General features: G+C 31.1%; 12 protein-coding genes across 15 annotated transcripts; 6 read left to right on the forward strand and 6 right to left on the reverse strand.

Annotated features, from left to right (window-relative positions):
* The first annotated feature begins 4,118 nt into the window (after positions 1–4,118).
* On the forward strand, positions 4,119–5,734 carry LOC114179606 (transcription factor BEE 3-like). Its single transcript, XM_028066014.1, has 6 exons — positions 4,119–4,419; positions 4,518–4,637; positions 4,715–4,780; positions 4,865–4,933; positions 5,046–5,123; positions 5,469–5,734. Exons 1-6 carry the CDS (start codon positions 4,141–4,143, stop codon positions 5,544–5,546), a joined length of 690 nt encoding a protein of 229 aa, XP_027921815.1. The 5' UTR covers positions 4,119–4,140; the 3' UTR covers positions 5,547–5,734.
* Positions 5,735–19,560: 13,826 nt separating this feature from the next.
* On the reverse strand, positions 19,561–20,028 carry LOC114178160. The gene has a single exon (XM_028063907.1). It carries the CDS (start codon positions 20,026–20,028, stop codon positions 19,561–19,563), a length of 468 nt encoding a protein of 155 aa, XP_027919708.1.
* Positions 20,029–27,447: 7,419 nt separating this feature from the next.
* On the forward strand, positions 27,448–33,876 carry LOC114178103 (synaptotagmin-4-like). Its single transcript, XM_028063816.1, has 14 exons — positions 27,448–27,881; positions 28,380–28,454; positions 28,534–28,641; positions 28,979–29,011; positions 29,091–29,180; positions 29,694–29,810; positions 29,962–30,099; positions 30,266–30,685; positions 30,821–30,955; positions 31,601–31,819; positions 31,961–32,239; positions 32,413–32,538; positions 32,903–33,208; positions 33,380–33,876. Exons 1-14 carry the CDS (start codon positions 27,669–27,671, stop codon positions 33,605–33,607), a joined length of 2,487 nt encoding a protein of 828 aa, XP_027919617.1. The 5' UTR covers positions 27,448–27,668; the 3' UTR covers positions 33,608–33,876.
* Positions 33,877–34,189: 313 nt separating this feature from the next.
* Positions 34,190–39,547, forward strand: LOC114179353 (CRM-domain containing factor CFM3, chloroplastic/mitochondrial-like). Of its 2 annotated transcripts, none has more exons than XM_028065676.1 (9): positions 34,190–35,026; positions 35,462–35,882; positions 35,962–36,092; positions 36,757–37,101; positions 37,827–37,983; positions 38,063–38,355; positions 38,451–38,510; positions 38,856–39,051; positions 39,197–39,530. In XM_028065676.1, exons 1-8 carry the CDS (start codon positions 34,367–34,369, stop codon positions 38,946–38,948), a joined length of 2,160 nt encoding a protein of 719 aa, XP_027921477.1. In that variant the 5' UTR covers positions 34,190–34,366; the 3' UTR covers positions 38,949–39,051; positions 39,197–39,530. The 2 variants fall into 2 exon arrangements, with proteins under 2 accessions (XP_027921477.1, XP_027921476.1); XM_028065675.1 differs by having other exon boundaries at positions 34,191–35,026; positions 39,219–39,547.
* Positions 39,548–43,724: 4,177 nt separating this feature from the next.
* LOC114177363 (protein CUP-SHAPED COTYLEDON 2-like) lies at positions 43,725–46,475 on the reverse strand. The gene is made up of 3 exons (XM_028062673.1): positions 45,871–46,475; positions 45,147–45,412; positions 43,725–44,492 (listed from the first exon to the last, which is right to left on the reverse strand). The coding sequence occupies exons 1-3, from the start codon at positions 46,022–46,024 to the stop codon at positions 43,977–43,979; spliced, it is 936 nt and encodes a 311-aa protein (XP_027918474.1). The 5' UTR covers positions 46,025–46,475; the 3' UTR covers positions 43,725–43,976.
* A 5,481-nt stretch (positions 46,476–51,956) lies between these two features.
* LOC114177316 lies at positions 51,957–54,872 on the forward strand. Its single transcript, XM_028062605.1, has 6 exons — positions 51,957–52,219; positions 52,300–52,673; positions 52,974–53,282; positions 53,377–53,751; positions 53,850–54,064; positions 54,155–54,872. The coding sequence occupies exons 1-6, from the start codon at positions 52,071–52,073 to the stop codon at positions 54,401–54,403; spliced, it is 1,671 nt and encodes a 556-aa protein (XP_027918406.1). The 5' UTR covers positions 51,957–52,070; the 3' UTR covers positions 54,404–54,872.
* Positions 54,873–60,045: 5,173 nt separating this feature from the next.
* Positions 60,046–62,147, forward strand: LOC114179426. Of its 2 annotated transcripts, none has more exons than XM_028065766.1 (4): positions 60,046–60,190; positions 60,583–60,770; positions 60,878–60,941; positions 61,424–62,147. In XM_028065766.1, exons 2-4 carry the CDS (start codon positions 60,610–60,612, stop codon positions 61,694–61,696), a joined length of 498 nt encoding a protein of 165 aa, XP_027921567.1. In that variant the 5' UTR covers positions 60,046–60,190; positions 60,583–60,609; the 3' UTR covers positions 61,697–62,147. The 2 variants fall into 2 exon arrangements, with proteins under 2 accessions (XP_027921567.1, XP_027921568.1); XM_028065767.1 differs by lacking the exon at positions 60,046–60,190 and adding an exon at positions 60,302–60,386.
* Positions 62,148–63,611: 1,464 nt separating this feature from the next.
* On the reverse strand, positions 63,612–68,946 carry LOC114178167 (kinesin-like protein KIN-14P). Its single transcript, XM_028063916.1, has 17 exons — positions 68,626–68,946; positions 68,434–68,517; positions 68,182–68,259; positions 67,981–68,073; positions 67,529–67,765; positions 66,999–67,211; positions 66,370–66,699; positions 66,205–66,286; positions 66,014–66,109; positions 65,755–65,931; positions 65,532–65,638; positions 65,264–65,442; positions 65,008–65,172; positions 64,659–64,912; positions 64,394–64,557; positions 63,970–64,304; positions 63,612–63,891 (listed from the first exon to the last, which is right to left on the reverse strand). The coding sequence occupies exons 1-17, from the start codon at positions 68,647–68,649 to the stop codon at positions 63,612–63,614; spliced, it is 2,898 nt and encodes a 965-aa protein (XP_027919717.1). The 5' UTR covers positions 68,650–68,946.
* Positions 68,947–73,226: 4,280 nt separating this feature from the next.
* LOC114176987 (zinc finger protein CONSTANS-LIKE 16-like) lies at positions 73,227–74,820 on the reverse strand. The gene is made up of 2 exons (XM_028062193.1): positions 73,845–74,820; positions 73,227–73,671 (listed from the first exon to the last, which is right to left on the reverse strand). The coding sequence occupies exons 1-2, from the start codon at positions 74,733–74,735 to the stop codon at positions 73,444–73,446; spliced, it is 1,119 nt and encodes a 372-aa protein (XP_027917994.1). The 5' UTR covers positions 74,736–74,820; the 3' UTR covers positions 73,227–73,443.
* Positions 74,821–76,721: 1,901 nt separating this feature from the next.
* Positions 76,722–79,609, reverse strand: LOC114179501 (lysM domain-containing GPI-anchored protein 1-like). Of its 2 annotated transcripts, XM_028065858.1 has the most exons (6): positions 78,871–79,609; positions 77,585–77,699; positions 77,319–77,480; positions 77,167–77,198; positions 77,023–77,085; positions 76,722–76,868 (listed from the first exon to the last, which is right to left on the reverse strand). In XM_028065858.1, exons 1-6 carry the CDS (start codon positions 79,529–79,531, stop codon positions 76,855–76,857), a joined length of 1,047 nt encoding a protein of 348 aa, XP_027921659.1. In that variant the 5' UTR covers positions 79,532–79,609; the 3' UTR covers positions 76,722–76,854. The 2 variants fall into 2 exon arrangements, with proteins under 2 accessions (XP_027921659.1, XP_027921658.1); XM_028065857.1 differs by having other exon boundaries at positions 76,722–77,085.
* Positions 79,610–80,922: 1,313 nt separating this feature from the next.
* LOC114178173 (ethylene-responsive transcription factor ERF117-like) lies at positions 80,923–81,387 on the reverse strand. Its single transcript, XM_028063927.1, has one exon. It carries the CDS (start codon positions 81,385–81,387, stop codon positions 80,923–80,925), a length of 465 nt encoding a protein of 154 aa, XP_027919728.1.
* A 23,505-nt stretch (positions 81,388–104,892) lies between these two features.
* On the forward strand, positions 104,893–105,967 carry LOC114175693. Its single transcript, XM_028060475.1, has one exon. It carries the CDS (start codon positions 104,974–104,976, stop codon positions 105,598–105,600), a length of 627 nt encoding a protein of 208 aa, XP_027916276.1. The 5' UTR covers positions 104,893–104,973; the 3' UTR covers positions 105,601–105,967.
* Positions 105,968–120,105: the final 14,138 nt, after the last annotated feature.

Here is a 120,105-nt window from a genome sequence, read left to right on the forward strand (position 1 = left end):
ATTTGTCCAAATATGGTAACCATCGGCTCTGATACTACTCTTGGATTATATTTATTTTTTCATACATGGTTATAGTCATTGAGAGCTTGTGGTTCTATATTATATGACATTAGTCTTACACATATAAGACATTTGACACCACTTTTACTCCAAAATGATAATCATTGGCTCTCATACCATTGTTGGGTTATATTTGTTTTTTCATATATGGTTATAGTCATTGAGAGATTGTGGTTTTGTATTATATGACATTAGTCTTATACATATAAAACATTTGACACTACTTTTACTCCAAAATCTTAAGGTAATGGTGTTATGAGTTTTTATTCTTATACAGTGTTTAACTTTGTCTATTTTATCAAATATGAGATTTTTTGACTCATACCTGGATTATTTCCAGTATTACCTTTGAAAAAATCAATAACTTACACTAAATCACGTAAAAAAAAAATAGAATGATAGTAAAAAAAATGAGAATGATAGCTTAATTTTCCTAAATTTATATACTTAAACAAGTGATTTGAAGTAAGATGAACCAATAGCGATCGAGGTGGATGATTTAAGAAATTTAGATCTATGTATGGCATTTTCATCTTGTGAACTTGGATACATCTTTGATGATGTCAACGTTTTGGATTAGATTTGTAATTGTTGTAGATCTGGAAGGGACAATAGACAAGACAGGTTGAGTGACAAAGTTGTACAAGTATTTAGCAAAAACACAACCAATGGAATGGAGAAGAGAATTGAAGTTTGATAATAGATGGGCCCATATATATTTGATATTTAGTACCATGAATCCACCTCTGCATGAATTATCACAGCGTTTCCTACACCTGTATTCTCTCTGTCTCTTACGTTTTTTAACCATGAATTACTCAAAGTGTAAAGTTTCTTGACTATAAAAACACACCACGTGGTATCTCTAGAGCCGTCAATTTGCCCATTCCCCATAACTTGGTCATCGCCCTAATGGGATGGGGGCGAAAAAAAAAACCATGGCCAATATGTTTTAAATATAGTAATGGTTATACAAGTCACGATGAATATGAAAACTATATTGACTTTTGGACACGCACCGATTTTATCGATTTTTGGTCTGTTTTAAATTTTTGTCTATCGATCTTGGTTCGAAAGAACATATCTCAATATTTTGTCTGACGCAACTCGACTCAACATTTCATTCATACTGAATATGTTTTAAGTGTTAATTAAAGTCTTGTAATAGGATCAAGTCTATCTTGAGCCAGACCATATCCACTTTGAGAAAGACTTTATAAATGATTTTTTTTCCCTCATTTAGTGACATCTTAAAAAAAAGAACTTATTCAAAGTGAGTTAGGATTGATCCATAGGTCTTTGATCAAATTACCAGCTCTAATTGATACAGAATTAATTTATAACTTTGTTTTAAACATTTTAAATATAGTCATATAAGCAACTATGGGTGTGAAAACTATCCAATAACATTTAGTAATCATAATTTTGGTATGATATTATTAAATTACATAAAAAAGTAGTTATCATTTTAAAATAACATCATTTTGGTAATCATAATATTACAAATAAAAAATATATATTTATGATATTAATTATAAAAAATATTAAACATATATAATCATTTTAATTCATTATTTTTTACCAAATTAATCGGGATTACTATAAAGATAAAAGTACACATTAGAAATCAATCCGAAAAAATAACATAACACGTAAAATTATTTTTTATTAAAAAATAAATATATTATTTGATTAATTATGTATCTGAAAAAGTAAAATTATCTTTAAAATATCAGTTTAAGTATTTTACAAAACAAACAACCGCAAAACACTTATTTTTCATTTATAATTAGTTGAAAAATGTATAATAATATAAAAAGTTATTTTTTCATTAATTTAAATTATTATTTTCTTATAACTATTTATATGAAATAAAGATTGTAAAAATATCATCTCCGTATTTTAAAATTACTTTAACTAAATAAAAAATTCACCTGGTTAGTTATCTTTAAAAAATGTCACGGACAGATATTTTTGGTTCACGTGTGATATTTTTTTTGGCATAAAATATTTTTTGTGTATTTTATAATAAAAGTGTATTTTTGTAAATGGTATTTTTATAAAAAAATAATTTTAGAATGACCTTAGCAGAAGTATAATGAAAGTAGTAAAGCCCAGTTGCAAATATTTTTGGCCCAATAAAAGTTTGAATGGATCATAGATAGATGACATCTTATAGGTCATTTCTTCTTGAACCTCCATAATTTAAACTTGCTCGCTCGTAAATTTCTATATTGTATTTAAAATACAAAGTAAAAAAAATGCATTTCTGAATACCAAGGTAGATCATCAACTTTGATATTACCGTTAAAATATTTTTGCTAGGGTAGACTAAAAGGATTGACCACTTCTAAAAAATGAGTTGTCCATAGAAAAAAATCTTATGCAACTTTCAGCATAAAACCTCAAATCTCAATGTCTCTGAGTTTTTATTTTTCTTATATCACTCAATTTTTTTATTTATACTAAATGTGAAATTTTCATCTTATAATTAGATTCTATCAATTAATATATAATTTTTTGAAAGCATATCGAGGAAGAAATTGCCCATCTTATAATACAAGGGTCACTTATAAAAGTCTCGTTTGAAAATGAGTGACGTGAAGTATTAAAAAAAAAGCATAAAAAGAAAAGAAAAATGAATGATGTGAAGGATGAAGTTAAACCTCCATAGCTCTACCTAAATCAGTGGGCACCATCTATGAAATGATATTTTGGTCCAAAAGTTGATAGATTCATGCCCTGTTTTATCATTTTCCAACGTGATACCATACAAGTAAAGCGTGTATGATTGCATAAAAAGACTTTTACAACAAAGTTATATGCCAGTATTATGAAAGAAGAAGAAAAATAACATATACGAACTGTTGAATCCTACGCACCTGGATAAGCTTTGGATGTCAAGTTTGGAAGTAAGTGAGAAGCTTCTTGATAATTCATTTTATTTACTTCATTACTTGTTTATCAAATGCTAAAACTGAACTATTTCATGATGTTAAAGGTTTAGTATTCGAGAATTGATTCCAACTAAATTAATCTTTTAACGAAAAAATCATAATTAGTTGTTTCTCATTCAACATGATGTTTTTACCCTTTAATTAATTTTATAAATCGAAATAATCAATTCTAACCAATTCTACATATTTTTAAACAAAAACAAATATAGACTAAAATATACAAAGAGAAAGTAGGAGAATGGGGAGCAAGGTGTAGAAAGTAGAAAAGGTTCTAACAAAGGTCAAATTCAGTTATGTGTTAGGTGAATGAAACCTAATTAGTAGCCATCCATAGGCCATCTTAGTAAATGGTAGTACCTTATTATATGCTAAACATTAAATGCAACTGCATGGGCAACTTCTTCCCACGTTTATAACATGACAAAATTTCTTACATTCAAATTGTCAAATTAGGGATTTGAAAAGGGGCAGTGAGGCCTTACTTCTATAGGGAAGATTGTCCCAAACTTAACACTTTGTTTTTGAATACCAATGTTCAAACCATCTCCACTTTTGCAAGACCTACAACAACAATTGGGTATATAGGGTAACCAACAACTGTTGCTATTTCGCCATATGGTTTCTTTAGACATTGTTAGTTGAGTAAGAATTTAGAAGTAAACGTTTAGGAAATAGACCTTGCTTGTTGAAATAATTGCAGAAAGAAGAGACTAAATATCTTGGAGCACTAAAAGTAGGAAGATTAAGTTCCACTCTAGAAAAACACAATGTTGATATATGGGAAGAGTTTGAACCCTTAACTATGTGCTCCTACAGAAAACTACCCTTTTTCCCACTACAGTTAAAACTTTGATGAAGGATCTGAAAGATAGGGATCCCAATTAAAGGTTTCTTTTTTTGTCATCAAATTAAAAGTTCCAAAAGCTCCAAAGAATAGACCATGCTTTCCTCACAAAGGCATTGACCCATATTACAGTGCTTGTCTCACAAAGCATGGGCCCAACCTTCAGAACCTTGAGCTGCCACGTGGGTCAGTTAGACTAATCCTACGTTATAAATACCAGACTCAGCCACATTATCCAGATACCACTTAAAACCTTTCAAAACCTCTCTTATAAATCACATGGCAGATTTTCAAAGCTTCAGACCCTCTTTTCCTTTCTTGGATATCGATAACATGGAAATTCATAACTTGGTGCCGTTTGACAGCTTATTGGGCTCTACAGAACCTGAATTTCCAGGAAACTTGGAAGAGAATTTTTCGGGTCTTTTCGATCACAATGCAGTTCCAGCGTTAAACGAAGTTCATGAAGGTAAAAAGAGGGAAGCAACTGATATGTGTGATCCCAGTTCCGGTAACTCAACTCCTGATATTTCTGAGAGTGGAAGCAAGACAAAAAATGTAAACTTTCTGCGGCTTTGTTCATCTTATTGTATTCTTCATGCACGATTTGTTTAGTTATATGCAGATATTCATGATTTATTTGCTGTCTTCTTCAGAGTTGTGGAAGAGTCAAGAGAGTGAAAAGGAATGCGGTAGAAGACAAGAAACCAAACCAAGTAGTTCATGTTAGAGCCAAAAGAGGTCAAGCTACAGATAGTCACAGTTTAGCAGAGAGGGTATATATACTTTCTAACTAAATCTCATTTTTTGTGCTGATTAAGATGCAAATATTTTTTAATTTATTGTTATTCAGGTTAGAAGAGGGAAAATCAATGAAAAACTTAGGTGCTTGCAGAACATTGTCCCAGGATGTTACAAGGTAAAAGATTCGATGATATTCATTTTTTTTACTATACCGAATCAGTATTTGTCTTACTTTAATAGTTAATCTCTGATTTTGCAGACGATGGGTATGGCAATAATGTTGGACGAGATCATAAACTATGTGCAGTCCTTGCAGCATCAAGTGGAGGTATAATTAATTAAAAAAAAAAAGAAAAAAGTAGCATTGGATCAGTTGTTTCTAGCAAAAAACATACTTGAAACGTAACATTAATATCTACGAATGTTTGTTTTACATGTAGTTCTTGTCCATGAAGCTTAGTGCAGCAAGTGGCTATTACGACTTCAATTCAGAGTCAGATACTTTAGAAACAATGCAGGTGCCTACTGCTAAATGTTTCTTTATCAAACTTATATGTTTGTCTTAGTGTTGTTCGTTCTGTGTGGTCACAAACATTTGGTTGTTGTGGTATGGATAACATTATTAAGAATAGCTTTCCACTTTTTGAGATTTTGTACATCTCCACTATTGTCTCGACCTTATAAACTATTGTATGGACTAAATGAAATGAAATTTTGTCACATTTTGCAAATATAAGACTAAAGTAATATATAGAGAGAGAGAGGAAGCAAAGCAAAGTGAATAATTTATTATAATATTATAGAAATAACGTGTCTTGAATATAGGTAGAAGAATACTGATTTTTGTTTATTTATTGTGGCAGAGAGCAAAGGTATCCGAGGCGAAAGAGATAAGCGAAGGAGTTTCTTGCTTTGAAGCAACATGGCCATGGTCACTGTAATTTGGGTTTTCGATGTTTTACTTCAAACCACACATGTCATCAATGGAAGAAGCTTCTATGCATGCATCTTCTTCTTACTTAATTTCTACAATTTTAAAGGATCAGTTTGTATAAGCCCAAGTAGACATTACTCTCTCGTTTGTACAATCCCATCAAATCAAACACGTCAAAAAAATGAAATTCGAGTTTTAAATATACCTACCTTGAGTATTTTGTACAGGTGGTTAATTTTTAATTTGGATAATAATGTGCAAGTTTAGTGTGGTAATTAATGATGACATACATTAGATTTTTTGGTACGTGAAAATTTGAACAAGTCAGAAGCTGAATGAAAATTGTGGTAAATAGAAAAATAGAAATAAATAAAACAATTTAACTAAGAAACTTCTTTTATTCAGGATTCTTGAATTGTGATTGATTTAATCATTAAATATTGTCATTACACGTGGCATATACGACAACGATTTTATACATAACCATGTTATATAACGAATCTAACTAAACAAAGTAAAGAGAAAAATGAAATACGGTCAGAGAAACGGTATGCACACAAGGAGGAAATATAGTAACACAAATGATTATGTACATAATGAAGCAAATCAAATAAAAAAAAAAACTACGATAATTTTGACAAATTCTTTTTTAAAGTTAGACAAAGTTTACTTTTTAATCTATATTAAAAAAATTCTTTTTTTTAAATTATATCAGATATTTCCTTCATTCATTAAAATGATGTAGGTGTGTATTGTCAAAAATTTGTCAACTAAATTTTATTAAAACATAATTTTTTTAAAAAGAGGAACAACAAGATACGAAAATTCAACCAAACAAAAAGAAGAGGAGCCAAGAGTACAAATAAAATAATCTTAGCATTTTTAAATAAGTAGTTTTCCATAAGATAATGAAGTTAGTTATTATTTTCTGTATTATTGTTGGCGGTTTGATGATTATTTGTCTTTCTGAGTTTAATTTATTATTGGGGAGTATTATTAAATTTGAAGATTGGGTGGAATATATTTTGTTGTTGAGATTGAAAAATGTAGCATAAACCCCACATTATTTTTGCAATGATCTTGTTAGAAATATTTGAGATACAAATCTGTTCACGTGATTGCGTTTGTTCTACTGAGTTCGACACATGGAGGCAGAGTCATTGGTTGCCGTCATGGGCTAACTCGGAGGCCCATATCTTATAGGGCCCACTCTAGCAACCACAATCTTCTCAACCACTTTTCGCAACCCCCTTTGCCGCTAAGTAGGATAACTCATTATCCATTTTGACGGTGTAATTAATCTCTCTCTTTCTTAAACACACATCATCTCCTCGCTCCACTCTTCACACACTCATTTATTTGATTATATTAACTTATATAATCAATCAACTAATATTTTGATTAAGTCTTTAAGAAGAAGACCTAGAATTGATTGGGTGGGGGAGTGGAAGCAATTAGAGATATAAGGGCAAGCGCAAGCAAAATCCAAGTATAGAAAGGAGTGATGGGACACACTTAAAGTAATAAATTCCTAGAATCTTGTACACCTTGCCAAATTGAAGAAGTTAATGATTGAGAGGGGAAAATATTCATAAGATTACAACATATTTGTTGTCGTTGTTTAATGGAAAGTGAAAGGGGTTGGATGCAATGCATCCATGAAATGAAGAGAAGAGGACATATTTGAATGGGCCATGGCATGATGAAAAGGGGATGGGCAACGTGGGCTTGTAACTTGTCGAAAATGATCACACTTGAACCTTTTAAACCCATTTTTATTTTATTTGACCACTTTTGACCCAGGTCTTCCTTTGTCAACTACCATGCATGAATAAGGAAGAAGAAAAGAAAGAGTTTTAAGGGTCCCAAAGTTAAGTTGATAGAGGGCATATCATACCTTCCAAATATTGATTTAGATTTTGAGACATATTTAGGGGGCAGTGGTTGAAGGGATGGTACTAATTAACTGGGCCAAGTTCAAGGACTCCTCACTATCAACCTTTTCAACTCAAAGTGGATGGAATATAATAAACCCTAAACCCTAATTAATTACCCAAAATTATGTCTCACTTGTTTATATGTGCATGCATATGATTAACATTCTGGAATATTGAAGTTCAATAAAAAGGTGGTGGTGGTGGTGACTCAAGAATTCAGACAGTGTCACCCCCATTTTGTCAATATCTTCTCAAAAGCAACATCTTAACCTCCCACCACTATTAAGTTTAATGCTTTTAAAATTGATTAAACTAGTTTTAGATCACAAATCATAACACCCTTACAAAATCCTTCCAATTATATTGAGTACATTCTGATAACTTTGTTGGTTTATAAAAATATAAAGAGCAATAAACCCTACAGATAAACATACAGTTTACTGGTCTTCCATCTATAGAGCACTCTTAGTTTTTTCTAAATTTTCTCTTCTGATAGGAAGAAAGAGAAAATAACAAAATGATAATTAACGTGCTCTTAAAGATAATATTACTAATTTGTCCCCTCATCAAATTAGAATATCATGAGTATCTACACAGTTAATATTTTTATGATATTAGTCATAGATATAATTAACATAAAATATGACGTCTCTAACACATTTATTTATTTATATATATATATATATATATATATATGATCCAAATTGCTAACAAATTTCCTTCAAAAGAGAGCTCACATCAAATCCTATAACTATGGATTTTACCCTAAACTTCAATCACATAATTAAGATCATATTCTATTTTAAGATGTTTCATATCAAAATTAGAAGAATTTCAAAATTAAAAACTACTCAAATTTTGACAACTCTAAATTGTGAAACATGACTAATGATAAAATATTACATGACCAAAATGAATGAAAGACTTAAATATAAAAACTAAAATACTAACTAAACCTAAATTTTAAAAGTCAAAATTAATTTTTAAATTTCAGTTTGAACTCCAATCTATGAACTTAGATAAAAAAAAGAGAGTCAAAATCTTGTCTTTACACTTTTACCTCCACTTTAAGCTCTTCACATTTATCAGCAAATGGTGTGCATTGAAAGATAATATAGATGTTTGAAATTTTATGGTATGTAGATGGAAGTTTGAGAATGTAAGAAGAAACACAATTTTAATGTTTGCTCTAACCTCAATCATAAACTCTGAATCATAGACCTGTTAAACCATATTCACTTTGACAACACTAATTTTCACATATAAAAATTTAAATAAGAAAGTTGGATTAGTTTGCTATAACATGAATCATAGACCTATCAAACTATATCCACTTTGACAACATTAATTTTCACATATAAAAATTTAAACACGAAAGTTGGATTTCTTTTCCTCGTAAGATGCAAACTACTATTTTATGCTTATATGATTTGTTTAAAGTCTTCTTATTTTTCTCACTTTTAAATTAATATTACTGTGCTCTAATTTGGTTTTAGGTTAGAATTTTTGTTTCGTTTAAGTTTGAAAACAAACCGAAAAAGAAAAGGGAAAAAATTTACAAGTTGTTTTTAGAATTCAATAATTTTCTTTTAGAATTTTTATTTCGAATGTTACAATATTTTATACGAAATACAGTACCGAAACATTCAAATTATAAAGCATTAAAACTCATCCACTAACATCTTATTAATTCTCCTCCTATTCTTATAATTTTAAAACTTCTTTCTTTCTTTAATACTCTAATAAGGTGTTTCGTAGTTTTTTAAAATTTATTATTTCAAGCAAAACAACAACCTTTTATTTTTTAAAATCCTTATATAAACAAGTTACAATAATTTCAATTATGTTTATAGCTAAGAAGGATAAGTATCCAATTCGAATTCAAATGTTATTTGTTTGAAAATTTTCAGAATTAACAAAGTTAAAACATATTTTCCATTTGATGTTATTTTATATAATTATTAATATTTCTTTTAATTATTTTCATTTTACATATATTTTTTCGCTGGTGTTGTATATTTATTACATGAATGACATGCCCATTATCTAGTTCATCTAGACAAAAAAATATATATAAAAATTAAAAGAGGAATGAATTTTAAAAAGTGACTGAAGGGAGTGATAAGATGTGAATAAAAACAAGAAGTGAACCTTAAAAACTAACAACAATTGAAAATGGTTAGATTTAGATTTATGTTATTGAGAACTCATGATTATAGAACTAATGAAAAGATAAAAGGTAAATTGAATTTGTGTAATTTATGAAATAAACGGTTTAATAAGTCTGATTGCAATTTGTTGTATACACGATTGGTTTACCATTTAATTATAGAGGACCGCTTAAATGCTCTCATGTTTGATATAATATAACATTAAGTGAAAGGTTGGGAGTAAATTTTTTTATAATAAAATTTTATTATTGAATCAAAATTGTAGATTGAAAAATTATATAAGCCTTAATTGTATTTTCTTAACAAATAAATTAATGAGTTCTATTATGTAGTGTAGTAACTACATTAAAACGAATGTTAACATTGTATGTATGTAAAAGAACAGGTAATAGACAAGCCCATTTCAAACATTTTGGGCCAAGGCCCATCTGCAGTAAAGTACTGTAATTAGATGAATATCTAGGATCATTACCTCTATCTATTGAAGATGTAGAACTTTATTGTGTTACAAATTCAATAACATCTTGAGACATAATATCAATATTTACACACCCAAATATCATGCATCATATATTCATTGTTTTTTTTTAAAATAAAAAATATAAAAAATATTTAATTATTATTTTTTAAATATTTTATATTTTTTGTAAGGATTAATAATTTTAATTTTAAAGTTTTAATACTAACCTCTTATCATTCTCTTCATATTATCATAATTTTAAAACTTTTTCCTTTGTTTCATATTGTAGTGAGGTGTTTCGTCGTTTTTTAAAATTGATTATTTCAAGCAAAACAACAATTTTCTTTTTTAAATCCTTATATAAAGAAGTTACATATAACAACAATCTTTAGTCTAATATTTTATTAATTTATAGTCATAAATGGTTATTGTTCCGGTCAAAAAATTAAATATTTTGTACCGAAGACAAATTTTTTAAGAATTTCTCTAATTTAACGTAAAATAAAGAATATACTGAGCTCAGCTTCTATCCCCCCTAATCTTGAGGGTTAATCTCTTACTTATAGGAGAAACAGTTACACAAAATCTCAACCGACCGACTGATCCAAAATATCTCATATATAAAATATCAGCTAGGCCCCTAGTCTTTCATGAATCGGGTCGGGCCTTGGACGACCAAGACGGTACACAGCCCCCTAGCCTTGAGCATCAGTATCTGAGGCGTAAAGGCTGAAAAAAGGAGTCCTGGTTTTGCAAGAATCGTCGATAGAGACTGCTCTTCATCGCCCCAAGCCGAGACTTTAACCGTTGCTTTAGACGACTCGTCACCGCCCCCGAGCCGAGCTCGAGGTTTGTCGTTTTAACGGCTCTTCACCGCCCCCGAGCCGAGCTCGAAGTTTGTCGTTTTAACGGCTCTTCACCGCCCCCGAGCCGAGCTCGAGGTTTGTCGTTTTAACGGTTCTTCACCGCCCCCGAGCCGAGCTCGAGGTTTGTCATTTTAACGGCTCTTCACCGCCCTCGAGCCGAGCTCGAGGTTTGTCGTTTTAACGGCTCTTCACCGCCCCCGAGCCGAGCTCGAGGTTTGTCGTTTTAACGGCTCTTCACCGCCCCCGAGCCGAGCTCGAGGTTTGTCGTTTTAACGGCTCTTCACCGCCCCCGAGCCGAGCTCGAGGTTTGTCGTTTTAACGGCTCTTCACCGCCCCCGAGCCGAGCTCGAGGTTTGTCGTTTTAACGGCTCTTCACCGCCCCCGAGCCGAGCTCGAGGTTTGTCGTTTTAACGGCTCTTCACCGCCCCGAGCCGAGCTCGAGATTTGTCGTTTTAACGGCTCTTCACCGCCCCCGAGCCGAGCTCGAGGTTTGTCGTTTTAACGGCTCTTCACCGCCCCCGAGCCGAGCTCGAGGTTTGTCGTTTTAACGGCTCTTCACCGCCCCCGAGCCGAGCTCGAGGTTTGTCGTTTTAACGGCTCTTCACCGCCCCCGAGCCGAACTCGAGGTTTGTCGTTTTAACGGCTCTTCACCGCCCCCGAGCCGAGCTCGAGGTTTGTCGTTTTAACGGCTCTTCACCGCCCCCGAGCCGAGCTCGAGGTTTGTCGTTTTAACGGCTCTTCACCGCCCCGAGCCGAGCTCGAGATTTGTCGTTTTAACGGCTCTTCACCGCCCCCGAGCCGAGCTCGAGGTTTGTCGTTTTAACGGCTCTTCACCGCCCCCGAGCCGAGCTCGAGGTTTGTCGTTTTAACGGCTCTTCACCGCCCCCGAGCCGAGCTCGAGGTTTGTCGAACTGAGAGATTAACTTTTAAACATAACTATCAAGTTAAGGTCGGTGTACACATAATATAATTTGAATTATATATATATATATATATATATATATCAGTTACCAACAAGAACAACAAAATTGAAACGACTAACCGTTATGGCGGTGATGACGTCCCCCGTGACAGCCGAGTAACGTTAGTCCACCCGCACTCCCTCCTTCCCATGCCAGTCCCGCCGCAGAATTTCCAATCAAACCAAAACGACGTCGCTCTGTTCACCTTCTCCGTCGGAAGCTTCCTCCGCCAGCGGAGCAGCGACCTCTCCGCCGCGATCGTGAAGCGCGTCTCCTCGCTACGCCAGTCCGTGGAAGAGGATAACGACGGCGAAGGCGACGGCGAGAAACGCGGAGTGACGGAGTTTAACCTCTCCGGCGTGAAGATTGTGGTGACGGCGAAGCCAGAGGAGGAGGAGGCGTCGTTGAGAGGACGCATCAGCTTCTTCTCTCGGTCCAATTGCCGAGACTGCACCGCGGTGCGGAGGTTCTTCAGGGAGAAAGGACTCAGGTTCGTGGAGATAAACGTGGACGTGTTCAGCGAGAGGGAGAGGGAGCTGCGCGAGAGGACGGGGACTGGTTCTGTGCCGCAGATTTTCTTCAACGAGAAGCTGATCGGAGGGCTGGTGGCGCTGAACTCGCTGCGGAACAGCGGGGAGTTCGACCGGAGAGTGGCGGAGATGCTGGGCGGGAAGGCGGCCGATGGGAATGCGCCGTGGCCACCGGCGTACGGGTTTGACTGCGCGGAGGAGGATCGCGAGGACGAGATGGTTGGAGTGGTTAGGGTTCTGCGGCTGAGGTTGCCGATTCAGGACAGGTTGCGGAGGATGAAAATGGTTAACAACTGCTTCGAGGGAAACGACTTGGTGGAGGCGCTGATTCAGCACTTCCACTGCGCGCTTAACGAGGTGTGTTTTTCCTTCGTACACCGTATGCCAGTGAGACGTGCGGTTGAAACTGACGAAAACTACCAGTTGTTCACGTTTGAAGTTGAACAACTGCAAGTCTAGGAACATCTGCGTCACAGGCCACGACTACCTCACGCTTTAGTACTTCTCCAACATCAACATCCACGTTCACCTAGTGGGGTGGTTATGTCTATGATGCGCTCGGAAAGGACGGCACGCCGACGCCGTCGACGGTAGGTAGAGAGCATGCAGTGTTGATTCATCAAAGAGAAGACGGTTTTGCCGCTTCCCATTTTCGGTGAGGGGTTTAAGGTTTTGAACCTTCATTAACTTCTGCCCTAACAATGGAGATCTCATCAACGTGGTAGGTGTTGATGAGGTCATCGAGATAGAAGTGGCCGTTGGCGGAGGTACCGGAGGTGCCAGCGGTGTTGCGTGTTGATGGAGGCAGGGTTGCAGCCGAAACTCCCGCTATTAATGCGTGTGACAGCGGTGTCGCTGTGGTCGAATTCGGATTCGATTTTCGAGACACTTACGACGAAGGAGGAGAGTTAGGTTTTTTGGCTATGAGAGAACCGTTTTGGTGGCATAAGAGAAGAGATGAGTCAGGATCGTGATGCGAGATCAGGGTTTTCTCGCCATCGTGTGGTCGTTTTTTTCTGCTGATAGGCCTGGGAATCTGTTTTACCGAGGTCTCACGGTGGGCGCTGTTCCAGTCAAAAAATTAAATATTTTGTACCGAAGACAAATTTTTTAAGAATTTCTCTAATTTAACGTAAAATAAAGAATATACTGAGCTCAGCTTCTATCCCCTAATCTTGAGGGTTAATCTCTTATTTATAGGAGAAATAGTTACACAAAATCTCAACAGACTGATCCAAAATATCTTATATATAAAATATCAGCTAGGCCCCTAATCTTTCATGAATCGGGTCGGGCCTTGGACAACCAGGACTGTACAGTTATTAATACTCATAATGGATCCATACACGCTGTGATGCATTGGAATTGGTATTGAAAAAATCGGATTCGAAGAATTGGACGAATTGGATTTAACCTCGCCCATGCTGTTACAACTGTTTTATTCCTCTGTGATCACCGATGCCGACGCCCTCGTTCTCCTCCAACTCTCTCTTTAACGGTAACGGTGGTGTAACCTGTTTAAAGGCGTCGTTGGTAGGATCGTTGATATAGTCTATAATTAAAAAATATATATATAAAAAATAATAGTTACCATTTATTGTTATTTAAACGACATTGACGATTAAAATAAAATTGAACAAAATAAATAAATATTATGACTAAAATTAAAAAAAAATATATATATATATATATTAGGACCATGAAAAAACAAAATAAAAATTATGATCAAATAAATATTTAAGGTTTGATCGTAGTAATTTTATATCACACCGTAACATTTTCACACATCAAAACCCTTCCACTTATATTGAATCAATGCTGATAATTTCTTTCAAAATACAACTAACATCAAATCCTTTTATTACAGGTTTTGTCCTAAACTTCAATTGCGAAATCAATATCATTTTCTATTTTAAAAATGTCACATATCAAAATCAGATAAATTTCAAAATAAAAAATTGACATGTGACAACATTAGATTTTGACATGTAACTAATGTTAAAATACTGCATGACAAACTTAAAACATACTTAATTTATTGTATTCTTGATTTAGTGTTATTTTATATAATTATTAAAATTTTTTTTAATTATTTTCATTTTACATATATCTTTTTACTTTGGTCTCGTTGTTGTATATTTATTACATGAATGACATGCCATTATTTGGTTCATCTAATATATATATATATATATATATATATATATATAAAATTAAAAGAGAATTGAGTTTTTAATAAGTGAATGAAGGGAGTGATAAATATGTGAATAAAAATAGTGGCAGATCTTGACTAATAATTTTGGGAGAGTCAAATTAAAATACTCAAAATGTATAAATTTGTTTTTGATATGAACACTATTTTAAATACACTATCCTAATTTCATTTTCTTTACTTATTGGATATTTGCATATTTGAATACTTATATAATGTTCCAAAAAATTGATATCAAATTTATCCACTACCTGTAATTTTTTAAATCTTAAGAAAATGACTCTTCTAATTGGACAATTGGACTATTAGTATGATGTTTTAGTTTATGTACAAAATTTGAATTTGTTTTTATTTTCACCTTCCTAAGTAGTTTTCCTTTTATTACTTTTAAACAACAAATATTCTATTCTTCATCAATTAACTGACCTATTCTTCTTTTAATTTTGAAATTCAAAATTAGTTTATTTTAAGTTAATGAAAAATTCAAAGATATACCTAATAAAAAAAATTACGCTAATCAAGTCAAAATTGAAAATTGGTTATGAAAAAAAATACATAGTACAATATTTTTTTTATATTAATAAAAAATTAACATACAAAAGCTCATGAGATAAAAATAATAATATTAACTATATTAAATTAATATTTCACTAGCAAGTGAAACAAAAAATAATTTGTTTTCTTCAAAAATTGAAGTGAACATATGAAATGACAACAAAACTATGGAGTTTGTTTTTCTTAAAAACAAAAAAGAAAGAAAATATGTGAAACTGAGACATATGTATAATATGTGAAAAACTCAAGAGACAATATAAAACAAAATCTTAATAGATATTTTTATTCTTTATTATATTTGATTTTATATTTTACTATTTATTAAAATTGTGTTCCACTAAAGGAAGACTTAATTATGTTTTAAGTCTATGTTAAGTTTAGAAAATTTTAATTGAATCCTGATAATTTTTTGCGATTTATTGAGTGACGTGATTGTTATATTGTCATGTTATTTTATTATTTTAAAATTTTATAATTCTATAATATAATTTATAATTTTACAACCATATGATCTCATATTTTTATATTTTAATTTAAAAATATATAATTATGATATGGTAAGATAATAATAATGTCATTCCCTTAACAATCACATCATCCCCATTAACAAAGAAAGTTACCATAGAGCCTCAAATGAAAAAATAAGATTGATTGAGTACTCAATAGAACACCCCTTTAACAAAAAAAGTTAATATCGGAGACTCAATTAAAAAAATTAAATTTAGTTAAATTAAATTTAGTGAGTACTTAATATAGCACACAAGTTGTATAAGAAGTTCATCGAAAGTTTTCAAATTTATTAACGACTTAAAATATAATTAAATCTAAAAAAATAAAAAATAAAAATCATAATTTAATTTTTGTTAATTTTTCATTTATATACATATAATTTAAAAGTTTCAAAAAATATTAAAAATTTAATATATAATTTAAAAAAAAAATGAAGGTCATGGCTCTGTCATGTAAAACTTACGCCACTGAATGTTAAAATCTAAGGACAATTGAAAATAGTTAAATTTATATTTAATTTATTGAGAACTCATGATTATATAACTAATAGAAAGATAAAAGATAAATTGAATTTGGGTAATTTATGAAATCAACGGTTTAATAAGTCTGATTGCAATTTGTTGTATACACTATTAGTTTACCATTTAATTAGAGGACCGCTTAAATTATCTCATGTTTGACATAATATAATATTAAGTTAAAGGTCTGAGAGTAAATTATTTTAAAATAAAATTTTATTATTGAATGAAAATTGCAGATTGAAAAACTATATAAGTTTTAATTTATTTTTTTAATAACAATTAAATTAATGAGTTCTATTATGTGGTAACTATATTAAAATGCTAACATCGTATGTGAAAGAAAAGTAACTAGACAAGTCCATTTCAAACATTTGGGCTAGGCCCATCTGCAAGTAAAGTAATTACCTGAATATCTAGGGTCATTAACTATCTATTGAGGATGTAGAATTTTATTGTGTTACAAATTCCATAACTGGTGTTTACGATTTTAATTTTTTATCCATTTTTAATAACAAAATTATGATTTTTATTTTTGTGACGATTTTTCAAATTGAAATTTTGCTCATCAAGCGTATCTGTTGGTTTTAATTTATTAAATCAATTATTTTAAATATTAGTTTTTATTTATTGAAAAAAAAATATTTGAAGTTCAATATTAGTTAAATACGAGATAACAAAAATTTAATTATAGAAATATAGGAAGATGAAATATGAAAATGTAATAAAAAATTGATTTCGGTACATATATGGAAAAAGGTGAAATTATAGAAAGTTTATTTATTCATACATATATTGAGAAATAATAAACATGAAAAGTAATATATGGAAAAAGGTGAAATTATAAAAAGTTTATTTATTCATACATATATTGAGAAATAATAAATATGGAAAGTAATAGAAAAAATATTTATTGTTAGAGTACATATGAGAGATGGATCAAACAGGGGTTTAGTTGTTCTCTGGAGAAGAATTTGCAGCAGCTTGTTGACTCTTTCTTTCCATGAAATAAACTCCTCAAGAGCTGTAAAAGTAAAAAAAAAAAAATGCATAAATAAAGAAACTAAGTTAAACCATACTTAAATATGTTTTGTTGTTTATGCATAGAATATTTTCTTTTAATTAATTGTGCATGATTAGTAATTTTTTGTATGATTCAATAAGAATCTTAAAATTTAATGACATCTTATTATATTTTATTATGTTTTCAAGTATTAGATTTTTTTTTAATTTAAAGAAAATAATTTACGTTAATTTTTATTTTATTTTAACAAAATGATGAATCATTTTGATAAAAGTTTTACAAAATTAAATAATAGAGAAATTATTTATATGGAAACATATCAAATATGGAAAGTAATATAAAAGTTTTGTATTGTGAAATACGGATATGGAGGAAGATGAAATTTGAAGAAGCAATAGAAAATCTATTTATTCGTCATAGAGATGTGGAGGAAGATGAAATATTAAAAAATAAAAATAAAAATGTTTATTGTAAAATAGAGACCAAAATAAGTTTTTAAGCTTAAAACAATGGTTAATCTTATGCTTAATACTCCAAAAACAATTACGAAACTTAGTTAATTTATGATTATCTAGTAAGAACACATACGCATAAACATGTGTTATTTTGTTTTTATGATATTAGAAATATTAAGATTATTATAGTTATGAAGTTAAATATCAATCCTTTTATAATTTTATTATTAATAATTTTTATTGATTTTATAAATAGTTTTGTAATTAAAAAATGTTTAAATTTATAAAAATGACCAAATTAAAAAAACATTTAAATTTAAAGAAATAATAAAATTGATAAAATAATTATTTTAACTTTTTAAAAAACAAAAATAAAAAAGTAAATTTTTAAAAACAAATATAAAAATAAAAAATATTCCATTATAATATTATATATATATATATATATATATATATATATATATATATATATATATGATACTTGAAAAATGTTCGTTTAAAAAATTTGTCAAACGTATGATTAAAACATTAAAAAACTTATTAATTTTTAAAAAATTATTATAATTATGCTCAATACTCCATAAAAATTATCAAGTTTATGGTCAATAATTTACAAAAATTACTTAATTTAAGCTTAATAAGTAAAAAAAAAATTATTCAACTTATACTCAACAATATAATTGTTAAGCTTGTGTATAATTCGTTTTGTTCTGATCGCAAGTCTAACAGTATAGTTAGGAACAACCATTAAGTTTTCGAGATAGGTCACAATTTTGTCCTTAAAAAACATATTGGAGGGTGAAGGAAGTAATTAAACTGTACTTGACCTTAACTTCTAAGATACATATGATACTGTTGAGTAAGATTAGCGGTATAATTAGGAACAACCATTATGTTTTCGAAGTAGGTCATAATTTTGTCCTTCAAAAACATATTGGAGGGTGAAGGAAGTAATTAAACTACACTTGACCTTACCTTCTAAGATATATGATACTATTGAGTGTATTGAAACTTTTTCCAAAATTATTAAGCAAAAATTTATTAACAATGGAGGAGAGGTGAAAGATGAAATATGAAGGAGTAATTTACTTGTTGATAAAGATTTTAATTGATAGGTATTCCAAATTTAATTAAAAAATATATTTAAATAGGGATGTAGGTAGGGACAATTCAAAGTTAATATAAAAAGTAAAATTACAAATAAAAAAAATGTAGAATAATCATGTAGAAACAAAATCCATTAAAATAAGTAAAACCCATAGTTGCCTCAGAGTTGGAGCAAATATAAAATTCCAATGGGAAAATCTACAGTAAGCAGATTAACGTTTTCAAAATCTAAAAAAAAAAATGATAAGTGAGAAGGATTACTAAACACTGATTCGGTTTTTTATATATAAAAAAATCATAAAAATATAGTAAAAAAATAAATAAAATACAGGTAGATAGACCTTTACCATCATCTTTTTATTTAATTTTTGTATCATTTATTAAAAGAGAATATATACTCATTTTTTATATTTAGTTTATTCTATTTTTCACCTGACTTTGTAGTTTATAAACATTACGGCAGAGAACTTCAAATTAAAACTAGAAAAAACAAGATTAAAAATTAAATAACATATGTAAATAAGAGTTACTTTATTCCCAAGAAAGATATTTATTCTTGAAAAAGATATTTCTTGTTATCCTGCATCTGTAGAAAGAAAAAACTCCACCATTGTTATTGTGTCATTATTTCAAAGTAATTTATACAAACAAATCCATATACATCTTATTAATCTTATTAATACTCACACTGAATCCATACACGCCGGAAGCTCCTCATAACAAAAAATCGGCGAAGTGCAGCAATGATGTATTGGAATTGGTACTGAAGAAATCGGATTCTAACACCGCAAAATTATCGACATAAGGCTCCATGGAATTAGACGAATTTGACCTAACCTCGCCCATGCTGTTGCAACTGTCTTCTTCATCGGTAATCACGGACGCCGACACCGACGCGGACGCCTCGTTCTCCTCCGACTCTCCCTTTAACGGTGGTGTAGCTGGTTTAAAGGCGTCGACGTCGCCGGTGACAGTATCATCGATATCGGAGCGATAGATTCCGGTGAGCTTCTGGACGAGCTCCATGAAGTGACGCGGATGCGTCTGAATAATCCTCGGTGATTGCGTGTATATGATCACTGGTTCCTTGTGCTGTACCTTGCTCACTGAAGATTTCTTGATCGTTTGAGATTCCTTGTTGATTTTCAAGGCACCTTGCGCCTTCCCGGTCTTTGGAGTCATGGATAGTTACATTAATTTGGATGCAACAGTGCGGTAACTATATATATAGTTTAATTTCTTATTCTAATTAATTATTAAATTATTGCAGCTAAGTTTAGAACAAATTTAAAAAAAGTGTGCACGTGGAGATATATGAAGTGTTAGTTGAGGAAAAGTTGAACCAAGATGCCACATGTGGTGCATGTGTCTTTTTTACCGCAGCAAAAGGGTCCACGTACTCTAATCTAGTCACAATTTGTTTTTCTATATTTTTTTTTCTGTTTCCATAAATTGTTAATCGGTGACAGATATTACTAACCAATAGTTGACGTCATTTTTCTCTGTTTTGATCTGCTAACCACGTTAAAACTAATTAGTACGGTTTTGTAAGTTTAATTGGTTTACAAAATTATTTCAAATTATTAAATTCAGTTATAACATCAAATTTATATTAATAAATCATTTTACATTAATTTTAATATACTTTTTTCTACTAATACCCATAAAAATAAATATGTTTATTATTTTCAAAACGTGGTACTTATCACCTCGTAAATATTCGGATGAATAATAGAACGTGTTTATTGTCGATTATTGAAATTAAATTCCGTATCAACTTCTCTATCAAGTAAGTGGTGGCGCGAAAAGATTATATAATAAACTGAATATGTTTTTGTTAGTAAGCATAGAAATATTAAAGAGAGTATCATTTTATTAAACTTAGAAAAATCTGTCACAGTTACAACTCATCCTCAGCTAATGTTTAACAATATAACTACTTAAATTTTTATTCTATTCAAATTGAACAAGGAATTACTATCTATAATAATGTTGAATTGTATGTAGAGATATCAATTTGATTTTATGAACTAAAATTAGTTCTAACTTATTTTTGAATATGATCTTTTTATTTTAAATGAAGAGTCTTAAAAACTTTAATCTTTACAATTTTGTCTTAATTAAAAGCAGATCTAATATCATTTAATATCCCAATAATGAAGGGTTCGTTATAATAATAATAATCTTTGTAATATCAGAAAGACATACTGTTATTTTGTTATTAGGTTGTTGTTTAAATAAATATATCTTAATTATCATTCAAAGGTAGTAACATTAATATATATATATATATATATATATATATATATATATATATATATATTTCTCACTGAATAGTCATATTCAATATTACTTAATAGAGAGTTTTGCATGTGGATTCACCTTGGAGATCAATATTAGGTAAGAACAAAATGGATTAGGATCGGGATTAAGGGAGACTTAATGTCATTCAAAAACTTTATTAAAAAAGTTGAATAAAATGAACTCTCTTTCAATTATATTTATAGAGTTAAACTAATACTTTGAAAATATTTTAAAGTGAATGAAAAATCAGATTTTATCATTAAAGAAGCGTTTAGTTATATTGTTGGTTCTTAAATTTTAATGTTTTTTTTTTGTGTTCTTCAAATTGAAAAAAGAAAAAACTTAGATCTTTGAAAATTAAGTAAAATATAAAATTTAGTTCCTCAAATTTAGTATTTAGATACGAAAATCATTATCTTTAATTGTAATAAACTAAACAACATTTTAAAATCTTAAAACTAAAATGTGAATTATTCTAAATTTTAGAAAACAAAAATATAATTAAATCATTTAAAAAATTAAGTGATATTTTCTTAACTGACAAATGTTAATTTTTAAATTAAAAGTAAAGATATGCGCTTTTCATTAATTTTCATACAAGTTTTCAAAATGTTTAAATTATTAATGAGGTTTATTCTAAATTAACCTAGGGGCAATTTTGATTTATTTAAAATATTAAACTAAATTAAAAAAATATGAAAGAACAAATTAAAATCCAAAGAAATGAATAAAAGTTTGAAAGTATAATTTAGTTAGACTTTGCTAGGAGTAAATATAAAATGTACCTTTTTAAGTTTAATAATTTAATATTTTATGCTTTTTTCATTCCTTATATCTTTCGTATTTTAGATCTTCTGTCACCTTGAATAATTATCATATATTGAGGTATTCCAAATTTTAAAAATAAAACAGAATAAAAATGGCATTTTTTTTTTCTGTTTATGATGTCTTCTATTATATACTTAGAAAATACAAATAATATAATATCACTATTTATTTATTTGTTTATACCGATTTAGTGATGAATGATTGAATATCCAACCAAATTAAACCATTTAAATATAGTATTTAGGAATTAAGTTGTTTTCAATAAATAAATATATCTCGACTATTATTAAAAAATTATATAAATTAATGTCAAATTACTCAAAATTTAGAATAATGGTCCAATGAAATCCAATTGATGAAAATACAATAACAAAAAACAATTAATCACTAAACAACCATTAAAATAGACATAAAAAAACAATGAAATAAAGAAAAATATTGACTCATCAATGAAAAAAAAAATAAAAGACAAAAAATAATTTTTATTCAAATTCTTTAGTTTTTTTTCTATTTTTAAAAGTGGTTATTTTTTCTTTAGAAAAAAAAGATTTATATATTTTTTATTTAAATTCTCCTCCACTTGTTTTTTTTTCAATAGAGTGATTTTTTTTTCTTTAGGAAAAGTATTATAATTTTATAGATCAGAATTCATACTTTCGTTGATACATAACCTTCTGGCCTTTAGTCGATGGTGACATAAAGACAAAAGAAGATGTTCTAAAAATTTCTTTGATAGGTTTTGACATGTACATCACTAACGTTAAGTCTCTAAGTTTATAGATCTTCATCCTTATATATATATATATATATATATATATATATATATATATATATATATATATATATATATATATATAATACTTAAGTTTTTCATTTTTACTCAATGTGAAATTTAGACTTATATTTGAATTTCCAACATCTATGTGTTCCAAAATACCTTTAAAGGTAATTGCTTAATCTTTTCTACCTTTTCATTTTGTCCCACTCTCTTACCATCGTGTTATAATTTAGGTATAGTTCATTTTTCCTCATTATTATTTGATCTTTTATTTCCTTTCTAAACATATTTGGCACAATTGCTCTTATTTTATTTTAGATCCAAATAATGTGATAAACATATCACTTGTCGTTATTGCAACAACTTAAATAATCATCTAATAGTCTAGTGTTCCAAATTTTAAAAATAAAATAAAATAAAAAATGACACTATTTTTTTTTCTATTTAGGGTGTTTTCCACTGTATACTTAGAAAAAAAATTGTTTCTTTGTTTATATTGTCTTAGTGATGGAGAAAAATTTTAAGAGAAAAAAAATAGTTTTTTATTTAAATTCTTTGGTATTTATTTTTTTTTTCTACTTTTAAGAGTGTGGTTATTTTTTCTCTAGAAAAAAAAAGTATTGTAATTTTTTTTATTTAAATTCTCCTTTTCTTTTTTGCAAGAGAGAGTGATTATTTTTTCTTTAGCCAGAAAAAGTATTACAATTTTCTTTATTTTATTAAAATTACACATTGCGGTCTACTTTATTTCTTTTATGTTCGTCTTTTATTTTAGTTAAGTTACTGTGTTATATTTTGATATCATTTGTTCTACTCTAAAGTTGGTTTTAAACAAAAAAAACACAATGAATAATATGATTCAAAGTTAATATTATTAAGTTAGATAAATTAAATGTCTAGTGTGTCTTCCTATTTAAAACTTTAAGGAATTTAAATCATATTTTTCTAACTTCGTAAAGATAAAATGATATATTTTTCCTCGTTTATTACAATATCTCATACTTTATAGAGAAATAATAAATCAAAAACACTTATTAAATACTTGGACCCAATTTGTGAGCTCAAATTTTCCATTACTTGTTTTCTCAACTTCTTGGGTCAAGTCGACCCAAAATCATGACACTTAACTTGACTTTTATACATTATTTGTCTCCTGGTCCAAACTCAAATTTTCGGGTTGGACTTCAAACGTTTGAACTTAGTTATATTTTTGTTTTTTTTTTTTTTGCAATTTATCTTAATAACATATCAATTTGTTTTTAAAAACACATTTAATAATTTTTACTTCTTTTTAATACCTTTAATTATATATCTTTGTTCATAATTTTGATTAGTACTTAAAAACGAGATTTCATTAAAATTTAGAAAAAAAAATAATAAACATTAAAATATTTTTAAACTTCAATATTTGTTTTATAATTTTTTAAGATTTTCTTTTTAATTTTGTCAACTTTTATTTCATTAACATTTGTAAAATTAATAATTTTTTTATTGTCATAAAATTTTTTAGTATTATAATTTATAATGTATGTAATTAAAAATTATTTTTAAATTTTTTATACTAGAGACGAATAAAATATTGAATATTTGATAATATTAGATTTTATTTGTTATAATTTTTTATTTTTTATAAAAACAAATAATTTGATATTAAAATAGAAAATAAAATAATATGAATACGAATATAACCATTATCTATCAAAATAAAAATAAAATATAAATCTTATAAATATTAAATATGACAACAAATATGTAAAATAATTTTTTCTTTAAAAAATAAACACGATATAACAAAACTCGTTCTCGTACCAATTCTTAAATTCTCCTAGTTGTAATTTAATCGAACATTTAGTTCAATTTTTCTATTTCTTATCTTAAATTTAAGATTTGATTGTATTTAATTTAATATGTCTTAAAAATATAAATAAATCAAAATATACACGACATAAATGATTTATTATAAACTTAAATATATCTTATATATTTAAATATTCAGTATAAATTTTAGTTATTCGTATGAATGTTCAACTAACCCTAAATTTATCTAAATGCATCAACTTAACAAATAATAAATTTTTTCGTTATTTAGATGAGTAGAAAAGCTTAAGTTTTGTAAGACTATTTTGCTGTTAAAAAACATTTTTAAAAGTTAATTTAATAATGAATTACAATTGGTTTTTTTGAAACTAAACTAAAATTTTCATTATTTCGAGAACTAAAACTCCAACTTCTCACATGTTATTTGTTAAAAATAAATTTTGTTCACAGTTCTATTTTGTACATAAACTATCTATTTTGGAATCCTGTTTCTAATATTTATTAATTATTAATCAAAGATAAACTCGCATTATCAATAGTTTTGTGCGTAATTGTTTTCATATTGATTAAAAGTTGCAGTAAAATACTCTTTTGGTGTAATGCTTGTTTTCATGTTTCCAATTTGATACATGGAATATGTAGGACCGGACATAATTTATGAAATTATACTGAATTATACATTATTTATATTATTATATACTAAATAAAATTGAACTTTTTTTTACAAAAAGTGAATTGAACCATTTTGAATTTAATTAAAAAAAATTGAAATTATATAGTTACAGTTCAGTTAACTCTAAGAATTGTAAAACGATATAATCATACTTTTCATTATAAAATTGGACTGTTGTCAGTATTTTACATTATTTAAAATTTTTTAGTATGCAAAATGTTACAATCAATCATATTATTCGGTTTCAATGATTTTTTTTATCAATCATAGAAAATATTTACAACTTGAAAATTTTCCATCACATTAAAGTAACTTAAAAGTTTAATTACGAAACAAAATGCCATTTATTTAGAATATATATGACATAGTTCTACCTTAACAATTATTTTAGTACCTGTAATCCAATTTCAATAAATAATCACAAATTTAATGCATCCAAAGATTATAAAATAAAAAATGGTAAATATCATATAATAAAAATCTAATATACATCACAATTAAATTATATGATATATTAAATTTTGGATTAAACCTTATCATAATTAATTTTAACATTGGTATATTAAGACAAAAAGTAATAAAAATAAAATCATCATAAAAAAATAAATAACAAACAATATACTGTTTAGCAAAATCTATAACACGAACATAAAAAAATAAATTCACATTACGAAATAAAAATCATCTTATACATTAGTCACACAAATTAAAAAAGAACCATTGACATTGATTGAAGTGTTTAAAAATATGATTGTAGCGTTTTACAGTTCAAAAATTAACTGAACTATAGTTATGTAGATTTAGGTTTTTTAAACTGAATTACAAAAATGGTCCGATCCAATTTTTGTAGTATATAATAATGTAAATAATTATATGTATTTTCTGATCTTCATATAAAGTTCTAATTAATTCCTAATTTTACATATAAAAATTTGATTTTGAACATGATAGAATTTCCATAATCTCTATCGGAACATATGTGGTTTTCACTTATTTAACTTCATATCAATTCTATTACAAATAATGTAAAAACATATTATTATTAAGTATAACTAAATGAAGATAACTAATATAGATATTATAAATAATATTATTATATTTTAAAATATTTAATATTATTTGTTGAGGGTGACCTGCATATTAAACAAATATTTCTCATATGTATTTAAATATAATAATTATTTGTAAAAATTGTGTTATTAAATATTTTTATTTAATTACAAAAAAAATGTATTTATCCTCTTTACATAAGCTATAAAATTATAAGTTTAAAATGTTTAATTTAGAAGAGGTAAAAAGAAACATTCAGATGAATGCTGATACTTGTCATTTAATGTGACGTGACTTGAGTTGGTTTCTAGATTAAACAAATGAAAACAGTTTTTAGGTATTGACAAGCTGATCAAGATGATTGGTTTTTCTCTTCATGTAAGATAAAATAAAGGGAAAATTATTTTTTAACATAAAATTTTGTTGATAAATTTTTGATAATATATAGTGATAATATTTTAATGGATGAAAAATATTTAATATAATTTAAAAAAATAATATATGTTAAAAACAATTTTTTTTATTATTTTTTTCAAAATATCATAATTAAAAAAATTATTACCTCATCCATTATTCTTAATGGAAGATAAATTGCTTCATATATCTCGACCTTCTTATTTGGAAATAATATCTCTGCTTTCAAACTTTAGAGGTTGTTTTTTATTTATTTATTTACATTGAATATTAGAGTTGAAGTGACTTTTATATATATATATATATATATATATTTTTTTTTTTTTTTTTTTTTCTTTTTTCATATAATCACGTAAGTTGGATAGTTAGGTTGAGATATCATTCGCATTTATGTCACATGCTTTTGTCTGCATTATTATATTGCAGTGCTTTATATATATATATATATATAAATATGAAGGAAATATAAATATTGTGTTGGAAAAGAATTAAAAGTAAGATTTCATATAATATATAACTGTTAATAAAATTTACATATATGTAGATGGCAAACAATAAAAATTGATTAAATAAATAACATTTTGATTTATATAAATGAGTGTTGTATAACATCTCCTAACCACATATTATCTTGCAAAAAGGTCAAGAATGGTCAAGATTTTTATTGTGTTGTGACTTTGTTGTGAGAATTGAGATTGACTTTGTTTTCATATTCACTGTTCTCTTCTATAAAGTGCTAGTTCCATTTTGTTAGTTTTCTCATATGCCTCCATTTTCTCCCAAATGTTCCATTCCTCATCTTCCAGGGATATGCATTTCTTGCTATGCTCTCTTACCTTTTCTTTTCTTTCATTTCTTGTTACCCTCTTCCCATCATAGTTTTCCCAGAACTACCATACATAGCTGCTAAGATCATCTTCACGAAAACAGAAAGTTGGTTTTATTTCCCTCACTGCCATGAGTAGTACCGGTAGTAAGAAAAGGTTCAATCCTATTCACCTTGAAGAGGCTGCAGTGGACTTGTTAAACCATGTGGTGAAGGTGAAAGAGAAGACGGGCTGGGTTTCACTCCTCCTTCCTCTCATTTTCATTGCTTGGGCTATTCACAGATGGCTATTTTCTTTCTCCAATTGGTTTTCCCTTGCTCTTGCTCTATGGGCATCTATGCAAGTACGCGATTCTTCTCTCTCTTTTTTCACCCTTTTCAATCATTGCTTTGAATTTCATAAATGTTTTTTTCCTTGTAGCAATGTGTCTCAGTTATTCCCTTTGAGGTGTTAATCCAAGTCTTTCAAAGCTAATTTAAAATTAGATCAAGTACAAATGGGGGTTGAGTTTAGTAGAAGTAGCCAGTCACTCACAATTGTTCGAATTCTTCTCAAAAGAGTTATTCACGTTTAGTATTTCACTGTGTAATTGTCTACAAGAAAAGTACAAAAATTATACCAAATCAACGAGTTAACAAGAAGATCAGTAGATTGTAGCAGTTAACGTTATATTACCGCGTAAACTATACTAAGCGTAGGGGCTTTGTTGAATTTGAAGAGTCATTGAAGCAATTAGTCTTAGTTCTGTGGTTATCTCGAGAAAGAATATTCCTTGCCACACATCAATGCCATGTTCTCCTTTGCTGTTACGGTAGCAATACAATACTTCATTTATTCGCAGTATGGGAAGTATCAGCGCAAACTACTGGAGGAAGACTTGAATAAGAAATGGAATCGGATCCTACTCAAAACCTCGGTAACTTCTTCATTCCAATTCTCCCTTTCACATTCTCAATGAGCTTCTTGAAGCTTACTTCAACTTTCTGTACTTGTAGCCAGTGACACCATTGGAACACTGCGACTGGTTGAATCTGCTGCTGACACAAGTATGGTCTAACTATTTTAACCCCAAGTTCTCAAGAAGGTTATCAGCCATAGTTGAAGTAAAATTTCCTCACCTCCCAATTAATGCATTGGTGTAATTACATTTTTATTCAACATTTAAATTTTATGATTCGCTTTCCCACATTTAGATAGGACTGCATATGTTTTCTTCCATCACTTAGATGATTATATTCTGCTTCATTTTTATTTTTTGGCATATGAGTAAATTGCTTTATTATCCTTAAGATCTGTAATTATGCCTATAGAAGTCTATTGCATTGGAATCTGCACCATAAGATCTGCAATTATGCTTACAGAGTACTGTATTGGAGATCTGCAATATTACTGTTGTCTTGGAATTAATTTATTGACTTTTGTCTTTCTTTTGTGTTTCAGAAACGCTTAAAGCTCCGAAAACCAAGATTTATAGTAAGTAACAATCATTTTCATCTATAGAAGAGTTTCAACTTGGAAGATGTGCACTAAACTAAAATAATCCTTCCTTCAGGAAAAAGTTGAGGTGCAAGAGTTTTCACTTGGATCATGCCCTCCAAGTTTGGGTCTTCAAGGGATGCGATGGTCAACATCGGGTGATCAGGTTTCAGTTTGCATCAGATTTCAGATATCACTCCTATACAGCTTTTTCACAATTTAATTAAAATAGATTCCTGGAAATATCCTTTTTACTGTTCTTATTATTTTACTCCTTGGATCACCAACACTACTTTCACTACAATCTTTGTTATTCTTGGTAGTCTTCTTGTTGAACTGCTTCTGTTGTGTGGTCTCTAATATGCTCAACTTATGTACAAGAAAAATATGAAATTATCATAGTACTAGGACTTTGAACCTTGTTTTCATGTTTAACATGGAACCTCCCTTCTTACGACACATCAGATTGTCTAAGAAGTTGACAATATAAATCTTTAAAAATGCGGCAGAGAAAAAGGCCAACTAAGTAACTATATGTGAAATCCCTATTTTCTATTGCACTTGTTATGTTGATTTAAGTTCCAGTTTACGATTCCTGCTGCACTATGACTATAAATGTCGATGTGTGCCCACATGTGAGATTTCAATGCGGAATTCTGTTGGTATTTGATTTTGACAGCGAGTCCTGAAATTGAGTTTTGATTGGGACACAAGCGAGATGAGCATTTTGATGCTTGCTAAGCTTTCCGTTGGAACAGCCAGAATTGTGATTAACAATCTTCATATAAAGGGTGAGGTATGTAAAAATAGCTTCCTATTGGATTTACGCTTCTCTGTAATGAAACGAAAAAAGCTGTAGAAAATTAAGCAGCGGATGTCAAAGCGAATTACGAGGTTAGAATTGGTCACTTTTCTTTTCGTAGTCTAATAATCACATTTTTTGGCAGCTTTTGGTGACTCCAATTCTAGATGGAAAGGCACTTTTGTATTCATTTTCCTCCACACCTGAAGTGAGAATAGGAATTGCCTTTGGAAGCGGAGCAAGCCAATCAGCCACTGAGTTGCCTGGGGTTTCTCCATGGCTGGTGTGTTCCAGAGAATCTAATTTGTGAAAATGTTTAGTAAAAGCCTATTATATCTGTCATTTCTATAGCTATGATTAGGAAATGAAATCTCATGGTTTGCGTCACATGCTAAGTTTCTTCTGAACATTCTTGGAGAATTTAAGTTTCCTTTTCTAACTCTATACAGGATAAACTTTTTACCGATACGTTGGTTAAAACCATGGTGGAACCTCGACGTCGTTGTTTCAGTTTGCCTGCGGTTAATTTGGGGAAAACTGCTGTTGGAGGCGTTATATACGTGTCAGTGATTTCAGCAGACAAACTTTCTTGGAGTTGCTTCAAGAGTAGCCCATCTTTGAGGCAACAAAATAGCACAGTCAATGGATGTTCAGAAAGCAACCTGGATGACAAGGACCTACAGACATTTGTAGAGGTAGAAGTGGAGGAATTGACAAGGAGGACGGGTCTGAGTCATGGTTCAAATCCAACGTGGGATACTACATTTAATATGGTTTTACATGATAATACAGGCATTGTTCGCTTCAATCTTTATGAGCGTCCTTCCAGCGGTGTAAAGTGTGACCACCTAGCAAGTTGTGAAATCAAGGTACTGTCTTATATGCTCGCTTTTGAGGTAGCCGTATATTAATTATATATTTATTTATTACTAGCATTTTCTTTAATCTCTGTGGAAACTACTTATCATCTACAATTCTAGGCTAACTTTTTTTTGGTCTTTAAGATGAGGCATGTTGAAGATGATTCAACAATAATGTGGGCAATAGGACCTGATTCTAGTGCAATAGCAAAACATGCGAAGTTTTGTGGAGATGAAGTTGAAATGGTTGTCCCATTTGAGGGTACCAACTCAGCAGAGGTACAATATTCATGACCCGTGTAATAATTAGTTCCTTGTCTTCTGTCAAACTCTTTGCTTTATGATAGACTCAATTTGGTTATATTACATTAGCAGTGTTTGATTTTCATCTAGCCAAAGCGTACAGAGCCATTCTTCTTTCCTAATTAAAATATCTATTTGCTGTTTAAGTACTAAGAAAATTAATCTGATTGAATGACTTAACTCTTCTATATTATTTATGTAATCACATTTAAACAACATGATTAAACTCCTTGGTTATAGAGACTCTGGTATCATGTCAATTACCAATTTATTAAAAGTTCAACCTAATTAGGTTAAAAAGCTCACGAATTGTTTGTATCTCGCAATTATCATTAGTCCAGATCATTTAAATGCACGGAGGGGTAAAGTTTCATATTGACTGTTCTTATGGAGTAGAACTTGCTGTTGATTTAGCTTTCTTTTCATCTTATGTTGATTGGGTTTATTGTATCAAGTTCGTATTATCTCATTGACTTCTTCATGAAAGAGCTACCATCAAAATGTCCTTACAACTACATTGTTGCACTTAAAATGAAATTTGTTTTACATTTCTGAATCACAATAAAATTGTTATAGTAAATGAAAGTTTTATTCGTGTTAACTCTTTAATCCATTTTTTAGTTAAAGGTGAAGATTGTAGTAAAAGAGTGGCAGTTTTCTGATGGTTCACATAGCTTGAACAACCTCCGTACTAATTCTCAGCGATCACTTATTGGATCATCAACTCTTCTGTCAAAAACTGGAAGGAAACTTAAGATAACAATTGTAGAAGCAAAGGATCTCGTTACAAAAGACAGATCTGGAAAAGTTAGTCCATACGTCAAATTGCAATATGGAAAGGTCAGTGATACTAGTTTTCTCTACTGGATTCTGAATACTTAGTATTAATTGATTATGTGAGATCTCTGCCACGTAAAGATAACCTACGCAATGTATGTTCATAACAACTCCATCTTATTGTGTTGTTGATAATCTTTTCAGGTTGGTAAGAGAACAAAGGTTGCTCCTACTACTACTACAAATCCTTCCTGGAATGAATCATTTGATTTTGATGAGAATGATGGTGATGAATATCTAAATGTAAAATGCTTCAGTGAAGAAATTTTTGGAGATGAAAATATTGGTACTGCAAATGTAAATTTGGAAGGACTAGGGGACGGGTCAATCAAGGATGAATGGATCCCACTTGAAGGAGTGAGTTCTGGTGAATTAAGACTTAAAATTGAAGTAGTTAGGGTGGAGGACCAAGAAGGATCAAGGGTAAGTTTTTTCAAAAGGAAATTAGCAATTCTTTTGAACAAGTTATATAACAAAATGATGTACAAAGCTAATAGTAGGTCTATTATCACTTCAGTTATTTACCCATGCGGAGTTTTCTCTTGCCGCGTTCTCTTTTCAAGCTCTAGCATGTAATAATCCTTTGATATACACAGGGTTCAACTAATGGTTGGATAGAACTTGTTGTGATTGAAGCAAGAGACCTTATTGCTGCCGATCTTCGAGGAACAAGTGATCCTTATGTGAGGGTGAACTATGGGAACTTAAAGCGGAGAACAAAGGTTAGAATTCTGATGATGGTTATGACTGTAGTTTCTTGTCACTGATGATGATTATGTCACAATTATGATTATAAATTGCTAATCTTGTCTTTTTTAATTTCATTGGGCTGCCATTAGTTGATGATTATATTTGTGGTAAAAGACTACTAATAAGTGCTAACATATACCATCTCAATTTTTTTTAGAATACTCTCCAGAGGGGAAATCTCTGGTCTTTTCATTCAGATTATTTTTTTATTGTACCTTTCCATTTATTTGTTACGACAGTTATTCCTTTCACAAGTTCAATTTTCCGTTGCATTGCATGTTCTTGATGTTTCACTCTTGCAAAGCTTGATTTTTTCTGCGTGGCACTATGTGGCAGGTTATACACAAAACTCTCAACCCTCGTTGGAACCAAACCTTAGAGTTCCTTGACGATGGTAGTCCCCTGACACTGCATGTTAGGGACCATAATGCTTTACTACCCACATCAAGTATAGGGGAATGTGTTGTAGAATATCAAAGGTTACCTCCAAACCAGATGTCTGACAAATGGATACCTCTCCAAGGGGTTAAAAGTGGCGAGATACACATCCAAATTACAAGAAAAGTTCCAGAGATGCAAACAAGAAGTTCCCTAGACTCTCAACCATCTTCGTTAAGTAAATCACACCAAATTCCTATTCAGGTGAGGTCATCCTGCATGCCAGAAAACACTTATCTGAGAATGAAGTTATGGTTGCCTTGAAATCTCGTTAGACTTTCTATTCATTTTTTTTTGGTATGGAATATGATCATATTCTCATTTTCATTTTACTCGGCTATTCTGACAAACTATTGAAATTGAACTCTTTATCAGATGAGAGAGATGTTGAAAAAGTTTCGATCATTAATAGAGGATGGAAATCTTGAAGGACTGACAACAACTTTGAGCGAGTTAGAAAGTCTAGAGGATACAATGGAAGGGTACGTAGCACAGCTGGAGACCGAGCAAATGCTTCTTCTCAGCAAAATAAATGAACTGGGTCAGGAGATCCTCAATTCTTCTTCTTCCCTCTCTAGTAGTCCTTCTCAAAATCGAAATTAATTGATCCTTATCAGCATCATCTATCTAAGGTTATGATTAACATTAGATTCTTTTATTATTATCTTGTAAAATATTGCTTATGGGAATCGTTGCGTACATGTTTATCAAAGAATTCTTGTGTAGTTCCCCGCTACCCAGCAACGGTTCACATGTGTAATTGATCAATAGTTTGCAATAAGTTTACGTTCCTCTGCAGTTTGTTAAATTGTAAAACATAAATTGTGAATGCATTTTCTAGCTATCTCTTGCAATATATTTCACCCATCTTATTTTCGTATCCCCTTTTTCTTCCTTGTAAAGTTATACACTGTTATGATATTACGTGATGCGTTAAATGTATATAAAATTAAAATTATTGTAAGTATTAGATTTTAATTTATTGTAATAAATGTTAACACAGACGATGTAAAATATTTTATACTAAAGTACGAATGTATTAAACTTTGTTTTTATTCAATTTAAAATTTTACAAGGAAATGAATACGAAGTATCTGTTTAACTCCTATTAATTAAACGAAGTTATCGATTTAATAGTTATAGGGGTTCGTATTATAGAACATAGACAAAGAGATATTAACTTAACGGTATAAAATATCTTGAATGTGTTGTAGAGTTTCAGTTTCCACAGAGTCGCGAATCCAGACATAACCCACAAGAATTGGTGCAACCTTGTAATCTAATCTTTCTCTGGGTGTCTTGAGTTTTTGATTCTTTCCATTGGAAGAAAGTGAAAATGAAAAGTGATTGCTGTAACTGAAAATGCGTTTGAACGTCACAAATGCTTTACTATCATCACTCCCACTCGCTTTACCCTCTTCCTACGCTCTCTTCGCCTCTTCCAAATTCAAATTCACATTCTCACTCAAAGTTTGCATTCGCGTTCGCGCTCTCAACACCTTATCCTCTCTCCCAACAACTCGCCACGACGACTACGATGATTTGTTCGCCCCTATTCCCCCTCTCCGCCCCGCCGACAAAGCCATCAACGCCATCGAAAGAATCGCCCTACGGTTGCGGAACTTAGGGTTAAACTCCACCGACCACGCCGACGACGATGATTTCCTGCGTCGCGAATGGCTTCGTCCCGACGAGGCGCTTTTACCGTGGGACAAGCGAGAAGGGGAAGAGTACGAGGAGCACGCGGAGCACGCGGAGCACGAGGAACACCAGAAGGAGAAGCTAAAGAAGAGGAGTGTTAATGCAGCGACACTGGCGGTTAAAACGCTGGAGGAGGAGGAGCTGCGGCGGTTGCGGACACTGGGAATGAGTCTTAAGGAGAAGGTCACTATCCCCAAAGCTGGGCTGACGCGAGCCGTGCTCGACAAGATTCACCGTCAGTGGAGCAACTGCGAGTTGGTGAGACTCAAGTTTCACGAGCTTCTTGCTCAGAACATGAAGTTGGCTCATCAAATTGTCGAGGTTTTTTCCTTCACTATGCAATCCCTATTTGTGTTAATAACTAATGTTCTTGTGTTTGAGTGATGAGCATTTGCAAAATTGATTTTAAATAGAATTGATTGCGAAATTGAGTTTGGTTAAAATTGGTAATTTACATTTTGATATTTTATTGTAATAGCAAGTTAATAGTACAATTCAACATTCTGAATAAGATTTTTTATTTAATGCAAGTCACCTACAGTTTTTTAACTTAAATTTAATTTTAGTTTCGGAATCAAATTCACAACATGAAACCAAACATATGAACATTTAGTTAAAATTACTTTAGTCAATATGATTTTTGAATGATTCAATGTGAATCCTAGCACCTGCTTAGGGTTGGTGTGGGAAGGGATATTATCATGTTGTGTTGAATGTTGAATAATTTGTGAACTGAATTGTTGTGGCCTTGCGCAGTGTAGAACTAGAGGGTTAGTTATATGGAGGTCGGGGAGTTATATGTGGGTGTACCGAGGTAGAAATTACCAAGGGCCGATGCAACCAATTGAAAAGGAAGGAGATGATCGAATTCCTGTGCCAGCAGACGGTGACACAGCGCTGTTACTGGCAAAGAGTGAGGCAGTTTTCTGGAAGGAGGAGAACATGACGCCTGAAGAAGTGGAGTTTAACAGGATGCTTGATGGCTTTGGTCCACGTTTTGTTGAATGGTGGGGCACCGGAATACTTCCAATTGATGCTGATTTACTTCCCCCCACAGTTCCTGGTTACAAGACGCCTCTTAGGCTTCTTCCTGCTGGAATGCATCCACGAATGACCAATGATGAACTCACGAATATGCGGAAACTTGCTAAATCTCTTCCATGTCACTTTGCCTTGGGTAATGTTTGGCTGCTATACTGTTTTGTTTAATTTTTGTTCCTTTCACTAATATGAGTTTTGTGCTGATCCTTATGTAGGGAGAAATAGAAACCTTCAAGGTCTGGCTTCTGCTATTCTCAGGCTTTGGGAGAAAAGTTTGGTTGCAAAGATTGGAGTCAAGCGTGGTATTGTGAATACAAACAATGAACTGATGGCTCAGGAGCTGAAGGTTCGTGCTCTGTAATTTCGTATTTGGTTTTAGTTGCTTGTGCAATTGACTATGTGTAAAGAAGAATATATATTGTGGACAGAGTACTGACTGTTGAGTTGAAAATGTGTAATGGGTTGCTGAGCCTAATAAAATGGAAAGACTGAACGATTGAATTATTATAAATAATGGTGCAGTTAATATGTCAAAGGCCACTTAAGTCTTCAATGGTGCATACCAAATCTGATATTTGTTTGAATTAAGTATCCCTGATTCTTTTTCTGAAGCTGTTGGCTATAGTTTTGGTTAATTGAGATATAATAACCAATATTCACCATCAAAATTTACAATTTCTTTATGATTTTATCTTTGAGAATTAGTTGTTTTGCGTGTTCCATCAAGTTTTTCAGCTAGGAAATAATAAAACGAAGTGTAATGAAAAAAATTTGATATACTTGAGCTAATCCATTTTCTCCAATTGTTGTTGTCAAGATATCATTCACTAGGTAGCGTTGAACTATTTTTATTTTCTCATACAAATGACATTATATTGAAGATGCTAACCTGTTTTTCTGCATTGACTCTGTGTTGTAAATGCTAAATTTTATTTACATAGTCAAATGGTGCATTCATTTGTCGCTAACTCATGCTCATCGACTAGTTTTGTTTTTCTTACATGGTGCAGAAATTAACAGGAGGTACTTTACTCCTGCGGAACAAATATTACATTGTAATATATCGTGGGAAGGACTTTGTTCCAACCAGTGTGGCTACTGTTATTGCTGAAAGACAGGAAATGACAAAACATGTGCAGGATGTTGAGGAGAAGGTGCGGTGCAAAGTTCATGACATAGCTCCTTCAAGGGAAGATGAATCAAAATCCCAAGCAGGATCATTGGCTGAGTTCTATGAGGCTCAAGCATGCTGGGGAAGGGATATATCTACTGAAGAACGTGAGAGGATGAGGCAAGAGGTTGCCAAAGCCAAGAATGCTAAGCTTGCCAAAAAAATTGAATGTAAACTAGCTCTTGTAAGTATCTACTGGTTTTGTGAAGGTTATATGCTTGGGAAAGTAATTGTGTTATATTGAGAGTGCCTTGCTTGTTGGAATCAAACTGGAGTTGTTTGCTTCACACTTTCACTGTGAAGAGACTTGTTGGAATATTCTGAAGATTACCATTAGATTGTTGGGTCATTATCTGTGGATCTCCTTTCGTTGGAACTCCTTTCGTTGTCATAATTTTCGTTGGATCTCCTTTTGTTGCAAGATCTTGACTTGTTGGAGTTAAATACTATAACCTACTTTTAGGTTTCCAAAAATTTAGGATGTTATGTTTGCCTTTTAGGGGTTATATTTTAGTGATGAAAGCTTTGGAATGGACCTTTCAATAATTTAGTGTAGAAAAAAATATTTAACGACCCTTGTCATGCAGTCTATAAAGTTCAGCTTGACATCAGGGGCTTTTGAATCTTAGAAATGTGATAACTTGCGTGCATTAGTCTTTAGTAAAACTCAGCATCTGATCCTTTAATGGAACCATGACATGAGAAGTGGCACTAAAAAGGGCATAAATATTGATAAGACAGATAGCCCTAGGTTGGAATTCTGGATTTGTGTCTATCTAAATCCTTCAAGTTTCAACTTATCATTTTACTTGTTGCTGGGGTACATGCTTGTCTTCTTGCAGTTTTATAAAGTTCAAGTTTAATTTTAATTTGCTATATTAATATTTAAAACTCCAATTGCATGAACAGGCCCAAGCCAAAAGGCTTAGAGCAGAAAATCTATTAGCGAAAATAGAAGCATCTTTGGTTCCAGTTGGCCCTGATTATGACAAGGAAACAATCACAGATGAAGAACGTGTTATGTTCCGTTCAGTTGGTTTAAGAATGAAAGCATACTTGCCACTTGGTGAGTAACATGTTGCTGTATAAAAGTTTCTTTATTACAATGATGCCCAGTATGAACAGCTGTTAATGATAATCTGCAGGTATACGTGGTGTTTTTGACGGTGTCATTGAGAATATGCATTTGCACTGGAGGCATCGAGAACTTGTTAAATTAATAACAAAACAAAAGACCCTTGCTTTTGTTGAAGACACAGCTAGGTTACTGGAATATGAGAGTGGTGGAATACTAGTAGCAATAGATAAAGTTCCTAAAGGATTTTCTCTTATTTACTATCGAGGAAAGAATTATAGGCGACCTGTGACTCTAAGGCCTAGAAACCTTCTAACAAAGGCAAAGGCATTGCAGCGGTCAATAGCCATGCAACGGCATGAGGTTCCAATTTTATTTTATTTATTTTTTTAAATTACATATCTATTTTTCTCATTTTTGTATCTGGTGTATCGTTTGATCTTGTATAACTTGTGCAGGCTCTGAGTCAGCATGTTACTGAATTGGGGGAGAAAATAGAAAAAATGAAAAAAGAACTCGTAAGTATTTACTTATCATAATTTCATTATCATGTTTACCTAAATGGATTAATTGGTCGCATGTAAAGTATTCACTTATCATGTGCTTCCATTTTAACGAGAAACAATAACACCTGCATGTAATATTTTCTTGTAATTGTAATTCAGTTTCTTATAAAATGGGTTACCAACTTTGGAATCTTATATGGAAAACGTCTAGTGTCCAGTGAGATTTTTATGATTAAATTTATTATCATATATGAGAGAGGCTTAAGATGAGAACGATTGACGAAAAGAAACTAAAATGCAAAATTAGTTTTTTATCAGAGTGAAAATTAACTATCTGCTGGTGGGGTTGTTCTGCAGGGTGAGGATGAATTCTCTGACGGAGATGACAATTATGGTGATTTCAATGGCGAGGAATACAGTGATTACAATGATAAGAATTCTGAATTTTAGAACTTTGAAAATGACGGGTTTCTTATCTATGAAGACAGGTTTACATTTCGCAATGAAGTTAGTTCCTCCTGAGTGACTTCTGGCATTGCCTGCAGCCAGCTAGGTATATATAAACTCTGCTTTCGATCGCTTATAGGTTCATAATTGTGATTTTCATATACTGAATTTTAAAACATTGATCTCAAATTTTCTTTTGAGGCTATTTTGGTTTTTTATAGTCGACATAGTCTTTTCCTTTTAATTGACAGCATAGTATCTTGGGTTATGAAGAGGCAGGTTTGCAGACAGCAGTTTGAATGGATGGTGTGTCTGCAGTCAAGAATGGAATATCTGGAGTCCTATTCCTTCGAAGTTCTGGAATTTGACATATGCCTACGAAATCCATCGCCACTTATATGCCTGTTGAACTCTTGAGGCATGGATAAGTAATGTTTTCTTGTACTTGTTATTCTGACCCCATGCCTTTCCGATGCTTTTCATTCTTCTTAGTGCTAGGTATACCCCAAATATAACTAGATAAGCTTATATATTTGTAAATTATTAGATGCATGCTTGTTAACCTAATAAATAAAGTTAAACATCAGGCTTGTCTTTGTAAATGAATCGTGCTCACACATGACATTGCTAACTCATAATTAATATACAATTTTATTTAGGTCAAAGTTGATAACTGTTTCTGTATATTAGTTAAGAAATTAAAGATAAGAATATTTTAGTAAAAGTATTATGACTAACTTTACTTTGATTTTTAATGCACGTGTTACTTTTAATTAAAGCGTTATGGATATTTTAACCAGTATTACAGACACTGATTAGAACGACAATTTTATTATCTACAAAAAAAATTCATATTTTAAATCCAGGTTGATGTTTATATTAGAAACAACTATTTATATTCCCAAACTTGAACTCGCATTTCTTCAACATATCTTTATTTGTATGGTTTCTGCGTATCCAAATAACATGCTTCTCTTATGTTAATATTGAATGTTATTAAGTTATTGTATTTAAAATTTTCACATTTTGTGAAAAAAGTAAACAAAAATTAATAACGGATTTTACTAACCATAATAAAATATTATAAGTTGTATATTCCAAGTTTCATTATCACTGATAGCTTGTCTAAATTTTTCATCTATCAAAGTCAGACAGTCGTAAACATAAAAATTGAATAATTTGTAAGAATATTTATTTGGAAGATATAACTTTAAGCACTTGATTGAATAGTATTGAAGAAAATATTCTAATATCATGTTTATTTCTACTTCTATGGCTGTGTACATTATTTTACGAAGTTTGTTAGTAGAAAACCAGTTATTGTCATAATTATTAACATAAAAATCAGTTATTGAAATTTATGTTGAAATTGTAAAAGAAAAAAAGAAAGTAATAGAATGATATTTTCTTATTATCCTACTACCAACCGTGCTTGTCATTATTTGTTAGGCAAGAACCAAGAACAAGGAATAGTATAGTCTTTCTTTGGACTATTAGATTAGAGAAGAAGAAAACATAAATAAAATATTTGAGTAGAGTTATTGATATAATATTTAAAGATAAATGAAATAGAACAAATAAGATAAAAAACTAAAATTAAAAACCCTCTTTAATTAATATAAATATTTATATATAATAGAAGAAAATACTGTATTCAATCAAACACTAAAACTATGGGATTTAATTATTCAGTTATATAACACAATTATTTATTATTCTAAAAGCTAAATATTATCTCAAATATCATTCAATAATTAAAAATTACTTGTAATTAGAGTTTTAATAAAAGAACTTTCTTGTATATTTCTTTCTTTATTACCTTTTTGTTCATTTATCCTTTATAATAATAATAATAATAAAATTATTATTATCATCACTTTTTATGATTTATTAAAAACTATGTAATAGAAAAATAATCTAAACAATTTTTTAGTGAGAGTACACCTATAAATAAAAGTACGTATAATTAGTCGTATAGTACCCAGTTTGGTGTTGGAGTTTCTAATTGGTACCCGGTTTATAAAAAGTGTCAATTGCGTACCCAAATTAGTTTAAGTGCACTAATTGAGTCCATACCGTTAAATGTTCCCAAACGGCGTTTAGGAAGTGGTGAGGTGGCAGTGTAGAAGGAATACGTGTCAAATAATAACAGATGACTGGTTGAAATTATAATTGTACAGTGTTCCACATGGTATTTATATTTAAAGAAGATTGACCCTCATTTTTCATTATCTTCTTCCTCTCCTATGTTCTGCCCTAATCCAGTTTCTTTTTCATCAATATCCGGACAGTTTGTTGTGCCCTAATTCAGTTTGTTCTTCCTCTTGTTTTGTGTGTTTTTGTTTTTATTTTGTAAGCAACGGAGTGGTGGCAATGATGTATTTAAAGGGTGCAATTACTTTTGTATTCACCTTATCAGCCAAGGCCTCCTCACTATCTCCAACACAAACTTCTTCATTACCCACACCATTCTCCTATCAGCCAACTCCTCTTCACCATTCCCAACACAAACATCTTCATTAGCCACTCCATCCTTGCACTCAACAACAACTTGTTCTCCAATATCCCCAACTTCACAAAAATCAACCCTAACATCAAAACCCTAATCACTAAATCAGAGAAAAACACAATACCAACCTTTCGTTATCAATGGCCCGCAAGTCGCTCTCAAGTCTCCACTTCAGTGTTCGAAAGTCGCCTTCAATTTCTCCACCACTTCGCGAAGAATCCTCCACCAGTTCGTCTCCGCTGCGTCACCTTTCCCTAATTTCACGTTTTTATTACATGCTTCTGCGACTTCTTTTTTAACTTCGTCGCCCTTTTTTTTTTAATTTTCGTTCTTTTATTTTTTAAAATTTTCATTACAAGACATATTTAATTTTCTTCCCCAGCTTTCCACGTCATTAAAAATTAATCTCCACGTGTTCCAAATTTAATTCACAGACTAACCAGTATCAGTCAACGTTAACCTTTCTAACAGCGTCAACTTAAATGGACTCAATTGGTGCACTTAAACTAATTTGGGTACGTAATTGACATTTTTTTTAAACCGGGTACCAATTAGAAACTCCAACACCAAACTGGGTACTATACGACTAATTATACCATAAAAATAATAACAAAAATACAAGAGAGAGAAATTTAGTGTGATTTGCCACATCATAGATTTAATATTCAAAATGTAATTTTTTTTATAAGAAGTGTAAACCTTCATAATTTTCTTTTTTTACAAAGTGCTAAACTTTTTCTGCATTTTTTTATATATTGAAAATCTTCTTTTACAATGTGTTTATAAACAAAATTGCAAATCTTCTTGACATAATTTTAATTTGCAAATCTTACAATGATACATAAAATCTAAACTTCTAATACACTCACAAGATTTATTAATTTGTAGTAAAAAAATTAAAAAATAATTCTTTATTTTTTTATCAATGAATAACACAAAAATAATGAGATGTAATGAGGGCTAGAGTGATAAAATATTAATTCGTGTTATTTTTGGATGTTAATAATAATAGTAATAATATACTTTTAATTGTATTACATTTGTTTCACTTTACTTTTCTGAAGTAACTATTTTTTATGATTTTATTTTTCTGTGGTAACTTAACATCCCTACAAAACAGTGAAAAAGTTGATTTGGTTGAATGGAGAAAAAAGTGCTTAGAAGAATAAATGAAAAATTTGTATTTGACTTAGGTGATATATAACATTTTATATAATATATTTAAAAATAATTTTTTTAAACATAAAATTTAAAATAATTTGATATAAATAATATTTTTACAAGTATAAACTAAAATTGAAAATATAATAAAAATATAATAAAAAAAAATTATATTTAAAATAAAAATATATTAAAATAAATTAATTTACAAATATCAAAAATTTAAAATGATTAAATTTATTTTATTTATTATTTTAATTATTTATCTTGTTATATTATAACACGTAGTAATTAGAAACTATTGTATTTTATTTATTATTTTAATGTTTTAATTTTAATTATCTATTTCTATAATATAAAAACATATATTAATAAATTTAATAATATAGTTATTAAAAATTATTGTTTTTTATAATTTAACCAATTATATAATCATATATAATAATAATAAATATTACCAACATAATTAACCGTAATATTAATATAATTTATTATGTGCTAAATATTTTATTATTAATTATGATTTTTTTTTTTCACAACTCTTTTTCATCGAAATTATTATAATGAAAAGTATGTTGCTTAAAATTCTTTTACTATCTTATCTTTAGACTTTTAACTACTAATTAGAATTAAATAATCATTAATTACTCATTTACTTTCCTATCAAATCTCACACATCACATTAAATTAATTTAGCTTTGTTTCAAAGTAAAGTAATGTAGTACACAGAAAATTACAATTACATATATTTGTACAAAATTCATGTCTCAATGATAGGTATTATTGTGTTCTCTTTTTCATTTCAATTTTTTTTTTATCTTTCTTGTTCTAACTAAATCTTTAAGCTTTCTTGTATAAGAAATCTAAAAAAAATATTTTCTCGCCTCCACCATTTTATATTTGAATATTGTTTTTACGTGTGAATAATTTTTTTTTTCATCTTATAGAAAGTTTTATTCTCTATTATATGTGCTATCTCTCGATATTTGTATGATTATAGAAAGCTTCATTATTTCAACAAGAGAGTAAAATGAATATAACAGTTCAGACACATATAATCTAGCTTTTCAATTTAAAAATAATAATTAACTAAACTTCATCTACATTATTTGGATATTAGTGGAAACTATATAGTACAGTCTTGGATGCAACTGTTCTGCAAGGATTCCTAACATTTTTTTCCTTCACCACTGAGAAGGCCAATAAACTTTGAGAGATTACAACAATGCATAACATCAAGAGTTGAGTCTGGATTAACAACGTTTAAGAAAGTGGTTCCATTATTGAACTTAGAAATGGAACCACTTTCATCTACAGCACAATAATTCACAAGCTAGGTTTACATGATTTACACAGGCACTTCACCAAATGGAGTCCATATTGAATGGTTGCTCCTGCAGTTCTAAAGCTGTGGAAGAAGCTGAGACACTGAGATTTGGAGTGAGATTATCATTATGAGTTCCAATATTATTGTGAGGAAATGTTTGAGGAACGTAGGTTGCAAAGTGATCACTGGTTGCAGCTTCTCTCTGTTGATAAGAATTCCTATTCCTAAGCTGCAATGCCCTGAGAAGCAATGAATTCACAGAAAGGTTTGGATTCAGCAACAACCCAGAAGGCCATGGAAGAGATGGAAGCTCAGTTGCAGAAGGCCAATTCATGGCCAAGTTCATGTTTGTGCTCACATTGCTGGGATCACCACTGTTGTAAATTTGTGCTGCAACACTTGATGAATTTGCAATGCTATTCAGATTTGGTAGGTCTGCATCACCAAATTCATTCACCATTGAATCTTCAGATGGTTGAGAAGATGATGTCTGCTGTGGTTTCTTTGGTGCTGAGCTCTTCTGGAAGACTCTGCAAATCACCCATTCTTCCTGCAAAAGTTAACAAAATCATGCAAAACTCAATGCGTGTTTGGTTTTAAGTCAAAATAATGTAGAATTGGTTAAAATAGATGTTTGGTTTGTTAGTGATACATTTATTTAATGATGTTTAAAAGCTGATTATGTTGCTGTAAAAGATATATATGTGTTGAATATTCAAAATAAGTTTTTGTATACACAAATGCCACATTTTTCAAACTCAGTTATTGCATGTGCTTTCTTGACGCACACATGCATATGCATTAGAATATTTCAAGAAAATGGTATACCCATGATGCATCTAATCTAATTTACGTAATAAATTTAAGAGTGTTTGATTTTTCATTTTGCAATATATGTCTTTTGAACTCGCATAATGATTTTTTTTTTCTCTTTAGTAGCTGTCCTTAAAGAAAAAACTTTTCAATTAATATCCTTAAAGAAAAACGTTTAATTAATAATTATTTTTCTCTGTCTACATTAAGTATAATAAGATATTTGAACATTATTGGTAATTAAATTATCGAAAACTTTCAACACCAATAATTTTATATTTTACTTTGTATTTATATTATGAATGAAACATTCTGCTATGAATTAAATGAATATTTTTGAAAATTGATGTCTTGATATTTGTTGATAGTATATGTGAATTGATTTACTTACCTTAGAAGATCTATAGGGTTGCTTGTTTTGAAGTCTATATTCATGCATAACCCAGTTACTTTTCTCACCCCTTGGAGCTCTACCCATGTAAAACACCAGAGTTTTCTTCATCCCTATCAGAACTCCACCACCAAATATCTCCTTATCTTTTCCGGTGGTTTTCCAATACCCTGATTCTGTGGCTCGGTTCGTTCGAAGCCCCGTTGGATATTTCCGATCTTTCAGGCTGAAGAAATACCATTCCTTCTCCCCCATCGAAGCCTTACCTATTTCATATCACAACCATCAAATTTCTCACTTATTCTTATTCATATACATGCATGCACCTCAAAACTAATGCTCAACAGCAGAAGACAACGCAGAAAAATTCGGAAAAATGGTGATAAAACTACGTATTTACATATGATGAAGAAGGAAGAAAGCAAAAGGGTTGTCAAATTTACTTGAATAACGTACAAATGAGGAAATTGGTCTGAAGAATACCAAGTTCGTTCACTCATATAATTAAGCTTCTGATGATGATGAAAATTTATACACAGAAAGGTATCGGTTAAATCAATATTGCTCATTGTATTTTCTGTGATCTTTTGACTTTGTAAAATATCTTGCAAATAAGTTGTAACCGTAAATCAAAGGACATGTATAAGCTCTTGCAAGATATAAAATAACCAAACCAATATTAATAAAGAGAGAGATGATGATGAAGAAAGAAGAGTAAAAGTACCTGGGAGGTCCCAAGGTTCAGATTTATTGAGATCAACAACTGCGACAACCTTGGATGTGAAGCTAACATCAGACACTTTCCTTAATAAATAATATGTTATGAGTTCTTCATCTGTAGGATGGAACCTGAACCCAGGAGGTAGCTTTTCTTCCATCTTCTTAATTGCGAGCCCAATTAATTAACCACCTCCTAATGGATGGATTCCTTCGACACTCAAAAAGTTAACAACTTCTTCACAACCAGTACGGAAAATAGATCATCAAAATTTTCATAACCTCTTTTTCATATCATCACCAAGAACACACTCTTATAAATGGCTTCTCCACTTTTCACAACTTGCATCCACACATAGTTTTCATATTATTATTTTTAATAAATACATGCACATCTAACTCTTTGACAAACATGAACTCTCCCAAAACCATATGTAGTTTTTTTCTTCCTGTATATTAATTTTAAATAACTATATATCAAGCTTCGGTTACGTATATCGTGGATTCCAATACTACCACTTTGTTTTACGCGTATTTACTAACTCGAACCAAGAGTAAAAATAGTGGAATATCATGCGTTGTGTTATAGTCAATAATCCACCCAAAAAAACAAAAAAGTGTCATAATCAAGTAATGTGTGTGAAGGGATGGGAAAATGTGTAGTATTTATTAGGAAGGCTAGTTGCAATTATTTGTGCACGAGGGGGTTGAGTCTATGTTACACCCTAATTGGGATATAGATTTTCTTCTACTATGATCCTCTTCAACTACCTTCACCCATTTCTACCCACCAAAACCTTTGCCAAACTTCTCATATAGTCCAATCACAACGTGTGCTTAATTCAAACCACATTCTCTCTCATTCTAGATGCTATACCTACATATATATGTATCAAACAGTGCCCAATACCTACCGTTATTACTCTAAATTCTAACAAAATTACTCTTATTGTACGCAAATTAAATCATCTTCTTTAACCAAAACCAAGTTTCATGTGTATAAAATGTTAGGTTTATAGAGGAGAGAGTTTCACCGAAGAGAACAAACACCAATAAGACCTGAGCCCAACTATATAAGACATTGATACCATTCTCAACCTAAAACTTTAAGGCAATGGATTTATGAGTTTGTATTCTTATATAGTGCTCTACTTTCTCATTTCTAATCAATATAAAACTTAAACTTACACTTAAATTCCTACCATAATACTACCTCTTACATTGATTAATCGGTATTAGGAAGTCGGTATTAGGAAGTGGTGTTTATGTGAACTATTCACATACAATTATTATTTATTTTGGTTATGTTTACGTCGACTAATATTACTACGAGTGGTTAAAATGGTCACCAACCTTTGGCTTGTAGGGTAAACGTTTCCGTTGGACCTTTTCAATCGTATTTCATGGCTAATCTTCAAACCATCCCAAATTTCAATCCTACCCAAAACTTTGCGAATCCCTCATTTTCTGCATTTTTTTTTATGAACATGAGGATTCTAGAACCACGCACATTATTCATCTACACTTTCATGTTGTTTTACTCGCTTTCTCATTCGTTATACATAGGAATGGGAACAAACAACCGATCTAAGGGAACACAAGCTCATTGTCCTAATTAAGTCAAATAATTACACAATGAATGTTATTCTTCCCAACTTCGTGTGTCTCACTTCACACTTTTCTCTCTTAAATTACAATAATCGGGGTTAAAGTTTACGAGAATAAAATTATCTGAACTAATTACCATCATACTCTTTTTTTTTTAGTTTCTACCAAAAGTGGCCTATATATACGTCGATAGTAGTAATCACTAATACTTTATTCGTACTTTCTTTACAAGTCATTCAATACAATAATTTTTAACTCAAACATACAAACAATAGTATCATTTCTAATTTTTTTAAATATAATTTTTAAGTCTAACTTAATATTATAAAATGATATACAAATTTTTCTCATTCTATATACCAGAGATATACATCTTAAGTATAAAACTAATTATTAAAAATATTATGATAACTATGAAATTTCGATGACAATGATACATTAGGTCTAACAAATAAAAAATTTTATTATAAATTTTTTTGAATAACTTGATATCATATTTAAAAAATAAATTTTAAATTTAACTTAACGGTTAAACGGTATAAATTTGCTCCATTGATATAATTTATGTGGATATAATTATCTCCTTCTGAAGTGTCATGGTAGTAGAGCTGTGGAAGCAGTAATGCGATAGTTGAGTTGTAGTTCTTGATGAATGAATTGTTTAGCTTAATTATGACAAAGAAATATGATTAATTCAATTTGATATATTAGAATTAGGGTTTTTAATTGTAATTACTTTGTGGAGACTGCAGCAGCAAGGCAGAGAAGACCGCCATCACGATTTGATGTTAAGATCCGGAATGATCTTAATGACACAACAATTTTCAGTTGCAACCATTGTTATAAAATTTATCTTTACACTTTTTTTCTTTTATCAGTTAACCAACCAAACCCTATATTCAGGTTGAATAATATTATGACAAAAATAACCTTTTCTCCCCTTCATTTAACTTTTAACTAACCGTGTTATTTGGGATTTGGACTTTTCTAGTAGATTTTTTTTGTGTTATTTATTTATTATGCCTTCAAAACTATATTGATGGTGACTGATTTTAAAATATATTAAAAATATTTTTAAAGTATTAATATAATATATTTTTAATTAATGATTAGCAGAAGGACAACACAACAAATTCAATAGAAAATTTATACTCATTTTTCTGTCATTTTTTTTTTTGCATTTAAGTGATTGTATCAATGGATATTATAATCGATCAAATTTTTTTGTTGAATTTAACGCAATCACATTTCTAAGATTAAATTTTGCAATCCATTAGTTAATTCAGAATAACTCTAATAAGTCGTGTTTGGCATTGGATTGCAATAACATCTTTAGATTTAAGCTATTTTGATTAATCGAGGTTTAATTTTTTTAACTGCTTTATTTCTACCGTAAATATTCACAACCACCTTCCCTGCAAACTATGTTAATTTTTTTTTCACTACATATATGATTAAATCTCCTATAAAGTTAATTAGCAATTTACACTAACCCTGTGCTCAACCGTAACTGCAGTACTGGAGTGAGTGATTAATCACAATATTTACTAAGCCGGTCTAACTTAGTTGTAATTGACTTTATATTAACTTTTAATGATATTTATGAATAAAAAATGTATAATGTCTTATTTTGTTTTAGTAAAATATTATCAATATATATATATATATATCAATATATATATATATATATATATATATATATATATATATATATATATATATATATATATATGTGTGTGTGTGTGTGTCGCAATCAATTTTTAATTTTTAGTAAAACAAAAAAAAATTAATTGGTCTTCCTAAAATATTTATAATTGCATTGTTAATTAGATGCTAATATAGATATTGCTATATGATATTTGTAACCTATTAATTTATTATATATTTTATTTAGGTACTTCTGAATTTTAATGCTAATATAGTTTTGAAAAATTGATTGATCTTAATATAACATATATAGTTTTTTTCTTTGGATGTTGTTTAAATAGGTTGATTATCAGCTAAATGCTTAACTAAATATTGTCATTCTAGAAAAATTATAGTGACGTGGGAGTTAGTAATAAATGACTTCGTTTGCATTATTTTGAGTTAAAATATAGTTTTTAAATATAAAATTGAAATAAAATAGTTCAATATTAATATATTATTATATATTATTAAATAAGAGAAAAATAAATAAACCTAAAGCCTTAAAAGTGACATATTGTTTTAAATAAATTACAAATTCATATTAGTTTATAATGTTACATTATAATTAATGTAACATGATTATAATTAAACATAAATTAAAAATCATAGTAGCATATTACTTTTTCAAATGATATTACTAAAATAATTTTCTTTTTGTTTTATTGCAACAGATAAATAATTAATTTAGGAACAAATTAAAAGTAAAAAATTAATGCGTCATTGAATACTGAAAATATCAATTAATTTGAATTGTTTTTAAAATATTAAAGCTACATTAATTTTGAGACGGAAAAGGTATTAACTAACTTATATATGTAAGTAAACGGAAAAGGTGTTAACTATATATAAATAATTTACCGATGCTTTAACTATCGTAAATTCAAATTACAATTACTACAATGTATCAATTAGAAATTATCTACTGAATATAAACTAGTTTTCTTACTATTGTTTTATCTTAATTACAGTTTAATAGTTTTTTTTTCTAATTAAGACAAATATTAAGCATGCGAGTTTTAAAATAATTTAAATTTTCAACAAAAATAAACTATCATCTAAAGGTTCTCTTTCCAAGCTTCCTGTAAAATTATTTATTTTATGAACAAATACTTTTTTTTTTTACTTTTTCGTATGAAGAAAGATTATAGGTAAACGAAAATATGATCTATATATTGTCAATAGAAATTGATTAACATTGAAAACAACCGGCAATAAATTAATTGGTCTTAATATCTTTGAGAAATTTAAACAACAAAATAAATGAAAAAAATTTAACAATTGAAATTCTTTTGATTCGTGAGGATGTTGAATGTTGGAACTTAAGTTCTTCAAACTTATTAATAATCTTTTCTTCCGTGGTGTGTTGCTAAATTCATTATTATGAATGGTGGGCCAATCAAGACTTTAATGTAATATGCTGCACGTAACATCCACCACGAAGCTCAAACTTTTGGTTCATTTGTGTATATCTATAAACAAAGATAAAAAAAAAAATTAATAAAAAAACATAGTATGATGTCTCAATTCTTATAACATGTAGCTTATTCATTCTTTTTATCTTCATTATTAGAATTGTTATCATTTTGAACGTAAGGTTAGAAGAAATCGTTACCCTCGAGGAGAGATCGTTAGGAATAGTTCAAGTGTAAGTCAACGTCCTACATTAGATAGAATAAATAAAGTTGAATACTAAATAAAAATAATGATCCATAACACCATTGTCTTAAGGTTTTGATGTTAAAGTGTGGTGTCAAATGTCTTATAAGTGTAAGACTAATGTTATATAACCATATGGAACCACAATCTTTTAATATGATTATAACCATAATCCATATATAACTAAAACATATGAAAGAATATATAACCCGACCAGATAGTACCACTTAATAATTTCTCTCAAGTGAATGGGATATTTGTTCAACTAAGTAACTCAATTTTTTTTTCCAATTATATGTTTCTTGAAGTTATTGTGCATTAGATAACAACAAATAGGTTGGGTAAACTCTAAATAATAATCATATAATTAATTAATATCACTTTTTCCTTCTGCAACCTGCAATCTTAGTAACCACGTTAAAGACAAGGATCAATAAAGAGAGCATTGGCACAAGAATTCGCAAGTGACACACCCAACGCTATTATCTTTTCCCAAATGGATCTTTATTCAATCAATAGGTAAGGAATAATATTAAACAATAAAAAAAAAAAAACTATTTCCTGTTTTGGAATAGGAAGAATCAGAACTCAGAAACAATATCTATCGAGTTAAACAATGTATGAATTCGAAGTACTTCTTCTCCAAGATTGTCTTGTGATGTAATTCTTTAATAAAGTGCACTTCATGTTTGTCTACCTATGCGTGTGCCTCGGTTTTGGTCTCTTCTTTTGCTTTTTGTTCTTCTACGAAAAAGGACCTCTTACACTGGGATTTTCTACTTCAAATACACACAACAAAACGTTACCTGGGTACTTTATTCATTAAAAGTAGAATAAATATTATACCCCTTGCGTTATTTAATTCAAAAATATTACATAATAATAGCTTACACATTACAATATTTTTGATTTGTCTATTTTTGTAATTCCGGACAATTTTGTCTCAAGATATGTAAAAAAACCCTTGATAAAATAATATTACAATTTGCATGGTATGCTCCTGCTAGAAGACTCGTAGATGTTGTTGTAAGAAAGAAGAGATTCTAAAGCATGTGAACTTGACGACAGGTTTGTGCTTGGTGCTTAGGGCTTATAACCATTTGGGGGATATTAGAGATTTTGACATTTGAGATTTGTTATTGTTGACCTAGAAGGATACATATTACGAAAGCAACTCAAGGCCACTTAATAAAGAACTTGCTTTGCTAAGTGGTGGAGTCCTCTGAAGCTCACTTTGGAGCCACCACAAAGAAAATGCTGCTATGTCCCAAACAAGATGCACTTCTTAAACTATTCTACAATGTCTCAAACCCTCTTCACCTTCTCTTTCTCCTTCTCTTCTCCTCTGCCATTTTCCTTCTCACCTTCTTAACCTTCACAGGCAGATACCCCTTCATCCAAAGGTCTTCTCCATTTCTCTTCACTACACATTTTCTTCTGCCTTCGCACTCTCACTTGTTCCTTTTTTCTTTCTATGCACCAGGGATCAAGAATATGAATATGTGTACACCGAGGATGAAGAAGAAGAAGAAGATACTCAAGAAGGGTATTCTTGTGTTGATTCCACCGAGGGAGAGAACATCAGTTGTGGGAAAGAAGTTCCTGTGTTTGTGCACAATGAGAGGCATCAAAGGACTCACTCTTATTCTGAAGAGTTCATAAGCCCCAGAGAGAGCTTGAATGAAGAGTCAGAAGAAAAGCATTATTCTGAAACGTTGTCTCTCCATAAGTCTCCACAAGTCTCTGACTTCGACAATGAAGAGGCAGAAACGGTTGAAGAAGACTTTACAGCAAGAGATTCTGATTCTGTTCCAAATTCTACCCAAAACGCTTACAAAGGAAAAAAAAACCATGACGGTATCTCCTTACGTATCACCATTTTATATCAGTGTTATGGTAAAAAAACATTATATATATATATATATAACTTTTGGATTTAGTTAAACTCCAATTCTAACTTTTTCAAGCTTATCAGATGACTTGCTATCAATCATGCAAAGTTTAAATTCGAGATATTCATTGTTAAATGTAAACCTTATGAAACCAGTTTTTCGTTGAGTTAGGCCTAAATCCATCTTTAAGATTATAGTTGTGGTGATACTCTTACATGCTCCATTTCTACAAGGTAAAGTTTCTGATGTTAGTTACTTTATGCAGATGATCACGTTAGCGTTGAAATTATTAGAAACAAGAAGGTGCAAGAGCCAAACCTTGCAAGGGATGAGAGATTCTTTGTTTTTGCTTCTACCCAGCTGCAGAGTAAGAAGTTGATGGTTGAAGAGAAGGATGACGAGTCCTCTAAATGGAAAAGCTCCATCAATTGCAGGGATTCCGAGACTGAAGATGCATTTTCTTCTTCATCCAGAAGAAGTTGCCCCAAGTGGGAATCATACACATTGTTCCAAAAATATGATGAAGAAATGGCAATTCTAGACAGAATCAGTGCACAGAAACTTCATGAAACAGGTAACAACCATTTCCTAATTCCAAGTGCATTATTTATGAGCAAAATTATTAGGACATACACATTTTGTTACACACTTGTAATTCAATTTTTCAGAGTCATTAAGGTCCATTCAAATGTCTCCAAGATCAATGTCAGAGCGTATCGTGTACAAGTTTCAGACTATAAATAAGAAACCTGCCGATGTTGGTCACAACCCATATCGTGAACTAGAGGCTGCATACGTGGCACAAATTTGTTTGACATGGGAAGCCCTTAGTTGGAACTACAAAAATTTTCGTTCCAAACATGCCTCACGCCAGGACAATGACACAGGTTGTTCTGCCACAGTTGCTCAACAATTCCAGCAGTTTCAGGTTTTGTTACAGAGATACATTGAGAATGAGCCTTATGAGCACGGTAGAAGACCAGAAATCTATGCTAGAATGAGACTTTTGGCACCCAAATTGCTCTTAGTGCCAGAATATCAAGGTATGAATATTAGTTTTCATTCCTCTGATAGAATTACATCTCATGTCACAAGTATAAGGTAAAATAATTATATATTTTTGTTAATTTTCTTAAAAAAGATTTGGAGGAGGATCAGAAGGATGGTGGTTTTCAATGCAAAATATCATCAGCTTCATTTCTGAAGATAATGGAGGATGGGATCAAAACATTCATGAATTTTCTAAAGAATGATAAAGAGAAACCCTGTCAGATCCTTGCAGCCTACTTTAGGAGAAACCAAAGAGGCACAGTTGATCCAACACTACTCAGACTAATGAAGAAGGTTAACCAAAAGGCAAGATCTAAATTTCAAATCAATTCTTCTTCAACATTTATTTTTAATTTAGTTTTCTGACACATGTGTTTGTGTCCACCTAATATACAGAAGAGGGTGAAGGTTAAGGATCTTAACCATGCAGGGAAATGCTTGAGGAAGAGAAAGTTAAAGGTGGAAAAGGATATGGATATTTTGATGGCTCTGACAGACCTAAAAGTGGTGTCAAGGGTTTTAAGGATGAGTGAATTGAGTGAAGAACAGTTGCACTGGTGTGAGGAGAAGATGAGCAAAGTGAGAATCATGGAAGGGAAACTTCAGAGAGATTATTCCACACCACTTTTCTTTCCCTCACATTGACTCACCAGATTGGATTGGATTTTTAGAATAGTTAATTGTTAGATTAAAGAAAATGGAGCCACCCTACAAATTCAAATAACAGACATGTGGAAACATGGATTGTGGTTCCTGGAATTCAGAGAATGTTTATGTTGTTGATGCATTTTGAAGGTAGAAGATCAGAGACAAATAAAGTGTTGAATCCAAAAAAGAATGAACAAGGTTGTCACAGATGAAGTTGAATAAAACCATACATAGTCTTAGAGAGAAATAAATAGAGAAAATAATGCAGAAGCCATGACAGGCCTAACTGTCTACAGATTATAAGACATTTATTGAATTTACAGCAGCATACATATACATTATCTTGTAAGAAGTTAACAAATAAGAATGTTTAGCAGGATATATTCAACATTGTATATTGACATATCCAGGTTTGACTCCAACAACTCAAATATTATCCTCCTCAATACACACTTCTTAACATAAACTCATATATTTTTATTATCTTTTTTCACATAATTGAGAGATATTTTTGTTTCTTGTACTTTGTCTCTGTTTTTTATTCTAGATAAAACTGTTCTTCTAATTGTGACTACTTATTACTTAAATTGCAATGAAGCTTGAAACTATGATTAAAGGATTAAGTACCATAATTTATTTTTTTACTTTTTAATATATATATATATATATATATATATATATATATATATTATTGAAATAAACTAATGGCTGTTATAAACTGAATATATACACCACAATCTACTCTATGGGACATTAAAAGGAACATATAAAGGACAACACCAATTATTCCAATTCTCCAAAAAAAATTAATGAACTCGGTTTTTGGTTACAAAATTGATTATATTATGATGGTTGTCCACTGTTGGATATGAATGTGCCGAAAAGGATCCCAAACCAAAAACATTAATGAGACAAAGTAACCTGTCACATGAAAAATATATTTCTCTTTCCAATCTTAAAATCAATATTGAACTAAAATAAAAGTTATTCTTCTATAACTTGTATAATAAATGTTAATCTTAATCATCAAAATGACTTTAATCTCAATTAAAAATATAATCTGAATGATATGTAAGTATACTTAATTGTTATATTTGTTATCTTGCATGTAATATGAAAATGAACATCATGAGAGCTATAAAACTATTTACTGTATGGAATCAAATTATAAGGAAAGTTCAAAGTATTTAGGACCACTTGTTCACTAACACTACTCCAAAAAAATATATATAATGTGAAAGAACTGAGTTTTCTTTTACTAATTAACTTCATGAATTATTGTCACTGTTATTTCTTGTTACGAGATTTAAGATTCGAGCAGACAAATGTATAAAAATGTTGTTTCTATTCTCTAGAGTTATCTTTTTTCTAACTTTTCCATCAAACCAACTTATAGTTCCTATATAATCAATAATTTAACTTGGGCAAATTTGTGCGTATAAAGTAACAGAGATAGAAAAAACGAAAAACCCAATAGTAAACTTTTGTAGTTCGACTTGATAATTTTTCTACATGACAAAGGATAAAAATGTAATATGCATTTTTCTGGGGTTTGAGAGAAAACGGAGGGATATGAAACCATTTGCAAAAGAACAAAGCACTGGGCAAATGCCTCAGAGAGAAAAAAAAAATGAATGGTTGAAGGAAGGGAAATTGTGGTTCTTTCGAGGACGACATTATGCTTTGGTACCACAGCACAGGGTTGAATATGAGTAACTTTTATTTATATATACTTTCATTTTATACATGTTTATTATAAATTAATTTTGTTTATTGCATTATATATATCTTATAAATTTACAACTCATATTTTCTCTAGGTATGCATTAACTATTGATCAATGTTTTGAGTGTATATGAATTCTTTTTCTTAAATAATAAAAATAATTTAAATCAACTATTATAGGAGCTGTAGGAGTTATTGACATATTAATAGAATTAATATATCAATTATGACTTTTAGATAAAATATCATGCATGGTCAGTTCATGTACTGAGCTAAGTAAGTTGTTTAGTAAGTTTGATAAAATCTTAGAGAGATGCAGACAACAAAGTATTGTTGGTTGTTGGGTTGGTGAGGTATCGAAAAATTATAAATTTTCTTTAATAATTTGTGTGACATCTTTGATTTTGTCTAGGGTGAGGTGGAGAAAGATAGACACAGCAGAAACTGTGTCTGGTCCATTCTGCACCTTGTTTCCTAGGCCCACAAAGACGCACGGGTAGCATCTAAGACACACCGCTTCATATTTAATATTCAGCGGCTCTGATCTCTGCATGGCACAACGTCTCCCACGCGTTCTCATATTATAGCTTCTCAATTCAATCCCACAACCGCTTCTCACTTCTCAGAATTCTTATCCCACAATTATTATTATTATTTTTTCTAATTACCATAATTATGATATATAACTCTCTCTTTTTTCATTAATAAACATGCATACAGTATATGTAATGTATAAATAACCGTATGTATATAAGTGATGCAAATTTTATTTTATAAGACAATTTTATAAGTTTGAGTTTATTTTAAAATTCAATTTTTAATATGATATTAAAATTTTGAGTTAAAATTTATCTCAATAAAGTTTGTTAAATCTATTATTTTATCTGTTATCGATTTTTTATTAGACCATTTATGATACAATCTTACATTCTAAATGTAGATGGTTCATTGTGAAGGGATGTTGCAAATATTACAACATCTATAAATAAAGTCAATTTAAAATATATATATATATATATATATATATATATATATATATAAATATAAATTTTTTTATTGAGATTGAATGTAACTTTTGAGAACTTCTACATAGATATTGTTTTACTACTTCATTCAACTGTTATTTCATATGTTAGTGATTTAATTTACTTTTTATTGTTTGATGAACTGAACACTCATGTACTTCATTTCGTTTAGGTGACAAACATTCATTTATATGCTTTAGTTTAGTAGACAATGAAGTTTTCATCATTTCCGCAAAGATTTATTTGCTGGAAGTAAAGAAATTTCACTAAGTTCGAATATTTTAAGTCTTATATTACAGACATGAGTATAATATTACATGGGTATAATATTACATTAAGGTATTTTCAAAAACAATAAATAAAGCTCGATAATTTAATATAAGAGTAACCGTGCTTAATATTCTGGTAACAAAATCTAATGTCAACACATTTTATTTCATTACTTTCATCTAATTTAATATTGAGCTTCTTGATCACCACTTTTATTCACAACCAATCTGTTTTAATCAAATTGAATTATAGTTCCGGATAAAAATTGATCAAATTTACATGAATAAATACTACAATTAAACTGATACGTTTATTATGATTGCTCTGTTTAGAGGTCATCAATATCCAATTTCATTAGTGTGATATATATGATGGTGAATTCAGTCACCTGGAATTGAATTCTATAAACTCCAAGGATTTCAAATACTATGTGTAAATTTTAAACTGTTGTGTTCAGTATCTTAAGTGTATTATTTTTAGTAATTATTAATAAAAAATTATTTATATTATATTTAAAAATAAATATTTAATAATTAATGTTTCTATAATTTTACTTTAATGTTTTTTTCATAAATTATTTATATATTTTTTGTATATAATAAATAATTAACACTTATTTGTCTAGAAAATTGGGATCAAATATATAATTAAAATTTTATAAGGATCAAAAGTGCATATCTACAAAATTGTAGAGTTCAAAAGTGAATTCAAGCCAATATTAAATGAATTTAATGAACCATCCTAACCAGTGAAATTAGACACTACCTTAGTATATATTAACATTTAAGGTTGTTTCATTCATATTAAGAACAACAATTAATGCATAACTTTTTTGAAACAATTTCACTAAAACAGTTTCAATTTTTTATAAATGTAATATTTTGACTACCATGAAAACTATAATTATTTTGATGACAGGTTAGCAAAAATGAGATATGCTTACTTAGAGGAGAAAAATATCACTCATTTTTTATTTTTTTAATTGGTTAAAAATGTAGTCATTTTGAAAAAAAAAAAGACTTAAGACTTATTCTATCAATTACTAGTTTAATATTGTTTCACATACATTAAAAATAACAATAGATATATTACAGTATTTTCTATTCTATTATCTATTTCATTATTTCTGTGCAATATTTGTGTTATTTAGGAATTAAGTTTGAAATATTATAATATATTAGTTGAAAATTTTTTCAATTTCACACTGTTTAACTTCTTAAAAACTACAATTATCAGAATTATTTTAATTGTCATTCTTGACATGGTTATTGTGATCACCATTTTTATTATTCTCATAATTATTTTATATATACTGTGTCATCTAATACTATAATTAATTATATTACATGTTATAAAAATCACAATATTTACTTTTACCACAACATCATAATTGTTTTAATTATACTATTATAATCAATTTAATTATTTTATGAGAACTTTTGATATTACTGTTGATTTGATTTGATTAAGTTTAAGTTTATTGTAAATTTATATATTTTTAATTGAATATTTATTAATTTTTTTGTTATTTATTAAGTGCTAACAACAATTTAGTTATTTGTTAAATAATGATGTCTTTTATTATTGGATGGGAGTAAAATGAAAATAAAAATAAAAAAAATAAATACGATGTTGACATACTACGTAAGTTCATCTAAAGGATCGTTTGTTACCAAATGATCTTCTCCGATGTTTACTCAAATTCAAAGTTGTCCTTTGTAAGGTCTTACTTATGAGTGAGTAGTCATACATTGAGATGTACAACTCTTCTTCGTAATTATTGTGTTTCGTTTTAGTCAGTTCGAGACCTTGGATTTGTAAGGTTCAATAAAAACATACAAATCTGATAAAAACTCAATTTAAAATATCCAAATGATATAAAATTTAATTATATCTTATTATTTTGATCATTATTATCACCTAATTTTCCTCCTTCTACTATCTACTATTTGATATGAATATACTATCAACATAATAATACCATCATTATATCAAGAACACAACTTCATTATTCTAATTATCTTATTATTTCTATTATTATGATTATAATTACTGTTCCTATTATTATTATTTTTATTTTATTTTTAATAATAATAATGATAGTTTTTTATCTTTTCATATTTTTTTATCTTATTTTTACGATCTATTTTATCTGAACATATTATGAATTCGAAATGAATCCTTACTCTTTAAATAAATGCACAAATTTGAACAAAAAATATTATACTAATCAATCAATTTAAATTATTTCATATGACTCAAATTGAATGGATGGATTGATTTTTTTCATATTTCAGTTAATAAATTAGCATATGAAAGCCATCATCTATAAGCTAAATATTAATTTATTAAAAATTAAAATCATTCTTTTGGTAAAGAGATAAAACTCACACATATACGTATATGTATATAACAAATATAACATGTAACAATACCGTTTCCGACCGAACAACAATAAATGCGTACACGTTATCAGCAAGGTAGAGTAAAAAAAAAAAAAGTAATGAGACAGTCATGGCCACGTGTGGATGGCATCGCGTCACCACTCACAAACCGACATATCACATTAGACAGAATCCCAGATCTCAATCATTGATCCATGTTCCACAAGTGCGGTCTTACATCTTTCCCCTGCACCTTCCCACACTCTACAAAATCCTTTCCCCTTCTTATCCTTCCCTCTTGCACTCATTTCCCTTCTTCTGCTCCTCCTTCCTCTTCTCCTCTCAGACTGCCCCCTCTCACTCTGTGATAGGCAGCTCAGGTACTCTCTCTCCTTCTCTTTCTCACTCTCTCTCTTCCTCCTTCTCCCTCTCTTCCTATATATACTCACCCTTCTTTGTGTCTTTTCTTCACAAAGAAAGTTACTTGCAAAGTTATCTGTGTGTGGGTGAAGTCTCAAATTTTTAAGTCTTTCGGATTTATTCATCTGTTGAAAATAAAGAAAGTTTGAGAAAGTGGTCGGTGTTTTTTCATGTCTTCTTTCAATCAAGTGTCACTTTTTTAAAGGCTTGGTTGTGAAAATGGGTTTCTTTCTTTCAGTTTTTTTATACGGTTCCCTTGGGTTTAGTGCAATTTATCTCCTGCTTCTGAAGCCAAAGCAACTGTGTGATTAGAAAAATAAAGTTTTTAATTTTTTGTTTGATGTGGTTGCAGGTGTTCCTTGTCAAGATCTGTGAAAAGATGAATAGCTACAGCTATTACGGGTACCAAGAGAAGAACACCTTCACAAGCTGTGAGGAGATGAGGATGGAATCAGTGATTTGCCCCAAACCTCGCCGATTAGGTCTCATGAACCACTCTTCCATCAACACACACATCAGACCCTTTAGGCACCCCATCAGGTAATTCTCTCTTCCTTCTCCTTTTTAGCCATTTTTATTTCTGTTCTTTAAGCCAATTTTGTCATAAAAGTTCTGACTTTTTTTTTTATTTGTTACAAAAAATGCAGCTATCAATCTGAGGTGGAAGATTCAGGAGTTGGGGCAGAGCTTTTGGACATCATCCTCCCCAAGGTTCTTTCCCATGTTAATCTTTTGTTGTTTTGTTATGTACTAGGAAACACAATTTTGAAAAACAATGTTTAATTTCTTTCCCACCCCCCATGAAAGTCCGCTCCAGTTAGGGACGATATACCATCTACTGTTAAGCATATGTTTCGGTTTCTGTAGAGCAAGTTTTTCCCTCAGAAACAGACAAAAAACTTCTATTATTAAAGTTGACTTCTTGCAACACTTCAGACCTTCATTTATTTTGGAGTTGAATAAAACTGATTTTAGAAAGAACTCATTTTTATTTTAACCTATTGAATGTAATTTGGGATGTCTGTACAAACTATTCTGGACCACATACATTTCCGTGTTGGAATGTGAGCAAGTGTCAGAAACCGAGTCCGAGTAAATAAGCATTCAATCAATCAATCTTTTTGATGATTTTCTGGGACTTGTTGAAATGATGTAACCTAACCAAAGACTTGTTCTTTGATTTGTTTATGTAGGAAAGCTGCTACCTGGGAAGATCCGGAGGGCAAGTGGTGGCATCATCACCACCGTTTTTCTGTGGATCTCCTCCGAGTAGGGCCTCAAATCCTGTAATTCAAGATGAGCAATTTGGTAATGGGAATTTTAGTCCATTTACCGAGGCATCCTCTTCCTCAGCTCGAGGCTGTGTTCCAATGAAATTTGGTCAGACTCCAGCTGCTGTGAGGGTAGAAGGTTTTGACTGTCTTAACAGAGATAGGAGCAGCTGCAGCATCTCTGCTGTGGCATAATCCATTTTTGCACAAAAAAAAATGAAAAGAGAGGAAACTAATACAGAAGCAGAGAAATGATGGTAGAGGACTAAAAGTCAATGAAGGTCAAATAGCTGGTGACTTATTTTTGTTTGAAAAGAGGGGCTAATCATGTTGTTAGAGTACTATCTGTATATATACAAGTGATCCATGGAAGTTTGTTTTCAAGAGTTTGGGGTAGGGTGTCTTTTCTGTTGTTATTCCTTGTGATGATCAATAAAAAAAAGGACTTGGCGTGGAAAAAATGGGCATCTGTCTTGTTAGGTTCGTAGAGTCTTACAATTTCTTTTGTGTCTGTCACTCATGTCCTCCCGTTGTAATTGTAATTTGGAGGAAATTGAGGAAAACTAGTCTTTGGAATTTTGTACATTAGTTTTTTTTTTTATTATTATTATTTGTGGGTGCCCTTTTCGGTGTTGCCTATTTGATATGATGTTATATTAATCTCTAAGAGAATCTGTGTATTCAACGCAACTCACCCTTTGAAAATGTGAATGTGAGGGTGATTGATTGTATTTTTCTAGTGGTGCATATCCATGATTTGGTTCTATGAAGAGAGAGACAAGAGGAAAAAAAAATATTTGGTTTAAGGGTATCTTAGGAAGCAACAAAGAGCTATTTATGGTCAGATTTGAGGGGCTGTCTCGTGTTTCAATCATGGACCACCATTGATGGGTTGTTGGAACACGCAGGTTTAGTATTTGGTGTTATGTGAGGATTTTGTGGAATGGTGTTATGAGGCTCGTGGAAAGGAGTGTGGTAACAATTAGATATGTGATTAAAATTTCATTTTTTTAACGTAGCGTTTATTCAATACTGTTTTAATTTTATAGCAATTTTAGCGTTAAGATATTTTTTAAGGAAAATGATATTTTAACCCACCTTTTTTGATCCACTTTTAACCCATTGTTTTAATCACCATTAGATCATCTTTTTTTATTCTTTTTAGTGATGTGATGTGATGATCTAATGGTGATTGAAGTGGTGGGTTAAAAGTGGGTCAAAAAAAGTAGGTTAAAGTATCATTGTCCATTTTTTAATGTAAAATTAAAATGGGAATATTGATTTGAACTAAGAAGGAAAGTTTTGGTGTCTGTGTTTATGTTGTTAGTGGTTGATGTGGCAGATGAGACGGGGTTGTTAAATGCTTCAAAAAACAAAAACCTTTCCGTTCATCTTACATACTAACCGTGAATAAAATTTGAAACTATTAAGTAATCACAGTTAAATGAAACTGTTAGTAACCGTAGTTAGCTTAAGAAGTGAGGTTTTTTATGGGGATTTCCTATGTTGAGTATGTTTTCTCTCCTGCATAGTACTTACGTTACGTTACATAAATATTCTAATTCTCATGGATGAAAAAAATAGAAATTTGAAGATATTTGGTTTTGTCTAGCTGTTCTTATTTTTGAATTTTTTTTTAAAGAATGTTGACAATATTAATGGTTTTGCTATAAAGAAAAAATGCAAAGAATGTTATTGAAAAGATGACGAGGGGATAATTGTGTCGATGTGTACAAGGCACCAAAACAGGATATACAATAGTTATAACTGTGTTTAATTTGTTTCAAGTCATAAGTGCCTCTGATTTGACGATGTTTATATGTTAGTGTGGTCGGTGATTTTTAACGAATGGATACAGAAGTTGGAATGCTATAAATCCTTCTATTTTATTTGAAACTGATGGTGTTTAGGTCCTATGCTACGCTTATACATAAACTGGCACATTTTCTATGTTTTTTTCTTTTGTGGTGATGGGTTGGATGCAAATACCCTCATCAAAAGTGTCACCAACAACATGACTAAAAGTAAAACTATTGCATACCAATGAAATATTTAAACAGTGCGTGTCAGAGTGAAAGTGAAATATGAATTGTAGCTTCTGCTTCCTACTTTACTTCCACAGTTTTGGAGGCTTGAGGGAGCTTATACTCATGCTTTTTTTAATACCTGAAATCAAATTTGTGAAAGAAAGTTGAAAAGTTGAATGAGCATAAGATTTTAAGAAGAGTGTTAACGTAGTATGCGTATACACACCTGATGATGACTTCTTCGCTGACTCCTTCACTGGCTCCTTCACTGGCTCCTTTACTGGGGAGGCGCTGGGGGTTGTGTTTGATGAACTTCTGCCAAATTTCCTCATCGCTTGAACAGTTCTGCGAAGTCCTTTAGGTCTGCAAAAAAAGAAATGAATGCAGGTGTGTTCTGTTAATTTCCTTTCTAATGTGAAGAGTTAGTAAATGTTTACTCACATCTTCTCTGATGGTTGTTTTGGGACTTCAGCGAGACTGGAACTTTCAGAACCATCAGTTTCTGTGCCTGCAGCAAAACCACTGTCAGAAAAATCACTTGATCTTCCATCAAAATCAGAATCTGTACATCCTGAGTTTTCTGCAGTTGTTGCAACAAAATCACTTTGTGGTGCAGGATCATCAATTGGTGGGGGGTTAGCAGATTGTAACTGGATACTACTTCTACTTCGTGGAATCAGATTTCGCTTAACTCTGCTACCAGATAAACCTTTGAGGGCTTGAAGCCTCTCAATCTCCTCATCTTTCGCCAAAATAGTGCTCTTCAAACAAGACACCTACAAAGTCAAGCAAGGGAGGGGATGATTACTTATCTAGTTCATTCACAAACATGAAAACAGTCGTGCCAACATAATCAATTGGGTACCTGTTCCATCATTTCTTTTAAGTCTTTGCCCTCTTTGCTACTTCGTGCAGCTCCTAATTCAACTCCTGAAACCCTCTCAGCAAACTTCAAAGTGCTCACAGTTTCGGAATATGAACTTACGTCTGAATTGATTTGGACGAACATGAGCGTCTTTGCTTGACCACCTATGGGGTAAGATCAAAGGCAAGATTCAAAGATCAGAAGAAAGTCTAGGTTGAAAAGATTCAAGGTTGCTGAGGTTGATAAATTGTGAATAAAGATTTACCAAGAGAAGTTTGTAGAAGTTGAGTAAGCTTGCTGTTTCTGTATGGTACATGGGAGCTCTTTTGAGAAAGGGAAAAAATAACATCTCCAAGAGCAGCTAGTGATTTGTTTATATGCTGTGCTTCTTTGAGCCTATCCCCAACTGCTTCAGAACGATCTACTCTTTCACTTCCAGCCAAATCTACCAAATGAAGATTACCAGCCATAGTGCAACCAGTCTTCAAGTCCTTCCCGGTAACGTGAACTGAGACAACACTGTGTACATAAGTTTACATGATGTCATCACAATGAAAATCTTTCATTTCAATGTTGAACGATGAAAACAGCAAGGACAGAAAAAATGGTGCAACCTGTGAGAACGGCTACTTCGTTCATTCATAGCAGTTGCAGCAATGGCTCTATTTTTAAGTCCAATTTCCATTAGCTTAATAACATCTGAAGGTAATTTCACTTGGAACAAGCTAGCATCTGGGACTACTAAGCCATTTGGTCGAGATTGAGTCAATATCCCAAGTGTGTGCATTTAAGGAAATCAGATACACAAAAAGTACAAGAAGAAAATCCATGCAAAGAATGACATGTTCAAAGTTACTGAAAAAAGGATATCTTTTTGGAGAACCATATGTTGTTAACAAGTCACGGACTTGCTCGTTATATATCTCAACCATTTGAACTCCAATCTCATACTCCACTACATTTTGTCTACTTGTGGAAATCCTGAAGAGGTCATTTAGAGCTCGATAGTTAACACCAATAGTCTCGCTTGTTGCCCCATTTGGACCAGTCTGAGAAAAGTTGGCATCTTATAGAATAAAGAATTCCTTCAATAGCATCATGTATGAGATAAAAATCAATATATGGAGAAGGTCCATACCATTGTATAAGTTTTCCCTGAACCAGTTTGACCATAAGCAAATATACACACACTATACCCATCTAGAACTGATCTTGTGAAGTCTTGGATGTCGGAGTATACGTCCGCTGCATCGTTCAGATTAATATCATTAGTACAACACTAGAATGTTAACAAAACAAAAAAAGGGAGAAACTGTAATTTAGAAGTAATCATAAAAAATGCTGCGTTTATATTATTAAACCTTGAGTTGCGGCAGGGCTGAAAACCCTGTTAAATTTAAATGATCGAAAAGCATCTTTTCCATCTTTGGTTGGATTTGCCACAACCAAATCATTTTCACCAGCGTGTTCAACAATAGACTCTTTTTCCAATTTTCCAATTGCAGATGGTCGAATTCGACAATATACTCTGATATTTCCTGTATCATAAAAAAAAAAGTGAGTTCATAGTACACTTTTTACACATCAATAACCCAGTAGAAAAGACACATATAATGCCACCTTTTAGTTCTTGAATCTCATTGAACAGTTTTCTATTTTCAGCAATAACAACATGGTAGTTCTCAGCTGCTTGTAGAAGTGGTTTAAGTTTTACACCTGAACAGATAATTTACAATCAAATAAATGGTCAGAGTTATCTTCAAAGAAGGAAAGAGGGAACTGTAGAGTAACATTCTAATAACAAGACCTACCTAATAGATCCAACTCCCCTGCATAAACCGTTTGCTCTTTCATTACACTTTGCTTAGTGGATTCCAAAGATAACTTCATTTTCTGGATGATATCAAATTCAGTACAAAGTTGTAATGTTTGACATCACCAAGATAACATTGACATTAACACATTTGTAAGTGTACCTGTAGGGAACTGAATTGAAATGTTATGACAGTCAGAAATCGGTTCATTTTCATGTTCCACTTCTGATCTTTTGAATCAGAAGAAACCTTTAGCTCCTTGACCTTATTTCTTAACTCTTTCAATTGATTCTCATATTCTTCGCACTTTTGTTCCAATTCTGCTTTGGCATCCTTTTCCATCTGGGAGCGCTGTACTTCATATGCTGTTTTAGTTGCTTCTAGCTCTTGCTTCAAAGCTGAAATTTCTGAATTTTTGTGCTCCTGTTCTTTCATCAACCTAGCAATTTCCTCATCATTTGCTGTCTTAACCTCTTCTTGAAACTTCTCAACCTGCATATAATGGCCAACGAACAGATGAAAATACAAATAACGTGAAAGTAATTTATCAAAGAATAAAACTTGGATTTGTTTTTAAATTTTCTACTAAAAAATTTTTTGTTCTATCTCAAAAATCCTTGTGATAAAAGTGAGCATAGGTTATCAAAGTGAAACTCCAATACTGTTTAGAGAACATCACAACAGTAAGAAATTGCATCTAAATTTGTCTTTTAACTAAAACCTCTTGGTCTTGTCTTGTCCCTCTACATGTACCAATATATTATTTTTCGTGTAAAGTAAGAAACCAATACCTTATTTTGTAATTCTTTCAATTGGTAATCATATTCTTGGGCCTTTTGTGTCCATGCCTTAGCACCTTTTGCTTCTTCTTCAAGTTGAAAGAATTGTGTTTCATATGTTCTTTTGGCTGTCTCCAGATCGCTCTTCAGAGCTGAAATAATTTCCATTTTTTTGTCCTCCTGTTCTTTCATCAACCCAACTAATTCATCTTTTATATTTTCAGCCTGTATTGAAGGTCCAAAGATCTCAAAATACTAATAATATGAAAAAATAATTTATCAAAGGATAAAACTTAAATGCAGTTCTTTAGATGGTTTTAGTGTAGTTTTCCAACAAAAATTAGAGTATTATCTCATCTCAAGACTACAAGTAATAAAAGTTTCAGTATACGTTACCAAGCTGAAAATTTGATTTTAAATTTCTGAACAAAGAATAACATCAAAAGCATGTGTGAAGCAGTATTTGAGTTTTTGTCTAATAACTAAAACTTCTTGGTCTTGTCCAGATTTCTCTTCTAGTGTAGCAAAGAGAGAAACCTTACCTTATTTCTTACTTCTTCTATTTGTTGTTTATATTCTTGAACCATTTGTGTCAGTTCTGCTTTAGCACCCTCAGCTTCTGCTTCCAACCGTGCGAATTGTATTATATATGTTCTTTTGGCCGTTTCCAGTTCTATCTTCAAAGCTGAAATTTCCAATATTTTGTCCTGCTGTTCTTTTATCAACCTACCAACTTCTCTCTCATCAACCTTTTTTTCTTCCACTCTGATCCTCTCACCCTTCATCGAAGGGACGAAGAGCCCAAAATCCAAGCAACAAAAAAATAATTTAATTAAAAGTGTATCGATGTATTGTTTATTGTACAAAGCATGAAACAATATCATTAACTGCTGAAATATGTAGAAAACTCATACCAATATGATAGTTTTGAAGATATAAAATTGATCTACTTCTAAATTCTCATAGAATGAAATCTCAAAACTATCTGCGATACCTCATTCCCATCTTTAGTTTCGGATGCAAGTGACTCGAGTACTCTTATTCTCGACTGGTATTTTTCTTCTCGAGCCTTGAAAAGATTGTTTTGCTGAAGTGACAGGACAAGAAAGTGATTTGAAGAAAATGACTGGGAAATCAAAAGTAACAGACTAACTAATAACTAGCTTTTGAAAATAATGTAATGAACATGACATACAGTTCGTAAATGTTCTGCTTGAGTTGACATGCGCCGTTCAATCTCTTGCGCAACCTTCCTCAATAAGCAAGCCACACGCTGAGAAACAAAGATAATAAACCATGTTTATGAAACTGTATGTGGTATATTTGTTTGTGCTGCAAACCAATTGCATTGATTGTATACGTGTAAACCAATTGCATGGATTATATACATGTAGTTTAATGAATGAGTTTATGTAACACCAAACCAAAGTCTCCAACAAGGCCATACATGAGGTATTTCCCCATTTCTTCTTTCAACACTTTCTTCAAGAATACCGTTCACAACACTCAGAAGCGACTGAGTGGGAGCATTCTGCAAAATTAGACTCTGAAACATATCAGTAATGTCTCAAACAGAAAAACCATGTTCATCTATAAACATACATTAAAGTGCATATGGAAGTAGAATTTAAGAACTTACATCTATATTATTTGATTTCATCATTTCTGATATTTTTTCAGGTGGAAGATCTATGTAACTTCCTGGTTTCAGTTGAAACACCTCATGGAAATTATGACCAGCATGGTGTATTAACGAGGCTGATGGCTCTGTCGAATATACAAATGGGTAAAATTAACTACTTAAACACGGAGAACACAGTCTATTTGGAAACAGGTGATGATAAAAAAGTATATACTAGTAGTATTTTAGCAAGAAATTACAGGGAAATTGTCTTCCACACAAAAGTTAAGATTTAAATTTAGGACAAGTGTCTAATGTCGAAATTTCTCTTGATACTGTTTCTCTAGTTAAAATCGGCATTCCATCTCAGTAACTAGTAATTCATTACTGCCACAAAAATGTCGATTTTGAATGTAGAGTTCCAAACCTTTGTGTAATAATTTATCCTTAGCTTTTTAATAGTTCAATTCAAGATACAGGTAAATTTTCTTGATTGTTAACATAACCATGGTAGCATGTTCAGAAAATGGTATGCTTAAACAAACACAAAAACGGAGTACGAGTTTAAATTCACCGAACCCGGCACAGATGGGGAACTCATAACACGCTGCAACTTTGACAAAACTGAAAACTTCTTCTGGTCCCCACCAAATGTTGTAGAACAATGATAATGGAATGGTGAATTCACACGAGGGCTGACTGTGATGAAATTCTGAGGAGAAATATTATCTCCAAAAGCATGCTGCAAACTTTTTTCTCTCAGTGTTAAAAGACATTCCACAACAGCTTTCATAGGCCCCTACACAACAAAAGAACATGGTAACCCAACAAGGAACATGAACCAAGCTCATGAAAAACTCATGCATCAAAACAAAACTAATGCTATACATAAAGATACACTGAGAATTTAATCATAAGGTTTTCACTATATTTCAATGATAAGGATTTTACTGATAATGTTCTGTCATCAGTTGACAGAAATAGGTTTGTATCAAAATTAAATTCATGTAATATTTAATGCCTGATTGATTACAATTGTGTAACTCCCTTTAAACTAAGTTTATGCATGACACAAAGTAGGCCTCGTACCTTTTCTAGGTCTGATATTTCAAACCGGGGCAATCCCGTTAGATCCAAAACTTTCAGAAACGATTTAACATTTTCTGATTGTGATGGCAGAACATTATCAGGTTCACTAACCTACACAAGAGAATCCAGACTAAAAGATATATCTCAAATCAGTTCCAAATTACAGTTAGAGTCAGTTAAAAGGTTAAAAAGTGTTACCACATTCACAATACCAGGTCGTAGCTTGTTCAGTATCAGGCACAAAATAGTACCATTGCTCAAGCATGCTCTTAATTCACCGTCCGTGACACTTGATGGAAATTTCAACGAAGGAGCAAGGCTAGTTAACCACTGAACCAAAAGCAATCGATTTTTGGCTGAAAATATTCCAATTAAAGGAGGAGATCACCACATGAATGAATACATACAACATGCAAATTGGCAATAGGCGTGGCAAGGAACTAAGTAAGTCCTATTCCATTACCTTCCAACTCAGCATTGTAGGATTGAAAACTCCCATTTTCAAAGGAACTATCAACTGGGCTCCCCAATTCTGTAGCTTCTGAGGGGAAATTCATCACTATGTTCCTCGAGGGACAAAGCAACTTCACATTTCCAAGGAGACATGTTTCAACGAAACCCCCATTTTAGCATCAAGGTGGTCTGATCAAATTACACAAATACAACGCAATGTAAGAAAAATCATGATTCCAATTCCATTCACTAGTTAAAGCAATTTACTCCCTCCAGAACAGAAAAAGGCACAATCTCCATATGCACTCTCTCCCTGACAGACAAAAGAAAAGTCCTACGAGGAAGTCTTGAAAATGGTCCTAAGAGGTGTCAGAAAGAACAACTTTTCCATCTTTGAATTCAAGATTGTATTCCAAATTGAACATATTTTCAAAATAAAATTCCAAGAATATAAAGAATACCAAGAATAGCGGCAATTCAATCCATGAACAATGGTTATCAGAACCCTCTAGATTCTAATAGAAGTCAAACATTCCCGTCTGAAATGATCGAGATTGTTGACCCTTCAAGAATGGGAAAATTTGTAAAACTGCAGCTGCGGAGAAGGACAGAATAAAAGAAAAGGAAAAAAAAGGAAGAAGAATGTAGAAAGTTAGAAAAGTAGATTATTGATGCATTGTAACCGAGAATATAGTGAGACGTTCACGTTGAATCAACGATGGTTCTTGATATTGAATATGAGGAGACTGAGAGAGAGAAAAATCCTTTGGATAAATTTAATCTTGAATAAATATATAATTATAAAGATTTAAAAGAAAAATGATGTGATGACTAGTGCTGGTAATGTATGTTTGTTTAGAAGTGAAAAGATGACAAGAGTGTAGCGAGAAAGACGGAGACCAAGACTCTCTGCGTCACCATGGATCATGCATGCATTTGCACGTGCATCAACACAACTAGGGACCCCTATATATACTTGTATAAATATCTTTTCTAAAGGTCACTCCCAAAATAGGTTCAACGCTATTCTTTATTCAAATCTTTAAAACAACAAAATAAAATTCTTGCCTCCATGTAAATTAAAATAACAATTTTGAGAATAGTATATATATACATATACACGTGGGAAAATATTTTAATTTTCCATTACGAAAAGGAAAATTGATTTTTTAAACTATTTTTCCATTCAATACACATATGTAGACATTTTTGAAAGTCCTTGGAGAATCTTTTATAGTTAGATATCCATTTTATGTTTCTACAATCAACTCAACCTTCTTAGAAATATCAATATATTTGATTTTGTGGAGGTATTTTCTTTTCAGAAAACAATAATCATTTTCGATGAGAATATTATGTTTATTTATATTTATTATCAGTGTTATATATTAATGAAGAGAATTGTTAAATGATTATATTTTAAAGAAAAATATCAACATATAACTAATTGTAATACTAGTGCATGAGCAAATTATATATACGCATAGGGTGAAGTTGATTGCTAAATATAAATGCAACTTATTAAATGAGAAATGAGATTCACAAAATATACTTTTCTTAATAATAAACAACGCATTGTAAAGATTTGTAGGAGAAGGAAAAACCATCTTGCTAATGTATATTAAGATTCCTTAAGTTAAGGGGTAAACGAAAAACTATCTTGGTGGCTGAGAAAAGTTATGAACTTTGAGTACGATAGTAAAGCCAAAGGCATGAACTTAAAATTGGTGGCGAAATTGAACTAAGGACTCGTGAAAGAAAAAAAAAAGAAGGTATTTGAGGCAATTAGGAAAAGATATGAATGAGCAAAGATACGAAAATCGTAGGCAAATTCCTCTCAAATTTGGAAAGGACGATGCAATGCAGTGCAATGCTTGATGTTCAAAAGCTACTCGTATTAGGTAAGCCAATTGCAGAAAGGGGACCCAAAGAATGGAAAGTGATTCATAAAGAAAAGTTAGGGATTGCATGAGTGATTGGGAGGGACCAAGTAGTCTCCAATGAGCAGAACCTTATAAATTGAGACATGATGATGATTGGCTTTATGTTTCTGTCCTGCGCCACTACCCTTTTGAAGTTTCTGTTGTTTCACTTTCACTAAATCTGGCCCAGTAACCACAATTTTTTGGACCACTCATTGCTCAAACGGTGTACAACAAAACTTGCATGTCACTGGGTGTCATCTACTGCGCTTATAGCTCTTGAGTTATCAGAAAGACAATTTACAACTTACATATATCACTTATAATTCTATGTACTCATATACGCAAGTAGACACATCTTGATGTCCAATGACTCATGATGATGTGGTTGTTGATACAAGACTCATTTCAATTCCAATATAACTGCAACACTGCTACTTCTGTGTTGGGACAAACTTCCACACATACACCGAGAACTCGTAGTGAAACTACAACCTATAGAAAACCATTAAAAAATCCATTGCCTTTGATGTGATTTCTCACTAACACTTGGACAAAAGTGCTTTATTATGAAGATTAGACGTTCAACTTCCTAAAGGTGGTTTCAAAGTAAGTTAATGCTGTGGTTTGATTAATGAGGAAAAAGGGTATAGTATAGAGATTGAAAGAAAAGAGTGTGTTTTATAAATTGTTGTAAATGGTGAAGTTATGAAAGAAAATTGCATCTTCTTAACTTGAACCCCAGAGCCCACATTTTAATTGATTTCAAATGTAGGGCTAAGTCTAAAAATAAATATTTGTAATTGGATTTACTATTCCAACCCATCCCTTAGGTAGGATTGATATGAATATCAGATATTCCCATTATGCAGTACATATAAACTTTGATTATTTATGAATTTGTTCAACATTCATCTTTCTGGGTACGGTCCTCATGTTGTTTAATTTGTTCTTCATGCACATAAAAGAAGGAACCGTGGTCACCAGAGATAAATATAAAAGCCAAAAGTTAATTATCTCAACCTGATGACATTAAGCAGTAACGTTAATCAGCAACCTAAAATACCAACTAGGTAATAACAGCATCGGCATTGAATAATTGAATTTGTAATGCGAAACAGTAAATTGGATTACTAAAGTTTGCTGAGAAGGGAAGATCATTAATTAGTACTAATTAATTACTAAACCTGCTGGAGATATATATAAAGAGAAATATCCCAAGCAAAAAAGTCTAGTAAAATTAACACTGCCCATGTATTGATATAATATATATAATACAGGCTATATATACGTACATATATATATATAGCCAAACCAAGTATTGATCCAAATTTGCAGAAATAGCAAAGATGGATGCGTTAACTGATAGATGTCATTGGTAAGCAGGAAAAGCATTGGCCCCAACAAAGCACGTTCTCTTCACAAAACGACCTTTCATTCTGGGCCTTTTCTCTGCGTTCAACTTTCTCACTTCATATCTAATTTTCTTTGCAAACAAACGAGTCCTTCTCTTCTCTCTGTACCTCGACACTCTTGCCTCTCTTCCTCCATCTAGGTCACCCCTTAAGCCTCTTATTTCCCCATCTACACCACTCAGACCCTGAAAAATTATAAGCAATCGCAAGATGTAATTGGTTTTTAATTGAAGTGAATTTTGGTTCCAATTAAGTAAATAACACTTATTCAGACTTAATTTTTCAATTTTTTAATCTAAACATACAAGTGTAATAATTATTGTAAAAGAAGAAAATTGAGAAGTAGTCGAGGTAGTACCAAGCAGAAGTCATAGCCAGAGTTGAACTTAGGTGGGTTTGAAGTTGTCCATGGAGAAGAACCTTGGCTAGACCATGCAGTTATAACCTCATCGTAGTTTAGTCTCAAAAATATGTCTCTCTTTGTTCCTCCTTCTTCACCAACAGCACCATCACTCGCCACCACACACTCCTTCTCTTCCCGTGCATCTGACAGCACAGACTCAATGCTATTCCAATGAAAGACATCATCGTTCGTCATGTCAAAAACTGACTCCAGGTAACACGCTACATCACCATCAACATCCTCTTCATCCTTAACCTTCGCCATTGCACCCTCAACTCCCCCTCCCACACGCGCACTTACCTCATCGTCTTCTTTATCAAGTAGGTTTTCAACATCAGCAGCAAACTCCGCGAAATCCATGTCGGAAAAACTGTCCAAGTCATCCGTTCTCACATCGTAATTGTCGAACACGGGCACGCGACATAGCATCTGTTCCTCCGTCTCCTCATTATCCGCAACCACAGGTTCTTGTTCTTCCCCTCCCAGCTCCGGAACCAGCGGAAGAACACTGCTGTTGTTGAAGAGAACTTCTTCTTTGAGACGTTGTTGCAGTGCAAAGTGTTTGTTGTTGTTGTGACGTGGGGTTCTTGCCTTGCGTGTGAACCCACTGTGCCATGCGTGCGTCGTGGTGGTGGTGGCGGTGGTTACCTTAGAGGATGCAGTTTGAAGCCGAACCCTTTCGTGCCTGCTAGCTAACTGGTTGGCGGAATGAACCAAAGTGTCGCAGCCATGGCAGAGAAAAGCATCATCGGCCGCACAGAACCACCTTGCTCTTCTGCTTATGCAGCTATCGCAGGCTCGTGCTGTCTTGGCTCCCAAGGCACCAGCGTCTTTCATGTCTCTCATCGTGGAAAATCGTTGCTATTTTTTGGTTTGTTAAGTTTGAAATGAAAGTAACAATGGAATATTGAGATGCTTTTCATATATTTATTTGCTCAGAATCAGATAGGAAAAATGGTTCAATTATTGCCAGTGCGTGTTGAAACTTGACAGCGTGGTGTGGCAGTGGGGTCTGTCTTTTTTCGTTTTGTCTGAGGTATTTTAGAAAAAAAAACACACAGTCTTTTAATGTAGAAGGATTTATCTAAGAGACAGGTTTTTTGTTATAAATGTTCCTGTATATTTATGCAAACCTAAAGATTAAACTTCTCATGAAATGCTTAAAAGACAAATTATCTGTTAAACATGTTACATCAAACTTCGTCTCTCTCTCTCTGGCCATGCACTTTTGGTAATTTACTAGTGGGGGGTTTTGGCCCTACCATCTGGCCTCATCCCAGTGTTTATTGGCTGGAGATTTGATGTTCATCTTGTTCTCTGAAACCCCATTGGTTACCTTTCTGATTATGGGATTTCTCATGGACCCATTTGGTTTTGGGTCTACTACTCTACTTACTGGGGTTAGTGTGGGTTGTATATTAAAATTTGATTGTGACCCTTTTGTTCTGTTGCTTTTATAATTCAATAATTCCTGGTAGAACATTAAATTTTCAATTTCTGGTCCCCACCTCCATGTTGCTTTCTCCTCACCAGAGGTTGCCTTCTACCCATTTCTTGTCTTAGTCACAGTGCATTTACAACCATTAGAGAAGCTGAGTCGTGTCTGAATAATTTATCTGTGATTCTGGGTACTAACTTTTAGTTTTAGAGCTCGCTACTTCTGCTTCAGAAAATCTAAACCATGGTTTGTGTAAATATTTAGTCAAATTTAGTAACAAGGAATTCTCTCTTAATTTTAATTTGTCATGTCTAATCATTTTTTTTTCTGAGCTTGAAAAGTAAACATTAGTCTTATGTATAGGAAGGGAAATTACTTCATAACCTGATCCCACCAGTGGAGAAACTGATATCTTACCAACCAAATTTCAAATCTAAACTATGGTTAGTTCAATTATATTGTCAATTTTACCAAGCAGTTTCATTTGAGTAAGTTATCTTCTTAACTTAGATTTCACTGCATGAAAGGCCAATTTTGATGTAACAGATATTTGAAGGCCGAGTGTTGACATTTTAGGAATCAGTCCAAAGAACAGTTCACCATAGAATTTTATATATATATATTTTCTGGGGCCAGTAAATTTTCTTCATACCAAGACTATAAATTACAACCAAATGGACTAGTTTTCACGAAAAGACATATCATGGTTGGAATTCCAATTTTCTGCACACTTTGACATTAACATTCAGATACTCTCTATTCTATCATGTACAGAACAAACTTTATGTTAATAACGCGTGGCATGTGTGGATAAAAGGCTAAAATATCGAGGAATCAGTATAATGTTAATATGAATGTGTGATTGCGGTTTTTTTATTAAATCTTCAAAATTGATGGGACAATGGTAGAAAGTTATTTTATGGCACCTGTTTTCATTCAACGTCAACATGAATGGAACTGATCGATCAGATATTGTTGGCAGAATTGGAGGAAAGGTATCCGTGCAAAAACATGTCACTGCCAATCGGTGAAAATAGACATCACTGACATGATCATCTGAACTGGTAATACTTATCTTGCCATCTACACCTTTTATGGAAAGGAAGCCTAAAACTGAATGTATAACCAAATTCAGAAATGGAGCATTCTTCAGTTTATTGAAGGTTTTTCAATAAACTGTTAGAAATGCATGCAGTTCATAACGAATTTTCCAAATAATTTTGAGCTTCCAGATATTAATTCGAATAAGTTCAAATTTGAAAAAACTATTAGCTTTAGAAATTTTACCTATTATATATATAGCTTCTAACGAGGGACATGATAATGACAACTGACAAATTGCTCCACTTGCAGTTAACAAATGAGCAGAAAAATGTTCTGGAATAAGTCCCCAAACCAAAGAAAGCGACAAAGTTTATCAAGGATGAAAAAAACACCGTAAAAACAATGGCTTTGTACACCAAAAAACACCAGTGAAATCTTTCTCTTCTTATACGGAGGTAGAATCGAATACAAGATATATATGGGTTATTCTCTACTACCTGTGCTCAAATCAGAAAATAATAAACTTTAGAAATAAGAATATTTGCAGAAGATTGATTAAAAATCGACCAAGGCTTCCATTGGAGGCACGAGTCCTCTGAGAAGCTTTAGAAACTGGCAGTGGCAAGGAGGAGGATATCTTTGGAGACATACCAAATGGGTCTTCAGAATATGATGAGAAAGGCCTACACGATGCTCCTCTATGACACACATTATCTGCATAAAACCAAAATATTAGAGTGAAAACCAAATCACCAATTTGAAACTTCTTCGTATCTTGCTTACAAGAATAATTACCAGGGCACTGGAGGTAAGAAGAGTTCTTCGTACTGCAAAAGAAAAAATCATAACATATATATGACTTTTGTTAAAATGCTAATATTAAGTTATTGTTTTTTTCAAATTCCATTTCTCCACATTCAGCTATTATGAGCACTCAATTTGCTCACCTACTCAGAATTTTTCCACCCCTGTGGCCACGGTAAACACATTGGATCACATTGCAAGCTGTTTCTGAATGCTCCACACATTCGTTGCCAATAATAAGATTGGATTGTTTGCAACGTAAGTTATAGCAGGGGACAGCTAGTCCAGAAGGAACACATTGCATCCTGGTAAAATTAAGAGATTGAAATACTAAATTCAGACTAAAACTTTGTATTATAAAGTAAAAATTGAGTTTTTAGCAAGATTAAGTGTATATAAATGATCTTACGTAATATCCATTGGTTCGCAACTGCATTTGATGCAGTTGCTGGCAGTTAATGTATATGAGCCATTTGGGACTATCATACTCTCATCGTACCATTTCAAGGTTGCTGATGAACATGCTGCAAAGGACAATACATTTGTCTAAAACAGAATATTAATGACTAGGAAAACATTCTGTTCTATCTCACAGAATCCTAAGTTTTATGAAGAATTTAGTAAAACCTACGTGAATGAATAGATAAAATCAGTGCCGTTTTGGTTACTTTCATTTTACTACATAATAAGAAAATAAGTGTTAACCATTCTTACTACAATGCACTTCTTTAATATATTTACTATAATTAGTAAATTATACACAAGTGAACATAAAAGGAAAACTAATTTGTTTTTAAAAGAAAAAACAGTGTGTGTATATATAATATGAAAAAGAGTTAAAGCATGTTAATCACATTGTTAAGAAAATGTGTCAAACTCTGTCCTATTATTGGGCCTTAGGGGAACAGTAGGTACCTAATCTTATTTAATATCCATTTGAAATGACACAAAGTAGCTAGCTCTATTTTCATTTGGTATAAAGTTTTTATAAAAGGTATTATATATATATATTCGTCACATATATTGAAGAGAGAAAAAATTTTGTTTTCTTTTGTCTTTATTACTTTTTGTGTAAAAGATAAAAATATTATCAGTTTTTCACCATTTTCTTTTTGGCCGTCGTTGTTGGTTCTTTCTGTCCTTTTCTGATATGTTTCTCCACCTATGATAAAAATTCTTTAGTCTTCAATAATGGTTTTCGGATTATTTAATTTGGAAGTAACTTCTAGATTTTACAATCAAATATTTTTTTAATACAAAAAGTTATTTTGACATTGTGTACTAATTCAAAAATTTGGAAGTTTTCCACAAATTTGGAAGTTTTTTACAATTGTTTCTTTCGTGAAAAAATAACTTTTGAATTGTATAATGCGTAAAATAAGATTGGCTTTTGAAATGTGTACTCTGAAAATTAAAAATGACGATAAATTTATCTTGAATCCAAAAATAACTTAATCCGAAAATTCTCTTAGTGCAAAAATAATTACTTAGTTTATAATCCATTAGTTAAAAGTACCTTCCCCCAACGTCCGTTCAAAGACCAGTAATAAAACTGAATACTTAGTTTTCAGGTTCAGTCTCAATTTTCTCTTGAAACTGTGTGAATTTTATCTGTTGTTTTATAAATTCTAATCAATAAAGAAGAAGAACAGAATCTTAAGGTTTTCTGAGAAATGGATGTTGATATGCACGAACCTGCAACGGGAACAGATAGAATGTCTCCGGGATCTACCGCAGGTTCCCAAAACCCATTCACAGCTTTCAAGTCCGAAATAGTTGTACCAAACTTTGCTGCTATGCTACTCAGGCTCTCTCTTGTCTGCACAACATACGACATGTAAACAGCGGTTCCCCCATTGTTAACGTTGTCAAAACAAGTGCATGGCAGTGGAATCACAAGGGTGCCCCCACTCCTCAAGGGGTTGCTGCCATTGATGCTGTTCACAATCTTGATTTGTTCAGCACTGACCAACCCACCATAAGCTTCTGATATGGACGCAGGTGTGTCTGCTGCATGAACAGTGTAAGTGGTTGAGATGGACCTTCGGATGCCATCCACGCAAGAACAGAAGATGGGTATTTTGAGAAACGTTTTGGCCCTGAGGATTTGGTGTGCACTTGATGATGTTATGGGGAAGAGAGAGTTGGAGGCCAAGATATCAGAGGCGTTTACGTGGAAACGAGTGGCGATTTCTGATACTTTGGAGTCCCAGGGAACGAGATACGAGAGGAGAGAGGGACACGAGTCTGAGGAATTGCATGGTTCAATGGTGGACTTTGTTTCAACTTCATGTTGAAAACTCAGTAACATCAAACACAACATCTGAGGCAAAAGAAACTGCACAGAGTTTCTCATTTTTTTGGAAGCTTTTGTGGATTAGATTAGTGTTGAGATGCAAATAGAAGGAGTTTAGATGATGAGTACTATTCCTTCCATTCCATACTCACAAGTCTAAATTAATTGGACCAAACTGTTAGGTGAGTCCACTCTTCACCTCAACATTGATGCATAGCTAATTCAACTATTACCACTTTATGGTTGGTTACTGATTTTTAATGGTCATTTTAAGAACGATACCGATATTTTCACTATTAAATCTTTAACAACTTTCTTTTATTACAGTGGTGTTAGAATATTAAAAATAAAAAAATAAAAACTATTTAAAAGATGCCATTTAAAATTGTAAAAAAAAAATTGTTAAAATTTAGTAATAAAAAAATATTTTTCTTTTAAAAATTAATGAATATATAGGGATTTTTGTACATTAAACTTGTTTTAATCATTTAGGGATAGAATCATCTAATGTTGTAGATGATAAGAGAATATTCGGCAATGCTTAAAAACGCACACGGTAGGGGAAATAATTTAATAATTACTTTACTAAATATATATGATTCATTTATTTCTATTTTTAAGTCTGTTCTTTTAAATTTTTTTTTATCAATTCAACAGATGTAATTTGTGTTACTACTTTGATAAGTCAATACAATTGTATTTTTTACATGGAAATCTCTTGATTATATCCCATATGTTGGCTATATTATTAAATTCATACCTAATCATTCTGGGTAAAAACTCTACAATAAGAAATATTTCGAAACATTATTACCTTTTTATGCAAAAGAAAGGTAGAATATAGTTCCTTAAAAAGACCATAACAATTAATAACATATTATATCTTTTTTTTTCTGAGAAAGTTACTTATTATCATCTATATTATACAAGAGCTTTAATTAATAAAATACATATGGCTAGAAATCTAATCGTCCCGAGACATTTTTTCTACTGCAGATCACTTTTGAATCTTATACTGACGTACGGGAGTACACTGTAAAAAAAAAATCTCAAACTAAATCCTTTTATTATTGAAGAGTACAATTTCTTTTTGTGAAAAATTTAACTCTAGTTATGTTTCTCTAATTTTGCAGGTTTTGTGTAATTAGAATTCTATTTTTTGAAAAACAGATTCTTAACAACATTTTTTTCTAATGTTATAGATTTGTATATTTGTTTATAACAAATTGCTTTATTAAAAATTTATATTTTTTTATAAACTCATGTGAAAGGATCTAGTTTAGAAAAACAAATTTCTAATGATCTATTTATATCAATAAAGTTCAAAAGTAGTCTATAGAAGAAGAAAATTCTCCAACCAGATACAAAATCTGCATTAAAATAATAAAAGTATTAATTTTTGTTTGACAATATGATGAACTAGGTAGCAGCAGATAGAAAAAAGAAGGTCATTAAGATGGTTGAGAAGAAGCATGAGCTTTGAGAAGAGCCTTTTTGTGATCAAACTCTTGCCTCTTTTTATTGTAAGCCATTGAAGCCTCTTTCTGAGTATTAAAAGTACCAAGCCACACTCGCCGATTTTCAAAAGGGACTCGTATCTCAGCACAATATTTTCCCCATGCTCTCAGTCTTACGCCTTTAGACTTGGTGGACGACGCACGTTTCTCTGCCATGCTTGGAAACTTCATCTCTACAACAACTCTCTTCCGACCATTTCTTTTACTCTCTCCATTTGCTAATTCACTCTCTTCTTCACTATCTGTAGCATCTGGGTCACTGCATGAAATCCGGAGTTTTCTCTCTTCACCCACTTCGTTCCAAGATTCCATATCACAGTTTTCAATTCTAAGCCGCAACATAAGTATCATCAGGGAAAAGGGGAATGCTAATAATGCAAATGGACCAAACAAGACCATAATTGTTGCAAGTTTGATATCAGAGATAACATTGACAAATATACATGACGATGCAATGTACACACTAAACATTGAAATTCTCAGATTCTAAAATCAAGTTTAGTAGAAAAATAAGAATAATCATATATCATATATATGGGAATTTTTTTCGGCACCCATATCTTTTAAAATTTTAATTAAACCTATGTTGTAATTATAGTTCTAAATTGTAGAATGTGAAATGTAATTTTATATTATGAATCGTATAATTTGTGATGTAAATTTATATTACGAATTGTATAATTTTTAATTATAATTTTTTATTACGAAATATACAATTTAGAATATACAGAAATTGTGAAATCTGGAATTTGCATCTCACGTCTTTCATTCCATTTTTTTCTTACACTTAGTATTCCTATGATTTTAGGATGGAGGTGAAGATGGGAATGGAGATGGATGTGGGGGAAGATGGAGTGGAATTAGAGGTGGCAAGAAATGGGGTGAGTTGGAGGTGGAAGAAGAACATATTGAAGGTGGGAGTGGAAGAAGAAGAAGATGGGAGTGGAGGAGGAGAATAGTACAAAGATGTTATGGAAGAAGAAGAGGAGGGCAAATGTGACATTTTAACTTACTTACGATAATAAGAAAATAGGGGATAGAGAAAAAAAATTTCTCATATTTATTAAATATAATACGTCTAATAAATATTATTTTAAATAAATAAATGATTCCGTACATTAAGAATATAGTATGTTAGTAAATATTATATTTAGAAATACAATAAATTTGAGTGTTTGCATAAATTATACATTTAATATATTATAAATTCAATAAATTGGAGTGTTTACATAAATTATACATTTAATATATTATTAAATACACACATTCTTACATGTACTCAATCTGACCTGGACAGCAATTATTGGACAAAAACCAACCTCTGCTTTATTACAGTGATTAATATTTAATTTTAAAATTAAAAAATTTCGATTATTTCTCCTCTTTCAATCTTCAATACATGTAAACTTCTTTTCTTTCCACCACCATTAGCAATGTGGTAGCAGCTACGACCACTCCTAATGGCAACTACATAAAAGAGATAAACAATATATTTCATCCTCTTCTCTATTAGCCTATAATTCGACCTATTTGTTCTTGGATTCTCTATCCATACAATTTATTTCAATGTTTTTTTTTTTATTTTTTGTTCAAATTATTATTCAATGTAAAGAACTAAAAACTCGTCTCTAAGATGGGAGGGACTGGTGAAGAAGCGCATAGAACACCAACAAGGTATCAAATTTTCTTAAAATAACGATAATAGGTGCAAAGAGAGACGTGTGAAAACCTTGGATTTGACATAAAGTAGCAAACAAAATCATGAACAAAGTAGCAAATCTAAACTTTGAATATCAAAAACTCTCTTACCAGTTGTCTTCACGAATCAATTCTTGAAGCATTCCAAAGCTTATAGAACAGAGAAAATTTAACTTCCAAAATCCATCACAATATAAAGGAAATGAACCATTTAAGAGCTGTGAGTTGACATAACTGGTGTGGAAAGAATAAAATATAACACAGATATTAGTTTCAATATTTAAAATAAAACGCTAATGATAAAAGAGACTAAAATACTAAAGGAAAGTAAAAAATAATAATAAATGATTTAGTAGAAGAAGATAACTGCATGTAACAGGTTAATCAATACTTAAACTAAAGTCATTAGTAAAATTAAAATGAATATGTGATGACATAGTGGAGAATAATGGATGACGTAAGATCTGAACACGTAGAGAACATATGAAGAGGATATAAACAGAGCGTAATAATTTGTGTTGTCTTTGAATGAGGCAGTGATGGATGGTGTGGAGAAGGGTAAGAAGAAGAGGGTGGTGGCCGTTAGGGTTACGGAGGAGGAAGAGAGAGAGACGGCGCAGAAGCTGAAGCTTGATCAGGAGGGCCCCACAGAGGAGGAGGTCGACCACTTCTTCGCCGTACTCCGCCGCATGAAGCTCGCCCTCGATCACTTCCACCGCAAACCAAACGCCGCCAACCACTCGAGGGAGGCGCTCCAGGGAACCCACCTTACCTTCCGTCACCCTCCCGTCCAAAACGACGCCGTCGATCGTTTCGATCTCAACGCCGTCGCTCCTGAGGCCGCCGACACCTAGTGTGGTGTGTGGAACCAAGAAAACAATCTCTGAATTAACTATCTGTATCGGGGAAATAGATTTTCCTCTTTAACTTAATTTCATCTATTACTTTGAAGTACTCAATTGCTTATTGGCTTTGTCAACGCTACAGTAATTGAAGTTTGGAGTAGTAGAAACAGGTTTATCCTTCTCTTTGTATTATTTTCTGCATAACTTTCTTCTTTCTTTAGCGTGTAGTGACTTCCTTTCTCACCGGACAAGATGATAAATAAAATTCAAGGTAGTGAAAGGTATAAAAGAAATATTAGTGTGTTATTTTTTAAAATAATTAATGTCAGAATGTAAAAAAGTATTCTGTGTAATTTTATTAAAAACTATAAAAATGGCATGGCAAAATATAGTTCACTATTTCTTGTTACAGGAAATATAGCATTGGATCTGCTATTGTTTAAATACTTTGAATGAAAGTTAGATCAGATATTTATTTGTGGAGTTTATGGAGAAAAGTTGAAAACAGTTTAATCATTTTAGTTTGTGTAAATAAATCCTGAGTTAAATAGAAGAATTTAAGGAAGTTAAATAAAAAGACGAAATTTGTTCAATTTGGAATATAGAGAATCTTAACTAATTTAAAATTTAAAAAAAAAAAAAAAAAAAAAAATCTAAGTTATACATATTGAAACTACACGCTTATTTTGTTTGTTAACAGAACGCTCATTTTTGTTTTTTAAACAGAACGCTTAAACGAAAGAAAACACAAAGTATGAGAAAATATCTATAACTCTGTTCCCGTTTTTTAAATAGATGTTTTGAAAACGTTTAAATATTTTTTTTATGATTATTTATCAGTTAGTTTGAATAAATAAAAAAATTCTAAATACTGTCTTCAAATAAAGTTAATTTAAATGTAGTGGATTGTAGTGTATATCTCCATTTTGTTTTGTCAATAATTTAAAAAGGTAGATGATACATTTTAATTGTGATAAACATTCAATGGTTGGTGTGCCTAGGGCATCTTTGGATTGGGGTCACATTTAGAATCAAATTCTCCCTCTCCAATTGTAGGGAATTTGCGTCTGTTTTTTCACACTACCCACAATCTTTTACTCTATATTATTTCAATGAGAAACATATTTTCAAGGTGCACATTCATCCTAATTTTTCTAAAAGTAATTATCTAAGTTTAGAAGACTTTTAAAATAAGAAAATAATCAAAGAAAAATACTTTTTTTTAAATTTCTTTTACTACGTATGTTAAAATAATCAGATTTCTTCTGTTTGGGCCTGTGTCTTCCTTGGCGTTTTGGGTCAATAATATTGACTTTCACATCTCACTGAAGCCCCCAAAACTAAGTAATAAATTAAATAACTTACAAATATATAAAATGTATATGGGAAATTAGCCAGATATAAAGCAAGAAAATCGTTATGATATGAAATGATTTAACTTTTTAATAATAAATAGAGTTAAAATAAAAACGTACATTTTTATGAAATGTTACCGTGCTATATCGTTTTGGTTCTGGACTGAAGCCTTTTTATCGTTATCTATCTATTTGATCATTTAGATGGGCTGAGCCACAAGTTTAAATTTATCTGGAAAATAAAATCTGGAAGTGTTGGGGGTGCACAAAGATATCTGATGGGATACAGGAAGTAATATCCTTAAATTTATATGGGCTGATCCAAGAAGCTGAACTTTTATGGGCAACCCAAGAATGATTAAGACTATTCTACCGGCCCACTTTAATGTTTACTAACTTTTATCTCTTTAGTACACAAAAATGCAAAGTATAGGTAATCAGGTAGAAAGTTTTTTTTTTTTTAATAATGATACTTTGAAACACACAAATTTTTATTATTTACCGTTTTAATTTTTCTTAATTTGGAAGGCTAAAAACAATCATACAAAATTCTAAGAGATAAAATTTACAAAATAAATTTGACTTACACACAAGTTGAAATAAAAAGCTTGGACATTATATAAAAAAAGTTACAAATTATTTTATATATAGACTAGTTTTAATTTACAGTAAAACTAATTCAACCTCTTTTTTCTCTTAAAAAATCCTTTGGAAAAAAATTGCCTGAACAAATTCTAATAAATGTGTTTATTATATCATATATTAATTTAAAATTTCTTAAAAACTAACATGTTATTGGTTCTGAATAATATTCTATTCTATTCTATCTTCTTAAATAAAGATTTTGGATTTGAAACCTGAGAATAAGAAAAATTATGGTTGAAAATATGACTGTAGTCCTTGTATCTCTTTCTAAACATTGTATTAAGAAGGAAAAATCACTAAAAAGTGTTTTTCTAATAAGTTTTATTAATGTTTCGTAATTTTTAATGATTTTAGCTGACAGTAAAAAAAGATTTAAAAAAGTCTATTAGGAAGTTATTGTTACTAAAAAAATGCAATAAATCTCCACCACCATTATTCTATTTACTGTTTTCATGATAATTTTTCATAGGAAACGGATATGTGTGGCTTATAAAGAATGAAATATAGGAGTATAATTGTGTGTTATTTGTGATGAAGATTTGCTACCAAAGGCTACTTTCTATTATCTATTAACTTTATTAGAGATTCTAAACAATAAATAACATCTATATCTACATGAATATACGTTTGGTTTTTTAAATTATTTTTGGTAAATCAACTGACTAATTTTTTAATTTTGGTTGTCTTTTATTTTGAAGGATCACCTCTGTCCTATTTTTTTCTCTTGGGGTTCCTTTGTTTTACTGTCATAATCAATATTTTTATTTCTAGAAGAAAAGAGTTAGATCATTTTTGCAATTAATGAATTAACAAAAATTGAAATTTATAATCAACATACATTTTTAATTATGTCTATAATTTTTTAAAAATTATTATTTTAAAATGAGCTTTATTTACCAATATAATAAACGTTTTTGTTATTACATTTCTTTCAAGCTGAGTGACATGCTGATCACATGCACGACAGATTAGACAGGCCGAAATGAGATGTTCCATACATAATGAGTTATATTCTTTTTTCCTTAATCCATAATTTTAAACAATAAAAATAATGATATTTTAATTTTGTTTTACCCATTTTTAATATATTATTTTTAGATTATTTATTTTAATTATTTTTAGTGATGTGATATGATAATTTAAGGATGATTAAAGTGATAAATTAAACATGAATAAAAAAAATAATTAAAACATCATTATCCACCAATAAAATATACAAGATTAGCTTTTAAAATATAATAAGCAAATGTTTCTAAAAATACTTGTATTAATAATAATAATAATAATAAATTGTAAATTTTGACAAATATGAGGTAGAGCTAGCTCTGACTCAGTCATTAGATAAGATATGACAAATTAGCAATTCAGATATGATGGATTAGAATTTTTGAAATCTTAAAATTGAAATTGAGTTCTTTATTGAGAGATTTCATTTATAATTTTTTTTTCATTGCTCCGATGGATAAATTCTTTGTTTTAATTTTTGGTGAAGATGAAATTAAATTTATCTATATATTTAATGGAAAATTAATATCTTTATAAATTCTACGGGATATCATGAAATTTCCATCTTAGGATAAAAAGGCTAGAAAGTTGTGCTTGCGTGATGGTTTCTACTTTTATTCCAATAATGTTTGAAGGAATAACTAGTAATTATTATTATAGTGGTTTAAAATAATTTAGGAAAAAAAATATCGGGGGTCCCTGTGACAATAGAACCTCCTTTCAACTCAGTGGTCTCGTCAGTCACTAGGTGTTGGTGACGTCGTCGTTTAGAATTTTATAATTGAAACTTATTAGTCTTTTTTATAGACGGTATAATTAACCAAATGAATACAACAAAGTATTAGTTGATGACGATTTTGGACAACTTGTTTAAGTCAATTTACTGTTTATTTATTTATTATTTTAAGGTGTAACTAGTAGATATATACATATTTTCATTCAGACATGTTAATTTTGTAATTGTTTTTAAATATGTGTCGATCAATTTTAAATTTAAAGAAAAAAGTCTTTTAATTAAGTTTTTCTAGTAAAAATATCATATTTATTAATTTTATTAATGAATTTATTACTATATTTTAATAAAAATATCGATACTTAATTTTATAAATTATTTTAAATATTAATATCATGAACTGTGATCAAAGAACTTAATTAAGATATTTTTTTAAAAATTTGAACTCAATTAACATATTTTTAAAAATAAATACCAAATTAACATTTCTAAATAAAAGTGAGTCTAATTAAACCTTAATTTAAACTTCCTTCCCAAAAAAAGTTTTTATAATTACGGTGAATTCAGTTATTCAGTTTAGTAAATACATCAAAATGAATCTTTTTAATAATTACAAAAAGTAAAAACAAAAGTCACTAAATTGATTAAGAACGAAGAGGCATTTGCTATTAGAACAGCAAAAATTTGTGATTCTTATAAATTAAAAGATGAAAATGTATGAATATTTTCATCAATTAGAAGATGAAACTATGTGATTGTCAGCATTTTCATCTGTCAACATTTGTTGAAATTAAGAATAAACGAAAATATAAATAAATTTAGTTAATCTAGTTAAATAGATTGTTATAAAAGTATCATAAAATTAAATATTATCTTTTTAAAATATTAGCATAATCCTTGAGCTAGATATAGACAACGACAGTTCTGTATTTGGAACAATCATAATGTGAAATATTAATTTTGAAAACTAAAATTATATACGTAAAATTAATATATATATATATATATATATATATATATATATATTATCTTTATTATTAATACAATAAAAAGAATATATAATTTAATATAACTATAATAATAAAGAAAATTATATATATATCTAATAGATTGTTTTTTACTTTTTTAAATTATTCAACCCATCAAGATAACTAATTCAAAATTAAAAATTTTAGTCATATTTTTCTTAATGTAAATAATTATATTATATGTAAAAAATTATCCTTCCCTTTCCTTTCACAATCTTATGTGAAAAAAAAAAAACAATGACTTTAATAGAACATACTTAATACTCATGCTAAAAAATTTAAAGATGGATACAGTTCAAGTTTAAATACCATTGATAGATTTTTCAAATTTAAATAATTATAATTATAAATAATAAAATTAAAACTTTAAATTAATTTTCTAATAATTATTAATTAATAACAAGTAAATAAGATATAACAAAAACGGTTATCCTGATGCTTTTAAATTCAATAATCCACTGATTTTTATCCATGATTCATTATTTTTCGATTATAATATTTGTTAAGATTAAATATGTTTTTATCTTTAAATTTGAGTCAAATTAAAATTCATCTATATTTCAAACTTTGATACAATTTGATCTTGGAACTTAAAAATGAAAAGATATAGTATTTCTTATCCAATTGAGTTGATTTTTTTTTTTTTGTTAAATGACATTTCAAATTGACAGTTGAACTAGTTATACTATTTAACGCAATTTAACTCAGATGAAAGTCTAGAATGTCATTGAAGAATTGTTGAGTTAAAAGTATTATTTATTAATTTTTAAAGCTCGAGACCAAAATATATCAAACTGAATTAAATTTTGTTGACATACTTAACGGTGTCTCAAATACTGATAGTTGAACTAGTTATATTATTTGACGAGTTCCAACTTAAACGAGAGTCTAAAAGGTTATTTAAGACAAAAAAAAACTAACTTAAAAGAATTATTCATTTATTTTTATAGTTTTGAGAACAAAATAATCCAAATTTAAAACATAAACAAACTTTAATAATACTACATGTTAAAAAATCTTGAACACTTTATTTTCTTCTTAACTGAAACATAAGCTTAAAAAGCTGGGTTTTTCTGGTGAAATAGGCATTCTCTGGGTGTAATGTAATAGCGTAAACTATTGAAGTTTGTGACAGTGGTAGGTATCATTTTCAGTTTCACAGACTTTTTATTAACGGCCACAAACGCTGAGCCACTTCTGCACGCCAATATCGTCAATAATTGATTAATTCCTGAATGTGAAGCTTATATAATTATATTATTGTTGACGGCGTCATCTTTGTTCTGTTTCAATTTAACTACATTAGTTTAAAAATATAAATGCATTAAAAACTCATCTTCTTCACAACAATGGTGGAAATCTGTCAAAAAAATACACTCTCTTCACCGGTTAGGTAAGAGGGATAGTGACAGAAGCGTAAAAGCCATTAAAAAACATACATAAACATTTAAACACTATGTTATTTTATAAATAGATTAAAAATGTCATATAAAACACTAAATTTTGTTGTTGGTGGTGGTGTTAGAAATTTGAGTCTAAGTTTTAAATTAACTGAGAAAGTATAGTACTATATAAGAATAAAAGATCCATAAACTCATTGTCTTAAGGTTTTGGGTTGAGAGTGGTGTGAATTCTTTAAATAATTGAATTCAGGTTTTATTGATGTTTATTCTTCCAAGTGAAATCTCCTATATAAACCTATCAGCTGGAACCTTTGTAAATTTATTCATCTTAAATAATTTGTTTGGTTGTTGGCAAGTCCATAAATTCATGATAATTTTTTTTTGTTGGTGCTAAGCTCATAAATTTATGTTACATGATTTTTTTGTTGTTGGAACGTTCATAAATTATGTTAAATAAACTTTTAGTCTGGGTAACGTATAAACATGTGATAGACATATAAAATACGTAAAGTTAAAGAGTAAGTTGATAGCTAAAATACGAAAAGATGCAATAAAATATAGTGACAATATAAAAATAGAAAACGATGAAGACAGTATCTATTCTATCTAATGTCTTTGAGAAAAAAAGAAAAAAAAAACAGAAATACATATGGTATTATTATAATCTTTCTTCATTTACTAGTTGCCTGTTTTAGAAATTATGAACAGATTTACTAGGACGGTGATGAATTTTGCATTTTATTTAGTGAGTTAGGACAAATTCAATCTTGAAAAATTATTCACTAATTGAGAAATTGGTATTTTGATTTTATTTATTACATTTGAAATGAGTTACGAAGATCCAGATTTTGAATGATGGAATTGAGTTTAGTCAAAATTTGTTAGTTAAAAAGATGACCCTAGAATAGATCAATGAATAATTGTTCTTGTAATTGATCATGATGGTTGAATTTTGATATTGGTTTGGTCATTGACTCTGTATTTTAATTGTAATGCGATATAATTTTTAAATTATAAATTTAGAATTTTTTTAGTTTTATTTTTCCAAGAATTGAAGTGTGAACTGCATTTCTTATATATTGGATAGAAATAGGTAAGAGACGTAATCAATAAATTTATTGATGTTGATACTGTCTAATATTTCTCCTCAAATAACCAATAAGTGATATAAAGGCTTAAGGTTGAATAAATAATGAATAGGTCTTATAACCGTTCTAACATAATCAACCACCTCAAACATTTGTATAGAGTTGATTCAACACATTTGTTAAATACACATAGAAACTTAAATTTTTATATCTCTTTCATAGGTGGACTACAAGTTTAAGTCCAAGTTAGATATAATTCTATGGATAAGTATACAATTAAAAATACTCTAGGTTTTCGTATTACATGTTTAAAGTTATAGCAAAATTTTGAAAAAGTCATCAAATTTTATAAGATTTAGTAAACAATGAATATTATAAGAAGATAATTTGTTTAAGTTAAGTATGCGACTTTTTTACCTTTGAAACATGTTTATATTCACGGTTAAATACGTTTTTGTCTTTTAATTTTTAGTAAAAATTAAAATTAATTTTTATTGGAAATTTTGGACCAATTTAACCTCACAATTATGCAAATGAGTGGATTTAGTCATTTTAACCAAATTTTATTAAATTTATTTGACAACACATTTCATGCTAGTATTTTAGTTGGTTTATATCGTTTGACACATGTTTGCTTTAATGTTAGTTGAGAAACGCATTTAAAACGACAAATAAACTTAAAAAAATCTTGTTTAAAGAACTAAATTTATACATTTTTAAATATGAGGAACTAAATTGGTTCAAAGTTTCCATTAAAAATTAATTCTAATTTTCACTAAAATTTAAAGGACCAAAAATATATTTAACTTTTATATTTATATTAAAAAAATAGTTAAAATTTTTAATTGTGATTCCTTTGTGAATGAGTTAAAGATGAGTTAAAGACAAAAATACAAAAAATAATTTTTTTTATATTTATAATTTTTTTATAGTTATAATTATACTAAATTATGTATTTATTTTTTTATATTATTAAAACTAATTAAATATATAGTTATCGGTTAAAATTCGTCACCAATATGAACATGTGAAAACTCTAAAAACATGCGAAAACCATCTCGCAATTGACACAGTAATATTCAAAAGATTAAGGATGAATAAGACTTAGCAATATGTTTTCACGTTTCCAAATTCTATAAAACCAGATATCCAATCACATTTAACTTTTTGTCATATGTTTTACCCATAATGTCTTAACTATGATTCCTCAGTATCAATTGAGATAAAGATTAAGTATTATTTTCAAGTTAATGTGTAATATTTTTATGCAACAATAGTTATATTTAAGAGCTATAAATAAGTGTATTTTCAGAATTTCGTTAGTCATATTTAATGTTGCATGATTTTATTTATAATGAATTAATTATTAAACACATGATTTATATAGACAGTTTTTTGGGATGAGTTCAAGTATGCATTTAGCTAAACTAATAAATATTCTTTCATTCTTATATTCTTTTTTATCACTTTTTTTAGAGATTCCTTTTTTTCCTACTTTTATTTTACTTTTCTTTATGATGTAGATTATAATCTTAAAAGAAAGCAAAATACTATTGCAAATCGCTTTAGAAATTTGAAAGAAATGAAAATCTGAGTAGACTATATATGTGCGTATTTAACATATCTTCTTATAAATGGAAATATCGATAAAAAATAAATTAACAAGAAAAAAGTATAATTTATAAGTAGATATTATCTATATTTTTCAAGAAAGACCGAAAGGTACAATTATTAATGAAGGTGGTTTTCAAGATTGAACGCAAAAGTGGAATATTTGAATATTAAAGTTTTGACATTTGGACATATTATAAGCGATGAATACTTTTTTTATAGTACATAGAAAAGGAAATACCAAAGCATCCATACTTAATATATAGGATTAATTATACCCAGAAATTAAACTTATTCGAATGATGTGGTTAGCAATTAATCCTTGATCTTTTTCCCTTTTATCTTGTCCTTAGAATATTTAAAAGTAAATTTCATGCTTTGGTTCCACATTGGTGGTTTACAGAGCCATGGCAACTTTTTCCTAGTCATTATTTTTGTTGTTGTTTTGTTCGAGATTTAAGTTTACACAAATAGTGTTAATGGTAAGAATTTGTTTTTTTTTAATATAACCGTGAAATAAATTTAAAACTGATAATTACATTTTGAATTTAATTTATTAATTATGTATTTAAGGTGTTGATGAGATATACATGGATTACTTTTATATACTTCCTAGAAAAATGGATAGTTATTTAAAGTTAAGGGAGTATAGTAAATTTTTAGAAGTTTATTGTCTCTCACAAATTACAACTTTTTTTTTTCATTTTTTTCCTTTGATTTTGTTTTCTAAAACTCAAAACCTAAACTCTCATTTCATTCACTGTGAATTTCAACCTACAATCTAGATAAAGGATTGTACAAAGCATCAAGTGATAAATTTTTCCTTAAGTAAGTCTCTTCTTCATATTCCATTTTGTTTCATGCACATGTTGTAAAAAAACAAAAGACATTTTTTAGTTTTGATCTAAATTTTGTAACGATAGATTGTTAGGGTTGGAATCTTTAAAGTGATAAAAAGAGTTTTTACTCTTTACTCTTCTTCAACTCTTATCTTTTTAGTATACAAAGGTTGGGTCGATGAAAATAATATGTCTTGAAAAATTTTACATCGTCTAAAATAACCTAATGGTGGATGTTAGTGACTACATAATGGACTCTAAGTCTATGATGTTTCTTATCTCAAGTCACATACACTTCGAACTGGTGTTTGACTTTTCTTATATACTTTTGTAGTAAAGTGTTGTGAGGTTTGATTAATTTTTTTTTGAAGAGTGTGGGTATAGTTGGGGCAAAGGTGTGAGAGGGTAGTTTATGTGTTGTACAAATTTTCATATAGTGTTATTCTTTAATGGATTTTCTCCTATTTTGGACCACGTTATATTCTCGTGTTCCTTATTTTTATCTTGTTTTTCTGTTAATAGGGTGATTATCAGGGGTAAAGATGGTCATGTTCTTAATTGGTGATGCATTTTTTTCAACAACAATAAACATTCAATATATTAGGGAGAGTAGCTCTAATCCACACTACAAATTAAGTTATATTATTAAAGGAAATCTCATAGATTTGAGAATATTATCAACAAAATGAGTGTAGTAAAAGATTATCAACCGTATCATATATCCACAATTGGTTACTCAAATTACAAGTCAAAATAATTGAAGAATAATTCAAATATATGAAATCTTCAAAGACTAAAAGATATATATCAAAATTTATCTCTTACAATTTATTCAAGTACCAAATCAAATCTAAATTTTAGGCTTTTCCAGTTATGAAAATCTATAAATTGAGGGTCAGACATAAGTCAAACACACACTCAGAGAGAAAAAAAAAATTGACATCTCTACACTTTAAGGTAAAAGGGCATTTTGAAGGATAGATGCATTCAATTTCAACATCACTCTAGTATTCAATATGTCTAAAAGTAGCTAACTTGCTAACTCCCTCATCCATTGAGAGTTGGGTTTAATGTATTCTTAATTATCTATGAATTTCACTAATCAATATAATTATTTTTCATCACTCTTGTGTTCTATATTTGCTTTAACCGGATGATAATTATTGATTGTATATTTGTAGATATCTAATCATTGGACATTAATTAGAATCTAGACTAGAATAAACAATTAATTAATTATGTATTTAGACATAGAGTACATCATTAATCATTTATAACATCAAAATTTGTTATCATTAATAGAAACTCGTGATAAAAAAAAATCTAAGATTCTTATTAGAGTTTAGACTTATCATTAAAATATTAAAGCGTGTTATAATGTGAATGTTAAAATAAAAATTAAAAGAATTTTTCTTTGAATTAATCATAAAATCCAATCTGAGTTACTTGTTTAGAATATTGTTTAGAAACGAAATGTGCATCTAGAAGTCTACATATATGGACTTGGTTTTGGCACTGTTGACATGAAAGCAAAGAGAAGCGAAAACAGTGAGAAAAGTAAATGTTTGGTGGCTTTACAAAGGACTATTAGTTGGGTTGGGCATGTGCCACTGCCAATGCAGTCAATGACTTTTTAATGTTTTTTAGAACAAAGATATTTATTCAATCAAAACATACCAAAACTAATATCTTCAAATTCTGAAGCAATTGCATTCAAAGGGATTTATAGTCCTAGTCAATCATATAGTTTTTCCTTTTAATTTCTCTAACTCTTTAGTTTATTCTCCTCCATCTCCCACCATTTCTTTTTTCACTCTTCATCATTTTTCTCCACCATTTTCTACTTTCTATAAATAACTATCTCTAACTTCATTCTTTTAAATATTACTAAAAACTTTCTCAAGCATATTATGTGCTTCTTTCACGAATTTAAATTTCAAGCAACTAACATATTCAACTTTTATCAAAATTTGAATTACAATTTGAATCATAGAAGTTCTAAATAAGTGTTTGTTTCTACTTCAAATTGATGTAAAATTTATTAAATTGATTTTTTAATAAAGAATCATTGCATATTTAATTTTCAAAATAAATTAAAAAATAAAAAATTCATATTAAATGAGAAGCAACTAATTTTTATTTATGTATTAAAAAGATTTAATTCAGCTGGAATCAATTTTCCAAGATTGAACCAAACACATCCTAAGTTTATATTTAGATCCATATCATCACAGTAAAAAATATTAGAACGAAAATTTAATATCAATGAACTAAAAATTAATAAAATATAAAATACGAGATGAGTTTTGTGTGTAAGATTTTCTCTTGATATTAAGAATAAATTAATTAAACCTAAAAATAACATTTTGTTGCACTAAGTAATTATAACAAATGTTAATAAATTTATTAAACATCAAAATCTATAATAAAAAAATAATATAAAAGTTTAACACTATTGATATATTTTAATTAAATATAAATTTATTACATAATTTATTTCACTCTGAGGTTTCTGTATTTGTTTAGGTATAAATACAGAAAGAACTATTTTCCCAACTTTTAAAGTTATAAAGAGGTATATTTTATTTTTGTATAGACATTACCGGCTTTCAGAATAATGCTTGGTACTTTAATCTATTATATGGTTCACATGCATGAGATCATACATATGTAAATATCTCTCAGTAGCCCTCTCTCTCAATATAAAATTTATTTCAATAACAATAAAAAATAGCAATGAAAAACGTGAATGGAAATAAAAATTCAAATGATTGACAAGTTTTCTTTCTGTACTTATAAAAAAAATACTTATTTTACGTACTTTTAACAATTTATATATTTTCTCACCATTCCGTTTAATTAACTTAAAAAGTATCTTAATTTTTGGAATATTCTGTTTATTAAGAAATTTAGTAAATAGCTTCAACAAAATTGCAAAATAAGTTTGCTGAGTTTTTCTAAATTTATGGAGACAAATTTACATACCCCACAAACCTATAAACCCATAATAATAGAAAAAGAGTAAAATATAAGGAACAGTAATTTCCATGTTTAAAATGGAAAGATTGTGAGAGAAGGGGGTAGGAAGAAGAAATATGAAGGGGTGGGAGAGGACAGATATGTAATTGCAGAAGATAGGAAAGAAAGAAGATGATGTTATGATGGATGGTTTTGCTTTACCCAACAATGTCAATTATAGCAGCCGCATGTGAGCGGTCATCATCGGACACGTCACCGCACGTGTCACATTCACACGAACCAACATCCGGTTATTTAAAATTGGTGGTGTGGTGTGGTAACGTTATCTTTCTCTCTCTCTTTCTTTCTGGCTTTGGTAGAAGTACTCGTACTTTTCATGCAACTAGTTACTGCTATGGGCAAAAGTGGTCCCCACCAACTTGGACGATTCCAAACGTCCAACCAATTCGTTAATGTTCTTGTTTTTTTTTTTTTCTTTTTTCTTTTTTCTTCTTCACGAGCTTTTACTCCATCACAGTTCCAATCCCACAGAAACAGAAAAAAAATCTCCAACAATGAATTATCAATCAATTACACAACTTAATTAATTTCATACTTATGATCAATTATGAGCTAAAGAAAAGGAAAATTAATTATGTAAATCAATTTTAGTTTCTTAAAACAGAACGATGTGTTTTTATAAGTTTACATCCAGTTTTCTAGATACTCTACAACTTGTTTGGTTTCACATATGAAAAGTGAATCATTAGTTTAGAACGAGAGACAAAAACAAAGGAAAGTAGTATAGTTTATTTATAAAATAATTAAATATGTTTTCGATTCTTGTATTTATGTTCGAAACTGAAATTTATTTATGAGATATAGTTTTGTATTTAAAGTATGTAAATATAATTATTTGATGATGTTAACTTTTTTATTTGTTAAATTGTGTTTTAAGTCAATATTTGAGTTCATACATATTAAAATGGTATAAATAATTTAAATGTTATTTTGAAACTTGTTTAATATATAAAATATTTTTAACAAAGTCATGAAAATTATATTAATTTATTTTATTTAAGTTTAATCTTATAAATTTATAAAATATGTTTTTTAAAATATTTGTGTATATCGACAAGTAATTGAGGATTTTAAAATATTGATGAGTTAAAAAGGTATCCAACTATGAACAAACGGATGAATAGTAGATAAATCTTTTTATTGTGAATCGGGTTGCAAATAAACATTATCAATATCTAACCTGATCCGTTGTTATCTCTAATTAAATCTTAAAAAAAAATAATGCAAATATTATTTGAGTAGAATCGATATATTTATTGAAAACTTTAAAATAATAAGTTTTTAAACTTTTTTTCTTATATAGTAATTAAATTTGTTATTTTTATTTAATATGAAATTTAAATTTATACTTGAATTTTCGAAATAAAAACAAATAAAAGTCTACATTTCTTTCCACATTACTAAAAGAACAACAAAGTAATATTATGAGTTGACTTTGGTAAAGGAGTTTAGGATTCTTTAGATAGACTTACGAGTTTTTTAGTTAAGATTTTGAATACAGATATTGGGATTTTTGAATCGCTCAAAAATAACTTTTGTATATTCTTTAGAGTACCATAAATATCAAGCTAATGAGTTATAGCCCTATTTTAAAATTACTATAATTAAAAATGGAAAAAAACTTTTTTTTAGATTTGAATTCAATTTTTTTTAAATTCAATATTTTATATAACTAATTGACTTAAGTAAGAAAATACTTTTTTTTATATTACACATGAGATGTTCTATGTCGATTCTACAACAATTTTTATATTGATTATTTAAGTGTTATAGTTGGAGACGATATAAAAAATGTGAATTTTTACGACATGGACGGTTTGAGACAATAAATTAACTTTAAATTCACTTTTGATGATATTATGATACGTGACATAGTAAGTAATGTTGATAAACCTAACATAAATTGACTTACTATAATGGATATTTATAAACTCTTTTACCTTCTTATACACCAATTTCTTGAACAAGAAAAACTCCATAACTTACTGATACTAAAATTTTTATAGTTAATAGAATTGATAAGTTAATGAGATTTTTTTATCAATGCTCTAATTAATAAAGTATCAAATAATAAGGTATAGGTGGCATCGATAATATGTAATACATATAATAATAATAATAATAATAATAATAATAATATCATTTTATATTAATCACAAAATTCTCTCACATTTTTTAAGTAATAAAATAAATAATCAGGAGATGAAAACAAAACTTACATCACAAATTATGTAATTACCACATTATACCTAAAAGCAATAAGTAACATAATTACGGTTGATAAAACGAATATTATAAACCTGATAGTGAATTATGAGTATTAGAAATTAAGGAAAAATATAAAGAAAATAAAGATAAACGGAGTTTTATAAATAAATTAAAGACTAAAAATATAGTTAGTTATACATAAATGTCATAAGAGAAGTGGTTTAACCTATAACATAGTCGAGTGAAGAGTGAGATGTTTGGGTTGGATTTGAGAAGACAAAAGAAGTAGGGTTTTGAGATTTAGTCATAAGATAATTTTATTAAAGTAAAATATATTTTAATTTATTTATTTTTAATTATTTTTAATTCATCATTTTAAATATTTTTAGATCATCATGTTATATCATTAAAAAAATTAAAATAAATAATTTAAAGACTATGAAAATGATAAATTAAAAATAGATAAAAAAATAAATTAAAATAACATTATCTTTGTTAAAAGGGCCCGAAGCGATAAGTATGAGAGAGGGACAGGAGAATTGGAAAAATGGAGAAGAACAGAAGAACCAAAGTGTGGCCTCGTAAACAGGTATTTTGGATTCACCTTAACCAAAAGCTGTTTTGTTTGGTGAATGCAGTACACTGCACACTATACAATGCAATTCTCTTTAATCATTTCAAAAATCAGAAAAAGAAGAAGCAAATCAACTAATAAATACATAGCCCCAAACTAATAATTATGCGAGAGAGCCACATCAATATTTTATACTGTCAGATGATGTGTTTTTGGAAAGAAACATGCTTTATTTAAAATTAAATATCTCACAACTAGCGAATAGAAAAAAGTGTAGGAATAAATTATTAAAAGGTTTTCATTTCTTGAATTTTATATGTGAGAAAAGTTTAAACCGCACAAATTAAATAGATGACGTATTATTGTGACTATCCATTTAAGGTAATATTAAAATAAAATTATAAACTACTAGAAAACGTTTTAGAAAAAGAAAAGTGAGTAGTTCTTTCTACATTAATTATAAGTAATAACGACCAATGTAGAGAATGAAGATACTAATTGAATGCTATGGTTTATTTAAATACACGATGAAAGATAAAGTAGTTGATCTAGAATTATAATTATTGTATATAATGACATATACGAAATTATGCTTAATATTTGATGTATTTTATTATTACGACTTATGATTGATAACGTGAGTTTATTGGTTGGCCTGTATGACCATCAAAGAAATAGAATGGATTGAGATATTGAATCTGCATATCTATAATTTGTACAAACTAGTTCGCGACTTGTATGAACAAAATTTCATCTCAGTTACTTTTCTCGTGCATTTTTCATAAACATTTAAAATTTGTATGAGTGAAAAAAAAATTATATATTTTTAAATGTGCTAAAGTTTAAAGAATCTATTGTATACGAATATAAATACAATAAAAATATTAAATTATTAATTTATCATCGATCTTTCCAAAATTTTATGAAATTATTAAAAAATTTCAATTTATTTAACATCGAAAGTTTTATTAAAATAATTAAAAAAAAAAAACACAGACTAATTTGTGGGTTCGCATTTATATAAAAAGAGCCAAACTTGTAACCTGCATTTCGTGGGTTCAAATGGATTGAGTCGTCCGCATTGCCACCCGTATTACCACCAGTAACAAAACATTAGAATTATTTATTTGAAATTTTAATTATATATGTTTTAAAACTTTTAAAGTTTTGTTAATGAATGTATATTCATATTATATATGGCTATGTTTATGGTCCTTTAGTTATATTGACATCGTAAAATTGATTATTTACGTTATTATACGAAATTTTAATTAAAATAAAGTATGGAACGACTATATTAAATTTATGATAAAATATTTTTCTTAGTGAAATATAAATAAACTTATATTTATTATAAAAAGATATAAATAAATACATCGAAATAAAATATTATATTATTTATATGATATTTTATGAATAAAAATCAAATTAGATAATTTGTAGCCTTAAATCAATTAGGAGTCGAAACTTTTTTTAATTATTTCCACCCACATTTTTTTTAACCTCCAAATCAATAAGTAATTAACCATTTAAAAAAAAAACAAAATTTTAGTTGGTTTTGACATTTTTATTTAATACCCCAAATGGTAGAACTGGAACTAAAAAACTATTAATTACTCTTCCGTTTTACTCTAGAAATTAACGTGCAACATTAAGAATGACAATAAATATTTTACTTTTGTAGAATAAATTTATTAATATAGTTTCACTCTTTTAGAAAGTATCATACTTTAGGAAATATAAAAATTAACGTAATGATATATTTATAAGGAAAAATAGTTAATGTTTTGTTAAAACATCAATTCACTCAACAGTTTTCATAGACTAGATTTTGTAACCATTGTATGAAATAAAAAGGATAAATTAAATTAGATACGAGAAACTAATTTCATTTTTATTAATAGATAATAATATAATTTATTTAAATATTTATCTCCGTACATTCTTTTAAATAACTTATTCATAATTCGTGAAGTGTCAATTTTAATAGGAATTTGGTGTGATTTTTATATTTTCATTCAATTTGTTTTTAATAATTTTTCATGTAAATAATTGATTATTAGGTAGTATACTGAACTCGTATTATTTTTATTAGGTAAGTATACTGAACTCGTATTGTTTCTTCTTCATAGTTTCCTAACTTAATTTTAATATATATATATATATATATATATATATATATATATATATATATATATATATATTCAATCATTCATAATTTTTATATAATTATAATTTCTATATTGCTACAGACATTAGAAAAAATAAAATATGTATCATTTGACAATCAATTTTTTTGTTGAGAAATTTATCTTTGATAGAAAAATATTTCATTAATATTTGAAATAGAAAAAGGACGAATACGACATCAATGCTAATATGTCTTTTATATGATAAAGATGAAAAATTAGACAATATAGTTTCATATTTAATAAATATAAAAATAAAAAATAAGGATAAATTTCTAACATAAATATAAGGATTAAATATGTTTTAGTCTATAAATATGAACGTGAAATTAAAATTTGTTTATGTTTCAAATTTTGATACATTTTGATTCACATAATTTAAAAATAAATGGATATAATACTGCTAATTCAATTATATCAAATTTGTTTAATGTGTCAAACTCCTTTTAAGATAATATTTGAGTTTGCTACACATTTCAATTCAAATGTCAACCTTGAACATCGTTTAACAAATTCAGAAAAATTAATATCATTACTATATTCATTTATTTTCAAAGTTTGAAGTCTAAAATGTATAAGGTTTCAGAGAATGACAAAATTTAATTTCGCGTGTAAATTTGGAAACTAAGAAGATATTTAATTATAAATACATGCTAAATTATCTTTTTCAAATAAGAAAATAAAATTATCAATTGCATAAACCCATCATATTTTTTTCTTGAAAAATTGAGATATATCATGTATGTCGTTAGCTTTTAGCAATTGTTTTCTCCTCTTCAAACCAGCTGTTTTTTAAAATTACCACTAATTCAAAAACATTTAATCAATACTAGTTTTGATGAAAAGTTTATTGTATATTCAAATTTTTATATTACTTTTCTATAAAATGGTTAAATAATTAGATCATTAAAGTTTAGAAAGAAAGCATATATCAAGATTAGAAAACATTTAATTAATTACTGACAATATTTAAATATCAACAAAGAGATTAGAAGATTCATTTACATGGATATGTATGTGAGTATTAACAAATAGACAAATATGTGTTGGTTTCTAAGGAATCTTTGACATCACGCTCAAAAAATTACATGCACACTATTCCAACAGATTACATAAATATTGAATATAAATGCTACAACATCATTCGAACACTGATATCCTACCCAATTTAGAGTCAATTTGAAACAATGATGAGTATTTCTTTAGACTCAAGGGAGATTCCAACATTTATGTCAAAATAATAAAACAATTTATTTTAACAAATGTCCGTTTATAAAAGACATATTGTATAAATAAGATTTAATTTTGAGAATTAATTGAATTAATCGAAATATTAATAAAACAGGTTTATTTAAATATATGAACATAAAAAAAACATAATATGATACATAAACTATAGACTTAAAATAGTCTAGGTCAGAGTCTCCATTTATTTTACTATAAAAGGTTAATTTATGGAGAAATTTCATCACATTTTTTTAGTATGCTAGATTTTGTTATAAAGTCCGTCTCACATATAATCATTGATTATATTTCAATTCGTGCACAATTACAACATTACCCACTTATGATTTTAGCAACCACACCATGTGATATTGTATAACAAAACTTGTGATCTCCTCCAACAATCCTTAAAAACTAAATATAACCACGTAAATTAATTTATTTTAAACAGAGTAATATTTTATTTTATAATTTTATGATATTGTTTTAATTCAATTATGTCGAAAATCAAAATTTGACAATATATACACACACGTATCAAACAATATACTTTTAAAATAATATCCTTTAAAATTTATAATTAAAGGCACCCATGGGATGGGACCATAGATACCGTCAAATAATTCGCATGCATTATTCTAACAGTTATCGAATAATGAGACAAATACTTTTAAATGATGCACATAATAAATATTTAAATATTTACGCATATTTAATAGTGTTGTGTTTTTAATTAACGACATTCGATAATTATTTAAATTATTTTATTATATATATTTATGTTGACAATAAATTACTATTTTTTTCCCTTTTTAGTCTTTTGATTTTGTTTGCGTTAAGGAATAAAAGAGAAAGAAAAAAAAAACGAAATTGTGTTTGTTGATCCAGCCAACTATTCTTCTTCACTTATACGAGTTTACTCTCCAATTTAAAGAAAGTGTGAATCTAAAGAACTTTGTTGTGTATTTTATTTTGGGATTGACCTTAAAACTATATATTGAGTGAACTTTAATTCGAAACATTACTGTTGATGATTTAGTTGGGGGTAGACTTTTATATTAATATTACGACCTTTATGGTTTGATTTCATCCATGTATTCATTTATTATTTTATTTTAAACATTTAAGTATATCCCGACATAAATGGGTAACATTCGCTCTTACAATAATGTTTCGTTCACACATATTTGAAATCAGAAAAACGATTTTCTATGGCACTGTTGATTTTGATAAGCATAGCAGATAAGACATCGTCAATACCATGTGTCCGTTTGCATGGTGAAGATTGAATTTTCAATTAAAAAAAATCAATTAATGAAAGGTAGGGAGATATTTGATGAACCAAAAATGAAAGGGAAGGCCGACAAAAGTAAATAAAAAATGAAAATAAAAGTGTGATAAATAAATAATAAATATTGTTTTATGATTACTGGTGTCGACGGATTCTTGGTAATTGCATGGAAGAAACCATTGGCACCACGTAGATAACTTTTGGGGCTAAAGTACCAAACACTTCAAAGAAGAATAAAAATTATTGCGTAAAATATAAAAAAACTATTTTTATTCTTCGGCAATTGACTCTTTTGGCCAGTCACGAATAAAATTCGTAGTAATATTCTTTTCGTGAAATATCGCTTTACCTTTTGATAATTGTCGCGGAAAAGAGTAGATAATAATAAAAAGCATGTGGATATGGTCTTAGGTTTGGGAGAAGATAAAAAGAAAAAAAAGAAAGAAAATAAATAGTCAAACAGAAAAAATCAAAAGGAAAAACCCGCCAACACGACGAGACTCAATCGTAACCAACGCCAGACAATTGGCGCCAACAACATTAACAACATCAACAGCGTATGTTCGAAGGCTCAGAAACTTCTTTCCTTGAAAAATCAGCATGAATTTGTAAAAATTAAAAAATTGATTTTATGTCTGAAAATAATAATAAAAAAAAAAAAGTAAAATCCCAGAATCCAACAACAGCGCTCCTCCAGCGGTGGGGTAGGCCAAGACCAGTGACCACTCCAAAATTCCAAACCCCCAAAAGTAAATAAAAGAGAGAAAAAAAAAAAAAACAAAACCAACCACATGATTCCCCGATGTCGGTGGGCCCGCACCCACGGACTTCACACAGCATTCAAATATAGTTAAAGTGCCATAAATGAAACAAAAAATATCCTCCTCTTACCCCGCAATAATGACCAACGGATCCCACACGCAAATTTCATAATCCTTTTTTGTTTTAATTTATTTATTTATTAAAAACATTAAAATGAATTTAATGAAAAAGGAAAAAGAAAGCAGAATGCGGGTTTTTCTGCTATGCACGCGCCTGTCTCTATCTGCCGTTAATGAATGAATTAAAGTAAAGTAATCCTATCTATCACACTTTTCTCACCACTATATATACCCTTCACCCTATATTTCTCCCTCCACCCAAACATTTTCATTTTCTCTCTCTACACTCTGTTCTCCAAGCTTCACCCACACTAAACCCTCCTTCACAAATGGACCAACCCAAACCCACCAACACCGACAAGAGGAAACGAGTTCGGGATGACTCCGACTCGCTCCCAAACTCACTCAAACTCCCACGAGTTGACAACAGCAGCTCCTCCGAGTCTCACCGGGTTGACTCCGCCGAGTTCCAACTCGCCCGTGTCGACCCGGACTTCTTCAGCATGCTGAACGATGCGGAGAATGTGACGGAGCGTGACCCCGCCGTCGAGGTTGAGCACCTCGACTCTTTCATCAAGAGTTTCGAAGAGGAAATACTCGCTCCGCCTTCTTCCGACCCCAACCTACCACCCGAACCGGAGGTCTTTGAACCGAACCTTGGTTACTTACTGGAAGCATCCGACGACGAGCTAGGGTTGCCGCCCACAGTGGCGCCGTGCGAGGACGAGTCAAAACACGAAATCTTTGACTCGGGTCGGGTTGGACCCGAGGGAGTGGATCTGACGGGATTTTTAGGGTTTGAGGATGATATTGGGAGCTACGAAGGTTTTGGTTTCGTTGGGTACGGTGACGTGGATGATAACGGTGGCGGTTACGTGACTATAGATGGGTTGTTTGATCATGCGGAACCTGGCGCCGATATTTTGTGGCGGTCGGAGTCGTTGCAGGCGATGTAGGGGATGGTTTTTGAAGATTAATTAATTAATTAATTAGTTAGTTAATTAAGCTAATGGAAAATTTGGAAGGTGTAAAAAGATGTTAGGCGCCACAGGTAACAACATAGGTGGTTAGTTAGATGTGAAATTATTGTGTTAGGATTGTGAAAATTTGTTGTTTTGGTTTGTTCTATTGGACTGAAACAAACAAATAGGCCTTGACCCAGACTTGTTTTTTCATCTTTTTGTAAAATGTTCTTTCAAATGTGAAATTAATTATGTAGTTAGGCATGAATGGTTAAAGTTAAGATCGATGTTATTCTTGGCGAAAAAGCAAAGGCCTCAAGTTTGATGTTAGCGTTTAACCAGATTTAACCTTTTTAAGTTTTGTCCACGTTTTTTAATTTTCGATTTGGTTGGGTTATCCGTCAGATTCAGCTAAAAACATGTCATAAAGGGTTACGTATGATTTGTTCCTGAATTCGTCTTTTATTTTATTTTTTTCTGTTTTATTTTCATTTACCTATTTTAGCTTTATATCCATTATTTTCGAGAAATATCTGATGAGGAGTAAAATAAATTATGTGTATATTATTAAATTGCAATGGTAAAATCAGGAAATAAGTATTTCAATCACATTAAATTATAGGGTTAAAATAAAATAAAAAGTAAAACGTACTTTTTAAGTTCTTAAACTTAGACACCGACTTCAAAAATGAACGAAAATATAGTTTTAATCTAATTGAATTAAAAGACTTTTAGGTTGATGTTTCAGTTTTTCCAGCTTTAATAAAATTTATATTTAATTATTTTTAAATTTTAATTTTGAATCAAATGAATTAAAAATATATTTAATCTATTTAAAAATCAAGTGATTTCATGAAATTATGTACTAAGTTTTATGTTTTAAGTTAAAATATTTTCAACCAAATAAACAACGAATTCAAGAGCGAAACCTGACCCTCTAATATTGGGTTGCGAAATTAATTTTATATGTAGATTAAACAAAAAAGAGTAACATAAAGGAAGAAATGAAATTATTATTTTTTTATGTTGAAGTTAACATGTTACCATATTTTAGTTAATATGTAATTTTTTTCACGTCTATTATTGTTTAAGGATTCCAATTATGATGTGAATTAATTAAATGTAAATTATTTTAGTTTTTATTCTAGTGATGTTTAAGAATAAATAATTGGGTAGTTTACTCATTTTAATATCATTTGTTTATTTTAATTAATTTGTTTGAAAACAATTCAAGTGTTACAAAAAAGGAGTAATTTTTAATGATAAATAATAGAATCATGTGAGGTAGGATACGAAATGTCTAGATTTATTGACTTTATTAAAAATTGATATATAAAATATAATTTTTTGCGATATTTGTTAAGCATGTATTTCTTTAAAACTTTTCGCAGAGTTGAAACTATGCAATTCTGGATTATTTTGAACATGTTTCACCATTGTGGTGGTATCAAGTGCATTTTTTTTTAATGTTGTCCTTTTCTTTTTGTATCTCGAATGTTTCATGTTTAAACAGTTTTATTTTTATATTTTCTTTTCAAGGCTTTATATTTAATATCGACAGTCGGATATGTAATAATATTTGTCGTTTAGTGTGATAGTTACAGACAACTTCATTTTACCTATTTTAATTGGATAAAAAAACAAAAAACACAAAATGGGTCATAAATATTTATATTTTTACTTTATTAGAATTTTATGTTATTAAAATTTTGTTTTTTTTAATAGTCTAGATGTAGAGAATAACCGGAATTCTACAATAGAATGTAGAAAAGGTACTGAGAAAGAAATCCAATTTTACGACTCAATTTTTTTTTATTTGAGTAAATATGTTATTTTGTATTATGAAATTTATTTCTTTCCATATTCTTTCAACATATTTTATAGATGTGAGATTTTTTTTATCTCAAATTTAGTACTTGAAATTTACTGTAAATTTGGGAATACTTTATATGAAGGTAAAAAATAAAATAAAATAATGTTGTTAGGACCTTATCTTAAGAAGAATTAACGATAGTCTCTTCAATTTCATAATATATATATATATATATATATATATATATATATATATATATATATATATATATATATATATATATATATTTATGAAATTCTCATTTTTTTTATGTTGATATGCATTTATATACAAAAAAGGGAATGATATAAATTATGGATATGATTGTTAATAAATGAAGTATATTGTTTGCAATATATGACTGATATAATCAAAGTGATAGTATAAATTGAAATGAAAGCTAAACGGTAAATCGTGAATATAATCTATCTTAAACTACATAAGTATATTTTAAATAGTCATGCTTTAATATTTATGTAAAGTGAATTGTTATTGATTTACAGTTTTAATGCATAATAATTAGCTTTAACCTAATCTCTACGGTTTATAATTTTATAATAATATAATATTATTTACAAAATGATGATCAATTGTTTGAGTAATATTTAATTCTATTTTTATAAATTTAGTTTAAAGCTTAAACAATGTAGATGAAAAGAAAAAAGGCTAAATATGTTTTTTGTCACTTATTTTTCACTAAAAATTAAAATCAGTCTTTTTTTAAAACTTTGGTCAAATTTAGTCTTCAAAGTTTAAAAATAAATGAATTTAATCATTTTAACCAAATTTTGTTAAATTTATTTGATATTTTAAATACGTTTTATGATAGTATTTGATTTGTTTACACAATTTGATATATTTCCGTTTTAATGTTAGATGAAAAACACGTATGAAACATCAAATAAACGTAACAAAAATAGATTAAAATGAGTTAATCCACACATCTCTATATATGAAAGACTAAAATTTGTTTAAAATTTCGAAGATAAATTAATAACAAAATAATAAGAAACATTTTTACTTTTAAATATTAATTACGAATAATGGTTAGCTATTTAAAAATATATTTTTTGTAACAATTGGGTAAAATGAAATTTGGAAATGTGTATATATATGTTGATTCCAGAGAGAAGTTATAAATTTGAAGTCTTTTTCTATGTTTGATATGAGTACTAAGTTAGGTTTCTGTCTTAATTAAAACCAACCCATGTGGTAACCTTCCATTTTCAGTTAGGCAATCCGTAAAACTCTTTTATCAAATTAAGTTAAGAGATTTTGAGACCATCTTTGCAAAAAACAAAAAAAAAATGCTATATTTATTTACCAATATATCCATAATTTGTTTACTTGATTCTTAAGATTATGTCATATTTATCTATAAAAAATCACTAAAAAAATTTAAATTAAGAAAAAAACTATTATTAATATATTAATGTGAAAATCAACAAACTTACAACGTATGTTTTGTAATTAACATTACAAAATGGTTGGTATTAAAGAAACAGTATAGAAGTGAGTTAGAGAGGAAAAACTAATACGAATTTCGTGAAATTTACTTTTTCATATTATTTTTATATTTAATTTCGCTTTAGAAATATTATTAATTTTATTTTGCATACCGAAATTATTGTTAAAGAATGGGCTGAAGCGTTGCACTAATGGGCCAGAAGATTTTGCATTAGTGATGGATAATGCTGTTTTATTGTTAAATCTATTTCGACCAAGAAAAAAAAAATGAATCTCATAAATCTATTTAGTCAAAACTACAATTATACCTTTACATGCATCGACTCTGGAGTAATTTCAAAGAAGAAAACTAGTTGTAAAACCCTGGAATAAATTATAATTTTACATTTTTTTTTTACTCTCAATTGATTTAATGAATATTAAATACGAAATAGGCACAAATTTTACATAATTTTGTCATCCAAACTTTTCATGCAAAAAAATTTATTCTCACCTGTAGGAAAAAAAAAAGAAGATGCGATTTCTACACACATTTGTTTCACCTTTTTCCTTTATCTTTTGCACAATAGGAATGTCGAGAGGAGATAAAATACTTTATATAGTACGGATATTGTGACATCCCATTTTAGAAGATATTACTACCAATTAAAGCGTCACAACAATTTTGATAACGAGAACCATTCGGAATAAACATGAAACGCACGAAAGCAACTATTACAGTCATCCAAAGGAGTACTTAGAGGAAAACCTAGGCATACAACCATGCCACAATTAAGGAAAAACTAACGTAATCCAACAGTTTTGCAAAAAGGGGGTTGCCACTAAGGCAACTAGTACAAAAGGCCACATGGCCAAGGAACTACTCTTAAAACTTCCATACAGGGAAACTAGGCCGCACCACCGCTTCTCTCAGACCCATCCCGATCATTCCTCCCATCTGCTCCCACCAGAAGGTGATCATCGCAAAAGAGAACATACAACGGAAACACACACAAGAAAAGCAAGGGTAAGCTAGTGTAAATCAGTCTCATCATGTTACTATAGGCAAGTATTTAAACATTCCTTAACATGCAGCACACAACACAGAATATCATGTTATAGCAGACAAACAGGACACTATGACTCAATTATCCGGATACATATATTAAGATCGGATTCACTGGATGCCTGCACTCGTGGTGGCCTCTACTGCTCTGCAGAGCCATTGCCAATGGGTTTCACCCTACCACTCACGAGGTTAGCCTTCAAGCGTCTAAGGCCATTATCCTGCCAAAGACTAGGGCCTCCCGCTACTCTCACCACTTGGGCCAGTTTGCTCTACTTGAGACTCACTGACCCTTTAGAGTTTCGGGATGCGATCCTTACTTGAATCCTTATCTTAATATATACACTACACGCCACCATAAAGTCTCCCCACGAGACTCATGGAATTACGCCTATCACACGCCACCATAGGGTCTCTCCACAAGACTCATGGAATTACGCCTATCACACCATCATAATCATATTTCTCACACCACAACCACCACGTTGATCTCATACATACAATCCTCATGTTAAAACATCACAAAACCACAACTCCATGATCAATCTCATACCAAGCATGCCAGTTTCATTCATACGAACCCACATATACCCAAATATATTCACGCACATCATATTTAGAAAGAATAGTTTGAATAGTACATGCGACAAGTCACTCAAACAGCCAGGGAAACATAGCATTCCCTCGCATACTCGCTCAGGCGAGATGCTGGCCTCCCTGATGCAGCATATTCTCGCCTAAGCGAGATGAGATACAGAGGTCTTCACGTACTCTCGCTCAGGCGAGATGCGCAACGTGGGTTTTCCACGATTTCTCGCTCAGGCGAGATGCGCAACGTGGCAGCTTCACGATATCTCGCTCAGGCGAGGCCTTCTCGCCTGAGCGAGACTATGCGTCGCTCAAGACGAAAAAGGGCCGCCTGGGCGAGCTCTCGTGGCAGGGAGTACTCTGGTACTCTCGCCTAGGCGAGACAAGCTCGCTTGGGCGAAAATAGCAGAGTTCGCCACTGCCCAACCACATGCAATGGCGGAAACCGCCCAGATCCACCCCCAAACCCACATGCAACCCCACTTCTCTCAACAAAACATATTATACATGCATATAAACACGAAAACAACCAAACACAACCAAGGACAACTTAGAACAGACGAATCTAGCTTCCCTTACCTGTTTTTTGAGAGCAACTGAACAAACAGGTTCGAACTACAGACACCACAGCTCTCGGAGCTAGAGCGGAGCTGAAACATGAAGATCCAGACCAAAACGGGGTTAGGAAAATCGAGCCCTAACTTGCTCCGAAGTGCTCAACAGCAAGGAAAAGGGGAAGGAGTAGACTAGAGCTCTAAAGTTCGACTTACCAGGAGTACAGGATGGTTACGCTAGCTTGGAAATGGAAAATGGTGTGCCCTAGCTGAACTGTGCTTCGTAGGGGAGACAAGGAGCAGCTTTGCTTCTGAAAAGGAGACAAGGAGCATTGAATGAGCTCTGAGGGGGGTATAGGGGGTCCCTTAGTGGGCTGGCCTTGGGCCTACGAAGGGCCAGGCCCAACACTTTAAGACACTGAAAAGGAAAAAGGGGTTTACAATATCTCCCCAACAACAAAATTTTTCGTCCTCGAAAAATTAGACTTACCAGAACAGGTATGGGTATGAACTCCTCATGTCCTCCTCTAGCTCCCAAGTAGCATCACCTGTCCTCCGGTCCCAGATGACCTTCACAAGACTAGTGGCCCTTCCCTTCCGCTCCTTCACTTGGCGATCCTCTATAGCCACGGGCTGTACCACTATTCTGAGATCTTCCCTGACTTGCACATCCTCTGCCTCTAGCACATGTGACGGGTCGAACACGTATTTCCGTAGCTGTGAAACATGAAAGACTGGGTGTAGATTAGCCAACTGGGGTGGTAATGCTATCTCATAAGCTACGGGCCCTATCCTCCTCAAGATCTGATACGGACCCAAGAACTTAGGAGACAACTTCCTTGAGCGGATAGCCCTCCCCACACCAGTGGTTCGGGTCACCCTCAAGAACACGTGCTCCCCAGCCTCGAACTCTAGAGGTCTTCTTCTTCTGTCAGCATATGCCTTCTGCCGACTCTGGGATGCTTGCAACCTGTCTCTCACCAACTGCACCTTCTCTGTGGTCTGCTGCAACAACTCTGGTCCAACCAAAACTGACTCACCGTCCTGGTACCAACATAAAGGAGTCCTACACCTCCTCCCATACAAAACCTCATAAGGTGCCATCCCTATACTCGCCTGGTAACTGTTGTTATAGGTAAACTCCACCAGCGGTAGCACCTCATCCCAACTACCAAGATGGTCCAAGATGCAAGTCCTCAGCAAGTCCTCCAAGGACTGAATCACCCTCTCTGACTGGCCATCCGTCTGAGGATGATAAGCAGAACTCATCCTCAACCTGCTACCCATAGCCTCCTGCAGCGCCTGCCAGAACCTGGAAGTGAACCGAGAGTCTCTGTCAGACACTATGCTACTAGGCACTCCATGAAGTCTCACTATCTCTCGGATGTAGAGCTGAGCCAACTTGGTCATAGACATTCTGAGATTCACTGCCAAAAAGTGGGCACTCTTCGTCAAACGATCCACCACCACCCATATAGCATCATGTCCTCTCACGGTGCGAGGCAAGTGGGTAACAAAATCCATGGCTATGCTATCCCACTTCCACACCGGGATATCCAAAGGTTGAAGCGTTCCACCGGGTTTCTGATGCTCCACCTTCGCCTTTTGACAAGTCAAACAGGCCGATACAAACTGTGCAACTTCCTTTTTCATGCCCTGCCACCAAAAGTTCTCCTTGAGGTCTTGGTACATCTTAGTCATGCCAGGGTGCAGACTAAGACGACTCTTGTGTCCTTCCTCAAGGATCAACTTTCTCAACTCTGCATCTTCTGGCACACAAACCCTGCCTCTGAACCTCAACACACCGTCACTGCCCAAGACAAACTCCTTGGCCTGATCTGTCCCCAGTAACTCTTTTACCTTCTGTAGACTGACATCCGTTGCTTGTCTCTCCCTGATTAAGCTCAGAAAGTCACTAGATATAACCAAGGTGCTACACCTAATGAATTCCGGCTCCAACTCAGACTGTAGCTTCATGTCTCTGAAGCTCTCAAGCAACTCCATCTCTTTTATCATCAAGTGTGCCACATGCACTGTCTTCCTACTCAGTGCGTCTGCTACCACATTCGCTTTTCCTGGGTGGTAGAGAAGCTCGAAGTCGTAGTCCTTCAGGAACTCTATCCACCGCCTCTGCCTCATATTCAGCTCTTTCTGATCGAAGAGATACTTCAAACTCTTGTGGTCACTAAACACACGGAACTGTGCACCATACAAGTAGTGCCTCCATATCTTCAAAGCAAAAACCACCGCTGCTAACTCTAGGTCATGAGTGGGGTAGTTCTTCTCATGAACCTTCAACTGCCTTGAAGCATAAGCCACCACCTTCCTCTCTTGCATCAAGACACACCCAAGGCCCTGATGAGAGGCATCACAATACACCTCAAAGGGTTTACTCACATCCGGAATTACCAACACTGGAGCACTCGTCAACCTCTGCTTAAGCTCTCTGAAGCTCTCTTCACATCTATCGGTCCATGCAAACGGCTGATCTTTTCTGGTTAGCTGTGTCAAGGGTGCCACTATCTTGGAGAACCCCTCTATAAACCTCCTGTAGTAGCCAGCTAAACCCACGAAGCTTCGAATCTCAGTCACTGACTTGGGACATTCCCACCGTATCACTGCCTCTACCTTAGCTGGATCCACAGCTATACCCTGAGCTGATATAACGTGCCCCAAGAACTGCACCTCTCTCATCCAGAAGTCGCACTTTGACAACTTAGCAAACAGTTGCTTCTCCCTCAAGATGCTAAGCACTATCCTCAGATGCTCGGCATGTTCCTCATGCGTCCTGGAGTAGATGAGAATGTCGTCTATGAAGACCACGACAAACTTATCTAGAAACGGGCGAAAGATCCGGTTCATGTAGTCCATGAACAAAGCCGGGGCATTAGTCACACCGAATGGCATGACGACATACTCATAATGCCCGTACCTGGATCTGAAAGCAGTCTTCTCAACATCTTCTGCCTTCACTAGAATCTGATGATAACCTGACCGGAGATCAATCTTGGAAAACACTGACGCCCCATGAAGCTGATCCATCAAATCATCTATCCTCGGCAAGGGGTACTTATTCTTAATAGTCAGCTTGTTCAGCTGCCTATAATCCACACACAATCTCGAGCCGCCATCCTTCTTCTTTACCAACAAGACAGGCGCTCCCCACGGCGAAGCACTCGGCCGTATAAACTGTTTCTCAAGCAGTTCCTCTATCTGCTTCTTCAACTCCACCAACTCTGCTGGCGCCATGCGGTAAGGAGCTATCGACACCGGACCGGCTCCTGGTACCAAGTCTATGGAGAACTCCACTTCTCTCCTAGGAGGTAAACCTGGTACCTCTTCTGGAAACACATCCTCAAATTCCCTGACCACTGGTATTACTGTTATCCTCTCCTCTTTCTCAACATCCATCCTGGCAAAGACCATGAAACACTGCGCGCCGCTCTGAATTTCCTTCATCACCCCATGGAAGGACAACAACTCGAGCTCCTCTGAGCTGTGGAACAACAACTTCTTCTCCCGACAGTCTATGAGAACGTGATTGGCAGAGAGCCAATCCATTCCCAAGATCACGTCTAACCCTTGCAGAGGGAGGCATATAAGATTGACTTTGTATATGCGCCCCTCTACCTCAACTGGACATCTAGTACACACAGAGGAAGTTCTAACCAACCCAGATGCCGGAGTCGATACCACTAGATCAAACGGTAGCTCACACACCGGCAGACCCAACTCCCGCACACAAGACTCTGACACAATTGAGTGTGTCGCTCCAGAATCGAAAAGCACACAACAAGACTTGCTGGAAATCACACAACAACCAATCACAAGGTTACCTGAGCCCGCTGCCTCTGATCCGGTCATCGCAAAGACCCTGCCGGTAGCCTGAGGCCTGCTGCCTCCTCCTCTCTGCTGAGTCTGGCCTGAACTCTGACTCGGAGTCTGTGGTGGGGGTCGTGCTACTGCCCCTCTCCTCGAAGGACAATCCCTGCCGAAGTGGCCTACCCTGCCATATAGGTTGCATCTGCGGAAACCTGGAAGCTGTGGGCAGAAGTTCTTCGCATGCGGTCCTCCGCAATGGTAACACTGTATCCTGCCGGGCGGGGAAGAGAAACTTCCAGATCTCTGTGGCTGTGGATGGGGCCTAGCATATGGCTTCCTCTTCTCTTCGGCTCGTGGCCTGGACCCAGATGGTCCGCTGACTCTCTGTTGTGGCTGCTGCTGAGCCTCCACTTCCACCTTCATGCGTTCCATGACCCTGGCCTTTTCCACTAAGGCCGCAAAGTCCTTGATGGACAGTGGAGCTACCATCAGGCGGATGTCTCCTCTGAGACCATTCTCAAACTTTCTGCAACGCCACTCCTCATCTAGTGGCATGGTGTAGAAGCGTCCAAGGTGCTTAAACTGCTCGGCGTACTCTGCCACTGACTTGTTCCCCTGTGTCAGCTGGAGGAACTCCACTTCCTTAGCGTATCTCACGCTATCAGGGAAGTACTTGGACAAGAACCTCTTCTTGAAGGCTCCCCATGTGATGTTCTCATGCTTCTCTTCCATCACCAACTTCATGCTGGCCCACCAGTGCTCAGCCTCCCCAGTGAGCATATAGACGGTGAAAGCAAGCCTGCTCTCATCCGGACACCTCTTGGCATCGAAGATGCGCTCCATGTCCTTCATCCACTGGTCCGCCTGGTCGGGACTCTTCTTGCCATCAAACTTGGCAGGTTGGTGCTTCAGGAAGTCTTCCAAACTCCATTCCGGGGGTGGAGGTCGGGGATAAGGACCGTACACGGGTGCACCAGCAGCATCCCCCCCTAACTGACGGAGAGCATCCACATGCTGCCTCTGAGCATCCTCTGCAGCCTGCCTAGCAGCTTCCATCTGCTGCATCATGAAGTGCTGCTGCTCAAGTGAGGCTTCCTGGCGCTGCATCGCCGCCTCGTGCTGTTGCATCATGGCATTGCTTTGCTGAGTCAAGGCTGCAGCCATAGCCTCGATCGCCCTAGCAAGGTCTTGCCCATCACCCTGAGAAGGTTGAGGAGGAGCTACACGAGGGGGTGCCATATCACTGGACACACAGAAAGAACCATTAGAACTCGATTCGATTGGAAACTCATCTAAACATGACAAGAAAGACACAACGAAAGCTAAGCAAACACATAGCCCACAGACACTCAGGAACGAAGCTCTGATACCATAAAAGTGTGACATCCCATTTTAGAAGATATTACTACCAATTAAAGCGTCACAACAATTTTGATAACGAGAACCATTCGGAATAAACATGAAACGCACGAAAGCAACTATTACAGTCATCCAAAGGAGTACTTAGAGGAAAACCTAGGCATACAACCATGCCACAATTAAGGAAAAACTAACGTAATCCAACAGTTTTGCAAAAAGGGGGTTGCCACTAAGGCAACTAGTACAAAAGGCCACATGGCCAAGGAACTACTCTTAAAACTTCCATACAGGGAAACTAGGCCGCACCACCGCTTCTCTCAGACCCATCCCGATCATTCCTCCCATCTGCTCCCACCAGAAGGTGATCATCGCAAAAGAGAACATACAACGGAAACACACACAAGAAAAGCAAGGGTAAGCTAGTGTAAATCAGTCTCATCATGTTACTATAGGCAAGTATTTAAACATTCCTTAACATGCAGCACACAACACAGAATATCATGTTATAGCAGACAAACAGGACACTATGACTCAATTATCCGGATACATATATTAAGATCGGATTCACTGGATGCCTGCACTCGTGGTGGCCTCTACTGCTCTGCAGAGCCATTGCCAATGGGTTTCACCCTACCACTCACGAGGTTAGCCTTCAAGCGTCTAAGGCCATTATCCTGCCAAAGACTAGGGCCTCCCGCTACTCTCACCACTTGGGCCAGTTTGCTCTACTTGAGACTCACTGACCCTTTAGAGTTTCGGGATGCGATCCTTACTTGAATCCTTATCTTAATATATACACTACACGCCACCATAAAGTCTCCCCACGAGACTCATGGAATTACGCCTATCACACGCCACCATAGGGTCTCTCCACAAGACTCATGGAATTACGCCTATCACACCATCATAATCATATTTCTCACACCACAACCACCACGTTGATCTCATACATACAATCCTCATGTTAAAACATCACAAAACCACAACTCCATGATCAATCTCATACCAAGCATGCCAGTTTCATTCATACGAACCCACATATACCCAAATATATTCACGCACATCATATTTAGAAAGAATAGTTTGAATAGTACATGCGACAAGTCACTCAAACAGCCAGGGAAACATAGCATTCCCTCGCATACTCGCTCAGGCGAGATGCTGGCCTCCCTGATGCAGCATATTCTCGCCTAAGCGAGATGAGATACAGAGGTCTTCACGTACTCTCGCTCAGGCGAGATGCGCAACGTGGGTTTTCCACGATTTCTCGCTCAGGCGAGATGCGCAACGTGGCAGCTTCACGATATCTCGCTCAGGCGAGGCCTTCTCGCCTGAGCGAGACTATGCGTCGCTCAAGACGAAAAAGGGCCGCCTGGGCGAGCTCTCGTGGCAGGGAGTACTCTGGTACTCTCGCCTCGCTTGGGCGAAAATAGCAGAGTTCGCCACTGCCCAACCACATGCAATGGCGGAAACCGCCCAGATCCACCCCCAAACCCACATGCAACCCCACTTCTCTCAACAAAACATATTATACATGCATATAAACACGAAAACAACCAAACACAACCAAGGACAACTTAGAACAGACGAATCTAGCTTCCCTTACCTGTTTTTTGAGAGCAACTGAACAAACAGGTTCGAACTACAGACACCACAGCTCTCGGAGCTAGAGCGGAGCTGAAACATGAAGATCCAGACCAAAACGGGGTTAGGAAAATCGAGCCCTAACTTGCTCCGAAGTGCTCAACAGCAAGGAAAAGGGGAAGGAGTAGACTAGAGCTCTAAAGTTCGACTTACCAGGAGTACAGGATGGTTACGCTAGCTTGGAAATGGAAAATGGTGTGCCCTAGCTGAACTGTGCTTCGTAGGGGAGACAAGGAGCAGCTTTGCTTCTGAAAAGGAGACAAGGAGCATTGAATGAGCTCTGAGGGGGGTATAGGGGGTCCCTTAGTGGGCTGGCCTTGGGCCTACGAAGGGCCAGGCCCAACACTTTAAGACACTGAAAAGGAAAAAGGGGTTTACAGATATCTTCGGATAATTTTATTTTCTGATGACTTATAAGAAAATTAAAATGAAGTTAATTTATAAAAAAACTAGTATAAACAAAATTTTAATTTTTTTTAAGTTATGTATAAAATATTTATAATTTACAAATTTAACCATTTCATTTTATGTTTTTAAAATTGTTACGCGCTTAATCCAATTTGTCCATTTATGTTGGGTAGGTAAAAGAGTGTATTTTGTTTAAGAAAAGTCGAATAATGAAATTAAATAAAATCAAATTAATGTGTTTAACCATGTTGAACCTCATTGGACTAACTAAGTATTTTGTCTCATTTATTTCATTACTATAAAAAAAAATCCTTAAGAAATGAAGAGATGAATCAAAGTCCGTAGAGAAATAAATAAAGTATTCTGTTTGTACGTGGACATGGCTTATACATAAAGTGGAGAATCATTATGTATCTTATTACTGCCAGAATCTAATTCTTTAACAAAAAGAAAGAAAAAAAAGGAGAATTCTTGTACAAAAAGGCTACTGTAAACTTTTTTTTGTTCTCAAAGTAACATTTTTGCTTTAACAAAAGGAAAAAGATAAAATATGCTTGGTTTTTGAATCGATGGTTTTGAAATTTGGTTAAATTCTTTTGCCTTTCTCCATCTCTATATATCTTTCTTTCTCTTTCACCCAAAATTGTTGACTATTTCGGGTTTTTAGGTTGCTGTAACAGCAATTTAGTCACAAAAGAAAAGTATGATGTTATATAGTTGTACATATTTATGAATTTACGAACACAAAAGACGAAGATGAAGTCAAATTCCATATTTTTTAACGATTATTAGTTTGAAAATGTTTTGTCGTGTTTTGATAATGACCATTCCATCAAATGGACAATTTTGTTGGCTTCTGCAGAGTTTAAAATTCTTACGTCTCTTCAACCCTTTTTGGGGTTAATAATACTGCAGAATTAGGCAAACATACAGGAACTACAAGTATCTTATATCTCACGTTGTAGAAATGTTGAAGAACGTGCTTCTTTTTATTACATCCGAAAATAGTTTTTTTATTAAGATTATTAAGAGATGCACTTTAATTTTACAAAATTGTTTTAACAGATAAATTTGTATTTATTTATATACGTTAAATCCGTTTTATCTTGATTTAGATTTTAATGCCTTTTATTTTCATATATATATATATATATATATATATATATATATCGTGAGATTAAATATTAATAAATATATTTAATGATTAAATTTTTTTTAGATCAATTTTAAATGATCTTGATATTATAGTAAGATATAGATTTTAAATTTAATTTAATTTTATTAAACTGAATTATAAGATATGATTTGTATTTATTTGAAATTAAATATATTTTTTATTTTAAATTTTTAAGTGAAGATTAAAATTAATGTCCTTTTGGACCAATTATTTCTAACTTTACAATTGCAGGGTGAATTTAATTATTTTAGTTAAATTTTGTTAAGTTTATTTAACGTTTCAAATAAATTTTATGATAACTAAATTTGAAGTTTATTTATTATAATAAATAAAAAATTTTATTAAGATAAACTTTAAATATCTTTGATACCATATTAAGATAAAATTTTAACTTAAATTCAAGTTTATAAAATTGACTTATAAGATTTGATTTGTATTTTCTTAAAAATTAAATATGTTTTTAATTTTTTAAACTTTCATTAAGAATTGAAATTAATAACTCTTCAAAAATTTGGTTCAATCTATCCTTCAACTTTAAAACGGTATGAAGTTATTCATTTTAACCTAAATGTGTTAAGTTTAT

This window comes from Vigna unguiculata, chromosome 3 (genome assembly GCF_004118075.2).
Source record: "Vigna unguiculata cultivar IT97K-499-35 chromosome 3, ASM411807v1, whole genome shotgun sequence".
Lineage (NCBI taxonomy): Eukaryota > Viridiplantae > Streptophyta > Magnoliopsida > Fabales > Fabaceae > Vigna > Vigna unguiculata.

Coding starts and splice junctions, on each gene's coding strand:
- LOC114179606 (XM_028066014.1), top strand. CDS start 4,141: ATGGCAGATTTTCAAAGCTTCAGACCCTCTTTTCCTTTCTTGGATATC. Junction 4,781..4,864: donor TTGTCCCAGGATGTTACAAG/GTAAAAGATTCG, acceptor CTGATTTTGCAG/ACGATGGGTATGGCAATAAT. Junction 5,124..5,468: donor ATACTTTAGAAACAATGCAG/GTGCCTACTGCT, acceptor TTATTGTGGCAG/AGAGCAAAGGTATCCGAGGC.
- LOC114178160 (XM_028063907.1), bottom strand. CDS start 20,028: ATGACTCCAAAGACCGGGAAGGCGCAAGGTGCCTTGAAAATCAACAAG.
- LOC114178103 (XM_028063816.1), top strand. CDS start 27,669: ATGAGTAGTACCGGTAGTAAGAAAAGGTTCAATCCTATTCACCTTGAA. Junction 27,882..28,379: donor CTCTATGGGCATCTATGCAA/GTACGCGATTCT, acceptor ATTTATTCGCAG/TATGGGAAGTATCAGCGCAA. Junction 33,209..33,379: donor CACACCAAATTCCTATTCAG/GTGAGGTCATCC, acceptor ACTCTTTATCAG/ATGAGAGAGATGTTGAAAAA.
- LOC114179353 (XM_028065676.1), top strand. CDS start 34,367: ATGCGTTTGAACGTCACAAATGCTTTACTATCATCACTCCCACTCGCT. Junction 37,102..37,826: donor TTGAATGTAAACTAGCTCTT/GTAAGTATCTAC, acceptor TTGCATGAACAG/GCCCAAGCCAAAAGGCTTAG. Junction 38,511..38,855: donor AAAAAATGAAAAAAGAACTC/GTAAGTATTTAC, acceptor GTTGTTCTGCAG/GGTGAGGATGAATTCTCTGA.
- LOC114177363 (XM_028062673.1), bottom strand. CDS start 46,024: ATGGAAGAAAAGCTACCTCCTGGGTTCAGGTTCCATCCTACAGATGAA. Junction 45,413..45,870: donor TGAACCTTGGGACCTCCCAG/GTACTTTTACTC, acceptor GATATGAAATAG/GTAAGGCTTCGATGGGGGAG. Junction 44,493..45,146: donor AACCCTATAGATCTTCTAAG/GTAAGTAAATCA, acceptor TAACTTTTGCAG/GAAGAATGGGTGATTTGCAG.
- LOC114177316 (XM_028062605.1), top strand. CDS start 52,071: ATGCTGCTATGTCCCAAACAAGATGCACTTCTTAAACTATTCTACAAT. Junction 53,752..53,849: donor CTTAGTGCCAGAATATCAAG/GTATGAATATTA, acceptor TTCTTAAAAAAG/ATTTGGAGGAGGATCAGAAG. Junction 54,065..54,154: donor TGAAGAAGGTTAACCAAAAG/GCAAGATCTAAA, acceptor CCTAATATACAG/AAGAGGGTGAAGGTTAAGGA.
- LOC114179426 (XM_028065766.1), top strand. CDS start 60,610: ATGAATAGCTACAGCTATTACGGGTACCAAGAGAAGAACACCTTCACA. Junction 60,771..60,877: donor CCCTTTAGGCACCCCATCAG/GTAATTCTCTCT, acceptor CAAAAAATGCAG/CTATCAATCTGAGGTGGAAG. Junction 60,942..61,423: donor TGGACATCATCCTCCCCAAG/GTTCTTTCCCAT, acceptor TTGTTTATGTAG/GAAAGCTGCTACCTGGGAAG.
- LOC114178167 (XM_028063916.1), bottom strand. CDS start 68,649: ATGATGAAATCAAATAATATAGAT. Junction 65,443..65,531: donor CAGGGAAAACTTATACAATG/GTATGGACCTTC, acceptor AACTTTTCTCAG/ACTGGTCCAAATGGGGCAAC. Junction 64,913..65,007: donor CGAAGTAGCCGTTCTCACAG/GTTGCACCATTT, acceptor TTATGTACACAG/TGTTGTCTCAGTTCACGTTA.
- LOC114176987 (XM_028062193.1), bottom strand. CDS start 74,735: ATGAGAGACATGAAAGACGCTGGTGCCTTGGGAGCCAAGACAGCACGA. Junction 73,672..73,844: donor CTGGCTATGACTTCTGCTTG/GTACTACCTCGA, acceptor ATAATTTTTCAG/GGTCTGAGTGGTGTAGATGG.
- LOC114179501 (XM_028065857.1), bottom strand. CDS start 79,531: ATGAGAAACTCTGTGCAGTTTCTTTTGCCTCAGATGTTGTGTTTGATG. Junction 77,700..78,870: donor TCTATCTGTTCCCGTTGCAG/GTTCGTGCATAT, acceptor TGTCCTTTGCAG/CATGTTCATCAGCAACCTTG. Junction 77,199..77,318: donor GGTGGAAAAATTCTGAGTAG/GTGAGCAAATTG, acceptor TTTCTTTTGCAG/TACGAAGAACTCTTCTTACC.
- LOC114178173 (XM_028063927.1), bottom strand. CDS start 81,387: ATGGTCTTGTTTGGTCCATTTGCATTATTAGCATTCCCCTTTTCCCTG.
- LOC114175693 (XM_028060475.1), top strand. CDS start 104,974: ATGGACCAACCCAAACCCACCAACACCGACAAGAGGAAACGAGTTCGG.